Here is a 144,179-nt window from a genome sequence, read left to right on the forward strand (position 1 = left end):
CTGCCGCTTAGACTTGTGGGAAGATGGAGCAGGTTGCAGGGCATCCTGGGTCCTGTCCCAATGCCTTGTGATGCATCGCGTCGCATCCCAGCAATCCCCGTGCTTCCGTCTGCATTTGGCACCATCTTCCAACAGTTTGTGTATTGCGCGCCATGCCTATCATAACCTAGTGCCAGATCTGGACCTTAGCGTCCAAAATATGGGGGTTAGCATGAAAACCTCCAAGCTTAGTTACCAGCTTGGGCCTGGTAAAGCTGCCACCACCCAAAAAATTAGAGTGTTTTGGGGCACTCTGGTCCCCCCAAACCTTCCCTGGGGACCCCAAGACCCAAATCCCTTGAGTCTCACAACAAAGGGAAATAAACCTTTTCCCTTCCCCACTCCAGGTGTTCCTGGAGAGACACACAGAAGCAAGCTCCGTGAATTTAAACAGAGGGATTCCACCCTCCCCGTTTCCAGCCTTGGAAAACAGAAGTACTGAGAGCTAATCTCTCTTTCCCCCTCACCCAGAGGGAATGCAAAGTCAGGCTAGTAAATCTAACACACACAGATTTCCCCCTGACTTCTTCCTCCCACCAATTCCCTGGTGAGCACAGACTCAATTCCCTGGAGTTCCCCACTAAAAAACTCCAACAGGTCTTAAAAAGAAAGAAAAATACATAAAAATGGTCCCTCTGTATCAAGGTGACAAATACAGGGTCATTTGCTTAAAAGAAATATGAATAAACAGCCTTATTCAAAAAGAATACAATTCAAAACATTCCAGCAACTATACCCAGGTAAATACAAAAGAAAACAATAAACCTTACTGCCTTACTATATTTGTACTTACAACTTGGAAACAGAAGATTAGAAAGCAGGAAACAGAAATCCTCTCATAGCCGAGAGACAGACAGAAGACCCCAGAACAAAAGACTCACACACAAACTTCCCTCCACCCAGATCTGAAAAAGTCTGGTTTCCTGATTGGTCCTCTGGTCAGGTGTTTCAGGTACTTCTTTCCAGGTGTAAGAGACATTAACCCTTAGCTATCTGTTTATGACAATGCCACATTCCTTTGGGCTGAATGGATCCCGAACTGCTAACCAGTATGCTGCTTGCTCTGACCAACATTCCTTAAACTACAAATGCAAAAGGAGTGCAACATTGATCTTGCCACGTGTAGTAGCTACAATACAAGATTGCTTGTGGTATTCATGGAGGTGCTAACCACAATGGAACACCGCTTTGGGGCTCAGGAAACAAGCACTGAGTGGTGGGATCACATCATCATGCAAGTCTGGGATGACGAGCAGTGGCTGCAGAACTTTCGGATGAGGAAAGCCACATTCATGGGACTGTGTGATGAGCTCGCCCCAGTCCTGCAGTGCAAGGACAGGAGAATGAGGGCTGCCCTGTCATTGGAGAAGTACATGGCAATTGCACTGTGGAAGCTGGCTACTCCAGACTGTTACCAGTTCGGAGTGGGAAAGTCAACCATCGGACTCATGTTGATGGAAGTGTTCAGGGCCATTAATCACATCCTGCTCCGAAAGACCATGACTTTTGGCAACGTGCGGCATTGTGGATGGCTTTGCATAAATGGGCTTCTCTAACTGCGGAGGGGTGATAGATGGCACGCATATTCCAATTCTGGCACCAGACCACCTAGCCGCCAAGTACATTAATCACAAGGTGGATTTTGCAATGGTTCTCCAGGTGCTTGTGTATCACCAGGGGCGTTTCAGGGCGTTTCACAGACATTAATGCAAGCTGGTCCAGAAAGGTGCATGACACATGCATCTTTCAGAACACTAGCCTGTTCAGGAAGCTGCAAGCAGGGACTTTCTTCCTGGAATAGAGGATCACTGGAGGGGAAGTTGAAATGTCCATTGTGATCCTGGGAGACCTCGCCTACCCCTTAATGCCATGGCTTATGAAGCCATACAGGGGGCAACTTCACAGCAGCAAGGAGTGGTTCAACAACAGGCTAAGCAAGGGCAGAATGACTGAGTGTGCTTTTGGCTGTTTAAAAGCCTGCTGGTGCTGCCTCTATGAGGAGATGGACCTGGCCGATGACAATATTCCTATGCTTACAGCGCATGCTGTACACTTAATAATATTTGTGAAGGGAAGGGTGAAAGCTTCACTCAGGGCTGGCCTGCAGAGGCTCAGTGCCTGGAGGCTGACTTTGAAAAGCCAGAGACCAGGGCTATTAGAGGGGCACAGAGTGGGGCCATAAGGATCAGGGATGTCTTGAGGCAGCAATTTGAAGCTGAAAGCCACTAATATTTGTTGCTGTGCTCGGGAGTGCAGTGCTTGTAATGCTAGGAGGTGATTGGTGCACATGATGCAATATTGGGGTTTAACATAATTGTATGTTTTGCAGCACTATTTTTGCTTTCAATTAATAATATAAAGATTGCTTTCAAACCAACACAATTCTTTTATTAAAAGACAACAACCAGAGGAGTCAAACAAAAAAACATCAGCAAGGAGGGGTGTGGGGGAGAGGAAGGTACCAGGAGTCGTCCCAGGATGGCTAAAGATTTGTGTATGTCCAGGGATCATATCCAACCTTCTCCTTTGGAGTACAATACAGCGGGTTGTACTGTACTTCAGCAGGGCCAAACTGAAAAGGGATGGGTGTTGAGTGCAGTGTGTAGTGGGAGTCCACAGTACTGGACTGTGAGGGGAGAGGAGTGGAATGCTGCAGGTATAGACTGGAGCCAGGAGGTTGATAAGATTGTGCTGGCAGTGTCTGGGGGGCACATAGGAAAGTTTTGCGATAGCAGCTGCAGGGGAGGGCAGGCGCGGAGCTGCTCAGTTTGAAGAGCTAGTATCGCCTAGACCATGTCTGCTTGGCACTCCATGACCTATAAGAGCCACTCCGTGGCTTTATTCTGGCATGCCTCATTGTCCTTTCGGTCCCTCTTCTTGCTGTCCCACTACTCCTTCAATTCCTGTTTCTCGGTGGTGGAGTGCATCAAAACATCACACAAAGTCCTCCTTGTTGGTTCTTGGCCACTTTCTAATTCTGCACAACCTTTCAGCTGCCAATAACAAAGAGGGAGGCTAGGCTCCCAAGGTCATCTCTGTGAAGTTTAAACATTTTACAGAAGCAGTATTTACAACACTGATTCAGTGCTTTAAAACACAGCCATTACTCTCACACCTGTCACTAACTGGCTGACCCCAGACAAGCACACATGAGCCACAAGACCCCCAAAATGGTGAGTAGCCACAGGGGCAGGGTAAATCACTGTTCCTGGACCCTGCTGTACACTCGGCATGTGGCTCTTGTGGAGAGCCAGCACTGGGGGTGGGGACTGATAATTATTCCTGTCCCCACACTTTCCACAGGATGTGATATCATTATGGAAGATATCTTGCTGCTGAGGATGAGCAGGGATTCAAGGGAGGGTCTTCTCCAAGCCTGCAGCTTCTGCCCTGGCCCCTATGCGGCTTGCTTGTGTTCAGCAATGGTCCCCCCCACCAAACCCCCATGACAGCATAGTGGTGTGGGAAATTACTGTTAATGGGGTAAGAAACAAAGCAGCTTTGCTGAAGAACCTGTGACAGCAGATTGCCCAGTATCGTCACAAGAGTTTCCTGGAGATCTGAAGGAGATTCCCATGAACTGAGGGAGTCAATCAACAGCCTGTTCCGCCGCTCAGACTAGGCATGCGGAGGGAGACAAGCCTGCGTTCTGCCACCCTCCTGCCCCCAACAACTTGCTTCAGCGATTTCCAAAATCAGATCCACTTACCAGGGGCCTCCTCTCCTGTTTGTGTTTCGCCACGATCCGACTGCTGTGACTGGCTAGCCTCTTCCAGGGTAGAAAAGAGCTCCTAGCTGCATGCATCTTTGGCCTCTGAGTCATTCTCTGCCTCTAGGTCCCCTCTTTGTCCAAGAGTTCCTCTTCCTGGCTCGGTCCACTCTCAAACTGGCATGCAAGCCACCAAGTATCCACAGTGGTCTTCGCAGTGGAGGTGGGGGTTGCCACTGAGTATCGCGTCCAGCTCTTTGTAGAACTGGCAGCTCGTTGGCGCAGCACCGGCGTGACAGTTTGCCTCTCGTGCCCTGCGGTAGGTGTTCTGCAGCTCCTTCACTTTGATCCTGTACTGCAGTGTGTCCTTGTCATGGTCCCTTTCTCTTATGCATCGTGAAATCTGTCTGTAGGTATCATAATTCCTATGTCTGGAGCACAGCTGGGACTGGACAGCCTCCTCTACGAAGATGCAGATGAGGTCCAGCAGCTTGGCATTGCTCCAAGCGGGGGATTGCTTTGTGCGTGGAGCAGGCATGGTCACCTGGAAAGATGCACTGAGACCACTGCACACATCACTGAGCAAACAGGAAGGGGACTTCCAAATTTCTAAATGAATTTACGGAGTGGGTATGACGGTTGGTCACCTGAGGGCAGGGCAGTAGAGTTCAAACCAATGACCAGAGGTGAGAACAGGCATTGTGGGACAGCTCCTGGAGGCCAATCGAAGTGCTGTTATCAGCCTTGTGTCTACACTGGCACTGCAATGCTGTAGCCCTGGTGCAGAAAACTGTACAACTCTCATTGGGGCGCTTTTTTTTTTAAAGCGCTACAACTGTGCAGTTTCTGTGCACTAAGTGGCTTGGCAGTGTGCACTCCTGGGGAGTTACAGCGCAGAAAGCTGCTTTACCGTGCAGAAACGTGCCAGTGCAGACAGGGCCAAAGTTTTTGTAGAGTAGACATGGCTTGAGTTAGGGTATGAAGCTTCTCTGCAGAGGCCACACCAACAGAGGCTGATGAGGGGATGTGCCAAATCAGTGCATCCTCTCCCTAGCTACCTTTGGCAGTCCCCCTTTCTTGTCGGCACCCCTACTTTTCCCACAACCTTGTCCAACATCAGGGGCCCCTCATCGGGTATTAAACTTGTACCATTTCAGTATCAATTTGTTGTTTGCAGCTCAGCGACCACAATGAATATTCTTAAATAAAAGAGACAACAACCAAAAACCACAACAATGCCCTCAAACAAACACATCACTGATGCATAAATATCTCAAAACTTTACAAACTCTCTATATTAAACATAAAATGTATTTCCATTAATTTCTGATATGTACCATAATGTTTTATAAAGTTGATTATGCTTCCAGAATAAACAGCTCCTCTTCGGCAATGTCAGTGCACGAAAGTGATATTGAATTTTACATACTGCAGAAATATAATCAATGTAAATTCAAGTTATGTTATTATATTATGTACTTTGAAACAGTACAAGTTATATTATGTACAAGAAAGAATTGTAAAAATGAAACTTTCAAGATGCAGGTAAGAAACCACTGCTGAAAACCACAGCAGCCCAAACACAGACAGCAACAAAGGAAACCAGGTGCTAAAATGCATGCTATTACCACTGCCCCTGTTTCAGTATGGCTCCACCACAGCCCTCTGGTGCCTTGTCAGTTTCCTTTTTGAAATGCTTTAGAAGTGGGGAGAGGGACGATATGGCTGTGCAGAGAGGAAGCAGATGGAAAGGAGGACCAGATATCAAAGTACAGACTGGGAAATGTCAATTGAAACTCATTATTTTTAGCTATGAATTACATAAAGGCCAACAGGGGCATCCTCCTGTGCTCCTACATCATTGTTGCTCCTGGTTTGGAACAAGTGGTATAGCCAGGGAGAGAGAGAGATCCCTTGTGATCTCTAGCTACTATATCAGCTTCTTGGAGCCACTGGCAACCAGCATCATTTAGAGGAGTCTTTGGGGTCACTCCTGAAAGGTGCAGCACAAAACCTAGCCCTGTTTTTATAAATGAGTATAATTATATGTACCACCTGTGTAGAGCCCTTTGAGAGCTGCTAATGAAAAGAAAGCTACATATGCATTTATATAATAAGATTTGGACCTTAGCGTCCAAAATATGGGGGTTAGCATGAAAACCTCCAAGCTTAGCTACCAGCTTGGACCTGGTACTTGCTGCCACCACCCAAAAAATTAGAGTGTTTTGGGGCACTCTGGTTCCCCTGAAAAGCCTTCCCTGGGGACCTCAAGACCCAAATCCCTTGAGTCTCACAACAAAGGGAAATAATCCTTTTTCCCTTCCCCCCTCCAGGTGCTCCTCGAGAGATACACAGACACAAGCTCTGTGAATTCAAACAGAGTGACTCCCCCTCTCCATTCCCAGTCCTGGAAACAAAAAGCACTTTCCTCTTCACCCAGAGGAAATGCAAAATCAGGCTAGCAAATTCAACACACACAGATCTCCCCCTGATTTCTTCCTCCCACCAATTCCCTGGTGAGTATAGACTCAATTTCCCTGAAGTAAGGAAAAACTCCAACAGGTCTTAAAAGAAAGAAAAATACATACAAATGGTCTCTCTGTATTAAGGTGACGAAATACAGGGTCAATTGCTTAAAAGAATATTGAATAAACAGCCTTATTCAAAAAGAATACAAATCAAAGCACTCCAGCACTTATATTCATGCAAATACCAAAGAAAAGAAACCATATAACTTACTATCTGATCTCTTTGTCCATACACTTAGAAACAGAAGATTAGAAAACAGAAACTACTTCTCCAAAGCTCCGAGAAAGCAGGCAGCCAGAAAACAAAGACCTCAGACACAAAATTCCCTCCACCCAAAGTTGAAAAAATCCGGTTTCCTGATTGGTCCTCTGGTCAGGTGCTTCAGGTGAAAGAGACATTAACCCTTAGCTATCTGTTTATGACATATGTACCACCTGTGTAGAGCCCTTTGAGAGCTGCTAATGAAAAGAAAGCTACATATGCATTTATATAATAAAGTATTGTTATTAAATACGTTTTTACCCTCCTTTTAGGAAGCCAGATTGACCAATGAAAAATTGTTGTTCTTCTTTACTATCCTATACAATGTTCCTTCGTGCTGTGAGAATGTCCAGTAATCTGGGAAATTTGGAGAAACATGTTAACTACACTTTGGTAAAGGAGACATTGGGACAAATTCTGGCCTCTGTTACACACATGCAAACTTATGCTCCAAACTTGATCACTATTTCCTCAAACAATGCATGGTTCCTATTTAAAAAGTAAAAGTTATTTGGGGCACAAAACAATTCCCTTTGATATGTTTTAGTTTAATCTTTTCCTTTTGATCATTTCACCTTGACCACATTTCCTAATTGTTGCCATGTCAGAATCACAACCTTCGTTGTAGCCAATAGTATACTTCTAAAGTCTACATAAATTCAGAGCTATAATTATAATTGGGACTCTGATGAAATTAAATAACCAATTAAGCCCTGTCTCTGTGGTTTATGATGGCCCTAGAGAACCCCCTAATGGTATTGCAGTCTTATTATGTACAGCTGGAGATACATTATTCCTTACATTTCTGCCAGCTGCGACACAGTTCAAATTTAACTTTTCACAATAAGGGTGAAATTGTGGCCTGACTGAAGTCAATAGTTTTGACTTTGACTCCAGTGGGACTAGGATTTCACCCTATACTTTGGTCACATTTAAATGATCATATTTTCTGTGCAATCTTAGTGTCTGCCACTATTACATTATTGTGAATTAAATTTGAAAACTGTGGAAGAGATTTCATTCAGGTTAGCATTTGAAATTTGTCACTGGACCTGTTTAACGTGTAGATCACTATTTTAAAATAATGGACTATCAACCCTTCTGTCATTGAAGGTAAAACTGATCCTTTAATTAAAATTAGAATGGACCTAGTTACTCCAGATATGTGTAAAGGGAGAAGTAGCTGCAAGAAGCAGTACCTATGCAGTGACTGGACACAATTGCAGTCCCATTGCTCCTGACTGCAGCGATTGCTTCTGTCTAGTGCACCTCCAAGTGGGAAGGGGAAGAGTACAGCCCATGGCTCTGCCTAGGCACCAACCAGCTGGCTTTATGTACACGAGTGTCCTGGACTCTGCAAGAGGCACAACAGTGAATCCACTTTGCCTGCATGCCTAGAAGCTAAAGCAGAATCACTCCTGGAGCTTCGCCTTAGACAGAGGGGCCAGTGCCTACAAGGCACAACTGAGCCCGTAGTTTCTTCATTGAACAGAGTATTGTGGTGTCTGTTAACAAATACAAGACCCATGGGTCCTATGCATGCATATCCTAGTATGTGTTGTACCTCATTCAGTGCACCAAATGCCCCAACAACAATTATGTGGGTGAAACCACATAATCACTACACTCTTGAATGAACTCACTCAGAAAAATAATAAAAGAGAAAAATACCCTATCAGTGTGGGCAAACTCTGCTGGAGACTAAAAACCATGGTCTTAAAAGAGATACTGGCTTTATGGCTCAGTGCAACAATTTGTAACACACCCTACTGCCTGCTTACCCTTAATTGCCCTCTTTAAGTGGCCTCCTACAGCATGCGTGAACCCCTTATGCTTAACAATATGTTCCACCTTATATTTAGCTTGGATACTCTGGTTACCTTCTCCAGACCTGAGGAAGAGTTCTGGGAAGCTCAAAAACTTGTTATTTCCACAGAAATAACTGAATTTGGGTCCAATAAAAGATATTACCTCATCAGCCTTGTTTCTCCCATATCCTGGGACGAACAAGGCTACAATAACATTGCAAACAACAAATACATGTGTGACATTTCTGGCAAAAATGCAGAGGGAACAAAAAGGTAAAAAAAAATGTCATGGCTGTAGCCTAGTACTGTGCATCCCCTCTACTGGCCTCCAAGATAAGTCAGAGATAGAGTGGATAGGAATTTAAAGGACCCAAAATCCAACCACTATTCTAGCTGTATGCTGTTCTCCAAGTCCTGCCCAGCTACAGCAGAGCAAGTAGCCACTGCGCTTCTGAGATCTGGTTGTGCATTGGGACTCTTACAGAGCACAAGGTGGGAGTTAATACTCTATGAAGCAGCAATAACTTTCCACGTATTTTACTGCAGATCTTTGATGGTTCTGGGAGGGAGGGAGGAGCATACAGCTTGGTGCAGTTCCTCCCTCCATCCTGGCCCTGCCCTTTTTTTGCACAACTCATTGCCCATGGCCATTTTGTGGGGGAACAGGGCAGCATCACTGTAATCATTTTCCTGCTCCACATAGCCCATCAGTTTCTTTCTCTGTGATATTGCGCCTCTCTATGCCACTTGGCATGGGGCAGCAGAGGTGTCCGTATTAATTAATAACAAAATATATTTGAGCTACTAAAACAATAGGTAACAAGCACGGATGAGACAAATGCAAAATAGCACTTTCAATGACACAAATTGTAAGGCAGTATTACACATTTTTCTGGCAAAGACTCTTCTGTATTATTAGCCGGCTCATGCTCAAATGCTATCACAGGAAGTCAGACAGCCTATCCTGACTCACTGGTGACACTGAATACATTTATACACATTTTAGTTTAGGCTGCTTTCTGCTGTGTGACCACAAATCCATGAACAAATCCATACTGTGATGGGCCTGATCTTGCAGTCAGTGGGAGTTTTGCCTAAGTAAGGGCCCCATGCAGCTATCTGGGTTTATATCAAGGTTCTTATTTGGAATAAAACAATGCATTTTGACATGAGCTGAGTGACCAAAGTGGGTTAACAACCTAGACAGGCCACAAACTTAAGTTTGCATAGTGGTTAGATCACAGTTGTTTCCCCTGTGTTAGATTCTTTTGTTTTTAGAGACACAGGACCCACCCAGCAAATTCCAGGGCATTTGGGAATGACAGTTATGTGAGTAGCTAGCAGGCAGTGAGCATGCATCCAATACTTCCTGTATCATCTACCTACAAGTGACAAGTACCAAAAAGGTACCTACCTGTGAACCCACTAATTACATCACAGTGCATGAGCACTGCTTTGTGGGGAAACCTACGAGAAGGGCACTCACATACATAGTTGATCTGGCACATTTCAGAAGCACAAACTTTGCTGATGAGGGGGTTGCTTTGGAGGAAGAACAGTATTTAGAGATTTTATTTATTAAATTTCAGGTTTAAAATCTAGTGAAAAGTAATATAATACTGGGTAAGTTTTTTGTGGTTTCTTTTTTTTTAATTTTTATGTTTCCTGGAAGTGAAGGTGGTTTTTTTCCCTTTAGTTTAGAATGTTCATTTTTAGAATTTGCGGAGGGAGGAAGACTGGATCCACAAGGTTTGGTCTTGTATCAAAAACTGATGTTATGTATCAGAGTAGCAGCCGTGTTAGTCTGTATCCGCAAAAAGAACAGGAGTACTTGTGGCACCTTAGAGACTAACAAATTTATTTCAGCATAAGCTTTCATGGGCTACAGCTCACTTCTTGGGATGCATAGAAGCTGATAATTTCTCAAAGAACAAAATACAATGTTTCTAACTTAAACAACATGAAATTAATAGTCACTTTCAGGTTCAAAATCCACACAACTGGCCTCTGTCCAGCAACGTTCGCTGCAAGGCAGCCTCTGTGCCTCTGCAGTGTCTCAGTGACTTCTGTTTAGGTGCCTAAATTAGACTGGTATATTTTGGTCATAAATAAATAGCCTAATTTGTAAGGATGCTGATCCAGGGTTTCCCAGTTTCCATAAAGTCTGAGTGTGCAAGATGTATAAACTCCACAAGAAATAGAGAAATCTGCCTGCTCTTCAATGCCAATAATGAGTGTTGGTAAAAATTAAGGTAAAAATGTCTGTGCATGCTTAACTTTAAGTATGCTATCATTCCCAAGGAACCAGGACCTTAAATAAGCACTGCGACCCTCCTATGCTGCAAGTCCTGCCTGGGGAAACATTAATGAGTCTGCAGTAAAAGGGTGTTCATCTGGATCCCTTAAATTCAAAATTCTTTCTTTCCACATGTGGTTATGTCTCAGGGAAACCTTCCTCACCTAGCCACGTTAGTGTGGACTCCTAACAGCGGTGAAGCCAATCCAAGAGTGCAGATTTCCTCTTGGTTATGTCCCCCACAGAAGGGGGTACCCGAACCTCGGTTTATCCACAACAGTGTCTGTACCCCGAGCATAAATCGCTCCCCCAAGTCCTACTTACCCGACCTCAGTCGTGCCCTAGGACACAGTTTACTCTCTTAATAGCCCCCCCCCAGTTATCCGAACCCCTGATTATCCGAACCGGCGATTACCCGTGCGGGCCCTGAGTCACTCCCAACCCCGCTTATCCGCCCCCCCAGGGCCTTGCCAGCACCCGAACCTCGGCTCTGCCCCCAGCTGTGAACTGCCCCCTTAGGATCGGGGGGGGGGGATTAACCCCTCCGCGCCCAACCCCGAACTCCCCCAGTTGGCCCGGGAGCGCAAGGCTCGTCCCCCGAAGCGCTGCCACGGCTCGGCCTAGCCAGGACACCGAGCAGCCGCCACGGGTAGGGGCCCTGCAAAGAATGGGGGAGCGCAGCCCCCGCCCCGCCGTCAGCGCCGCTCTGCGCCCGCCCACCCGGCGCTGCTGAGGCGCCCCCGTTTGCTGAGCCCGCCCGCGCTGGAAGCAGCCGCCGGCTTCTCTTCCCCCAAAGCAGCTGCGGCCGGATCGAGCGAGCCGGTGCCTTGGGCCGGGCCCCGCGGCGCGGGCTGGGAGGGGCAGAGCCGCGGGGGGAGGAGCCGCCGTCGCCGGATGCTGTGAGGAGGCAGCTCCGGCTCCCCTGCGCTGCCGGCCACTCACCTGGGCGGGCAGCTGCAGCAGGAGGAGGCGCAGCCGGTCGGGCTGCCCCATCCCGGCCCGGGCGCGGAGGAGGCCATGGCCCCGGGAACCTAGCGGGGCCGGCGCCGCGGCACGTCCCCGGGTCCCCTCCCGCTGGGGAAGCCGGGCTCCCCGCAGCCCCCGCACCGCCGCGGCCTAGGACTCCCGGGCGGCCCGTCCTCGGCGCGGGACCCGCCCGCCCGCAAGATGTCCACGCGGACGCCGCTGCCCACCGTGAACGAGCGGGACACCGAGAACGTGAGTCCGGGCGGGCCGGGCCCTGGGCGCGCTGCGCTGCGCTCCCCCTCCAGCTCCCGCGCTGCCCCCGCCGGGCACCCCGCCCCGGCCTCCTTCTGCGGGCTCACCCAGCTCAGGTACCAGCGCCCGGTTAGACCGCCGCCGCCTGCCTGCCTCCCTCCCTCCAAGCCCAACTGGGCCGGTCCCCCGTATGGCGGCTCCGGGCGGGCCAGGCACCCTTCAGCCCTTCCTCCCAGGGCTGTGCTGGCCCGGATCGCCTAGTCCTCCGGCTCCCCTCGTCCCTAGGCCAGACACCAGCCTCGTCCTGCACTTCTCTCTCCCTCCCTCCCTCCCTCCTGCAGTCTCTGCGCAAGCCAGGCACCCCCCGTGTGCCCCTTTCCTCCCCCTGCCCACACCTCTGAGCCACACTGAGCTCCTCTCTCCCACCCCCTAGGCTAGGCAACCACCTCTGACATACCCAAGCTGGACAGTTACTCTTGTGCATTGGCTGTTTTGTTCCGGTTGGTTTGGACTGTCCTTGTGCATAAGGAGAGTGGGTAGAGTCTGCATCTCCCCACACCAGCAATCAGGTTTGGTTATTTTCTTCATTCAGGGCAGGTCTACACTAGGTCAATGTAACTTATGTCGCTCTGGGATGTGGAAAAGAACCCTTCCCCACCCCAGTGACGCAAGTTACAGCGACTGAAGTGCTGTCCTCACTGCCATTGTGTTGGTGGGAGATGCTCTCCCGCCGACATAGTTTCCGTCTCTTAGGAAGGTGGACTAATTATGCTGATGGAAGAATGCTCTTCTGTGGGCATAGATCGTCTTCACCAGACACGCTACATTGGCACAGCTGCACTGATGTAGGGCTTCTAGTGTAGACTAGCCCTTAGGCTTGGCCTAGCTGCACGGTTTCCTCTCAAGAGGCTGATTTGCACCCTTTCTATATTCTCCAGCCCCTCCATACACTGGAGGTAGGAAATCTTTTATGCACTTTCTGCCTGGGCTGGGCACGCTACTCCATCTTGTATCCCTTAGGTTGAGCTGCTCTCACTCTGTAGCCCTTTGGGGATGGGTTATTCTTTGCATTCTCCTTACTGTACTTCCTCTGATGCATCTTGTTCCTCTGAGAGAGGCTGTACCCCTTTGGTTAGTACTCCACTGGGCTACTTAGCTGCATCTCCATTTGTGCTCTTCTTAAACATCCTATGACCTTTGTCTTCTTGCTCCAGCGCTGAAGTGCTGCCTTATAAATAGGGCCCTACCAATTTCATGACTCTGAAAAATGCATCATGGACTGAAATAAGCCCTTCCCCAAGAAGTCTAATTACCTTTTGTTGCTAGGAGTGCCCCAGCCAGGGGGCTCCTAGCACTGGCTGGGCTGGGGAGGGACAGGACTTGTCCACCCCCTGCATAGCTGCTTCGGGGGCGGGGTGGCAGGGGAAGCTCAGACTCACTTCGAGGAACCTCCTGTGGCTGCAGGAAGCTATGCAGAGCTGGACTCTGAAGGCAGCACAGAAGTGAGGGTGGCAATCCTGTGGACCCCATCCCCGCCCCGGTTTGCGACCCTCCTCACAATCCCCTTTTGGGTCAGGACCCCCAGAGTTACAACACTGAAATTTCAGATGTAAACAGCTGAAAATGTGAAATTCACCAATTTTCAAATCCTAGGGCTGTGAAATTGACCATAATGGACTGAATTTGGTAGAATCCTGCTTACAGAGCAGAGGCCTAAAATAATACTGGCCACTATAAAGAGAGTGGCTATTTCCAATGTTAAACTTGTTATGTGGGAGGGCAGGGTAAATGAGAAGTTTTAAAAGATTTGACTTTATGTATATAAATATCTTTTATGTTCCTTTCCAGTGGTGACATTTTATAGATCTACACAGTGGAGGTATATGAGATGTGAAACTTTTTTTGTTGGGGTATGGAATAGAGGGATGCAAACCTAAAATAAATAGTCTAGAAAGTGTCTATCATTAATAGCTATTAGGAAAGTAATGGAAGGGGTAGGAGGAAGAATGGAGACAATATACAAGATCTGGCCTTATGTCTACACATACTGTTTCTATTGGCCAGATATGGTTATTAGGAAACTGGAGGAGATGTGAGTGGGAACAAGATACGTTTTTATTTATATTGCAGTAGTATACAAAGTCCCTAACTAAGATTTGGGCCTCATTGTGCTTCACAGTGTATAAACATATAGGCAGCTATAGTACCTATTCCAAAGAGTTCACAGTCTAATATGAAATATGAGGCAGGTAGTAGGGAAGGGAGGACACAGGTAACAGGAATAAGTTCATGTGGTTACATAAATTAGCATAACTGTTCTTTATCTGACTTTTTTTAATGTACACAATTCAGTGAAACTTAACTGGCATAACAAGCCATACTAGCTGTAGCCCAAGTGTAAAAATATACATTAATATAATTAATCTGTCCCTTACTGTTGAACAACCGATCTGTAACAGATGTCAAAGAGAAGTGAGCCCCTTCATATCATCTCACATCACATGGTATAGTTGGAAAATGGTTTAGTTGAGGTAAAGGCAAAAGAGGAGAAATACGTTTTGTAATTATAAATACCATTCCTTATTTATTGTAAAGTTCCAGGTCTGTTGGTTCTTTGTCCTGCAGAAGACAAAATGTTGGGTGATGGTGGAGGTTGGCCTTTTCTTGCTTGCTTCGGTAAAGCTAGTAATGGCTTTAGCCATCTTACTGACACAAAGCCCACTTAGCCTCCCAGTCTGGAAACTCTTTGGAATTCCATAGTCCACTTCAGCTAAACTTTTTGGATATTTTTAGTATGTTTTGTGTTATGGTAGTACCTAGGAAATGCAGCCAAGGATCAGGGCCCCATTGTGCAGCGTACTAAAGAGACAAATAACAAATATATCAGTCTCTGCCCTAAAAAGCTTGCATTGTAGGTGTCAAGCAGCATATAACAAGTACATAAAATCATGTGGGGGTGGGGTGGGGTGAAAGGATGAGATAAGAAAATGAACAGAGTTGAGAAGAAAAATAGAAGTTGCAGCTTGCCCCTTGTCTGTCTAATGCCAGGTAGAGAAAATTGCAGACCTAATGATTGGTTGATTGCAGAGAGGTGTTTTAAGAAGGGATATAGAGGAGAAGAAGGTAACTTTATGAATTTTGAGAGATCCCCCTAAAGCATGGTGGTTGAATGAGAGAACATGGTAGTTGGAGAGGCAGGTGGGATGCCTTTTTGATGACAATGAAGGCTTGAGTATTACTCCTGGGGGAATGCTGTGCCACTGCACATGCACAGAATTTATGTCCCTTGCATATTTCTTTGCTTTCCTGTAGAAAAATGACTTTCTGGCTGGGAAGCAAAGGAAAGCCACAAGAACAATCATGTGACCCTCCCCAGCAGTATGTTTCGGGTTTCCAGGGTAGCTGGCAGAGAGGTAAATCACTGTGAGGCAAGAGACAGGACTAGGGAAGACCCGGCTGTTGGCTCCTTCCCTGCGCTGGGCTCAGCTGCTAGTCCTGGCTGGGCTGGGAAAGATGGGACTTCCTCTTCCCCTGCCCAGCATCCAGGGCCAGGTCAGTCCCACCCCCAGATTTCTCTGCTGGTGGCAGGAAGCTCTGCAAACCACCCCTCCTCTGCTTCCTGCACCCATTGCTTCTCAGCTGCAGGGAGAGGGATCCCTGTAGAGGGAGCTGCTCCCCCATCCGCCCAACCCCTGTGCATTCAGACCCTCCTACTTAGAACCTCCCACTTGATGAACCCCACTCCCCCCGCACCACTCTAATGAGCCTTATGCACCCAGATCCCTGCCCCACTCCCCCAGCATCTGAATTCCCCCCCTTGAGGTCCCCACAATCAGACCCCCCCAGCCAAGCTTTGTCCCTCCATACCTAACCCCCGCCCCACTGCTGAGCCCCAACCACCTTCACCTGGACTTCACTGCAGCATTCCATTACCATTGCACCCAGAACTACCCCAAAAGCCCCTGTCAATCCAGATTCCCCACTCCCCCATACCCAGATGCTCCACTGAGCCACCTGCACCCAGACTGCCCCACACAGAACCCTCTCAACCCACACCTGGATCTCCCCACATTAAGCCCCTCCAAAGTTGGATCCTGCCTTGCTGAGCCTGCCTGCCCAGACAGAGGGGCAGGACCCTGGGGTATTTCTGGGGCAGGGTCCTTGCGCTGTGTGAGGGTTGGGTGCAGCCTCACCGCTAAGTTCATGTCTTGGGGGAGGGGGAACTGCACAGTGATCTCCAGCCTCTGTGCAGCCAAGGAAGTGAAATTCTCCTGAGGAGAAGGATAAAACTGTGAAAATGGGAGTGAGGGAGATAAAGTGACAGCATGGGATGAGTTAATTGGGGTAGTATTAACTATGCTACAGTTAGAATATTTTTATTGCCTGCATTTGCTTTACATGATAACATATGGTTTTGGTTTGGGGAGAGGGGGGTGTGGGAGAAAATATCCTGACAAGAATTCTTTCTTTCAGTGCCTTAAGCAACAGCATGGCCTGATTTCTGAGCCTTGCGGGTTCAAAAGTACACTGTATTTTTTTTTTCTACACAGTTTGATGAAGTGGTGTGAATATTGGCCATATCATCTCCATGTCAGATTATTTTTCTCTGTACGTAAGTGTGCCACTAGGTTGTACATGGCTTAGGTGGTGGGAACATAAAATGTTGTTGCATCCTTCTGTTGGAGATGATTTTTGCATTTGTCAAAGTTGTACAGTATTATTGCATCCACAGAGTGGGTTTCAATGCTCTGGGGAAAAAAACAGTTGTCCAGACATAGTATTGTAGAACAATGTAGATGAAATGTTATACCTTTTTAAATGTAGGTTAGCATCTTTGTTTTTTACAAAACTATGTCAACCAGTTTGAATTTAGTAGCCATATACATTTTAAATGAAAAATTAATGGGACATATGGAAAAAAATTAATTTCTAGCCTCTCTGTTAAAGGAATTCATCTCATAATTCTTTTCTTGAGTTCATGTTTTTTCAGGCAATTCTTCTGTCAAACAATATTTTGATTTCTTATTAAGTAGAAGAAAATGTTTACAGCAAAGCAAGTTGAGAAAAATCTCCACACATGACTTTAACTTTATTTCCTGACACTGTTACATATGAACCTTAAAACCCACAGAAACATTAATTTGCTTGTTTTCCACATCCTGAAAATTGTAATGTTACAAGCAATCCTAATTTGTTACACATTTAGCCAGAAAAGCACTAAATATGTGCAATGTTGCCAAATTATCATTGCTGTTGAGACCTTCACTTTTTCTTACATTGTGATTTTAATTCTGCAGACCTAATTTGCATGAATGCAACTTCTTGAATTTAATACCTTTTTGCCTTTTTTAAAAAGGGGAAAACTAATTTGCCTTTTCAAAGAATAAATTGGGAGCCTTAAAATGGTTAAATTATTAGAAGTTAACACTTCATTGTGAATGGGTTAAGTTCCTCCCTTTGCTGCTGCTGTTTGGATGGAGTCAGTTTTCTATATGTTTTTAATGGTGATAGAACAACAGAAAAGATTGAGCTTTTAACATTCCCTTTAAATGAAAATACAGCATTTGTAAAATACTGCAAAATCTGGCAAAATTAAACTGATCTGCTGTTTGTATTTGCATTTATGATTTTTTTTTCTGGCCCCGAAGTTAAGGAAGTTGAGTCTTTTTGAACAGTGTGAAGTTTCAGTAAAACTTAAGGGAGTGTTTATGCTGTAATAAGTTACAAGTGTTTTTTGTGGTTTTTTTTGTTTTTGTTTTTTGTGTTTTGCACTGGTTGATGTCTGCAGTCAGAAGCAATTGTGTGGACAGGGCAAAAGAGATTTTACTACCGACCTCTCTGCAATTAGAGTGAAAATGTGTAAGCCTTGTTTTCACTACAGTTTCCACCAGTGGTAATGCTGAAGGAGTTTCACTGGTGCAAGCACAATTCCTCTTTCTCCCCTCCAATTTTCCAAGTGCAAACAAAGCCCCAAAATACCCTTCATGCAGATTTAAGTTACTGCTGGGACAGAGTATCAGTTTGGAGATCAGGGCAAGTAGGTAGAATGTACCATGATGTCCCAAAGAGAGTGTGGTTTCTTTGGCAATGTTCAGAAATGATCTTTCAATTCATACAAGTATTTCTTCCACCTCCCTTCACCAAAAACACTGCTCCTCAATGTAGCCAATGCCAAGTTTCAAACTCTGGCCCTTATCCTTTAACCATTTTTTAAATGTGTGGCTATAATTTAACAATACAGATTTTTGTTTTTCTTCTCTCCAAGATTTCAGAATCACTGGAGGGATTTTGCTAAAACTCTCTTAAATTTGCTCTGGTGTCTTCTGCCCTATATAATATACACCTTTGGGCAGTGGTAAAGCATGAAAAGATTCAGAATAAAAGGGTAAATGTTTTGGAATGTTATGGGCATGTGAAAACAAGAAGTTTAAAATGGAAACTAGTCGAAAAACTTCGCTATAGTGTAAGTTTGAAGTACATGCTATAAAATAGCTTAATAGTTTTTCTTTGATTTTGACTACAGAATCAATTTTGATTCTTTTTTCATATCTTCCTTCTCCCCCTTAAAAGTTTAATTTACAGTTAATTTATATCATTGTTTTCACTTCCCCGGTTCATAAGTGAACTTTTTTGGTAGTTTCTCTGTCCAATATTAAAGTAAAACTTTCAATTTTAACTGTAGGTGGTTTTCCTGTAATTAAATGCTGTGAAGAATAATACTGTGTGATGACTTCTCAGGCTAGATAATTAGCAAAAAAAAAGGTCTTGTGAATACTGAGACTGTCTCAAGGTCAGTTTTGAGTTTTGTAATGGGATAGGATATTTCAGATTAGGCAGAATTTTGGCAGGTATCCCAGGGAAACCAAGGTAAGAAACTGCAAATTGTTAAAATAGTACTTTTTGCAAGTCAGGTTGCCTGTCCTATTTTCAACTTAATTTACATAAATATGACCAAACGCATGCAGTAATTAAGCTGTAAAATAAGTCTGAGGTTGCTTCATTGAAAGGCATGTGCCATATGTAGGTTAATTTTGCATCCTTGTGAAGCTGAGAAGACAGATGAGGATTTTTTTTCTTTTAGATGAATCTTAAGGTTTTTTGTGTGCAAACTTTAAAATCAAATATTTACTTTTGTCAAAGGACACATGTTCACATTCATTGTAATAGGTTTCTGCCCAGTTAAATTCAGCCGGGCTACAATTAACCTTTAAGGCAATGAACCAGACACAATCAGGTAGGAATGGCATGGTTCATACTGTAGTGGCAAATCAATAGAAGGCTGTTCACATGTAAAATATTGAGTAGACTTTCTGTGCATCAGCTTGTAAATCCTACAGTGATATGCATTGTTCTAAAATTATTTGTCCTATCAAGACAGATGATTTGCCTTCACTTTGATGTGCACCTGTGTCATGGTGGTTGTGAGAAGCAGTAGATAATAATAGAACAGATTTATATTTTTGTTGAAGTAAATACATTTTCTTTACCAGCTTTCAAGTATTATGGCTTGCTCTTTTTCAGTTTGAAAACTTTCAACCTGTTTCAGAGTATTGACCACTCTAAACTCCTACTGAAGTCAACAGGATTGGTAATTCCTCAGTACTAATCAGGAACAAAGCCCTTTGTGTGAAAAATGGTTTAGATGTGAGTTATTTTATAAATACTTAATAAAATTGATTTGTAAGTAGAAACGTTTGTTTGCATCCAAGTGTTTTCTGCACTGTTTAGAACTCCAGCTTTGCAGTGCTGTGGTAATGTGTGAGGACCAAAAAGTTTCACTTCTGTTGTGGTAAATTTCTAGTTATTTTTACTGTCTTCAGTAAAGATGTATACAAAACCTAGACAAACTTCTTCAAAAAGCAAGTAGTATAAGTTATGAGAGAACTTGAACTAAAAAAAAATCTGCCTGAATAGCATGGGAAGTTTCTCTGAAAATCTCCGGGTATCTATTTAACCCACTAAATGAATGAATAATGATTTCATAGTACTTCAGATGGGAAATCTTAAGATTGATAATGTTGATTGAAATACTGTAGAAAGCTTATTACACAAGCATATTTAATTTACTCATAAATGCAGACAAATACCAACACTGATCAATATAGAACTGTCAACAGCATTTTCTGCTTAGGTGGTTGAATGGTATTGCAGAATCCACTTCTGTTTTGTGCTTGCTTTGTGTGCTATATGTGAGAGTTACAAAATGAAGGGTGTTAATGAAAAGAGAAAGTAGCATTCAAACGTAAAATAACACGTTAAAATAATGTAATATGTTCCAGTTAATCCATAGAAATGAACCTAAAATAATATTTCTTTCTACATCGGTCTTTTAAACTAGTAAGACTGTAGATATGTAACTAGTGTTATAAGAAAGGACCTTATTTCAACTCTGGTACTAAGAATTCACGCAGTACATATAGTGGAACATCTCTGGCCACCTAAGATCTTGTGGTTCTGTTTTGCAAGAGTGAGAGATATTACTAGTGGTGACAAATTCTTATTTATTATGACAGTAGCGCATAGAGGCCCAGCAGAGACTTGGCCATTCTATGAAGCACCATACGAAAACATAGTAATAATGTCCGTGTCCTGAAGAGCTTACAGTTTAAGCACCAGTCCTGTAAACATTTAACACAGCTGAACTCTAAGCACATGAGCAGCCCCATTTAATTAATTGGGACTACTCATGCTTAGAGTTAAGATCATGCACAAGTGTTTACAAGAGCAAGGTGTAAACAGAGCAGGCGTACAAAAGGTGAAAAAGGGATACAACATACAAGCAACTGAGAGGGAACGCATCTAGAGAGGGCTTGTGACTTGCTCAAGGTCACAGAAGAAGTCTGTGGCAGAGCTGGAAATTAAACCCAGATCTCCTGAGTTCCTGCCCAATATTTTAACTACCAAAAAAACCCCATAATTGAAAATAATAACTTAAAACTTGAAGACAGCATAAGAAATGTCAAAGAATTTGAAGAAATAGATGTATTTTAATAGCAAAATAATGGTTTACTTCTTTTTTGTAACCCTGATGAATACATTAAAATTACTGTTGAGTAATTACATTCTGTAAGCATAAATTTCTGTTTGAATTATCTCACGTTCTTAATTTTGTGACTTAAACTGTTATTTCGTATGTCCTTGCATTGTTTGAACCGCTTCCATTATTCCTCCCCCAACAAGTCAGTAGTGAATGAAAAGCACACACAGTTATGTATTTGTGCATACAAAATATGATGACTGCATGGCAGTGAATATTGTGGTTTTATTGGCTTGAGTTTAGGTGACATTGTTACTCACCCACCAATAAAAATTTTATACCACACAACACCATTGTGTATTCTCTGTGTGTCATATAGAGAAACAGGTTTTTTTTTTTTAAATGTTCTTGTCTTTAAACACTTCTCTTGGTATTACAACATGTTACATTTCCCCCATATAAAATGATGCTGCCTCAGTTCCAGGAAGTCCAGGAAGGCTAAGCGGGAGAAAAGAGAACTAATTTTAGACTTTTAATAATACAAAATATTTTTTCCATATTTAAGGTTGGACTTGTAAGATCCAGTGTCTCTGGACCTGTTAAGGGCAAGAGCTGAATCCAGTCCAAAAATAACATCTCCTGTTTCTAGCCTCTGAGGTATTGAGCTCTAAACTGCTAGCGGTCTAAGGTTCAATATTCATTATGTAACTTCTGGGGTTGAATTGGGAAAGGGGGAAAACAAATAAAACAAATGTGGTATTCCCAAGCAGAGGGGATAAAAACCAATGATATTTTAAAAATAAAAAAAAATTTGTATTTAAAATGGATTTTCTTAATTAACAATTTTTGTTTTAAAAATCTATTGAAAAATAATTTTTAGAAGGATGACCCCTGTGTTAAGGCCTAAACTTACTGTAATCTATTAATTTAAATGAAAAACATTAATACTAAGCAGTATATGTTTGCTGTAAAGTTTTAAAGAAAGTTAAGCCACAGAACTGTTGACTGAGTGCCTGGAACCAGAATTTGTTGAAGTGCTAAGCCAGGCTTTGACAGCAGTAGCCTCTTCTGCAGGCATGGGGAGAATATTGGTTTTATTTAAATCAGTCTGCTCTGCATTCATATCAAATCCAACCAATTGAAAAGCTATAATGAACCAGCATTCACAGTAGGTTGTATAGATGTTCAAAATGTGATTATGCACGCTTTGGTCTGTTTGACAGTAGTCTCTTTGGGAAGTGCTCTCTACGTGAGGCTCAGGTCTCTGCCATGCTCTCTTATCTTGTCTCCTTCTTGGATGAATGATAGAGGGAGAAATAGTACTCTTAGAACCACCTCATCATGGTGCCAGAAATGCGTGTGTGCAGATCTTCATAGCTCTGCTTTCTGTTTGTTCAGTAAATAACAAAATCTCCTACAGTGAGATAACTTGAACGTTAGGATTATTTCACTGTAAAATCCTAGAAAAAGTCATTTTATAATATTTACTGTGAAGTTAGCACTGTGCCTCTGCTAAAGATGGCTGATTATAGACATATGAGAGGAAAAACCACTTTACAATGGGATAAGAGTGGAAACAAGGCAACTGTGGTTTTACTGAATGGTAAACTAAGCAGGCCTTGCTTATATAATCTATTTGAAACATGGTGATAAGCTCTCAACCACCACCTCGGCTGATTCATTCAAATAGATTTATTATTACATCCTTTCTAATATCTATCGTTTTGAGACACACGTTACTTCTGCTCATTATGGTGCTACTATAAGTTACCCTCTTCCATAGGCGCCGACTTCTGCTCCCACCAGTGGGTGCTCAACCGCCCCCATTCCAACCCTTTCCCCAAAGTCCCGATACCAACCCTGTCCCTATTCTGATTCCTTCCCCAAATCCCCACCTCCTACCCTGAGCGCGCCACATTCCTGCTCCTTTCTCCAAGCACACTGCCAAACAACTTTTTGGCAGCGGCAAGGCAGGAAGCAGTGGAAGGTAGGTAGAGGAGCGGGGAGTGGCACACTCTGGGGAGGAGGCGGAGGAGGAGGTGGGGCTCCCAAAGTGGAGGAGCTTGGCTGCTGGTGGGTGCAGAGCACCCACTAATTTTTCCTCTTGAGTGCTCCAGCCTCAATGCCCTCTTCCAAATGCTAGTCCTGCAAACCATTAAGTAATACACTATTTTGTCTGTGTCTCTCTTCAAACTGTACTTTCTAAAATCTTTGTCTCCTCTTTGGTCATCTGTCCTAACTTTCTTATGTTTCCCATCCTTCCCTCTACTATCTCCAATTTTTTTGTTCGTTAATGATGTGAACCAAATTGTACACAATACTCAGTGTCTTTACCAATGTTACATAGTTATCTTTTCTTTGTCAGGCAAGTGATAGCTGTGTGTGTGCATCCTAAATAGCATTTTAAGAGGGAAATAATCTGACTCAGAAAGTTCTGATGAAGAGACCAAGGAAACACGTTGCGGAATGTTTTGAACCTATTGGTGAAAAGGGACTATTAGACTGTAGACTATTACAATTTTAAATGCTCAGCCAGATTACAAGAATGTTTTTTTCCTTAATCAGTGTGTTTTTTTTCCCCCAAGTAAGTTATCACATTTTGTTCTGTACTGGGTGATATAAATACGTAATGAGAATTCCTCTGTATGAACTGAGATTAAACATTTTCAGAAGTTGTCTGTTGAGAGAGACCATATTGTTCTGTTACTGTAAAGCAGTATATTAACTGTAACTTTCTTAGCTAAAAGTATCTTCATAGAGGGAACGTCTGATTTCTCCTTAGACTGACCTCACACTTGGTAAAGCAACCCCCATCTTCTCATGTATTTATACCTGCTCCTCTATTTTTCACTTCATGCATCTGATGAAGTGGGTTCTAGCCCATGAAAGCTTATGCCCAAATAAATTTGTTAGTCTCCAAGGTGCCACGAGGGCTCCTAGTTGTTTTTGCTGATACAGACTAACACGGCTACCACTCTGAAACTGATATAAAGAGTTATCTGATAGGTGGGTAATATCTTGAGGAAGAATTATGAAGCAACAGAAGATTTTAGAGTATTTATTACAGCTACACGTATGGCTCTAAGAAAAAAATACGTGAAGTAGTGAGGTTTTTTTCAAAAACTCGTCTATAAAGGATACACACTTGACCTTTAGCATCTTCAGTTATTTCTCACCAATTAGTTCTGAGACTTTCTACAGGATAGGTACTTTCTGGAAACTGCATTTGCCACCTGTGTCCATGGATAATAAATTTGAAAGTAAGATTTCATCAGAAATTTCAGGATAAAAACTCGACACTGAGTTACTGAATAAAACAGGATTCCCCAGAAGAGAGCATAGAGCTCTTCAATTTACAAAGGACTACAAATTTTACAGTACATATATTCCTTTCATAATTAGCAGTTCTCCTGGTACTCTAGAAGAAATTCTGCACAAGAAGATGAAGTCATCCTTTGAATTTCCTCCATTCTATTTAAAATAATCTTTATTCTTCAGGAACAGTTCATGACTGGCAGATACACTTACACTTCAAGGTGGTGATTAAGTGGATTCTAACAATTTGGGGAAAATGGACACCCAATAAAATCTGGGAAATTTACTCCAGAAAAGTGAAAGCATATTAGAAAAAATAATTGTTTCAGAAGCTGAAGAATGGAAATATACATTATAGGCTACACATTTTCTATTTTATCTTTGAGAGAATATTCTCATCTTTTTTGCAGCACTCAATAAATTGAGAGGGTTATGAGGAGTATAGGATATGAAGACTAAACAGATCTGAAAGAAAATACCAGTTTCACATGAAAACACTAAAATTTCACTTATCTGTTTAATATCTAACTTCATTTTTAATTAGATATAGAATTAGTAGAAGCATGTTGCAAAGGAAGTATTATGACGTGTTTAGTTCATGTCTGCATCAAGGTATGCTTGACAGAGGTGGATTTGTTGATGTAGATGCTAGTGTGAAGCTACAAGCTCAGATGCTGAGCTGTTCCTCCCTTTGCAAAGACCCTGCTCTTTGTCAGTGGGGAGACTCAGCCATGGAGTTGATGACACTACCATCAGTCAGGGCCCTGCTTCTCCTTCTGAGTTTAGTGAATATTGTTGGGGGAAAGGGAAAGAGGCACATTTCTGCTCTTTGTATCAATATTGGTTTATCTTGTCCATTCTCTCTCCCCTTCTCCCCCCCCGCCTCCCCGGTCCCCACAAACACCAGGAAGGTCAGGGGAATGATCTGTGCCTTGAAAATAGCTTGTAGTGCTCAAAAAGTGCTTCCCGCTTATGCCCTCACTACCCCCCATAAGTTAGGAGTCAGTGAAACATCTGTAGTTTGATACTGAGAGGTGCATCCAGTGAACCACCTTGATAGTTTGCTGGATAGGACTGTTGTTAGGAGGCTGCAGGTTGGAAGTTGTCTTTATCCCAACCCTCCAAGAACTAGAGAGTGTGTAACGGCAGTTTTGTATCTTTGAATAAGTGTTTCATTTTGTTTTGACCTTTCCTCACCTGTAACTGTAATTTCTTTACTTCTCCTTTTCAACCTCAATTTCATCTTTAATTTTCTCAAGATTCCCCCCAACCTTCCTTTCTCACTTTCGTGGACAGTAGGTCCTATTCCCACTGTCACCTATCTGTAATATTTTTTTCTGTGTCACTGAGACTTACTTTCTGATCTCCTCTTGCTAATAAAATAATCCAGTTCTGCTTCTTATATTTGTTAATTCTTATTCCTTGGCCTTGGCACTTCTCTTCACTTTAACTCTGTCACAAGAGTATAGTTGCCATAGCTTCCTGTACATAGTTTGACTTTAAATGTCTGTGAAACTTTGTGCAATATACTTCAATATGAATGGCAGTATCAAAAAAGCCGTTATCAATGAATGAGTCCCCTCTGATCATTTAAAGACTTTTAATGTGTATCATATATTTCTCAGTTGGTTAACGCTGCTTGTGACTGAAAATATGGTCTTAGAAAGGTTTAACTTTCAGAGTCTCAAATATTTTAGTGTTAAACTCAGGATAGTCTGAGCTCATGGATGGCGAGAAAATTGAAGCTCAAAAATTAAATCAGGTGAGATCATCAACTCAGGAATGCAATACCATAGGATATTTGTAACTAAAGCTCTGATCTTGGAAAGACTTGGCACATGGACTACTTACAGGGGCACATGCTTAACTTGGTGCCCTGTAAGTGCTCAGAGGGCAAAAAGTTAAGGACCTCCATAAATCTTTGTGGGATTGGGGCCATGTTTGCTAAATCCTAAAGCAATGTAACATTTTTGACACGCAGAAGAATTGTTCCTAAGAAGTTAGGGTAGTCTCAACTGATTGCATACTACTTAATCTCATATTAAAAAAACTGCCTTAAAAATCGGGACAGAGTGCAGTCTTATTGGAAGAAGGAAAGATTGTTTTCCATATCTGAAGATGTCTTTTCTTTTAGCTCAGAACGACACTGTAAGTACTGCTACATCTGACTAGTTGGATACAACATAGTTATCCTGTTTCACAGTTAAAACACAGTTTTCTCTTGCAAGATTAAAAAGGACCAGACTGCATTGTAACAGTGTTCCTGAACAGTGCAATACCCTTTTACTTCAGCAAGTGGCGGTTAAAATGCAGTTCATTTCTATGGTAAGACCAAACTATTAAACATTATCAGGGAATTATTGTGTTGTCACTGAGTCCCCAACTATAGTGATGGTTTCATTGGTGACTGTATCTTACACTTACCCTTACTTATAAAATGTCGAACAGGAAAAGGTTGCCACATTTGGGTTCATAACAAAAAGTTAGTTCCACCCTTACTGTAGCAAGACTAGTCTCTATGTAAAGTAAATCCTGAGCCCAGATTAAAAACCATAAAGTGGTTTTTCCACACATTCTATTGATCATGTTCTTATTTGGTATTTAGAAATTCACTTTTAGCCTATATACATTTTTATCCAAATAATTACATGTGACGTTCTCAATAAAACTGCATTCTCCAGACTGTCAGTCAAATGACTGTTTGAGAGGGATGTGCATGTGTCTGATTATTAACCATTTGTGACGTAAAATATTTGATTAAGATGCAGAAATTCTAACTAACCAGCATAAACCCTTGTTTCATAGAACACTCTGTATAATTTTATAAATGATGTTTCTTTTAAGAAAACCTATGTTTTACATGACTTATTTAAAAGGTTCATGCTGCTAATAATAATGGTTCATAAGGAACTTTAAAAAAATGTTTAGAGCTGGAAAACTTCTCAACATAAAAATTGTTGAATTTTAACAAGTTGTTTGCCGAAACACATCGGGAGTCTCGAACCCCCCCCTCCTCCCCCCCCCGGGGAAAAAAACAGCTTGATACCCATCCAACGCAAAACAAAACATGGAACCAAGTACAACAGTTTCGCAACCAATGGAACACAACCTGCAGGAGAAACCAAGACAAATGACCCACCACATGGACACTACACAATATCTCACTATCATCAAAAACTCTTCTGATCAGAATGTAAGTTTCTGTATTCTCCAGTGGAGTGAACTTCTGCCCCACCATAGAATATGATAACATACTAACATGAACTAGAAGAATTCCTCCAACTCTGCATTAAGGAATTCTTTCACAACAAAGACTACACCAACCCCAGTGTCCCCACTGACTGTCATAAGAAATAATAATCTGCCTGGACACCCCTTGGAGAACAGAACCATACAGTAGATCATTACGTTGATCAGCAAAAAAATTAACTGAAATCCTCGATAAACATTACATCCACCACACTCTCTCTACCACCGAGACGATATCTATACAGTCCTGAAATCCAACCAGCAGACAAAGAGGGTGCTATCATAGTCCTTAACTGTGATGACTACATCAATGAGGCCAACAGACAACTCTCCAACACCATCTACTACAGGGGTCAGCAACCTTTCGGAAGTGGTGTGCTGAGTCTTCATTTATTCACTCTAATTTAAGGTTTCGCGTGCCAGTAATACATTTTAACATTTTTAGAAGGTCTCTTTCAATAAGTCTATAATATATAACGAAACTATTGTTATATGTAAAGTAAATAACATTTTTTAAAATGTTTAAGAAACTTCATTTAACTAAATTAAAATGCAGAGCCCCCATGACCAGTGGCCAGGACTTGGGCAGTGTGAGTGCCACTGAAAATCATCTCACATGCCGCCTTTGGCACCTATGCCATAGGTTGCCCACCCCGATCTACTATATAGAACTCTCAGAAGATTCCACACCACAATTAACAGAGGAATTTAAGGCTACTATCATATCCTTCCCCAAACAACTTTGTCGTTCCATTTCTGAAACAGCTTCCTATATTTCTGCCCTTGTAATACTCATCTCCATTATGTTGATGCTGTGTACAGTACAGTACAGTGAAGTCTAAATGCTCTGTAATGCCCCCTTATGCTTGGTATTTTACAGATATATAGTAAGACGTGGACCTTACCTAAAAAGTTTACAATCTTAATTTTAAGACAAGACAAGTTTAATTTTATTTATATACAAATATTTTAAATATTTATTCTCTGCTGGTGCTTAAACTCTCTGCTTTTCCAAATGTCTTGTTATCCTGGGTTGAAATAGAGATTTAATATTAATCTTTCCAAAACATAATAAGGAGAGTTTTTATAGTTTGCAAATGAAAAAACAAAACCCCACAATCAAAATAACAATATGACCCTGCCCATGCCCAGTTGATATCATTTTATCTGAAGTTAATTGTCAAGCCCACTCAGTCAGAAAAAAGACATGCAGTTAGCGGTTGGTGATGTTATTGGCGTTTCTGAGGCACTGCATGCATGCATGCATTCCCACTGCTGCTATCTCTTGCCTCCTTTTATTGGTTTAGTCCCCCCACACTCTCAGGGCACTAGCTGCAGCCTTATTTGTTCATTGGTTGGGAGTGGAGAGACATGGTAGAGTGGTGTTCCCCTGTATGGTCAGATGGTATTCCCCAAACCATGTCTGTTTCATTTTTTGACTTGGGGGGGAGGGGGATGAAGAGGAGAGAGAGGCTATCCAGCTATGACCTCTTGTACTCTTGCTGTTTCTGCCAAGTTGAGGAGGAAGGGAGAAAAATGTGAAAATGAGTGAAGAGAGAAAAGGAAGGATGGAAAGGAACAAGCAGGACAAAGGAGTACGAGACCTGAAACACTGTGGGGTGGAGAGGGAGACTGAGATGGAGGGGAGGCAGAGGATAATAAACTAAGGGAAGAACATTTCACTGATAATTTCAGGTAGTTTACAATAAAACATTTCAGTTGGTGCCATGACACACAATCACCTATCTTGTTACAAAATTAACAGTATTTAATTGTACATTTGTTGTTTCATTAGCCTTTTCCTTTTTAAAAATTATTTAAACAGAACCATACTTTAATATGAATAGTTAAATATACAGATATCAACTTTTAAACAAGTCTTTTATTGGGAAGCTGATGGTTTTCTAGGGGTGGGAGAGAGAGTCTCAGAAGGTAAGTACAGAAGAAGGGATGTAATTTGATGTTTACGTAGGCTCTCCTTGACTATCTGTACTGTAAGTACAAGATTGTGTCTGTATTGAAGTGTCTCAATGATTACAATTTCTGTTTTTTTGTGAAAGTTGTAAAATTACTTTTATCCATCTTCTGTGAGCTTGTCTCCCTGTTCTCATAGTAAATTTTTCATTAGTAGATATTCTACTAATGGTTTACTCCTGTGAGCTACAGTATGACCTGTTGCCTTGGATCCATGGATATAGGGTTTCTTCTTTTGCTGTAAAGGGCAATAAAAAGTGTGGCTTCCTTGTTCCCTCTTTAAATCCTTTTTGTAAACCAACTCCCAATACATGTCTTTAAGTCTTGTTTGAGTTCTAGCTCTATTTTTTTCTTTTTTTATTTCAGGCTAGGTTTCCAACGTATTTTTACTGTCCAGCATTTCCATATCATGTATATGAAAGAGGATCTGGCTGTCTTACATTTTTATACTGTCATGTGGGACAATATTACATATTATAGATAGAGGTGGAGAAATATACATTCTGTGAACCACATAATGCATGTGTAGTACTATCTGATTAGCATTACAACCCAATAATTGTCTGTGTTCTATTCTTTTGTTGTTGTATAATATTTACAATCCGTACTCTATAACTTAATAGCTTAATCTAGTTTGTGTTTTTAAATCATAGTAATGAAATTATACATTCTAGACAATCTTGATTGCTGAAACTTCAAACCCTTGTATGAAAATTTCTAATTCAGAAAGCTTTGCTTACTTTGTTTGGGTCTTTTATGGAAGTTTTTTTAAATAATCTTTATAAACTCATTGTGCTTTTCCTTTTTTTAATATCTTGCCTTCATCAATTTGTTTTGAGTTGTCCATCCCTGAATTTTTTTTCCAGTTATATTTTGCCCCAGCATGTGAATATATTCTTATTCAGCCGAAGTGTGAAAGCATCATTATTTATTTCATATATCACCACAATCTACACTTTTGCTTGATCAAGTGCCTCTCATATGTTCAGTTAGGAGCACGTTTAAGTAACAAGATGTTTTATGGATGCCAGAATTTTGGAATGTGTGTCTAGCACACAATTTTGTAATGTGACTATCTTGCCAGATTCGGTTCTGTCTGTATGCGTGATGGACTCTCTCCAATAGAGACTCATTCCACTAACTAGTCGGATTTCTTCCCTAGATACATGATGCAGGATTTTTATGAGTTATTTTGATCCACTTCTAAAAGTATCCTCCCATGGATAAAAATTGGCTTATGATTTGGCAGAATGCCTCTTCTGCATCCAGAGCTCCTTGAGTGTGCTGTATGACGTGTAGAGGTTTTCTCATATTACTTAAGGGCTTCTTCCTTTTTATAAAGCCCATTTGGTTATAGAGTACCAATTTAGGCATTACTATCTCTTATCTGGATACCTGTACTGTTTTTAAGTCAGAATCTTAATATCTATATCTTTTAGAGATAGGTCTAGAAGACGCTGGATCCTATAAATCCTTATTTTGTTTAGATCTTCATACTATTCTGCTTGATAGAAGGTGTTCTGTAAACATTCTCTTGCATCTGAAGACAAATGCACTTGCTAATAAGCGAGAGAAAGCTTGGCACAAATGAGCATCAGCAAGCAGAAAGTAATGTCCAGAGTTAGAACTGAAGAAGTCAGGGCTTGTCTACATCACAAAGTTGCAGAGCTGGTGAGGGGGTTACAGCGCTGCAACTTAGGAGGTGTACACATCTGCAGGGCATCACCAGCGCTGCAACTCCCTGTTTGCAGCGCTGGCCGTACTCCCGTTTTGTCTCGGGTGTAGAGGATCCAGCGCTGGTGATCCAGCGCTGGTAATCAAGTGTAGACACTTACCAGCGCTTTTCTTGACCTCCGTGGAATAAGCAGGTATCCCAGCATACCTGAGGAAGCCTCTCCTTCAAGCAGGTCTCTTTCCCTGCGGTTTGCAGGGGGGTCCGGGGAACGCGAGAGCAAACCGCGGGGAAGCTGGTCTCCTGCGGTTTGCTCTCGCGTTCCCCGAACCCCCCGTGCAAGCAGGTCTCCTTCCCTGCGGTTTGCTCTCGCGTTCCCCGAACACCCCCGTGCAAGCAGGTCTCCTTCCCTGCGGTTTGCTCTCACGTTCCCCGAACCCCCCGTGCAAGCAGGTCTCCTTCCCTGCGGTTTGCAGGGGGGTTCGGGGAACGCGAGAGCAAACCGCGGGGAAGCTGGTCTCCTTCCCTGCGGTTTGCTCTCGCGTTCCCCGAACCCCCGTGCAAGCTGGTCTCCTTCCCTGCAGTTTGCTCTCGCGTTCCCCGAACCCCCGTGCAAGCTGGTCTCCTTCCCTGCAGTTTGCTCTCGCGTTCCCCGAACCCCCGAGCAAGCAGGTCTCCTTCCCTGCAGTTTGCTCTCGCGTTCCCCGAACCCCCGAGCAAGCAGGTCTCCTTCCCTGCGGTTTGCAGGGGGGTTCGGGGAACGCGAGAGCAAACCGCGGGGAAGCTGGTCTCCTTCCCCGGTTTTGCTCTCGCGTTCCCCAACCCCCCTTGAAGCCGCCCAACAGCGCTGCAGTGTGGCCACATCTAACACCACTTGCAGCGCTGGTTGCTGTAAGTGTGGCCACTCTGCAGCGCTGGCCCTATACAGCTGTACTAATACAGCTATAACAACCAGCGCTGCAAAATTGTAGATGTAGACATACCCTCAGTCTGGTGTCGTCATTGTCCAGAGGGCTTTGAAGGTGCACTCCTATTCCTTTAATAGCTGCTGCTTTACTTCTTTCAACTAGTGTGTCTCTGGAAGGGCACTATAGGGCCTGGTATCTCTGGAATAGACTCTGTAATTTTGTTTTGGGTCTGGGATGTGTACTCCTTCCCACTCTCTTCCACCTTTTGGTAAATTTTTTGACTCTATAACTGTTTGTAAGATTAATGACTTCTGCTATAGTTCCTCTGGTCATCTGTACATTAAGCAGTTAATCTCCAGCAGCAACTGAGCCTTTTGGCACAATTTATGTATTAAACCATGCATCCGACAAAGTGAGTATTCACCCACGAAAGCTCATGCCCCAAAACGTCTGTTAGTCTATAAGATGCCACAGGATTCTTTGCTGCTTTTACAAACTTTATTTCATTTCTTTTGGAGTCTTCTGCATTATACTACTACTGTTGGTCCAAATATTGGGCACTGACCAGTTACTTCATGAGCAAAAGTTTTAAAAAGAGAGAATTGTGCACTCTAATGCCAAGCAAAAACAAATTATGTGGGAGGGAGAATTGGAGCTAGAGCTACAAGAAACTTGCTTTATCATGCATATTGTGTAACCCCAGAAAACCATGTTTTATAGCTGTGAAGTACTGTAGGTCAGTACTAAAATGTTACAGTATAAACTGATGTTTTATGGTACTTGTTCAACTTGACAGACACAATGTTTTTATGCACTTTGAAGCCTTTAGAGACTAGTCTAACAGGTACAGCAAAAATAAGTTAGTAATAGTTAAAAGTATGCTAGATAAAATAGTTAGCCAAAGCATTTGTTTATTCGTGACATATAAACAGTTTTTGTGTTTTAGTTAAAGACAATTTTAATCCTGCAAAGTCAGGCATCATTTTAAGACTAAAGTTCTTGCTGTGGGTCCTGGTTGGAGAGAGAGAAATAAAATTTAATAAGCACTAAGTCTTTAAGCAAGAAACAAGGGAACCTCAAACAGTCTTTAAAACCTTGATGAGATCTCCTGCTGACTGCTTCTGTTCCTGCTTTCTGCCTGCTTTGATTTTAGTTAGCAGTTACTCAATATGCAAACAGTGAACTTTAATATGAAAATTAATACAAATATACATGTTTTCTTCAGATGACATTCTCCCATAATTTTGGTATTTTTACCCTTGGTGAATGGGAGATCCCATTTAATACTCCTTTCTCCTTCCTCCTTTAATATATGGAACTTCTATAAATCAAGAATGCAGGAAAAACATTTTGTCCTATATTAGTGTGAAGGGAATTGGCAATCGCAATTGGAGTTTATACACTGAAAACTTCTGAGTCATAGGTTTTTCCAAATTAGGGAAGTCTAAGCGTTTTTATTCTCCTATTCTCTCATCCACGACAAAATAAGGCGTTCCAGGATTTAGTTGTTCATTGCTACGGCAAATGATCTGTTTTAAGTCTTTGCTTTATTACTATATGTTCTTAAGTCCTAATTATATTTCTCAGCTGTCTTGTTTCTTTTAAATTCTTAGTATTTCACTTATAATTAGACATTGAAATTTATGGGAAGTTTGGATAATTGATAAAAGCTGATCGTTATAACTTCGAACACAAGTAAAATGCTTTTAAATCCTTTTGATTGTTCTGCTGCAATGGGCCATTGTGGTGGAATAGTGTCAGTGTTGGGGTTTCCTCATAGTCATACATGCGGCAGTATTAGAGACAAGTTTTAGCCTACAAACCTTGCAAGTCATGCAGCTTCACAATGGTTGTGATTATGGAATACGTTTTTTTTTAATTGGATCAGGATACCTTAACCCATCAAAGTATTGTAGATGCTATTAAAGGTTTGATATAAATTGAGTTTTGAAAATAATGAAGACAGTTTAACTTTGTCTTAAATAACTTCATTTTATTTTGGGCAATAAAGATGAGAAATTAGATCAAAATGACTTAATTTTAACAGTCAGTACCTTGTAATCTTTTAAATTTAATTTATAATAACTTTATGTATATGTCAGAAGGTCAACTCTTAAATGAGGGAATACTGCTGTGTTTTATTGATCCTTTTCTCCATGACACATACATCTTACACTAATTCATTGTTAAGATTAAAAGACCTGATTGTGCAAATAGATCTATACCAATCCAGATGTCTGCGTTATACTTTTTCCCAATGAGAAGATAGAAACCAAATAGTTAAGGCCTGTCCTGACATGAGACTCTAACCAGTTCTTGGCCTTTAGTTTGTCTCCAGTAAAGGAAATGCTATCCTCTGCTAGAGGATATTTCTTCAGTTAACCCCTACTGCTGTTTCGTTATATAATGTTTATCAATTGAAATATTGACCTGCTAAGAAATATACTATTTCTTAGTAATTAAAGTGCATGTTTGAGTTAAAAATAGATATACACTATATGTAGACCTCTTACTCTGTAGTCTCGTTTAATAAGTTTCAGGGTTTTTTGCACAGTTTTTTCATATGTTGAATATTTCAGAGTGTAATCAAATCTTGATACACAGTAATGTATGCAAACTTAAATGGGGATTCATCCCTTAGTCTTGAAAAGACTTTCAGCAAACTTCCCAGTTTGCCTGTTAGAATAACTGAATTATTTTTTGTGCAGGGCTGTTGCTAATGGCTGAGACAATTGTTTATTCGTGTAATACGTTTCTGAGATGTAGCTTCTTCCTGTACATACATTGCATATTCCTTCTCCTTTTGTCATTCAGACAGGGAGCCAATTTGGATAAGGTAGAATTTTGGAGCCTGGTCCTCCTGTCTTTGCTCTACAGTTGTTTCCTGTCTCACAGGAAGGGAACAAGTGTCTGGTGGTTGAAATTTTGCTGTTTGCTCCCTTTGCCTCTGGATTCCTCAAAAAGTGGTCAAAGTGCAGGGTCCATTGTCATCTGTGTTGTCTTGTTGGGTCTCTGGCATGCAAAAAGAAAGTTCCACTTCATAGATTCACAAGGAAGAGAGAATGGATTCTTAGTCCTCTCTGATAGCAGCCATATGTTCTCCTTCCCTGGTATATATATGCTATGTAGAAAAACCGAGAAGATTGCCCCTAAGGAGCTGGGTCCATTTGGTTTCATGTATCTGGGACCCTTAAGTTTATAATTTAGCAGGAGGCCCAGAAAAGGATATAAGGCCTCCTTTTTTTTTTTTTTTTTTTTTTTTTATTAATAAAATGCAAGGGGACTCCTTGGTGTTTATTCCTATCATCTGTCTTTAGGAAGCTGCAGGTGATCTGCTCCTTTCCATACACATCTGCATTACACAGAATTCTGTAGAGAATCTAAAAACTCATTGTAGCTTTCCAAGATCTGTAACTGTGACAATCAAAAGTACATTAAATAAGTCACCAGAAACAATCTGGCCTTTCCTGAAATGTTGTCGCTATGCAGGGACCCATTGACTGGAAGATGGAGGGTGCTGTAATGTGGGTCTTTCAACTAATGAATATTCAGCCATAGCCATTTACACATTCTTTTAGAGTAGGCACACAATGGCTAACTGAACCTCAGACAGGACACTCTGTGCCAGACTCCTAAAACTGATATGTATGTGACTTTCCAGTTGTCTCCTGGAAGTGCACAGCATAAATGATATAAACTAGGATTTGTTTTGTCTAGAAGCCAACGTTCAGGTAATTTGTTTAGGTCTAGTCACCATGCCCTTTGGATTCATCCTTTTGGGAGAAGACACATAATTAGGGCCCTACCAAATTCACCATGAGAAATGCACCCTGGACTATGAAATCAGCCTAAGAGGGGCAGGGCTGGGGGCACCCCAGCTGGGGCTCCTACTATGTGCCCAGCTCTAGCTGCTCCTCCTGGGAGGGCTGAGGAGGAGCCGCTCCCAGGGCTGGGTCATTCCCACCTCCTGAGAACCTCCTCTGGCTGTAGGAAGCACCGCACTCCTGCCTACTTCCTGCTCCCATTCCTACCCAGCATGGGGAGAGAGGTCTGTGCACAGGGAGTAGCTGCGGAGACTTGCAGTTTGGTGGGAGGTGTCAACACTGCCCCATCCCCAAACTATGCCCATGTGTTAAAAGTGGGGGGCATAGCCTCCAGCACCCCTGGTTCTGGCACCAGTGGTTCCTCCCTTCTGCAAAGGTTCCTGTGCCCTTGGCTCTCAGCCCTGACCATCCCTGGCTCCGGGCCCAGCACTCGGGAGGTAAAAGGGCCTTGGGCTGGCTGTGTATGTGTGCGGGGGAACCAAAGCGCCCTCCTAACAACAGGGCCCTGGGTGGTCGCCCACCTGTAAGGCTGGCCCTTCCCTCCCCAAAAGTGATGACTCTCCCTCCTCCCTCATACTATCTAATCTTCACATCTGTGCTGCCCGCTACTCTCTGGCTGCCCATCTCTGAAGTCAGCGCCGTTGTCAGCAGCAGTGCAGAAGTAAGGGTGGCAATACCACAACCTCCTACAATAGCCTTCTGAGACTGCCCCCCCCCCATACATACACAACCCTTATTTGAGTCAGGACCCTCATAGTTATAACACTGTGAAATTTCAGATATAAATAGCTGAAATTATGACATTTACAATTTTTAAAATCCTATGACTGTGAAATTGACCAGCATGGACCAGGAATTTGGTAGGCCCCTACACATAATCAAAACTCCTCATGCTCCTTATCCTGCCCTTTCAGGAACCTGAGACTGTTTGGGGGATATTCTTTATCTCCAAAATCTTAAGATTAGAATGAAATCCTTTCACCAGCAAGGCACTCATTCTGTGAGTAAGTCGTCTTTTTCGTTGCCATCTTTATTCCATAAAGGCAAGCCTAACTTTTCCGTATGTTGGTCTCCAATCAAGTTATAACAGCAGTCCTTTTAAAATACAAACTTTAAGTCTTACCTTACAGTAAAGGTACAGTTCTTACTTCCCTCCTCCCTCGTTGAAGTCTGAGAATTAGAATTGCTGAGTTATGCAGTCCTGGTTCAGGATCACGTCAGATGTGTGGATCTTTCCAGTAGTTTGCAAAGGCTACTTCTTTTAATTTCTTTTTGTCCCTTCCATCCTCCACCTTTTCATCAGACCCGAGGAGAAATGTGCTGTCCAGAATCCTTTTCCATCTCCAGTAATGGAACCATCACACCACTTCTCATCCTGAAATGTCGGTTTCATTCAGAACTTATGCAGATTTTGATTGCATAGCAATTGCTGATCATGTTTGGAAGAACTCAGCATCTCAGGTACTCTTACTGTGTTCATCTCTTAGTGTTCAACTTGATACTCTGTATCTACATATTTAAAGTTCTCTTGAATTAAACTAATTCAGACAAAACTCACGGAGTTAAATTGCTAACTGACAGAGAAGAGATGAACAATTGTTGGTATGGAGTATTTAAACAAACAAACAAAAAAATACCAACCAACCCACCCACAATTCTTCAAGGGAAGGATTTTTTAAATGTTTCAGTGATGCTGTAGTAAGAGCAGTTCTTTCTTTTTTTCCAACTCTAAGAAAGAAAGACACTGTTTTTTAACAGGACTAATCCATACTGGGTTTCTGTCATGTGTTTTATTGATGTTGCAAAGCCAAAATCTTGTAGGCACTGATCCTTTAGTCCTGTGTGTCAATTCCTTTTGAATCAATGGAAAGTCAGGGTGTGGAATAGCAAGGTCAAGTGTTATCCCATTCAGTCAAAATAAAAGAAATTGAGCATAACTTAAAATGTAAACTAAAAGGCTCTCATTCTTAAGTTAATATTTTAAATGAAAATCATAGTCCTAAATAACTTCTGTTTTTGTGTTTCAAATGCATAAATGCTTTACTGCAGTTCGGGTGACCTGATATTATAATGTAATTGATGTATACAAGATGCATTCAGTTTTCTGTCTCAGAGTGCCTTAGACAGAGTTGTAAACATGTCTTATCTTGAACAGCTTGTGATTAGAAAAGCAATTCTGTTAATTGCAGGGATCTGGAAATGCTGGGCATTTGCCCTGTGAAAAGTATGAAAAATGTTAGAAATTTGAGGAGCTTAGATACCATATTAACAATGCAGGATAAAAACTTACCTACAACATATATGTATTCTTCTGGGGAATAATTATTGAATAATTGTATTGTATAATATATATAAGAAATGGATTGTACTGTATTTAGAAGCAGAAATGTGTGTTTCTTCAGAAACATCATGTACAATAAAATCTCACAGCTGTACAAAGGGGGTTAGGTAGAAGGGTTACTTGTTAATCTCCAGCTTGCCAATATATATGGACTCAATATTTAAATTTTCCTTCATCCTTCTGTGGTTAATAAATTATGCTTTTTAAATGCTTAAGCATCAGTTAATGATGTAGTCCTTTCTTGTATTTTCAGTCATGCATCAGATTTGCTGTTCTCAGAATAATTTTTGTTGCTGATAATTCAAGTCACGATCTTTTGATGGAGCTTGAAGTGCGTACATATTACATAAATCTGTTGTCAACATAAAGCTTGTACCTATATGACTGACTGACTTCTGGAAGACAGATACTTGAACAATCCTAAATCTGTAGTCAAACTAGAAATGAAAATCTTCACTATTTGAGAATACCCTAGACCCAGTCAGTGTGGTGTCATATTTAACATGTGCTAGTCCTTTTGCTGTTTTTAAGAACTGAGTTGAGCATTTCGATCAAACTTAGTTGAGTGCGTTGGTGGTTATGAATAAGGAAGTTAATTAAAATAATATTTATTGAGTCTTTAATAGTGTTGAGATTGTTTCCCATATACAGTTAGCTGTAACCTAAGACTTATGAAAAGAATCAGGCACCAGACATTTTTAAAATATCAGTCCCAGAAGTACTGTATTAAAAAGTCCTGCAAATAAAAGCGTAAGTGTGAAGGTGAAAAATAGGGGGGGAAGAGGAGGGAAATGACCACTGCTTTGCTTTCACTGAAGTCTGATGTGGCCCAGTGTAAATGGTACAGTATTCTACAGTATACAAGTAGTAAGAAAGGACTGGGGTTTGCGTTTGGTGTCATGGAGGGGTACTGACATTTGAAGCACATGTTGGCTTTGAGCACCAAGTATCTCCAGGTGGATGATTCATGGAGTTGCATTGGCACAGCTGTTGATCTCTCAACTGAGCATCATGAAGACCCTTTTAAACTTTGACTCTGTTAGCTTCAGTTTTATTTTTAGCTTGGTGAAGGAAAAATCTTTGCTTGTATGGCTGACAGTAACTTCACTAAAAAGAACAGGAGTACTTATGGCACCTTAGAGACTAACATTTATTTGAACATAAGTTTTCATGAGCTAAAACCCACTTCATTGGATGCATGTAGTGGAAAATACAATAGTAAGATATATATGTGTATATACACACAGAGGACATGAAAAAATGGGTGTTGCCATACTAACTATGAGAGTAATTGGGTAAAGTGGGCTATTATCAGCAGGAGGAAAAAAAACAGTTAACAGTTGGAAATGGGCCATCTTGATTATCACTACAAAAGGTTTTTTTCCCCCTCTTGCTGATAATAGCCCACCTTGATTTGTCTCGTTAGAGTTGGCAACCCCCATTTTTTCATGTCCCCTTTGTGTATATATCTTCCTACTGCATTTTCCACTGCATGCATCCGATGAAGTGGATTTTAGCTCATGAAAGCTTATGCTCAAATAAATTTGTTAATCTCTAAGGTGCCACAAGTACTCTTTGTTCTTTTTGCTGATACAGACTAACAGGGCTAGCACTCTGAAATCAGTAACGTCACTAGCACCAAAGAAACAGTTACACAAAATATACTAAAATAGCAGAACAAAGAACAAGACACCCAGGATGCTATCATTGATGATTAAAAACAAATCACAATCCTTTATGACAAATATAACCTATTTGTTTTCTCTTGTTATAAAACACCTTATACTAAATCTTCTTTGCTGCTTATTTTGTGTCAAGTTATATATAAATATGAATACTGACATTTGTAGGATAAGAGACAGTAATATTCAATTAAATCTCTTCCATTGTAGCTGTTGACAAAGGGTATCAGAGTTTGTTAGTAACACCTTAGTACAGTTTATGGTATGAAACCCCAGAATAAGGAATTATTTTTTTTTCTTGATCTTATAACCTTTTCTTGCTGAAGGAACTGGAAAATAAAGATAGCTCTATTTTAAAATACAATATATGAAAGAAATAAACAGTAGGAAAAATAATTTCTGTTTCCTGAGTTGTGTTCGAGGAGAAGTACGTGGTTTATCAGAAATGTTTCATCTTTAAATATCCATAAATTATACATATCTTCGTAGAATGTTTTGTTCAAAACCCACATTTTTGGTTCAAAGCGTAGTTTACATGACATATCCTAATAGCCGTAAGTGGACCACATTAACTATTGTCCATTTAGCCCATCAGACAAACTGAACCTATTAGCATTTCAAGGTAGTGCTTTGTGCAAGCTATGCAAATATATGTACTGCACAGTCAAATTTCTTAATTAACTGTCACAAGATAAGGTTTAAAGATGAAAGGAAGACCAAAGCTAAATTAACAAATTTGCAATGTTTTAGTCACATCAAAGCAGAGAAACTAGGAATGGTTATATACACGTTCACCTATTCTTATGTTGTCATATCTTCTTAGACTTTTTGTAATATTATGATTGATTTCAATAGTTTAAATTCTGTTCAGCTTAGAGTGTTTCCCAGAAGTGCATTAAGCTACATGATTTAATTTCTGTTGCATGTGGGTTCATTCATTCTCCACGTACAGCTACATTGCATGGCTCTCTTGGTGACGTGTAGAGTATATACATCACAGGCCTCCCTAGCATCGGTATAAATAAAGTTGTAGTAGATGGTGAATAAGGACAGGCCTGGACCCTGGTCCATTTTGATCAGTTTCATGACCAGTGGGTTTTTAAATTGGTCAGTTTCATGTTTTCATCTGTTTACATCTGAAATTTCATGGTATTGTAACCGTGGGGGTCACAAACCAAAAGGTGTCCGAAGTGGGTCTCCTCTCCCCCAGGAGCTGCCATGCAAGGGAAGGATAAGTCCTGTTCCTCCCCAGCCCAGCAGGGTCTTGCAGCTAGGAGCCCCATGGCTGGGTCACTTCCAGGAGCAGGAGGAGATTGGACCCACCTTCACAAGTCGTCTTCAGCTGCAGGAACCTCCCAGTGCTTCCTGCAGCAGGGGCATTCAGGAGGGGGTCTGCTCTCCCCCTGAGAGCAAGAGCGGCTATGCAGGGGAAGGACAAGTCCTTTCACTTCACAACCAAGCAGGGACTTGCAGCTAGGAGCCCCCTGGCTGAGATGTTCCCAGCAGCAAGGGGGAGATCAGATTTCACAGGGAAGGGCTTATTTCGTGGACTGTGACATGTTTTTCACAGCCCTGAAATTGATAGGGCCCTACCTATACATCTCTCTACACACACAAGCAGCACCTCCCCTGTCTACACTGCTAAGTCGTTTCCTAGTGTCCAGCTCTGTGGAGCCTTTCCCTGCTGCCCTCCCCTCCACCAAAGTCTTTCACTGACATGCGTAACTCTTCACTGACATGTGGACTCTGCACGCTGCCGCAAGAAGTGTGGTGTAGATGTAGCCTCTGAGCAGCATCTTTCAGACTATTGAGCATTTTGAAGATAAGGACTATGATAAATTTTTTAAATAAAATTATACAGAAAGCCAACTTAGTGAATGGAGGACAGGCTGTATGTGCTCACGGTAGTCCATGTTGCTGACAGGATGTGCAGCCGTGTTCTGTGCTACTGTATCTCATGATAAACTGTCAAAGGCTGTAGAGAGAACCAGCGGAGTAAGAATGGATGTCTCCTCCATCAAAGAACAGCGGGGTGATGATCCAATAGGACTACTAATGCTGTTTCCATTACATGTTTTGTCTTAAAACCAAATTGTGCTGAATCTAGGATTATTGACTTTGACTAAATGAGCTTGTAGGTATCCTTTGGCTAGCTTCTATAAGCTAGGTCAGAAATGAACAGTTTGAAACTGAGCAGTAACTGGCTAGATTCCATGCATCTAGTGTACGTTTCTTCAAGGTTGGTCATTGTCCTGTGTTCTGAAGAAGGAAAGGTAAATTCCTCCACTGAATAAGTCAGTGAATCTTTTAGTTAGAAGTACCGGTTGCTTGTGACTCACTCTTGCCTCCAAAAAGAGCTGGGATTAGGACACACCATCAAGGTGACCAATGCTTACTGTAGCATGAAGGTGACAGTTTGTGGCTGGTGTAGAGGGGATTGTAACCATTCAGCTTGAGAAATGTGTGATTTGTTTCAGCAAATCTGGAGGATCCTTGTATGAGTATAGTCATCCTCTTTATCCCACCTGCCATATCAACCCAGTTTAATATTTGAAAAAACTCTGGCTCATATCCAGTAGACTGCACACCGCCTAAAATTTTAAATACCCAATTACAAACCCAAGCTCTTCAATACAAAATGTTAGTTCTTCAGTATTTCCAGTAGGTTGGTTAATAATTTGTACATTCTAAAAAAAACAAAAACAAAACCCTAAACAGAATTATTTTCCTCTTCCCACCTGCCATTGTTTTTGTTCCCCTTCAGCTTCTCTTCCTTTTTGCATGCACTCAGAGAGACCGAGGTTCATAGGAAGTCTTTGCAGTGTTCATCTAAGGTTAGCAAGTATGGGCTCTGGTGAATCAGGGCTAAAAGCAAATTCCAGAATTTAGGTCCCCTGCATAGAACAGTGTCAATTGCTGTTTTCTCTGTTATGGAGGCACTAGTTGTGACTCTATAACAGAACTCAACCTTTTGAATTAAAAACAAGATTTCAACCTCTTTATTTTATGGCACTATACAGTTTATCATCCCCAAACTTACAGCACTTACTCTTTTGAATACAGAATACATTTTATAAGAATTCACAATTAAACCAGTTAATTTGAGTTAAAATTAATTAAAAATTATTTCCTTTAAGAAACATAGAACTTTTGCTTGTCCTGAGTTGTCTTAATGGAATAACAGACGTGTTAAACTTTACATATAGTTTAAATTGAAATCTTGTATGTAGGCTATAATTGAAGTAAATAGATTACAATTAATCGGTTATTAATAATTCTTATATTTAATTATGATTTAATTTCAAGGCTCAGAAAAACAGCTCAGTAAATCACAAGTGGGGTTACTATGACATCAGAAATAAATCAACCAATCACCAACTTCTCTCTCCAGCTAATTTGCGTGCATCACATCTGTTGGTTGTAATGATTCGCTAGCATACCGGAGACTAGACACATGTCAAATTCTCATTGGTAAATTACTTGGCTCAACTGTCACTGCTAATTACAGATTAAGTGGCTGCATGCTGGCTTTAGCATCAGTGCTTGAAAGGCTCCCCATGGCATAACAGCTTCTGTTACATATGTACTGAGGCAGCATTGTCAATAGAATTGAAGTAGGAGTGCAGGGAAGCCCTTAACTCACAAATAAGTTGAGACTCGGAGACTCTGCTTTCTCCTCTCCCTTTCTCATAGTCATAGTAACTAACTCAGGCCTCTAAATTTAATAGGTCAATTGCAAATTAAAGTCCAGATTCACCAGCACACTTAAGTTGTTTTTTCTCACTCTGGTAATACAAGGCAGCTGCAATCTTAACTGATCTAGATAGTATGCTTGGGCTGATATTAGTCTGATATTTTGGGGTATCAGTGATTCTTCTTCAGGTGATATTTCTTCTAGTATGTGTGCACATGTGCTCCAAGCACCTGAAAATGGAGAATTTTTACTAGTGATATCTGTTGGTCTGCTCCTGTGCCGCCTCGTGCTCCCAGCCAATGGTATGCCACCTCAACAAAGGCGAAGGGTTTTTACTCAAGGTATTTCCTCATTCCCAAAAAGAAGGGGATTTTGAAAGACCCATCTTGGATCTCAGACAACTAAATGTCTTCACACAGCATTTGAGGTTCAGGATGACCACCCTGGCCTTTGATTTCCTCCCTAAATGAAGGTAACTGGTTTGTAGCTCTTGACTGGATGCCTGTTTTCCATAGAGACATTCATCCAGTCCACAGGAGACTCCTGTCCTTTATGGTGGACCTAGATCATTATCAATACAGAGTAATTCCCTTTGGTCTATCAGTGGCCTCCAGAGCTTTCACAAAGCTGCTGTCGTTGGTAGCGACATACTCGTGTTGCCAGGACAGCCCAGTATTTCCTCACCTCTCTGAGTGGCTGCTCACGGTATAATTCACAGCCTCCTTCAAGCCATAGGACTTAAGTGAACCTAGAAAAGTGTACTTTAGTACCAATGCAAATTATAGACTTTTTTTGGAGTGACTACAAACTTGATTTCAAGTAGTACATATCTACATGAGGACAGATGTTCTGAGGGGCCTCCGGTCAAAATGAGCCCTCAAATGACAGAATAAAGATGTAACTGGAGATAAGAGAGAGTGGTGGAAACAAGTGGTTACAATACAAAAAGTACAAATACAATACAAAAACCATAAAACATGGGTCTACACTTATTAATAGTTACCTTTACTATGTTATAGAGTAGATTTTCCCCCACAAGTTCAGTTTTTTGCAGAACTGGCTGGTTGCAGACAAATCAGGATCCAAGGGTTCATGAATGCCCAGCCTGCTCCTTAAGGAGTTTCCTCAGTGAATTGATGCAGAGTGTCTTTCCACACACTCACTCATACTAAAAAACAATCTCTTGTTTCTGTTCACAGACAGGGTGAACCCCTGTCTTGTTGTAAAGTTTCCTTTTTGTGTTTTAAGTGGCTTTAACTCTGTCATGGCCTCTGCTTGTTTTTCGTTCTAAGTCTTACTAGTGTGCAAGGCTAAACAATTTACCCTTGCATTGCATCACTGGCTAGAAGGGGTGTGGTGGTAACTTCCTCATACCCTAATGGGACATTACTGAAATATCCTGGTGACTAATCTTTACTTTTTACTCCAAGTCCATAAAGCATACATTCAATATAAATATATTGTTCCTTAAATGTTACCAGTGCATACATCTTGCAGTGATTTGAGTCTAGACAAGTTACAAGCTGTCTGTAGACACTCTACATGAATCATAGAAATGAAAGGACCTCAAGAAGTCATCAAGTCCACCCCTCTGTGCTGAGGGGGACCAGGTAAATCTAGACCATCACAGACCAACCTGTTCTGTAAAACTTCCAGTGATGTGAGTTCCACAACCTCCCTTGGAAGTCTATTCCAGAGTTCAGCTATCCTTGTAGTTAGAAAGCTTTTCCAAATAACAAACCTAAATGTCCCTTGCTGCAGATTAATTCATTACTACTTGTTCTGCCATCAGTGGACACAGAGAACAGTTGATCAGTCCTTTTTAGAACAGCCTTTGACATATTTGATGACCGTTATCAGGTCCCCCCTCGGTCTTCTTTCTGACACTCCCTCCCCCCTAAACATTTCCTCACAGGTTAGGTTTTCTAAACCATATTTCATTTTTGTTGCTTTCCTCTGGACTCTCTCCAATTTGTCCACATAATTCCTGAAGTGTGGTGCCCAGAATTGGACACAGTACTGCAGTTGAGGCCTCACTAGTGCCAAGGAGAGCGAGACAAGTGCCTCCTTTGTCTTACATGTAACTCTCGTATTAGTACACCCCAGAATGATAACCATTTTCACAGCTGCATCACATTGTTGACTCAATTCAATTTGTGAATACTACCACATTCTTTTCAGCAATACTGCTACCAATTATTCCTCACTTTGTAGTTGTGCATTTGATTTTTCCTTCATAAGTGAAGTACTTTGCGTTTGTCTTTTATTGAAATGCATCTTGTTGAATTCAGACCAATTTTCTAATTTGTCACGGTCCTTTTGAATTGTAATCCTGTCCTCCAAAGTTTTTGTAGCCCATCCCAGCTTGGTGTCATCTGCAAATTTTATAAGTATACTCTCAACTCCATTATCTAAATCCTTTATTGAAGATACTGAATAGTATTGGACCCAGGACTAGCCCATGCAGTACCTCAGTAGATACACCCTCACAGTTGACAATGAACTATTGATAACTACTCTTTTGACTACTATCTTTCAAGTAGTTTTGCTCATGTCTTGTAGTAAATTCATCTAGATTGTATTTAGCTAATTTTCTTAGGAGACTGTCATGTGCGACATTGTTGAAAGTCTTACTAAAATGTGTCACATTGTCATGGTATAATTCCCCACTCTGAACCTTAGCATTCAAAAGATGGGGTACCAGCATGAATTCCTCTAAGCTCAATTACCAGCTTAGTACTTGTAGCGCTGCCACCAACCAGGAATTCCAGTGCCTGGTACACTCTGGTCCCCCCAAAACCTTACCCGGGGACCCCCAAGACCCAGACTCTCTGGATCTTAACACAAGGAAAGTAAACCCTTTCCCTCAGCGTTGCCTCTCCCAGGCTTCCCCTCCCTGGGTTACCCTGGAAGATCACTGTGATTCAAACTCCTTGAATCTTAAAACAGAGAGGAAAATCCACCTTCCCCCCTCCTTCTCTTTCCCCCTCCCAGACTGTCCCTGAGAGAGAAAGTAATCCTAACCCAGAGAGAAAATTAACCTTACTCTCCCTCTTCCCTCCTTTCTCCCCACCAATTCCCTGGTGAATCCAGTCCCAGTCCCCTGGGGTCTCACCAGAATTAAAAAAAAACAAAAAACAATCAGGTTCTTAAACAAGAAAAGCTTTTAATTAAAGAAAGAAAAAACAGTAAAAATTATCTTCGTAATTTTAAAATGGAATATGTTACAGGGTCTTTCAGCTATAGGCACTGGGAATACCCTCCCAGCCTAAGTATACAAGTACAAATTAAAATCCTTTCAGCAAAATACAAATTTGAACTTCTCCCAGCCAAATACACATTTGCAAATAAAGAAAACAAACATAAGCCTAACTTGCCTATTCTACCTGGTACTTACTATTCTGGACATATAAGAGACTGTATCAGAGAGAGTGGAGAGAAACCTGGTTGCATGTCTGGTCACTCTCAGAACCCAGTGAGAACAACCACCAAAAACTAACAGAGCACACAAAAACTTCCCTCTCTCAAGATTTGAAAGTATCCTGTCCCCTGATTGGTCCTCTGGTCAGGTGACAGCCTGGCTCACTGGCCTTGTTAACCCTTTACAGGCAAAGGAGATATGAAGTACTTCTGTTCTGTTAACTCTTATCTGTTTGACACACATCTACAGCTTCCTCCCTATCCACTGATCTGGTAATCCTTGTTGAAGAAAGAAATTGGGTTGGTTTGACATGATTTGTTCATGACAAATCGGTGCTGGCTATTCCTTAGAATCCTATTATCCTATAAGTGCTTATGAATTGCTTCTTAAATAATTTGGTCCAGTATCTTTCCAGGAATTGAAGTTAGGCTGACTGATCTATAATTTCCCGAGTATTCATTGTTCCCCTTTTTGAAGATAGGTACTATATCTGCCCTTCTCCAGTCCTGTAGGACCTCACCCATGGATAAATATCCTGTAAGATATGTATTTGGTGTAATGAGTTTGTCCAATCCAAGGTGAGAGCTCTTTGCTAAGGGTCTCTGTGTCACAGATAGCTTCTGCACAAAGAAGAGGGAGACCTATCAAGCTCTGGAATTGGTGCATCTGTCACCAGATTCCCCCTCTTGGCATTGTACTGCCTGGGAGTAGTGAACACCTTGTCAGCCTCAGAAGGCACTTCGACAGAGACCACAAGTGGGAACTGTGTAACTCAGTGAGAGAGAACATTTTCTAGCGGTTTCCCATTGTGGGATGACTTTGTGTCCTAAGGCAACAAATTATGCCAGTCTGCTGTTCCTGAGCAGCTTAGAGTCATGATTCCAGTGGGGATGCAGTCCTAGTTCAGTGGCAGGAGCTGGTGATGTATGCCTTCCCACCCATCCATCTTTTACCCTAAGTCCTGAGAAAAATCAAGGAGGACAGTGTGTCTGTTGTTTTAGTGGCACTCTGCTGGCCAAGACAGTTTTGGTTTCCGAGCCTCCTACAGATGTCCGCACAACCATGCATACAAATCCTACAATTTCTGAACCTGTTGACATAGGACAAAGGCAAGACCAAACATCCTAGGCATTACACCCTGGTTCAAGCTTCTTTAGCAGAAGTATCCATTGGCACAGCGATCCTACAGTTGGTGGTGCAGCTTGGTTCACTGCACCCTCTTCCTCAGCGAATACTGATTAGGACTATAGTGGAAATATACATAGGGACCGTCACTCGAAAAAGAAAGAAAGTTTACTTAGTAACTGGAGTTCTTTGAGATATGCAGTCCGTGTATGTATTTCACTACCTGCTTCAGATCCTTTCCTAAGGTGATTTGCAGTAGAGAACGAACTTCAGAGGTGGTCAAGCTGCGCTTCCACTTATGCCCTTGGTTGATTGCGCGAGGAGGCACAGGGAGCAGTCATGGACCAACAGATACGGGTAGTAAAAAATTTCCGGTTCCGGGCACATGGAGCCGATAGTGAAATGTGCATAGGGCCCACACATCTCAAAGAACTCCGGTTACTGTAATGCAAGTAACCTTTCTGTCTGCCCTTAAAAGTTAACCTTAATTCGTTTTAAAAACGCAGTATATTCTTCTTATGTGGCATCTCCATTACTAGAGGTTTGCAATCAGGGTAGTCCATTTTGTACAATCCCCTGCTAATCACTTTGTGAATAAACAATCCTTTTGATTGACCCAAGGTATTGTATTGTATTCATCCAAGAGCTCCTTTTTCTGCTTCTTGTTCTTCTGCCATCAGCTTTCCTTTCTAGTGCCTGTAATATACATTGCCTGCTGAATCCCTTAATGAGCTTTGCATATCAAATCTTTCCTTTCATAAGATCTGACTAGCATTAATGTTAATACAGTGCCTATCTTCAAATCATTAGGTATATTGCATAGTAGCATTCTCTTTGGATGTCTTTAGTATTTGTGTATGACATTGTACACACTTTTTAAAAAGTAAGGAAATTCCCAGAAACAAAGCAACATTAAAATACAGTAAAGATTGGGAGTATATATCAGTAACATTAAATGTTAAAAAAAAAATTGAGGCTGTTGCAATTAGCTCCAAACAAGCATTATAAACCTAGGAAACTTAAGAGTTAAAGTTACACTTCAAAAGAAATCCAAACAGGTAAGAAATGCAAATAAGGCTCCTGACAACCTTAACTCTGCCCCATAGTGATGCTTTGGCGGGGATGCAGGGAAGAGAATCACCTGGTTTCTAAAAATCAACAAATTATGCTGTTAAACTGCTGGAAGGTTTTGAAATGTCCTCAGAAAGTAATTCCTTGGCACTTTTTTTTCTTTCCTGGTTGGTTGACAAAGCTTTTAGAATTCAGAGCTTGCAAAGGTATTTAGTGCCCCTGAAATGGCACTTTTTAATTATCACACAACTACTTGATATACAGTGAACCATAAATAACAAGCACAGAGACAACAAACTCCTGCAGAATGCCAAATTCAGAGTTAGATGCAGTAATTCCAAGTAATGCATATGTAATGCTTACATTGTCTAAGCCAGGGGTCAGCAACCTTTCAGAAGCAGTGTGCCGAGTCTTCATTTATTCACTCTAATTTAAGGTTTCCCATGCCGGTAATACATTTTTACGTTTTTTAGAAGCTCTCTCTCTAAGTCTATGTATTATATAACTAAACTAGTGTTGTATTGTAAAATAAACAAGGTTTTCAAATGTTTAAGAAGCTTCATTTAAAATGAAATTAAAATGTTGATCTTACAGACGCCAGCCTGCTCAGCCCGCTGCTGCTCTGGGGTTCTGTTCACCTAGGCCGGCAGTGGGCTGAACGAGGCCTGCGGCCGGGACCCCGGCTGGCAAGAGTCCGTCAGCCAGAACCCCAGACCAGCAGCGGACTGTGCGGGGCCAGCAGCCAGGACCCAGAGGGCTGGAGTCAGGGCTGGGGACTGGAGATGTCAGGGCGGGGGGGGCTAAGCATCAGTGGGGGTGCCAGAGTCAGGGCTAGGGTTGGGAGGGGGATGAAGGAGTCAAGTGGAGGTCTGGGTGTGTATGAGGGAGGTACAGGGCTCAGGGCACGGACCTGCGGGGTGTGCGGGGCTCAGGGCAGGGAGCGTGGGGTGTGTGTGGGGGAGGGGGGCGGGGGGGGTCAGGGCTCGGGAGAGGGCTGGGTGACTGCCCCCCTAAGAACTCCCAAACCCACTTCTCCTTGTCCCCTGACTACCCTCTTCTGGGACCCCTGTCCCCAACTGCCCCCCAGGAGCCTACTCCCTATCTAAGCCTCCCTGTTCCTTATCCCCAGACTGGACCCTACCCCCTACCTGTCCCCTGACTGCCCCAACCCTTATTCACACCTCCATCCTCAAACAGACCCCCAGGACTCCCATGCCCCATCCAACCGCTCCTCGCTCCCTGACAGGACCCCCAGAACTCCCGACCCATCCAACCCCCCCCCCCACTCCCTGCCTGCCTCAACCCCTCTCCACACCCCTGCCTCCTGACAGGACCCCCAGAACTCCCAACTCATACAACTCCCCCAACTCCTTGTCCCCTGACCACCCCCTCCAGAGACCCCCCCCACACCCTAACTGCCCCCACCAGGACCCTCCTTGCTCCTGGTCCCCTGACTGCCCTGACCCCTATCCACCCGCTGCCCCCTCACAAATCCCGGGGCTCCCATGCCCCGTCCAACCCCCCATACTCCCTGACTGCCCCCTCCAGAGACCCCCGCCCCTAGCCACCCCCCCAAGATCCCACCCCCCCATCCAACCCACCCTTCTCCCTGTCCCCTGACTGCCCCCTGCCCTGGGCCCTTTACTTTGAGGCTCCACGCAGAGCCAGACACGCTGCCCTGTGGGAGAGCACAGCCTCGGCCCTCAGAGCGCTGCGCATGGCAGCAGCATGGCTCCAGCTGAGCAGGGAGCGTGTCTGCCCCCCACAGAGCCAAATGCTGCCCCGCGGGAGCGCGCAAGGCGGCATGGCTCCAGGGGAGAGGGGAGTGTTTCTGCCTCCCCGCGGAGCCAAACCCTGCCCCGCGGGAGCGTGCAGCCCCAACCCCCAGAGCGCTGCGTGCGGCAGCAGGGCTCCGGGGGAGGGGCCGGCAGCTTGCTGCGCTCAGCCTGGCTCTCTGGCCCGGGAGCGCGGACCCCACAGCTTGCCGTGCTGGGGGAGTGGGGCCATTTGCCCACCCCGTGTGCATGGCTATGTTTCTGCTCCCTGCCCCTGCCCCTGCAGGGGGGGGGAGCAGAGGGCAGAGGAGAGCGGGCCAGACTGGGCAGGATTTTTAATGGCCCGCTGGAGTCCTGGCAGGCTCCAGCGTGCCATTAAAAATTGGCTCACGTACCGTATTTGGCACGCGTGCCATAGGTTGCCGACCCCTTGTCTAAGCGTTTACTTGGATCTAATTTGACTGATTTAACTTTTTAGGCATATCCTGATTTTTTTCTTATCTGCACATTGTTTATTAGTGTTTGTTTAGAGGAGGTTGGTGAATACTTCAGGTTTCTTGTTCAAACTTTTCTGCAAAGTCTCCAACAAAGGAAAGCAAAAGAGAGAATGAAACAGTTGTAATCCAGGAAGGTAGTCTGATTTATTTAAATATGGAAACCCTAATAACCAGATTAAACAACAAAAACAACCCAAAAAACCAACCAAACAAAAAAAACCCCAACCAAACACTATCTGTCTTTCATACCTTGAAAGTTCCTAGAATCACCCTTATTGGGTGATGTGTTGTCTGTTTTAGACTGGTCCTACATCATTTGTATGATGCTGATGTAAGATTAATAACTGTTTCCCCTGCAAAATCTGGATGAAATGACATGTCTCATGAAGAAGTCTCCACTCTGCGTATTGTCTGTTCATCTACTACTCCAGCAGGTGTCTTTAAATCCCTACTCAAGGTGCACTTATCCTATTATGCCTATGGAAATTAACTCATAAAGTCTAGTTGGATGCCACTCGTATTTCTGACAGCTGTTTATACATTACAGCTATAACAAACTTGATCTGACACTGTCTGGTTGTAGATGGTAAATGTAGAATGTAACCATACATTCAAATCACTCTCTCCCCCAGTCTGTTTCTACTTGCATCTTGTCTTGAGTTAGTAAGAGATGATTCCAGCCAAGAAAAGTCGAAAATTTGCTTGTACAGCATCTTGCACTTGGGTACAACTGTAATATAATAAGGAAAAATCTTAAAATCCTCTTTCTGCAGCCTTTTCGTGATGTGTGCAAAATTTTTCTTAGGCTCTTCCTTGATGTTTTTACATACAGTTAAGTAAGACCTGCTTACCTTCATGTGCTGGAAGAAACTTTTTGAAGTTTTTGGCCTAGTGTGAGAGTCTATTTCCAAGTCTAATGGAAACATTTTTATTTAATTACATGTTTTTAAAGTGCACATAACATGCTATCATTTTATTAGTCAAATGAACGTTTTCTGTCTTGTATATGCAACCTAGACATTACAGAATTGTGTTGGCGTATGAGAACTTGAAAGTAATATTGAGTATAAACAAAGCGAAATAAATTAGTGTATTTTTACTATGCAAGTTAGTGCAAAAATTAAATGATATACTTCTAAAGCTACACCCTCAATCATTTTTAATAATTTATGATGGTGGTAGTGACCTAAGTTATTTTTCTTGTTGCAATTTACTTATACTAATGAAGGGCTTGAAGTACTACTCAAAAAGCAGTTTTAAATAATCCAAATTATGCAGCACTTTCCCCCTTCATAGATTTTTAAGGCCAGAAGAGAATGTTATGATATGCTTTGTGCTCCTGCCTATTATACACCTTAGAACGTCTTGCTTTAGTTTTTGCATCAAGCACAGTAACTTCTGGTTGAAACTGAGGCACGTTTCTTACATATTGAGTCTTAATTTAGACTTCATGATCCACTGCTTTCCTTGGTGAATTGTTCCATGGTTAATTACTCTTACTGTTAAAAATGTGCACATTGTTTTCACTTTGAATTTGTCAACTTCCAGACACTGGCTTTTGATATGCTTTTGTTTGCTAGATTAAAGAGCCCACTGCTATCAGATACCATTCTCCCTGTGTAGGGACTTAGACTGTGATCAAATCACAGATTGAGTTTCTTAAAAGTCCCTCGTTGTAAGGCATCTTTTCCGAAATTTGAATGATTTTTGTAGATCTTTTTTTTAGTCATTTCAGATTTTTCGAAGTCCATTTTAAAGTGTGGACAGCAGAACTGGACACAGGTTTCCACTAGTAGTCTCACTAATGCAGTATACAGAGGTAATACCAACTCCTTACTTTCACTTAGTGCTCGCTTGTTCGGACTTGTCATCTCGGATTAACGGCACCTCTGCCCCCTGTGTTATCCTCCCCAAGAGCGCTCATTTAGGTCTGAGGCCTCCAGCTGGCACCTCTCTAAGTGCTTGTCTTCACTACCCAGGAGATCGATGCTGCTGCAATCCATGCAGCAGGTGTTGATTTTAGCAGGTCTAGTGATGACCCGCTAAATAGACAGCAGAGCAGTTTCTGGTCAACTCCAGTACTAGGGTGACCAGATGTCCCGATTTTATAGGGACTGTCCTGATTTGGGGGTCTTTTTCTTATATAGGCTCCTATTACCCCCCATCTCCATGCCAGTTTTTCACAGTTGCTGTCTGGTCACACTATTCAGTACTCCAGGCAAGTTGACTGAAAAATATCTCCCGTTGACGCAGCGCAGTGAAGATATGGGGGTAAGTCGACCTAAGCTATGTAGTGTAAGATACTGGGGTAGATCGACTTAGAGCTTGTCTTCACTACCAGGGTAGAGGCAGAGACCCACATCCCTCTTCCTCCACACTGATGGATGTAGTCTTAGAGTCTCCCTTGAGTACTTTTTGACTCTCTCTGACCTTAGTCCTGCATCTACGGCTTGTGCTCTCTCAAAGGACAATTGACACTGTTTACTGGTGACCAGCCAGCTTTCACAAAACGTAGTACATGTTGAGGACAAAATGGTTACAGAGAAAACATAATAAAACAGTTTGCATGCCGGTTATACTTATCAAGTGTGACCTGTCTTCCATATGGAGATCCTGGCAGTTTCCAGTCCTTCAGATCCTTCCAGCAGGGTTTTGCCCTTTTGGTTACAATTTCATGTCCGTTTTTGGATCACAATACAGAATCTGCATCTGTTTACATTGACTCTTTATACCAAAAGCCCTTTCTTTGTCTGTTGGGCATCTTGAATCTGTTTGAAATCATTATATGCAATTCTGCCCAGGAGGTGGTACTTCTCTGCAGTTGTTTACCATTCCCACTGATTTGGGCTCAGGAGGGAGCTTGGTAATCCTCTCCTATACAGCTAGAATACAATCCCTAGCTCACAAATGTAAACATATAACATTTACAGATGCGCAAGTTTGATGAATAGGCCTATGGACCATATTGTCTTGTGCATCTCAGTGTAGCTGTCATTTTAAGTTTCCATGCTTCCAGGGTCTCACATCTGTCCCACATACATCCAAGGATCTTGTTGTCCCTGTTAGTCACCTGTCACAGTGGGAACTTCTTTCAGTTGGTTATCAACCAGGACCTGTAGCTCCTCTTCAGTCTCTGCTGTACAGAATACAGGCCCACATTCTGGGCTAAACTTACTACGTGGGCAGAGACTATAGAAATAATGTAATGGTGTTCCTTACCTTGAACACTGCATTCAGCTTTGTCCACATCTTAAATTTACAAATGTAAATTTGGATGCTCTTGAAGGAAGCAGGTGCTTTCCTACAATGTGAAGGTAATGACTAAAGGCAGAACTCTGCCTTCCAGTACATATGTACAGCTGCCATTCATGTTGGACAATTTGGGTGTGGGTGGAGGTGGGAAGAGTTTAACAATAACTGGTTTGGAAGGAAAAAGTAAAATGATACAAGTATTATGCATTTTATATACCTCTATGTAAAATACCAGTTGAGTGCTTGCTAACATTCTGGCTTATAACACAAGAAGGGAATACAAGGGATATTTTCAAGCTGGGACCTCCTCAGCACAGACGTAATTTGCAAAACACTTGCATGTTTTTTTGGTTTTTTTTTTTTGTGGGGGACAGTTTGTTGCGCTTTGAGGCAGGAGGAAGTGATGTTGTATATACATGTGATGTCGTATGTGCAACACCAGGAAGCAGAGAGAGTCATGTGAAGGCTGAGATATGGAGACACTGTAGAATCACGCTACTGACTTTTACATTAGAACTGTGAAACTGTTACTGGTGGTCAGCACAGTCTTTTTATTTCTTTGTTTTGGTGACTTATTAGCAATGGACTTGATAGATGTGGGAATATTTTTTATAGAAAACCGTCCATTTTATTAAAACTAGGGTGCTAATAACTTCAGAATTTTTTTTCTAGAGAAAGTATGGAAGTAAAAGTTATGAAAGTAAAAATATTCTTTGGAGCAAAGTTGGCTTTTAAGATTTTTATTCTCCATCTCAAGTACAGTTTTACTGGAAACATTTTCAGACAAATGATAAATCCATCTTTCTTGCAATTTGCAAAAATATACTCTTTATTCATAACTTCCAGAAAAATAAGGGTGATTGTTTAAAGATAAAAGTACTTTTATATTTTTTTAAGGGCTCAAAGATGTTGACATCAAGATTTGATAATTAACAAATACACACTATATCACAACTTGTTCTGTTTTAATAGCACACTTCCATATTTGAAGAAAAAATTGTATGCTTTAATTGTTTTTGAGTCTAAATATCGCCCTTGCTTACATTTAGAAGCAGCTGTAGTGTACCTCTGAATTTCTTTCTTGATGTATAAATCAAACTTCACCTAGTGGCAACAAATCTGCTTAAGCTACAGTTGAAAGTGTTATTGGCCAAGTTTTTTAAAAATTGGGGACTCAGGTTTTTACTCTTAAAGTATTTTATAACTGTTTAAAACCTGTGTGGTTTTGTTTTGTTTCCTTATAGCATACCTCTATGGATGGATACGCTGAACCACATGTCCAGCCCACCAAATCGAGTAGCAGACAAAACATCCCCCGATGCAGAAACTCAATTACATCTACAAATGAAGAACACCCTCACATTGGAAATTATCGCTTACTAAAAACAATAGGAAAAGGAAATTTTGCCAAAGTGAAGCTGGCAAGACATGTTCTTACTGGAAGAGAAGTAAGCTTTCTGAGTATGGCTAATGAAGTATTTTGTATTGCCTTCATGTGTGGTCTTCTAATAAATATTGCGAACATTGTTTCCAACTGCATCCTTGATTATTGAGACTTGTTTAATATTGCAAAATATAATGCAATGAAAATAGAGCCAGTTGCAGTATGTATGAAGATAGAATTTTCATTTTTGTACTGAAAATTCTTTTCAGAAAACTTTTCTTTTTTGGAGAGGTTGTGTAGTTGTCAGATGTTAGGTTGTCTATTATTATTTATTTTTTCCTGAAAGGAACAAATAAATAATTTCTATTCTTTTCTCCTCCCTCCTAGCCTCTCCCCTCTCCTCTTCCTCCCGGAAGAAAATTCAGGCACCTCCAAAAGAAAATGAAAATATCTTGTTGGGATCTCATCTGTGTTTCTGTGCAATGTTACATTTTCCACAGTGCTGGCAGGAGTGTAAAAGTGACTCTGCTACTGAAGCTGCAATGGAAAGTGATAAAGCACAGTTGGATTCTTATTAAGAAATTCTGCTAGATGGAGTGGAAGATAGATTGGCAAATGTGCCCATTGTGCGCACGCTTTTATAGCTATGTTTGTGCACATTAGATATGCAATGTGTTTAGCTACTAATATGCACATTTTTGTCAGAGCTTTTCACAAGTTTAGTAATACCTGTTTTTCCCCTAGGTTGCTGTGAAAATAATAGATAAAACCCAGCTAAATCCCACCAGTCTACAAAAGGTAAGAACTGAACCTTTGTAATTTTGTAATCAATTGAACTGTGCTGCCAAGGAAAGTAAAGATGATTTTTTTGACCTCTTTATATCAAAAATCAGAAATCTTTGGTTGTGCTGACTATTGCGTGTATGCTGCTGAGGCTTAAAGTGGTGTCCTGCTATCCTAGCTGTATCCAGTTTCCCAATTGTGCTGACAATGGTTTTTGAACGTGGTTCTTAGTTGCTCACTTCTCCCCTCATCTCCCTCTTCTCCCCCCACCCTATCTCTCTCCCCCAGCAGGTTTTGTTTTGCTGGGTCTGAAAACTGTCATTTGAAGTTTTGCTGCCAGTCAAATGTAGGATCATTCTATATAAAAATGTCTATCTCCTCACTTAAAATCTAGGGAACAGTAGTTTTCCCTAATTTAACTTGTCCTGTTGGATTGTCCATAATAATGAAACACATTTTGAGGAGTCAAAGTTAGTAAGACTTAAATGACTTGAAGCTCTGTTTGTGTATATTTCAGTTTTATTAAAAATATTTGTTGTTCAAGGGATTCTTGTCAATTACTTTGCTTATATATAATCTCACAGAAATTACTTAAGTGGTTACAGAAACTGCTGGTTTGTTTGTCTGGCTTCCTGTTTCTCTGGTTAGTACAAACTATCCATAAACCCCTTATAGGCCATCCATATTATTGTGATAACCATATTGGCCCATGATGGGCCAACTCAGAGCTTCTGGTTTTCAGTGAAGAGTTGATTGATTTATTTTAAGTATGTGCATGACAGATCATTTGTCCTAAATTTTGACCATTTTCCAGTGTTTCTTTAATGTTTAAAAGCAGCAGAGTCCTGTGGGACCTTACAGACTAACAGATGTATTGGAGCACGAGCTTTCATGGGTCAATGCCTACATCCGACAAAGTGGGCATTCACCCACGAAAGCTCATGCTCCAATATGTCTGTTAGTCTATAAGGTGCCACAGGACTCTTTGCTGCTTTTACAGATCCAGACTAACATGGCTACCCCTCTGATACTTTAAGGTTTAAGTTCACTCAAATATGGAAAATCCATACAAAATCCCTCTATCCTTCCTAATTAAGTTCCATAGTAGATTGGAACAGCCATATGGGGAGCTTCTATACCCCACAAAGGTAATCTTCATGCTAATGCCACTTAGGCTAGCTAAGAGGGGACCATTTGGGATGTGCCTCACTGCCTGTTGCTGGGGTGAATTCACCTCTCTCATCCTTGTTCAGTTCCTCATAGAAAGCTTAGTTGTTTAGCCTTTGTGTTGGGATGGATGAATTTCGTGAGAAGAGGGGATAAAAAATGAGTAGAAAGCAAGAGATGCACTCTGAAAACACTCATGCTGATTAGCTAGTGTTTTGTAAAAATGCCAGCCTACTCAAAATCTTTTCTAGTTGTCTTCTCTTCCTGTCATTTTAAATAGAATTTGTGGCTGAGGCATGTGAAAATTTGCCCAATAGCTTGTTAGTTGTTACATTCTGAAATGACAGCATTTGCACAGGGTTTTGACAAAAAAAAATTAAGTACCCTTTTTGACTAAAACAATTGTTGAACAATCATTTTGGAGGAAACATTTGTGTTCTTCACTTTAGTTCTACTTTTCAAGACTGTACTTTCTATTCATATGGCCAAAAATTTTTTGAAAAAAGGGCGATGGCACCTCAACTTGAAGCAATGAATGAAGACATTTAGTTCCCTCAAGATCAGGGTGGTGATCCTTGCCCTCATAATTCAATAGTCAGACTCTCAGGGCTGCTTTGCTGCTCTTGATCTGCAAGATACTTGGTGAACAAATATTTTATCTAATGCTACAACCGAAAAACTCCAGGAACTGCTATTTGGTTTCTAGAGGTAGTGATGAACTGTAAATAGTCTATCTAATGTTAATATTAACATAGATGAGACATGCACCCAAATAATGAAAATATATGCAGTTTATCTACCTGAGGTTGACCTCTAACTGGTGTGAGAGAGAAGGTGATGTTTTAATTTGAAACTGTTGATCATTGCCACAATTGTTTTTGTCCTGCATAATTGTTGCCACAATTGTTTTTCCATTATGCTAGTGCCTAGAGGCTAGGGCCCCTTTTTGCTAGTCACAGTAAAACGATATAACAGCTAGTACATGCCCAGAAGAGATCACAATCTAAGTGTAAGACTGCAGACAGCAGGTAAATTAAATAGACCAGAGAAGCACAAGGAAACAATGAAATGATATTGGTCAGAATGAAACAGTGGTCTCAGCAAACCAGCTGCCTATACATTTTTGAGATTTTTTTTTTAAGTTATCACATCAAGAAGAGTTTAAAGGAAGGATTTGGAGGAGAACCGTGAGGTGGCTACATGGATATTCATTGGGGCAGTCTCAGAGAATATGCAAAGGTGCTTGCTGAAAAATGGTGGTTAGACTATTGTAGCTTGTGGATTTTAGCTGTGTGAACAGAGAAAACACTTGGTCTTCAAGATATTATGCAGGACAAAGTGGTACGATTTATACAGTACCTGCATGTGAAGAGCTAGAAAGGGCTGGGTTGAGGGAAACTTAGGTTATAGGTCTGAGTGACAGGGTAGTTTGGTGATGTCCACAGTGACTGAGAAAGGAAGGATGGGGAAGGGCTTATGGAGAAAACATTAAGAACTTAAGAACTCTATTTTAGTCATGATTACTTTAAACTGACAGCAGGACATCCATTAGGAGGTGTCAGAAAGGCTGAGATTTTTAGTTGGGACAGGCAGAGATAGGTCCGGAGTGGAGAATTAGATTTACCAGTCAGTATAGACATGAAAGCTAAATTTGTGTTTGTGGATTAGATTGCCCAGAGATAATATGTAGAGGAAGAAGAGGAGACCAAGGATAGAGCCCTGTGAGATCCCCACAGAGTTGGAGGGGGTACTGAGCAGGACCTGCTCCAAATGACACACTAAAGTTTTAAGTGATGTATGTTGGCAAGAGAGGACTGTAACTAAAGCAGAGGGATGACAAGTTGTTAAAAAGAACAGTATAGTGGTTGACATCAGATGCAGCCAATAGGTCAAGAAAGATACAAATAGAGTACTTGTTCTGGGTTTTGGCTGGGAAGAAGTTGTTAAATACTTTGATAGCTAGAGCACAAGGATGGAAGATGGTTTGGAGGGAGTCTAGGATGGAATTGTCTTGGAGAAAATTCAGATAGCAGTTTTAGGCAGCACATTCAATGAAATTCAAGATGAAAAGGGAAGTGGGGTGGTCCATCCTAAAAAAATCCCATTCTTGATCCCACATAGAAGAGACTAAAGGTTGATCTGCACTACAAAGTTAAAACAACAGAGAGTCTGGTGGAACCTTAAACACTAACAGATTTATTTGGGCATAAGCTTTCGTGAGTTAAAAAAAACATGAAAGCTTATGCCCAAATAAATCTGTTAGTCTTTAAGGTGCCACCGGACTCCTTGTTGGTTTTGTGGATACAGACTAACATGGCTACCCCCTGATACTTGACTACAAAGTTAGGTTGTGATACAGCAGCTTAAGTCAACCTCATTATGGTAGCATACACACTATAGCCTTGCTCCCACTGATGTAAGTGCCATACTACACCGACATTATAACTTCACCTCCACAAGAGGCGTAGGGCTTATGTCGGTGTAGTTAATATGACGTGGTGTCTATATAGACACCGCGTCACATCACACTTATCCATTGTTGCTATCGTTCTTGTCAATTTCATGGCTCTGTGCTGGAGCCATGAAACTGACAAGAAAGCTGCACTGTCACTGGTACAGCCCTTGTTCCAGCTCAGGTGGTAGCTAGGGGATTTCTCATGACTGCAGCCTTTGTTCTTTTCCACTCCCTTATATAGCTTTGGCACATGGCAGGAATCTTTTGTCTTTATGGGTCCCCACCCCTCCTTCTGAATGGAAAAGCACCAGGTTTAAAATGGATTCCAGTACCAGATGACATGATCACATGTCTTGGGAGAACCCCAAGCCTTCATTCTTCCTGGCCTGACTCACAAGAAGGCTTGCAAGTAAACAGAGCCATTGACAACCAATTGTCCTAGTTTATCGGAGCCATCAAGATTCTAAACCACCATTAATGGCCCCCACTTTGCATAATTACAATAGGCCCTCAGTTATATTTCGTATTTCTAGTTTCAGATACAAGAATGATACATTAGTAGATTATAAACTTTGTAATGATATTTTACAAGGGACCTTTTGCATGAAGCATATTCCACTTACATTATATTCACACTCATTAGCATATTTTCATAGAATCATATGGAGTGCAGTGTCACACCTAGGCTCTCCGCCCCCCACGCTGCCCCTCTTAAGTTGGTAGAAGCACTCCTGGTGAGGACACACATCACCAACAGAAGGAGGGTAGTGTAGATGTCTGTCTATGTTGCTAATGTAGACATGCCCCAAATCATGCTTGAATTGTCATGGGAAGGAACCTGAGGAGAGGGAGAGGTTAAGGCTAAGGGAGGGATGAGTGTAGGGTAAGAGATTAGGAGACAAGTTGGAATGGGGTCAGTGGGATAGGTGGAGGAGTTAGACGAAGAGTGGATATGAGGGTCTTCTGCATCAGTGATGTGGGGAGGAGGAGAAAGTGCTAGAGGGAAAGGGAAGGAGAGTGGGAAGATCACACCAATCTTGTCATTTTTCTCTTAGAAAATTTTGCTGACTTTTTCAACAGAAAGAAGTAGGGAGAGGATTTAAGCAAGGGGTCACATAGCAAATAGGTGGTTGGAATTGTGGGAGCCAGTCAGGGTGGAGAAGAAGTAGAGTTGCTTGGCTGGGTAAATGATGGAATTGAAGAAGAGAAGAATTTGTTGTGGAGGAAGTCAGCATTGTCATGAGACTTCTGTCAAAAGAAATTACACAGTCTCACATTGATTTTTTGGTTTCTAGAATGTGTTTTTAGCATAGCATTCCAAGAAATCTCTTGTTTTCTTGGAGTTCAATCCTAAGAGGTCCTGAATACCCTTGATTCCTCTTGATATCTGTGGGAGTTGAGGGCGCTCAGCACTTTGCAGAATCAAGCCCTTTGAAGGTTTCACTTCTGTTGCTTTTTCGCTTAGTAAGGCCAACTGGTACAGTAAGACCTGATGAAGTTAAAAGAAGGTCTAAAGGTCAAACTTCAGATATTTACCAATGCCTGTTCCCCAATAAAACTTTTACTATGTCCTGAGGAAGATTAGGAAAGCTGTTTGATTAATAAAAATTATTCTGAAATTCAGATTTGCTACTGGGGGAATCTGGATTTATGATAGTGTTGCAAAATGCCTTGCTTAAGACTGCATGTAATACACATTAATTATGTATTAACATACAGTAGGTGTACAAAGGAAATCCTGGTACAAAAATTAGGATGTCTGAGAGAACTTGTATTTTTTTTTTTTATTCTTAATTCTTGTGCTTCAAATGTGAGCCCTTTGTATCTGACTTGTTTGCAGATGACTAACAAACTTGATTATTTTGCTTGGGGAAAATCATGTCTCTCCCAGAAGTGTACTAGCAGTGACCAACTGGAATGCAATTACTCTTCAAAAGCCTGTTTGACCAGTCATACTCAGTATCTAAGTGTCAGCGCTGGAAGCTAATAAACTTCCTGTGGCTCAGATCTTAGTTCATTGGTGGCTTTTACCCTCCCTGTGTGTTTTTTTTTTTTTTTAAATCCACTCTTTTTTGGGGATGGAGAGGAAGAAACTTCAATTTTTGTAAAATGAAACTTAAAATATATACTGGGAGATTAACTTCACCAGCATATTTATTTTTCAGATATAGACTTGTTGTCCAAAATGAAAAACTTGTAGTCCTATAGGGAAAACACACTAACACAACATTAGTCTCTCCAGTCTAGATAAACTTGACTAATTGAGGGTATGTCTACACTGCAATTAGACACCCGTAGCTGGCCCATGCTAGGTGACTCGGACTCTCAGACTAAGGGGCCGCTTAATTGTGGTGTAAATGTTTGGGCTATCTGGAGCCTCGGCTCTGGGACCCTCCTACCTTGTAGGGACTTAGCACTTGGGCTCCAACTCGAGCCCAAATGTCTACGCCCAGTTAAACGTCTCCTTAGCAGAGCCCCATGAGCCCAAGTCAGCTGGCCCAGGCAAGCCACAGGTTTTTAATTGCAATGTAGCCATACCCTGAGTTAGCATATGTGTCTGCCTTGAGATATCAATACAGGTTTGGCAGCTTATTTATTTGTTCAGCACTTGCACTATTTCAGAGCTTTGGATATACCCAATCTGAATGTGGCGGAGCTGTGGCTTGATGAGAACTGAGCTGGCTGGACAGGAGTGCATGGTTTTTAAAAAAATGACATTTCTGAATTCAGTTGTCCCATTTTCTGTAATTTTTTTATCCACAGGTTTTCAGCATTTTGACGTAAAAAAATTTGTGTTAGAAATTTGAATTGTCAGTATTAAGTGTGGGAAGGAAAAACTCAGTGTCATATTATTAGCTAAGTAATGGAAAGGTTCCATAACATCTCTAAATCACTTTTTTTTTTCTTATGTGCTTCCAGCTCTCTGTTAATTAGATGAACATTTCAACTGAGAATCCAACAGTAGTAACCTATAATATCTCAAGAATCTCCAAAACTACTTAAAAATTTTTTTGTAAGCTCCCTATAGAGTCCTGTGTAGTAAAATGTGTACTGTATTTTAATCAGTCATCCTTGTGCTCAGTGCAGGTTTCAGGAAGTTGGAAATATGGACATAATATTCCTGAATTGCAGTGACTTTTTCTGTTAAGCAGCCATGAAGCTGCTGGTGTTTGTGGAAGAGTGCTTGACTTTTTGTGATGTGCTTTAGGATTGTATTTACTACTTTCTGAACATCAGAAGTTTACGATGATTACATCTGAGAGAGTCTCATTTTTCAATCTGCTTTTTGTTTTTGGAGTAAATGGTGAAAAGTACTCACTGAAGGCTATATATTTTAAACTTATTTGCAAATTAGGACGCCATATATTTTGTGCTTTTTAAAAATAATTTGGACTAACCTACATATTTCACTCTTTCATACTGGCATATCTTGTATATTTCTGCGTGTGTTTCCTGTTAGATGCTCTGACAATTGATAGAATGTTTTCTCTAGAACTTTTCAAACCTATTCATAATGTAAGAAACTTTCAACAGGCCAAACGTGATGATGATGTTCCTGTTTTAGGTAGTGCTCACAGTGTATTATGTGCTTTCCAAACACAAAAAAATACACAGTCCTTATCACAAAAGCCTTACCTGCGCTAGGGAAATTTACGCAAAAGTTCAAGCTGCTTTTAAAGCCAGTTGGAGCCTGAGCAAAAAACAGATTCTAGCAGCTGAAGCTGTCTTTTATAACCTGTGTAGTTAAGGTCTCTGAAAATAGGGGGAGTGAAGGCTTCTGACAATAAGCGTAGCCAGACAGGATATACACATGGTTCTGGCTACTTGAGGTTTGTCCACATTGTGGCTCCCAACTGGTTTTAAAACTGATTTTGAATTGTAGGGAACATTTTTTCCAGTGTGGACAGAACAAAAATGTTTAAAAGCTGTTAGAGAAACAGACAAATGGGAAATGATAAAGGTGGTTAAGGTTGTAATTGTTCATTGCAATGTTTTACCTTAAGTAAATAGCGGTCCATTTTTTATTAGCAGTAGCAGTGGAGCTGGTCATGAAGCCTATGGTTGGACTGCCAAATGCTATCCATTATAAGATTCTATTATCGGATGCTTGTAACTTTGCCAGACTGTTTGGACGGAAATTTTCCATGCTATGTATCTGCCTCAGGCTGTGTGGTGTTTTTACAAAATAATAATAATTTTGGCTAAATCAGTTCCAGTGTTTCCAAGAACAAAGGGGAAAGGCATTGTTTTGCTTAAATACACCTCTACCCTGATATAACACAACCCAATATAACAGAAATTCAGATATAATGCAGTAAAGCAGCACTCCGGGAGGGCAGGACTGCTCACTGTGGCGGATCAAAGCAAATTCGATATAACGCGGTTTCACCTATAACGCGGTAAGATTTTTCGGCTCCCAAGGACAGCGTGTTATCGAGGCAGAGGTGTATATATTAAAATATAATCTCTCTCATTCTTAAAAACAGCTGATCAGGGCTTTTTATTGGGAAGTGTCTTGGCCAACCTTAAGGATACTGGCACTACCAGCTCTGCCTGAAATATCTCCAAGTATCTAGCTCCTCCTTAGTGTAATCTGCTAGCTTCTTAGTGGAGTCACAACACAAGTGAGTATTGCACGGGGAATTTAAATTTGGAGGGAGCAGTGGCCTACCAAATAAGCTAAAAATGGCATACTACACATTAGGGTTGGTATGAAAGATGTTTATGTGAGAATCGGATAAACAAGCAGGCAATAATGGCCTGATTTTTGGAGTAGAAGTGATGGGAGAAGGGCCAGTGTGAAAACGGATAAGGGCAGATAAGTAAGGGCTGTCTATGTTTTATGCAGGGCCTTGAACAAATGACAAGAAGCTTGAATTTGGTGTGTTAATGGTGGGGGTTCCAACGTAGGATTTAAGGATGAATGATGCTGTCATACCGATGTTTGAGACGGATGACCTTGGAGCACTTTTTTTTGGGTAGATTGGAGAGGGCAGTGTGGAAGGCAGAGACTGTTAAAATAATTATTTTGTTTGTTAGCTCAGATAGTTTTGAATTAGGTCATCAAAAGTGACTACTCATAGTTAAATGTAAGTGAATGCTTTCTATCTTTAAGAAGACATTAACCTTCTATTTTGTTTTGATGCCAAAAGAGAAGAGAGAAATACACTATTTGTTTTGGTTATGACAACCTGGTGTAGTTTAAATAAATTTTCCTAAATAGAATTCATGAATTAGGTTATAGTAATGTTAATACTTAAAATATTTTTCTCCTAGGTTTAAATCGTACTGGTTCGGGAACTTTGTTAGAAACTCACCAAAGTGACTCAGTAGTTTTACCTTTACAGGAACTCCTTGGCCAGAACTACCTGGTGTGATATGATCTGAACACTTGAAATCATGAGGCTTAGAGACCTGATTTTTGGGTAGCTGATCACATTCTTCCCCCACTTCCTATGCGCTTTTAAGAACACCGTGGAATAGTCCGATAATTAGAGAACCTTTTTTCTGCTGTAAATGCCATTACTAATATTCATGTAACTAGTATTGAATAACATTTGCTTTAATTACTGGTTTTGTATAACCTTTAATGTGTTCTCTGTGTGCCACCAGTAGCTTGCAAACATACTACCTTCTGATCTCATCAGGTCTCACAAGCTACAGTAAGCAATGTTGAGCACTGCAGGAAGTGGTGTTGGGGATTCAGTAGGGAGTTGTTTTCCCTTTGGGTCAGTTGTGAACCAAATGTCTGAGAACAATATAGTGATACTGTGATGCTGAAGGTGCCAGTGTGGGGGGTGGGAAGAGGAAGGGAAGGGAGGACAAAATTTAAAACTCAGATTCTGAGCCAGTGATTTAGAGATTTTATAGCCTTTCTTACAGGAAAAAGGGTATTAACCCCAATATTCTGGCCAAATTTCAACTTGGTTAATTTGCTTTTTGAAAAAAACTAAATATGATCTGTTGATTTAAATATGTCTCTTAAAAATGTATATATGGTAGTGTGCCCAAGAGTTACATGATAGACTCGAGTGGTTGTAACTTACATATACCTTTTTGATATTGATACCTGTGGCATGAATTATACAGTTACATAGCAGATGTCTTGGCCATTAACACTACATATGTTCTCCCTCTCTCTCTCAGGCTGTGTCTACAGTGTGAATGAGGGATGTGATTCCCCTGCTTGTGGACACACATTCATGCTAGCTCTCACTGAACTCGGGTGAGTGTAAGTAGCAGTGTCACTGCAGTAGCACAGCTAACGGCAGTGGAGGCAGGACTGAGCCGTGCAGAGTGCAAACCTGCCTGAAACTGGTGGACATGTACCCAACACAGCTCAGCAGTGCCTCTGCTGCTGCTACTGTGGCTGTACTGCTATTTATATTCCTATGTGTATGTGCACACAAGCATGGGAATCGCACCCTTAGCTTGTAGTGTAGACATAGTCTCTCTCTGGCATTGTCTATGTTATTGAATTGTTCTACAGGATGAAAAATACACCTTGCATTCCTTCTTTTAACTTGTTCACAATGCCTTAATATTGTTAGCCAATATTCGGGGTCATATGGATTGCTTCTGATGGGGAGAGAAGTTAGTGATGAAATAATAATCAAATTATTTGATGCAAGCCTGTTTATTTACAAAGAATGTACATAGTATTGTTTCCCTGAACACAGTAGAACCAAACAGCAGGAGATAGCTTGTTTGCTCACAGTTCTAAGCCTCTTCCCAGCCAGAGTGCTACTCAAAAGCTCTTAGCTTTTTCTCAGGGTCAACAAGTGTTTCTGGGGCTGTCTGCTGGTCTTCCTAGCTGCCTTTCTTGTGTGCTTCTTTGGCCTTTCTGTTTCTTCTTCTCTCATGCAATCAGATCAATCACCTGCATTTGTTATCAAACCCCTGAGAACCTCCTAGGACCGCATGGCCCAGCCATGCCTCATTTTTGCATGCTTTCTATTCCTTGGGCGGTGACTTGCCATTGTTTCAGCTACCATTAAACAAAGAGGCCTTTAATTGTTCCCTTATTTAGCCAGAATGGAAGGCAAATGGTCAAGCCCAGTAGCGTCGATGAGATGGTGTGATTGCCCAGTCCCCATCATAACGAAATTTTAGTACATATGCTTGGTGTGTCTATATAACTTAACTGTTGTGAGTTACTATGGAAATTCAGTTTCAAACCTAAGAGAAAACATACTAGGAATGCCTACAGCCTGGGATGGAGCAAGCTATCAGCTAAAAGGCCACTTGAAATGTGGCAGAGACAAGTAGCTGCAGGCTTACAAGCTATCAGAAAAGTATGCCTAGGAAGTTTTCTGTAACAGGTTGGTCCTATACTGGGTAGTTTCAGTAGTGACCAGGCATTTGTAAGGAGAGAAGTTTTTTAGGGAAGAAACAATGTTGCCGAGGCCAAGACATCTACTTAGTGTGTAGCTCCAGATTTTAGAGTTTGGAACTTGGTGTTTGAAAAGTTTCTGTAATAAAAAATGGTATGCAGCTTCAGCTGTTTGCTGTATGCAGTGTACTACCCCATCACTCTTGATTAACATTGGGGTCTACTCCTGTTTTCTGTTTCCTTCTCCACATCAGGCAGAGCAGGGGATTTGAACCCAGGTATCCTATATCTCAGGTAAGTCTCCTAATCACTGGGTTCTAGGATATTGTGGAGTGGGTCTCTCAATTGTTTCTGTTGAAGCTGTTCCACTTTGTATCAAATATTTAGTCAGTGGGTCAGAGAGAGTGAAAATGGCTAAAGTTCTCTGGTTAGGGCATGCACTCGGAAGACTCAGGTTCCAGTCCCTGCTCCAATGACTGAATATTTCATAGGAAGTGGAACAGCTTCAGCAGGAGAGATTGAGAAATCCACCCTAGAATACCCTATAGCCCAGTGGATAAGGAACTCAGCTGGAATCTGGGAGACATGGCTTCAAATTCCTGCCCCACATTCAGCAGAACAGGGATTTGAACCCAAGTCTCCCACGTTCTGGGTGAGTGCCCTGATTACTGGGCTATAGGGTAAAAAAGGGAAGTATCGTTATCACCTGCTGCTGCTGTGTACTCATCATAACAGGCCCACCAGCTCAAGCTCACAGGTGAGAGAGGCAGAAGAATGCATAGCTGGAGGATCCTCCTGGGGCTGAGGTATGAACTACGGGCCAGGCATCAGGATTGAGGCAGTTTTGTGCATCACCTCTGGCTCAAATTTAGGTATCTAGGGAATATACGTGGCTGCAGGGTTTTTGAGGATTTCAGTTTTGGATTTATGTTTCTAAAGCAGCAGTTAGGTGCCTAAATCCCTTTATGGCTCTAGTCCAGTCTAGTGGGCAAATTACAGCCCACAGGCCACATCCGGCCTGCGGGACACTCCTGCCCGGCCCCTGAGCTCCTGGCCCGGGAGGCTAGCCCTCAGTCCCTCCCCGGTGTTTCCCCTCTGCCCCGCAGGAGTCCCAGTGGGGCTATCGGGGTGAGAAGCAGGGGGGCTCAGATAGGGGGCAGGGCCGGGCCATGCCTGGCTGTTTAGGGAGGCACAGCCTCCCCAAACCAGCCCACCATACAATTTCAGAAACCCAATATGGACCTTATGCCAAAAAGTTTGCTTGCCCCTGCTTTAGTCCCTCATGACCTGACTTTAGGAAAGCAGATTTTTTGTTCTGCTTTTTAATTTGCCTTTTTCTTGTTGTATATTTGCATATGATGTAAATTGTCAGTCACTGTGAAATCCATTTGAGTCTTAAACTAATTAGTAAATTTTTAATCCCTTTGGAATCTTTGAACAGAATAATAGTATTGGCAATTACTACATGCTCCAGATTAAATGTAAAATTATATTTCTTTAGGATTTTTCTTCCAGATTCTAAATCCTTTTATTTATATAAGTGTAATGATTTAATCCTGCTTTGGCAGACATGAGTTCTTTAAAAGTAACTTATATTTAGACACTAATATTATTATGTTGTGCAGCCTGTATTTGTTGTCTTCCTGTCAATATTGCAGTTTTTCAGATGTCTGCCTAGAAGTTTTTCAGAAATTTTCATGCTCTACAGGTTGCTGCTTTAGATTTGTTATCTTGTGTCCGGTCATTTCAGACACATTTTGTTTAATTGGATTGCTTTTTATAATTGTGAGCAATTCAGATGTAATATACAAAATCAAAATTCCAAAACACAAAACAGAGTCTACCTGACAAATTTGTAATGGAATAATTGAGTTCATGGAAGAGCAAAAACACTTTGTAACACAAATACTAGCACAATATTATTATTTACCAGACAGCCATATTTTTAGATCCAGATTAACTAATGTAAACTGTAGGATGTTGCCTTTCATTTGATTCTTCTCCCTGCTCCCCAGACACTCACATACATTCTTTTTTTCTCCTTTGAAGGCAGTTGTTGAACCTTTATATAAGGAAGAAGGATGACGTCCTGCTAGAAACATTTAACCAGTGAAAATATCTACTCGTGAGACTTTAAGCTTTTGATCAAGCAAATTTTCAAAATCATATTAAATGTAGTTAAGAAGAGGGGAACAAGGATGTGCACTGAGTAGAAAATGTTCAATCTAGTCTAAGGAAAATAATTGTGATTCTTTCTATTTTTAGTTTGTGCTAGTTGCAGAGTACAAAAAGGGCAGTTAATCTTTTTGGGAGGGTTAGCAGTATTCCTGTCTGTCAGCAATTCCCTTTCTTTTGGAAATTTCCCTTAGTCCCAAGTCCCCAGAGGTGTCCAGGGGTTACTGCTGTCTTTGCTCTTGAACCTCACTTGTGGATGTAGCCAGCTTTTCTCAAAGAAGGGACAGGATATAGCATTCATAGTCACTGAGATAGTCGGACAGTTTGCCAAAGCTGTGTGAGGCTTTCTTGTATCTCAACACAGGACTTCTGCAACACGTCCATCCTAAGCATAAGGCTGGAGAGCGTCAAACACAGCAAACAACAGAAGTATGTTCATTGTTCAGTGAAGGAAAGTTCAAGTGTTATCAGTATTGCCAAACGCAAACATTAAAAAATCATGACTGTAAAAAAATAAATAAATCTGGAGTTCCTTTTAATTTACCTTCTGGTTCATGAGCCTTTAGGGTATGCTCACTTCACTTTTTCAAGCTTTTCTCTGCAACCATGAGTGCTAGATTTTCACAATATTATTATTTACCAGACAGTCGTATTTTTAGATCCAGATTAAGTAATGTAAACTGTAGGATGTTGCCTTTCATTTGGTTCTTCTCTCCACTCCCCAGAGACTTTCACATACATTCTCACGACCTCTCTCAATTTCAGTAGAGGGGGGAGAATCATCAGAGTTGTTACTGCTGTTGCACGCCTGCCACACTTACATGTTCTTAAAACTAAAAAATGGTGTAGCCCTTATGGATGTATACCCTTTCAGATGTGACATGATGTAGGTATTGTTCAGCTGTGTATGTGTGAATAGACTCCATTCATCTTCATGTTGTGTTACCCGACAGGTCCGGCTTTAGGCCGATTCGCCCGATTCCCCAGAATTGGGCCCTGCGCCTTAGGCGCCTTTTTTTAATTTTTTTTTTTTTTTAAATTCACTTGGCAGCGGTCCGCTCCGGGGTCTTCTGCGGCATTTCGGCGGCAGGGAATCCGCTCTGGGGGGTCTTTGGCATTTCGGCAGGGGGGGAGGGGTCCGCTCTGGGGGGTCTTTGGTGGCATTTTGGCAGCAGGGGGTCCTTCAGTGCCATGGAAGACCCAGAGTGGACCCCCCGCCACCAAAGTGTCGCTGAAGCCCCGGACCGCCACTGGGTATTCAAATCGGGCCCCGCAGTTAATAAAGCCGGCCCTGACCCCTGAAGCCTAATTATACTTCCCAGTCCAGTTTTTTCCCCAACACCAGAAACAAAGTTTCGCGCACACACCAAGTTATGTATCCATACTGGGTAATTAATTGCATATGCAAATTGCCAAATAAACAAAAGGGCAGAAATAGCAATAGGTCCTGCAAATGCCCTTTGTTGTTTCAGGCCAATGGAAACTCTAAAAGCTGTTACTATACAAGAGTCTACATATCTTTTTGCATACCTTGTTTTGAAACAAGTGCAGTTTTGTTGCGCATTGAAGATAATAAATGACTCTAGGTTTTTAGACCCAGCCAAACATTATAATAAAAATGTAATATAGTGTTGTCCACAAAATGAGCTTGATGTCTGTCTAGTACAGTGAATAATGTAATTGTGCCTAGTATTGGATTATAACATAAAAGGCTATGTTAATATCTTCTTAAATTGCCTTTCACCTTCTATTCCCTGTATAAAGCAGCGTGTCTGAAGTAGCTCTTCCCTAGTAAGCACAGTTTGAATAAAATTGTTGTGTTTTCTTAACAGTTGTTTCGAGAAGTACGAATAATGAAGATATTGAATCATCCCAGTATAGGTAGGAGTTGGATTTGTTTTTCTGGTGACTTTAATAATATACTCTTATCTATTTTGTTTGAATATATTTTAGATATTTGTTTTTATTTACCCATTACATCTTTAAGATGAATGAACACTCAGAGCCAAATCCCGCTCTTGTCCTGTTTACTTCAGTGGGACTATTTCCATGAGTAAGGCAAGCAGAAATTTGGCTCGTAGAGGATAACTTGCTCAATCAGAGGAAATGGCTAATGCTCAGCAAGGAGGCGGTATCTGATGGCCAATAGGGGATCTGGCTCGTACTCTTACTGTTGCTCAAATGGGTTAAGAAGCCTTAGAGCTAATGAGTTCTGCCACTCACTAAGGACCTAGGACCGAGAAACCTGCAAAGTGCTATCTTCAGAGAAACAAGTTACAAAGTATGTAAATTTCCCTTTCTGCTTTAGTTTCCCCCCACCTTCAGCGCCCTACTTTGTGATGACAATTCTTCTGGCTGAGGAGGGCTGGACAGTCTTGTTCCAGAGACAGTTAATGTTCCTGAATCGGCCAGAGGGCTTGTTGCATACAAGGTATACAAGTTATTACATACTAGGTACTCCCTCGTCTCCATTCTTAGAGCTGAGTGTGCTGCATTTCCAGCATTCTAAGCTCCTACTGGTCACCCTCCGTCCCACCTGTGACAGTGGTAGTTTTATTAGTGTTATATTCTGATTGGGAAATCCTTTCAGAGTGTAACCGTTAGAATCTCTCTCAGTTTGGCACCTAAACTTTGGGTCTTTTTAAGTTGATCAAAACTCCACAGTTTCTTTAACCTGGAGCGTTTGTAATAGAGAAGTAATTTGCTTGGGATTTTTGTATGTTTTTTGGTAAGAATTCCTGTGTGGAACTGAACACTAATTTCAGCATGGATTTCATTTTTGTATAGTGTTTGTGAGATACTCTGAAGAAAGTTGTAGAACATTTTATATAGCCATGATGTTCTTACGCCTTACTTCTCCTTTTTTCAAAACTGTTTAAATCTTCTGGCTTGGTGGTATCACTGGTTAATAAATTATATTAATTTAAAGAATAAGTGTTTGGGCTGTGTTTTTAAAATTTTGATGAATTTTTGCTGCTTGATGCAATCTTTCATTCCTTTTTCTTTCAGTTAAATTATTTGAAGTTATTGAAACAGAAAAAACACTGTATTTGGTAATGGAATATGCCAGTGGGGGTAAGTATTTGTTGAACTCCAGTTTTGTAGGTAAACTGAAAAGTGGAAAGTAAATCTTCATGCAGAGATGCGCAACTGAAACCAATTTTGACATCTGGGGTTGTGTTATGTCTTGTGCATTGCATATTGGCTGTCTGCTTCATGGAGTCTCTAACCAAAACTTTAAGGTACAGTTCTGCTGTCAATTAACAGTGTTATGCACATTAGATTACTTTACTTTACAAATGTTTGTATAGTTGTTTTTGATGATATACTAGGAGATAATCTGACTTTCATTCTACCAGAGGCTCAGGCCTTGTGTGTCTCCCATCCTTATACTTACATCAGCAATAGAGAGAGCACCTGCCTCTCATCTTGACCTTGTGTCAGAGCAGTGCAACAGAGGCAAGAAGGTCTGGGAGTTGGGGATAAGAACATGGGACAGATGGCCAGGCAGATTGAAAAGAAAGCCAGGTGAAATGTGGGAACACAATTGGTACCCATTTAGATGGGGAAATGGCTGTTTGGAAGGGAGTGGAGCTTCCACCAACTGGAGATGGCTGGAAGACCATGGGAGGGAGAGAGACCACTAGCAATGAGAATCTGAGAGCCATTTGGTGAAGAGCTTTTTGGCCTTAAACTTCTCACAAAATAAAACTGATGTGAAGACGTGCAGTGCAAATCTGATGTCTAAGAAGGTGCCACCCCTTACACCTAGAACCTTATCCCTTTTACATAGTTATTCTTTATTACCCTAACAGCACTTTAAATTGGTCTTTCATTTAATGCCCATTTTAATATAAGAATTTTAAAAAACTGAAGTCTTACTAGGAAGGAATCTGTTCTTGTAGGTCTGCAGTAACTGTTGTCTGAACAGTGAACACACATACAAGCAGTAAGTGAATGGCTTGCCAATTACAGAACCAGTTTCTCCTCTCTTGGTTTTCACACTTCAACTGCTAGAACAGGGCCTCATCCTCCCTGATTGAACTGACCTCGTTATCTCTAGCTTGCTTGCTAGCATATATATACCTGCCCCTGGAAATTTCCATTACATGCATCTGAGGAAGTGGGTATTCACCCACGAAAGCTCATGCTCCAAAACGTCTGTTAGTCTATAAGGTGCCACAGGATTCTTTGCTGCTTAAGCAGTAAAAAAGAATCTTTTCTGACTGCTTCCCCCTCCAGAGTGTGGGCATATTTGAAATGGTTTTAATAAACAGACTAGTCAGTTTTCTGAAGTCTGCAGACAGTGTTTTTCCTTGATAAGCCCAGTCAGTAACTTGCGTGGGTGGATTTTTACACATATATACGTTGAGGTTTTTTTGTACATAGAGGATCAGATCCTCTATTGAAGTTGATGGAGCTACAACTGTTGACACTAGCTGAGCATCTGGCCCAAATTCATGGTATATGGGTATTTTTTCTTCTTGATAGTCTGATATAAATAGTAAAACCTGAACAAGATAACTTATGCTTCATCTTTTTCTGGTTCAGGAGAAGTGTTTGACTACTTAGTTGCACATGGAAGAATGAAAGAAAAGGAGGCACGTGCAAAATTTAGGCAGGTATGAAATTTGTTTGTTTACTGTATTTTTAATGAACTTGAACTAAAAAATATTTGACTTTTTAAAAAAACAAAAAAGTAAAAGTTCATAGTTGTAGTGATATGTATTAAAGCTAGAATGGAAAAATCCCTCGAGGAAAATACCTAGATCCTGAGCATAATTTAAAAATAGAAACAGACTGTTTAAGCTCTTGTTAATAGATAGATATTCTTGAGAAACCAAATTTCTTTCACTATGACTTACTTCAGATTTTATTAACTCGTTGAGTCTCCTGAAATAAACAGATGTTCTTCAGTGAGGTTGTTATATGGTTATATAAACATTTAGTTTACTCATTTATAATATATCATGTATTTTATTAGGGGTACACTTTAAAATACTCTAACATCCTCACTTCTTTCCTGAGTACTAATCTTCATGTATTGTTACTGTCCAGAGGATTAGGGGAAGGTTTTACTTGTGCACGTTTGTTTATTTAGATATAATAAGCTAGGTGTTTCATTTTTTCAAAATTAAGATGCAAAATAACCATATAAAGAAACAAACTTAATACCAAATTAACTTACTTGTTGAAGTCTCCTCATACCAATCTCTTCATTTCATTATAGTTTCTGTAATAGAGAAAATTAAACGTAGTTATGTTTTAGCCTTATTTTTTGTCATATGTTCACAACTTCCTCTAAAATTCTCCATTTGGGCTGAAACTATATGTTTTCTCTCTTCCTAGAAGTAATAATTTTGGGAAACTGAGCAAAGTCCATTCAGTCATTTGAGTAACAGGAGAGTGCATGAGGAGAGAGTCTGAAAGGGAGAATGTCTATATTTATTAAAATTTAAAAAATCTTCATTACATCCATCTGTGATATACAGTCATTCAAACGGCATTTGCTAGTACTGTATTGAATAAAGTAATTCGACTAGAATGATGCCGCATTCAATGGGCTAAATTAATTTAAAGTGATTCCCTTCATATGTTGATAATTTTTGTTATTTTGAGGACTGTGTTCTGTAATGAAATCTTTTGCCCTGAAGTTTTGGATGCTTAACCCTAGAAGGATAAATAACATACAAATACCTTTTACCATTTATGGAGTGTCTCCTCTGGGTTAAAAGATTAATATAAACAAATTAGTAATTTATAATGTACTAGCTGATAACATAGGATATAAAAGTTATGGCATATCGTTCACTAAAATAAGAACATAGTGGAAAAGTTTTTAAATGGATATTTCTTCGAGTGGTTGTCTTTAAGTATTCCATTTTAGGGTGTTTGTGCCCCCCCAACACAGGAGATTTGGACCTTTTTGGACTAGCAGTACTTGTTGGCTTGTGCTTGCAGCTCAGAGCACTTGTGCCAACCCCTGCCTGAGGTTCAGTGTGGGCCAGCCACCTCTCAGTAACTTCTAACTGTGGCGTAGGCTGAGATGAAATGACTAGCGCTATCCATTTTGTTTGTGTGTTTATGTTTTGCATAGGATTAGTTAGTAAATATTTATGTATAATTTAGGAATTATATTTAGTATAGGTTTCATTTGGGTAGCTCTGTTCTTAATTTCTTGACTGCCTAATACTGGGTTCTCAGTCTTTGTTGCTAAGCCAAAATCACCTGGTTTCAAATATTTCCCTTTATGTGGTATTGCCATCCTACTACCAAATGTTTATTTTGCTTAGAAGAAGGGCATATATTTAGCAAATGTTCAATTTGCTGTTCATTTTCAAAGTGAATACAAAAGTTCAGACAGGCCAGACTGAAAATGTACTTTCCCCATAAATGCTTGAGGCCAGCCTCAGATCTGGGCTCCCAGAATCCTTCTCTTTGTGAGCAGACCTCCTTCTCTACTAAAAAGAGTGCTGGGTGTTTCTGTGTATTAAAGTTCTGTAGCTCCAAAAACCTTAAAAGGGCTAGAAGACTCCATCGTTATAACTCTTTTTATAACCTTGAAGAGGGGCACGAAGGTGCTGGAGCACAGGCTCAGGCTGATAAGCACTGCTAATCAAAAAAAGTCCCAATCTCTGGCACTGGGGATGCACAAACACCCAAGAGAATATCAATTGCTGTAAGGATTTTTACACTCCCTGTATGTAAAAATACTTCATTCTCCACTAATGCACACTAGGAGGCAAAATTAAGTATAAGCTATGAAAAACCCTAATTATATAGGGATTCAAATTAATTCTTATTGAAAATGTTGTTGTTTCAGATTGTATCTGCTGTGCAATACTGTCATCAAAAGTACATTGTTCATCGTGATCTCAAGGTAGGGTGCTCCCCTTTTTTTTTTTTTTTAACATAACTAACTAACAGTATTAGAGCAGGTTCACCTACCTCTCTTTCCAAGCTACTGCCATTGCTGTAGTATGAGTGCTTCAAACACATTAATGAATTTAGCTTCAGAACACCCCCTCGGAGGTGGGAAGTACTATGTATTCATTCCATACTAGAGGAATCGGGGCACACAGAAATTAAGTGGCTTGCCCAACATCACAAGGAAGTCTCTGACAGAGACACAAAGAACCTAGGTCTCCAGAGTCCCTGTTTAGTCCCTTAACCACAAGACCAAAAATTATAGCCAATGATTAAGGATAGGAGTCTGTCATGGAGGACTTTCCGGGACCTCTGTAACTAGCAGCCTCGGGACTGCCAAAGCAGCAGCTAGCCAGGGTTATGTCAGCCCCAGCTGCTGAAGCAGTGGCGGGGCAGGAGCGGCTGCAAGCCCCAGCAGCGCTCTGCTTGTCCTCCCCTTCCTTAGGCATTTTTAGCAAAAGTCAGGGATTTTTACTCAAAATACCTGTGACAGAATCGTAACCTTACTAATGATATACAAATATCTGCAAATTGAAAATGAGAGTGCTCATTTTAATGCATATGTATTGTACTCATAAATGCTGCCAGCTATCATGGTTTCAAGATTAAGACAATTTATAGTAAAATTATTAAACTGATCACGTCTTTTAAAAATCTGTAAGCAATGTGGGTTTTCTCATCTGTTCTTCTCCACTCTTAAGTATTTGGTGATTCAGAGTTGGAGCCCTGCAGCGTCTGACTGCTTTCACTCACTGTGCAGCCTTTATTGCCCTTTGTAAATAGTTATTATCAGCGAGGATAGTTAGGTTGGTGATTAGGGGAGTGTTTCCTCTTTTTGTCCTCCCTCTTTATTTTCTACCCAGCACAGCATCAGCCTGCTATGATGAAGCAGAAATTGCTAGTGTTTCAGAATTGTCCCTCCAACGAGGCAGTAATGCTTCTTAACTTTGGACACACCAAATGTATTTCGTGTTTGAGGAAGGACATGTTATTGACAGGTGATCAATTTGTAAATCATTCTCAATGAGGATGCAGAAAGCTACTGATGCATATCTAAAAATATTCTTAATGGAAAAATGCATGTATCTCTCCTAAGACCTCCTGGAGCAGAAAATCCTGATCAGTTGTCATCCGAAAGTGCTGCTGTCACCTCCTCATTAGCCTGCTCCTTTGATGTGAACAGTCCTCCTTCTCAACTGGTAACACCTCTAATGATATAGGGGCAGAGGAGCATTCTGATGTTAAAGGGAGGAGATCTAGTTCTCCTATACTGGAAACTAGCTCTAAGAAGCATAAATCTTCTGCATTTGTCTGCAAAGTCCCTTTGTGACCCATTTGGACTCTGGTCACTGAGCCCCAGTATTGGTCTCCTCAGACTGAAAAACTTCACCAGAAACTACTTGTGCAGCATTGAAGCACACAGTATTGGCATCTTTGGTATCAACCGCCTTGGTACCAGTAAAAGCAGCAAAGAATCCTGTGGCACCTTATAGACTAACAGACGTTTTGGAGCATGAGCTTTCGTGGGTGAATACCCACTTCCTCAGATGCATGTAGTGGAAATTTCCAGGGACAGGTATATATAGGCTAGCAAGCAAGCTAGAGATAACGAGGTCAGTTCAATCAGGGAGGATGAGGCCCTGTTCTAGCAGTTGAGGTGTGAAAACCAAGAGAGGAGAAACTGGTTCTGTAGTTGGCAAGCCATTCACAGTCTTTGTTCAATCCTGAGCTGATGGTGTCAAATTTGCAGATGAACTGAAGCTCAGCAGTTTCTCTTTGAAGTCTGGTCCTGAAGTTTTTTTGCTGCAGGATGGCCACCTTAAGGTCTGCTATAGTGTGGCCAGGGAGGTTGAAGTGCTCTCCTACAGGTTTTTGTATAATGCCATTCCTACCTTCATGCCTCCAGCTTCCATCCCGGACACATCACACGATCCATTGTCTACAGCCAAGCACTGAGGTACAACCGCATCTGCTCTAACCCCTCAGACAGAGACCAATACCTACAAAATCTCCACCAAGCATTCTCAAAACTACAGTACCCTCACGAGGAAATAAGGAAACAGATCAACAGAGCCAGACGTGTACCAGAAGCCTCCTACTGCAAGACAAACCCAAGAAAGAAACCAACAGGACTCCACTGGCCATCACATACAGCCCCCAGCTAAAACCCCTCCAACGCATCATCAAGGATCTACAACCCATCCTGGACAATGATCCCACACTTTCACAGGCCTTGGGTGGCAGGCCAGTCCTTGCCCACAGACAACCTGCAAACCTGAAACATATTCTCACCAGTAAATGCACACCGCACCATAATAACTCTAGCTCAGGAATCAATCCATGCAACAAACCTCGATGCCAACTCTGCCCATGTATCTACACCAGCGACACCATCACAGGACCTAACCAGATCAGCCACACCATCACCGGTTCATTCACCTGCACATCCACCAATGTAATATACGCCATCATATGCCAGCAATGCCCCTCTGCTATGTACATCGGCCAAAATGGACAGTCTCTATGGAAAAGGATAAATGGACACAAATCAGACATTAGGAATGGCAATATACAAAAACCTGTAGGAGAGCACTTCAACCTCCCTGGCCACACTATAGCAGACCTTAAGGTGGCCATCCTGCAGCAAAAAAACTTCAGGACCAGACTTCAAAGAGAAACTGCTGAGCTTCAGTTCATCTGCAAATTTGACACCATCAGCTCAGGATTGAACAAAGACTGTGAATGGCTTGCCAACTACAGAACCAGTTTCTCCTCTCTTGGTTTTCACACCTCAACTGCTAGAACAGGGCCTCATCCTCCCTGATTGAACTGACCTCGTTATCTCTAGCTTGCTTGCTAGCATATATATACCTGCCCCTGGATATTTCCACCACATGCATCTGAAGAAGTGGGTATTCACCCACAAAAGCTCATGCTCCAAAACGTCTGTTTAGTCTATAAGGTGCCACAGGATTCTTTGCTGCTTTTACAGATCCAGACTAACACGGCTACCCCTCTGATACTTGATACCAGTGTCATCGATTCACCTATTCTTGGTACCTGAGTTCTCAGTATCAAGGAATTATATGGTACTGGGAGATCTGTCTCATCCATACCAACTCACCACTGTTAGCTAATACTAAGGTTTGCCTCCTCTGGTACCAAGTACTTCACAGACTGGTACTGACTAGAACAGGTGATTAGAGTGTGCCTACTAGGAATCTTGCTTCATCTCCACTACTTTAGGAGCAGCAACCCTCAGCTTCTGATGATAGCAAAGAGCCTTCTCATTCCTTAGGGTCATGATCAATGACTTACATCTTTGAAAGGAAATCCACCATGGCTCCCCAGTACTTATGCTTACCAGCACCTTTGGTAGTACTGGACAGATGGGGTTTTCAGTCTCAAGGGAAGCAGCATTTGCATCCTGGGCAGGTCTAAAGCTCCATCTTTGCTGTTACAGAGAGTAGCACACAAAACTATTCAAGAACCTTCATTACTGGTGAGCATCTGGATCATGGCTCTGATGTAGAGCTTCAGACTGTAGATCTTAATGTACAATCTCCTGATGAGGTGGTTCTGTCATCATCATCCTCAAACTTGATGACTACAAATCCTTCCAAGAACTGCTCTGAATAGAGACAAACATGCTGGAGGTACTGGTAGAAGTGGTCCAGGTCTCATAAGCTCCTGGGCATCCTGCACACCCTTATGCCAACTTGTCTAACGAATGCCTTTAATTGAAGGCCTTTTGGATCCTGCTAACCTGCTCTGCTAAACACTAGCCTTGAGAGTTCTTGCATGAAAAAGTGCAGAGCACTGGTACCAGGTCCTGTCTTCTGGATTTGAGCTGCGTTACTCAAATTCTACTCTAGGATCCCTTGTGGTATCTGCAGTCTACAAAAGATGAACACAAGGGCCCTTTGAAAATTATCCCCTGGGACACGAGCCCAGAAAATTAGTATTTTTGGATGCAAAAGCTACTCATCGGCATGCTTGCAGATGAGAATCCCCATCTATCAATTGCTGTTGGCAAAATAACTTTCTGAATTATGAAAACATTGCAGCATTCACTGGCAAGATCCTGCAGGACTGCAGAGAGGAATGTAAATAGCTGATTACTGAAGGAGAGCATGTTACATGCACTTCCTTCCAAGCAAAGCTTGATGCTTTGGATGTGGGAGCTAAGTCTATGGCAACCTCAGCTGACATGGACTGTCATCCTAGCTACAAGTGTCTGGCATTCCTAAGGAGGTACAGGTTACCAGAGAAGACTGGCCTTTTGAAGGATGTGAGTTGAATACAAAGACTGATGAGGCCTTAATCTTAGAAAATATTCTCATGCAATGCTAAGATCTTTGAGAATTTATGCTTGCAACATAACTTTAGTGGTGCTCCACCCTTAGGCCTACAGAATGTGCTTTCCCATTGCCTTAGGAGAGAACCTGCAAGCAGTCTTGAATAGTCTGTGAAGGACTTCACATTCAAGAACTATTTGTCAATTGGAATCAACAGTCTACAGATCTGTTAGCGATGTTGCACAAGAAATGTCAACACTTCTGCTTGAGAGGAGGTCTTGATCCAGGGTCTCTACGCGTCTGATCTCTCTCTAACATCCCTCCTTGTCTTATGATACTTTTTGATACATTTCCTTTCTGATTATTGATCAACAAACTACCGTTTTTGGTCTAGCAGAAGAACAGCAAATATCAGTGTATTTCTGTATTGTGGTTTCCTGAAGCATTTCCAGAAACTTTTCTTTGCTTTTAACTGCTATGCAAAGTATATTATTGCTTAGCATAGTGGAACTAAGCAGAGTAAAGCAAGTAGCAATATATTGGCTTTTTATTAGGAGTACCTGATTCTGCTGAAACAATAAAAGTCAGAGGAATGAAAAACAGACTATAGCAGTCCTTTGTTACAAAACAGGTCCCTCAGGGTGCATCCAGCTACAGTATGAGTAAATCAGCCATGCTTTTCAGATGGTAACTCTGTGTTTGAGAGAGCTAAATCATCCTCTCTCTTGGATGTAATATTGCACTACAATTTATGATGAATTTGTAGTTTAAATGTGTTTGGGTTTTTTTTTCCTGAAACTTGACTCCTATTGCAAATGGTACTGTACTTCCATGACATGGGAATTGAAACTTTACAAGCCAGAGAAAAAAAACATCCTGAGACATGCCCTCCTCTCTAGTTATTCCTGTATTTACCAAGAGCTGTTGAAGGGGAAGAAAGAGAAGCCTTGAACTAGGTAATAAATGTGCTACACATTATCTCCACATGTGTGAACATGGATAGTCACGATGGCAGTATGCTGCAGTATAGGACCACAATGTTTGTCATTGGTTATAGGGTTGTCTCTTGCTTGTACGAAAAACAAAACAAACAACTAAAAGAATTGGCAGTAAAGGATTAGCCAATAGAGAGAGGAGTGAGTTATAACTTGAGGCTATTTCCTTTTTAACATATAATGATCATAGCCTGAGGTGAACAAACAAAGGCTGAACTATTTATAACCGAGGATATGTTGGTTAAAGTTAACAGGAAGCATCAGGTTATAATGAAATTGTTTGACGAGTCCAGGTTTAAGGCTACAAAAATGGTCTATTAAATTGTTTAAAGATAAGTCTTTAAAAAGTTAACATAAGCAAGATTTTTTTCTCTCGTGTATTTCTTTCCCCCACTCTCACTTTTCATCATCTTTCTTCAATTCATCTAATTACTTCCTACAGGTTAGCAAAGGTTCATCTCTCCAGAATAACTCAGTATTATTTTTAAATGGTTTCAAAACAAATTAGAAGGGAGAGTCAGAGATTCTCCCAGTGTGAATAATGTAAAGGCAAATAGACACCGATTGTGTGCCAAGAGCCTTGCTGGACTGTAGTTGGAAGGAATGATGAGGAAGGCCAATCTTGGTTCACTTTGATTTTAAAAGAACTCAATGGGGTTCAGGGCAAGTGATACTGAGGTCCTGCAGAATGAGTCAAAGGGGTGGGATTAACACGAAAAACATCAAACAACTGGTTCATTGAGAAATAATACAGTAATTAGGCAAATCACATTTCCAGAACTGGCACATAGGGATGAAAGTAACTTAAAGGGCTTACTCTGGAGTCCTGAGCAGGGGGCGGGGCCTCGACTGGAGGGGTGGGGCGTCAGCCGGAAGGGGCTGTGGTAGCCCCGAGCCTTTAGAGCCCCGAGCCCTTTAAATCGAGATTTAGAGGGCCCTGGGCTGTGGTAGCAGTGGCTGGTAGCCCCGGGCCCTTTAAGTTACTGTCAGAGCTACCAGCGGCAGAGGTTGCTCAGAGCCCCAGCATTTGGGGGCCATTTGAAGAGCCCGGGGCTCTGGCCACCACTACTGCAGCAGAGTCCTGGGCCCTTTAAATTGCCACCCGAGTCCTGCTGCTGCTACCCCAGGGCTCCAGCAGTAGGGCTCAGGCGATGATTTAAAGGGCCCAGGGCTCAGTCGCTGCTACCGCCCCGGTCCCTTTAAGTCGCCACCTGAACCCTGCTCCCGGAGCCCTGAGGTAGCAGCAGCAAGGCTCCTGTGATGATTTAAAGGGCCAAGGGCTCCCAGCTGCAGCTACCACAGTGGAGTGCTGGGCCCTTGTAATCGCCGCCAGAGCCCCAGGGGTCCCGGCCACCTCCGCTACCCAGGGGCTCTGGCAGCAATTTAAAGGACCTGGGGCTCCAGCTGCTACTGAGCTCCCCAGGCCCTTTAAATTGCCACCTGGGGAAGCCGTTCCAGTACGCCCATACACATGGCAACATGCCTGGGACTCAATTTATATCCTTTGCAAGCAAACCGACTAAGTCTTCTAGGTCAAAGCTTTCAATTTAGAAGCACTAGATTGCTTTTGAATCTAGTTTTAACTGCAGTCTAGCTTATACATTGTAAATTAAATTATTGTCTGAACAATAAATCCTTTGAATTTAACTGTATTTTCACCTCCAAAATTGGACTCCAGATATTTTAAATAGCAATATTCTAAGTAGTGAATTCACAGGGTTTGTTTCCTTTGTTCTCTAATGTCAAACTGAATTTTTCGGAAAATGGAACTTTTCTTCTCAACAGCGATGCACACTTACATGTTGATCTTTATTGTGATATATACATTTGTTCATTTTTCTTTCAATATTTTTCTCTTAGGCAGAAAACCTACTACTCGATGCTGACATGAACATTAAAATTGCAGATTTTGGTTTTAGTAATGAATTTACAATTGGTAACAAACTAGACACTTTTTGTGGAAGCCCACCCTATGCTGCTCCTGAACTTTTTCAAGGAAAGAAATATGATGGCCCAGAGGTGGATGTATGGAGTCTTGGAGTTATTCTTTACACACTAGTCAGTGGCTCCCTGCCCTTCGATGGTCAGAACTTAAAGGTACAGTTAAAATTTAACATCTCAATTTCAATTTGCTGACTTTTCAGCATCAAGAATATATATTCTTTTCTATTTAGGAACTGAGGGAGCGAGTATTACGGGGAAAGTACCGTATTCCATTCTATATGTCCACAGACTGTGAAAATCTACTGAAAAAACTATTGGTACTGAATCCAGTAAAACGAGGGAGCTTAGAAGTAAGTAATTTCTGAAATTATCTTCACAGCAAGAATGAACTACTTACTCCAATAACCAGACAGGACATTGTTTTTGAAAGAAAGATCCCACTTTATTTCTGTTGTAGAGGCCTGCAGTTCCTAGGATTGTCAGGAAGCATTGCAGATGGCAGTGCAGTTTGAATATGAGAAAAGGCCATGGAGTTTTTTCCCTTTCTTAACTTTTGGCCGATCAAAGGACCGTCACTTTAAGATCATTACAAAGTGCGAACTGCTTCCAGTTGACTTCTTGCAAATGGTTAAACTTGAAGCTAGTTCAAAAAAATGTGGAAAGCAGAACAGGGTTGTAGATGGCTGTTTTGGGGAACATTTTTTTTGGTTGAGGTAAAACAAAATCAGTGCGAAGGAATGCCCCAAGAGTTCTTGCCATGACTTAAAATTGCCAGCCTACTGCCTGGAGGGTGGAGGCAAGATGAATAGCTCTGACTATAATGGGAAATGAGTTTTCATTTGTCTGGTATCATAAACACGAATATTGAAAGCTGTTACAATGGTAAACTTGATAGTTGTTAGCTAGTTTTCCTTAATCTTGTTTTCTCTCCTAATTTCCTGAGCATTAATAATTTTATTTTTTGGTAACCAAGAAATAATATTACTAGTTCTGTCCTGTCCTTCAGCTAAAAATCTGTTTGATGAGAATTCACACAGAAATGAGTCATGCTGTTTTGTCTGTAAAAAATGTATGCCAGATTTACCAGGAGTGGGGAAATCTGGTTTTAAGCAGTTATTTAACAGTTTTGTAAGGTGCTTCAAAATGTACAATTTAGTCAAGTAGTTTAATGTAAAATGCTGCCACAGCATATGTTTGCTGATTGGCTCCAGAGATAGTGTAGTGTATTACACCAAATATTTTTTGTGTATAGATTTAGACCACAAATCTGATTGCCATTTTATATTGCTTTTGGAGATCTGTGGCAAAGAAAGATTTATTATTTGATAATGCCCATCCAGTATCCGAAATAAAAAGTACAATGGATGATAAAATGTTTGAGGTGCATTAGTCACTAGTGACCTTTATTTTATCTTCATGTGTTTGCTTTCCTAGCAGGGGATGCTGTTCCAGAGCATTCATCCCATTTAAGCAGTTTTTTCTTTCCAGTGTAGTAATTTGAGCTTTCTTGCATGCCTGGCTAGGAAGCATATTCATAGTGAGCTGTGCTTGTATACAGCTTTTTCTTTCAAGCTGGGCTTACTTTGTGATTTGTCACAAATATTTTTCATTTCCGACTAACTGCTGTGTTCAACAGTTGGATGGAAGCTGGGTAATGGCGTTTTCTGATTGGTAGATTGTAATAAATTACATTATATTCCTGCCTAGAGAATACATTGATAAGATGCAAGAAGCTGAAAGACTGACTTCAGAATGAATGGCTTCTTCCAGCCTTCCATTTATAAGTTTCTTTTTGTAAGGAGATTCAGGTCCAGCACTTGAGACTTAAGATTCTTGGAAACCCTGGAGGCATAACTTGGCTCCTTAGTGTTTGAGTATGACAACCATATACTCCTATTCTTTGAAACCCATCATTGTCCCTGTAGAGTGTTGCTGATGGCAGCCATACAGGAGCCTGCTTTTCTAGGGTAGAAAATGGGTTACCGCCAAATATCTGCAAAAAGGGAGTGAATAAACAGAGTCTGAGGCACTCTTGAAATGAAACATTGGGCAAGAATCCATCCTCTAATTTGAAGGAGAGCACCATCACAAAAATGCATTTTATTAATGAGATATGAAGTAGTATTTGGGGTGAAAAGTTTAGGGTACATGTATTGGAAATAAATTGTTTATATATCTTCCTCAGTGCTGCTTCTAGTCTTTTCAGCCTGTTAGCTGAAGGGACAAAATCAACTTAAAATTCACATTTCCATCAGAAAATGCTGCTCTTGTTACTGTTCCAATAACTATATATATTAATTGTAACTGGAAAAGATTTGAGAATATTTTTTTCTTTTTAGTTTGTGTGTTTTGACAGTATTTTGCTTAGTCAGCTTCACTCTATTTTGTTACTGGTCATTTTTTGTTTCTGAGCCATGCACTAGCATGACACTCTCATGCTGCTCTGGTAAGAGATCCAGTGTGTGGCTTTTTTCCCCAAGAGGGTGTTTACCAGGAACAGCAGCAGCAAAATTGGAACTGAAGAAACAGCGCCTTAAGTAGTAGGCTTAGCTCTTGGGCTGGTATGTGTTATGTAAATATTATAAACCTTGTTCGTGTAGGCCTTTTTCATACAAACAGGGAAACATATATTTTAAAAGTAGGAAAATGTTGTTTTACATTCACAAATGTTGTTGATGGGTTATATAGGGCAGTGTTTCTCAAATTTGGCCACCAGGAGCTTTTCTTGCAGCCATAGCCTCCTGGGCTGTGATGGGGGGAGGACAAAGTAGAGTCTTCTCGCCCTCTCTGTTGCTCCTGGATGCTGGGGCCAGCAGCAATGGTTGAGCGCTGCCCCCCTCTGGAGACACTTGGGGCACAACGCTGGAGGAGCAGGCAGCCAGTGAGTTCCCCACCTACCCAGGAGTGGTGGGGCTCAGGCTTTGGGCTTCAGCCCTGGGGTGGAGGGGCAGCAGGCTCTGGCCACATGGCTTCAGGCTCTGTCCCTGGGCTTCGGGCTCTTATTGCAGGGCTTTAGGCTCTAGCCCCCCACTGCCTCCCCCAACCCTGCATTCAGGGCTTAATTTGTCCCCAGGCTTGCCAGGGCTGAGTAAGTCTGCTGTGAACAGTGATACTTGTATGTTTGTCTGTTGTGAAAAATGATATTAACATACTAGCTAGCAATAAATAAATTACAATGATTTGGACATGTATATGTGCATATGTATTTAGTTTTCCTAAAGCTAATCAAGTATTTTAGGAAAAAGTGTGAGTGTGACCACCAGCAGGAGTTGGTGGCCACACTCTGAGGCCACCAAAAAAATTGTCCTGAGAACCTCTGATTTAGGGGCAGGTACACTACCAGAAACTACTTGGGACAACTTTAAATTGACAAGATTTCAAGCTCAAAAGAAATGAGAAATAGGGAAATTGCAACAGGGCAGATTTATAGTTATGAAGAATAACAAAATGAATGTTTTTGAGACTAACTAGTCTCAAACCAAGCCAGAACATTACTAGATCATCTTCCCTAAGACTTCAGGCAAAGTGCATTGCACAGCATCTAGTCAGTTGAAATGTAGTTTGGGTTGATGATCAGATTTTAAAATATCCTGACCAAAGCTGTTGCTGTACAATTAGCTGACCAAAAGCCAGACTGAACTCACTAAAAATGTAATACTGATCCTTCTGAAGCTAGATCATCTCCATATACTTTAAAAGTGCTTTACTGCAAGTGGGCTTTTTTGGATATTGAACAATAACTAGATAATACGTCTCAGTTAATGTACTTAATTGACAAAAATTAGTGAATTTTAGCTTAAAAACATTCTCATCTTTAAAAGATGGAGGACTAGATTAGAGAAGCTTTGAACCATAGATAGGAGAGGAACAAAACTAATAGCACTGCATCAGAAATGGTATTGGTCCAGTCATGTTGCTGGAAGATCTAGTGGAGATGGAGAGGAGGAATGGGATGCTTCTTAGAAGGGTGGTTTCTCTTGCCAAAAATATCATTGTACAAATAGTTTTGCATTCCTGATCTATTTGCTGAGAATACTACTAATGAACTGAAAGATTCCAACATCTTCTGTCTGTTGTGAACCTTGCAGTTGGATAGTAATAGTCCTGGCGACGATCATGTGATAAGACTCCTTGTAAATAATCACAGTCAACTGTCAGCTGAGTCTGTGGCCAGAAGACAGCAGCAGTTTGTGTCCATTAGCAAAAATAATTATGAAGATTATTTCTGAGGCAGAATTTTAATCGTATATCTGGTGGTCTTACTGTCAGCAAAACATTAGTTGGCTAATAAGCGAACTGACATCTGAATATCTGACATATCTATTTTAAGATTTTATTATTTGTACTATTAATAGTAGTAAGACGGATATGGGTCTTTAGTTTGGCAGCCATGTTACATCCTAGGAAAATTGAGCTTTTCCCTCTTAAGGGATTCAACTGAAGTGGTTTGGAAGTGACATTTTTGGAATCTATGGGGGGATGATAGATAGGTGGTCACATCTCTCTTTTGGCAACCTGGTGAGCGGCATTTGTGTCAATCTCCAAAAAAAGCTTTGCTGCCTGTCATGGTAGCTGAAGGATAAGTATTGTTTCTAGCCATTCAGCAGGAGGTAGGTATGTGTTTAAGGAACAAATTCGGTGGAGTTTTGAGATTCCCTCTGATTGTTCAGGAATGGCAAGGTGAATCAGGAAGAAATCTTCCAAAAATGCATAGATATAGTCTATAATATTAAAGATGGTTGTATCGCATGGAAATAGTTAAATGCAAAGTTCTTTCTTGAGATGAACTGTGAATATGTTTTGAAGAGAGACAATCCACAAGAAAAGATGAATGGTCATAGCCAGTGATAATTGCCCTAATTGTTTTGGAATAAATTGTTTTGCAGTAGCACATAGAAGTCTCAACCAAACTCAGGGTCCTGTTGTACTAGGTAATGTCCAAGCAGAGAGTGTGAGAGAGACAGATAGGGGAGACAGAGACAGGGACTGACCTTCAACCATAATGCTGATTTGACAAGTGTACTGTTTGTTTTTTTTTTTGTTTTTAAATCTGATTTTTTTGGGGGGTGATTTTTTTTTAATGCATGTTAAATCTTTTAAGGGGTGAGGGAGAAAGTAAGGAGAGGATGAATTAATTGGGGATGAATTAATTGGAACAAAGGAATGCTGAAGACGAGGACATGGAAGAAGAGATGGGGAAGCGAAGGATATAGAGGAGTACTGAGGGCACAAGGAGTTAAGAAGAGAGTGGGAGGAGGTCAGAATAAACAGCTCATCAGAAAACAATATAATGCCCAAAGTCTCAACCGTAAACATCAATCTGACGTCACCAGAGATACACTATTGCAGCTCCAGCTACACACGCTTAAGGGAGCCTTTCTTGGCTCCTGAGCAGGGTTATGGCAGCCACTGAGCCTTGTTTAGATGCTGCTTGACCCTTTTTGCTTTAGACAAATACGACATGCAAGTCAGCCTGTGTAACCTGTGTGTAAAGATGTACAGTAATAGAATATTCTTATGAGATAATGACAGCGCATGTTAGTTTCATTTTTTATTTTGAAAAGCCTTGTAGAAAAATTTAGAGATTGAAAGAACCTATTAAGCTGGCAGGGCATCATCTTAAGTTATAAGCTGCAGATAATTCCCTAAAAATTCCCTTAAACATCTGTCCTAATAGCAATCACTGTGGTTTGTTATTATGGTAACTACATAAAAGGGCAATTTATGTCTGTCTTTTCACCATGCAGATACTGGTAGCTTTTGAGCACTGCTGTGATACAAGATCTCCTTTTCTAAAGGTCCTATTCCTGGTTAGTTAATTGGCCAAGCAGTATTGTTGTTGTTCACATAAATATGTATCAGTTGATGCTGGAACTAAGAAACACATCTTGTTTTCTAAACCAGAGCTTACAGGGTCTGATTCAGTTCCCTTTAAAATCAATGGGAGGCTTTCAATTTACTTTAAAGTCCTAATTGAATAAACAGTGTAATGCTTTAGCTGAGATTTGTTTAATTTCCTAGCAAATTATGAAGGATCGGTGGATTAATGTTGGCCATGAAGAGGAAGAATTAAAGCCATATACTGAGCCAGAACCAGATTTTAATGACACTAAAAGAATAGGTAAGGATTTTCATATAATATGGAGATAGATGATAAATGTTTTATTGCAAATAAAACAATTTGATAGTAAGTGCCACAAAGGGAATTGGTTTATTACAAAAGTAAAATGTATTTGCTGTTTATTTAAATGAGAAACTTTAACTTAGTCATGGTGCCCTTTCTAGAGCTACTTTGTGCTTTGCCAGGTTAGGCATAGTTTAGTTTATTCATTTTAAATAGCATAGGCACAAAGTTTTCAAGAAAGTAGTAACAATGAGAACAGTGGAGCTGTAGTCTTCTCATTACTGAACAATAAATACAGTGTAAACTCATTTGGATTGTAGAATCATCAGTTATCCTCAAATTTTGTGTTTTCCATTTTCAGTGTGTATACATTGCCAGGAATCTCTAGGGCACCTGTCCTGCTAAGAATAAACTCTGCTTTTTATTTTTGTTTATTTTTAGACATAATGGTCACTATGGGTTTTTCAAGAGAGGAGATCCATGAGTCTTTAGTAAAGCAAAAGTATGATGAAGTCATGGCTACTTACCTGCTTCTAGGCAGAAAACCACCTGAAGTAAGTTTTATCTGACTTGTATCTACCAGTTTGAGTTCTAAACCTAGTTGTACTGAACACGTTATATTTGGGTTTTTTATTTTATATTCACTTTGTATAAGACTTTCAGAAATTAGTTGAGCTTGGGTTGGGTGACAATTCATTTATGCTCTGACCTTGCTTTGAAGACCTGGTTTAAGTGTGTTTTAACTAACAAATAAAATGTAATTATCTGCAATTTTCCACATTACTAGACAGTTAGCCGTTGTACGTGATTTGATGGTATTCAGGAGAGGCCCAAGAATGTAACAGCTGTGGCGTTAATTATTAGGATTGAGTTCCATTGGCAGGGGTGGTGGTGTATATGGAAAATGACACAGCACTTGGAAATTTAGCTCTATTCACTGTTGTCCATTGTGTCCATTAAAATTATGGAATTGGAGAGAGGTGAGAAATCTGCTACTCAAAGTGAAGAGACTTACCGAGGTCCTGATCCAAAACCCATTAAGTTCCCAAGAGTCTTTCTGTAGACTTCAGTGGGCTTTGGATCTGGTCCTAAGTGTTCTATGGAAATAACAAACATCAGTTTAAAAACATATTTACCAATAATATTCACTGGGCAAAGTGATGAATCCTGTGCAACCTGTTTAATTGTAAATCAGCGTCATCTACCCTTGGCTTCTCTTGGCCTTCTAAGAGCAATGTAGGATGAAAGAGGCTGAATAAAACTCTTCTGCAGCACTGCCTCAGCCACACCAAGAATTAATGGACATCAGATGATTATTCAGACCTTGAGAGGTTGGCTAATCCTACATGATGAACACATTGGGATCTGGCTGTTTCTTAGCAGTTTGTGATGCCACTGAGGAGTGCTACGCCAGGGAGCAGGAAGAATTTCTAGTTACTGGGTGTGTGATTTGACTTGGAAATTTTAAGAGGGACTTAAATCACAATTAATATTCCCACTCAGTCTGCTCTTGTCCCTCAGTGTAGAATTCTAAGTGACAAGTACGTTGTTCTAAGGATTAAATAATTACGGTATCTCATTCATTGACACATGCAAGGCTAGATGGTCTGAGGTTTGAATTTGTCTCTGTAAATGTATTGTTTATAAACTACTAGCTTTTATTATGCAGAAGAAATGGTGTGAAGTGACAGGAAAAATAACATTTAAACTTAAGTGCAATAAGTATTAACTGTGAGATACAACTAAAAAAACCAGAAAATATAGTATTTCACGATAGCAGTAATTCTTACAAAATACTGTGTTTGGGTACACTATTTTGTTAACTAGTTTAACTGAACAAGGGTTCATTATTTATTTTATTGTATTCTTAAAGAATAATGAGCCTCTTCATAATTTTTGTGAGTTAACCCTGTACTGGGACTGGAAACTTTGTCTAACTCTTGTGGAACTAGCAGAAATCTGAAGATAACTTGAGCTCTTCAGTGATCTCAATAGATCCAGCCACAGCTGGGACCTTGCTCATGGAGGAACTTTGTTTCCACACTGCCTCCTAGTGCTTCTCCACTTTGACAGCATGGCTTTGATATACCCATCCTCCAGTGCATTCTCTCACTAGTCACTGCCCATCCCCGAACTCCTGTATGTTGGTACAGAGGAGGAATCTGACGCATCTTTCCATCTAAGAAATCTGTTAGCAGTTAAATTTAGACAATTACTAACAGTTTTCTTTATAGTGCTTGTTAGAGACTGTGAAGGCAAAGGCTGGATTACCTAGGCCCAAAGAATGTGTTAAAGGCACTGAAACATCCTTAAGTCATTACTACTTGTTTTCCTGACCTAATTTCTGGACTTACTATTCCAAGTATGTTTGAAAATGTTCTGAAATTGTTGAGATATTAAAAATGTTATCAGCAGAAAAAAAAAGCCTTAAAACTAGATAAAGTATCTTAATATTGAGGTTCTCATGGTTTTTCTTTTAAATAATGCTCATTGTTCTGAGCTCTAATTGTACATTTAGAACAAGTTCATTCATGTTTAGGCAGGTGTAATTTGAGCACATTTGCAGAGGTGTTATTGATTTTTCACACTTCTGAATGGGCAGGATTAGCTTAAACAACGATAACTGAAGTTATGAAGTCTTGAAGAAAATTACATTTTAAAATAGGCTTTTTTCTATTTTAGCCTATGTAATTAGAAAGCCTGAATGACCAAATTAAGTGCTTAATATAGGAATCCTTCACTATATAATGATACGGTAGTGCTGATAATGTTAATTGGTCTACATTTCAAAAATATTTAAAATGCTTTCTTATGCTTGTAGTTTGAAGGAAGTGAATCCCTGTCCAGTAGTAACCTGAGTCAAAGGTCTCGACCCAGCAGTGACCTCAACAACAGCTCTATGCAGTCTCCTGCTCACCTGAAAGTCCAGCGGAGTATATCGACCAATCAGAAACAACGACGGTTCAGTGATCATGGTGGGGATGACATTCAAACAAGTAAAGTAACATACACAATTTAAAATCTGAGTGTGCAGTGTTTTGTGAGCCTGGCACTCCACCTCTCTGTGCATTTCTTGTGTGCCTCATCACACCACACCATGATGCTTCTTATCCGTATGAGCGCTTCTGTGGTAAATGTGGGCCAGCGTAATAGAATTGACCCTTTGGGGTTTGTTACTTTGGTGTAGCTATCACCTTTTAAATTCTGTATAGAATTAAATACCAGTTATAGTTTTGAATATAACAGAAAATTAGTTTAGTGTTTTTAAAAACACTGTATTGCAAATTCATAGTTTGTGGGAGAGATCATTAACGCCTGATCTGAATAAACTCCAAGAATGCAGGCTATTGTGTTTTATGCATTCTGAGACTGAAGGCCAAGTTATCGAGTTAGCCAGGGATAATCATGTTACAGAGTTATTGGGAAGCATCTTCAGATGGTAGTAGGTATACAAAATGGAGTAAATATTCACATTTTAAATATGAAAAGTTTAAAAACAAAAACAGGCAGTCAAATGCTAAAACTGTTTTTTACTGAAAAACTCTTGACCCTTTCCTCCTCCTACTTTGACTTCCACATCTCACCAATCCTGTTTCCCCTGTAAAGATCAGTAGTGGGGTTTTTTTCCACAGAAGTAAATAATACATTGGGGCAGATCCTCAGCTAATGCAAGCTGTCGAACTCCATTGAAATAAATGGAGTGGTATATTTTACACCAGCTGAGGATCTGCTCAGAAAGAACTGTTGAGGGGAGAGCTGTGATTCTCCCTACATAAGCATAAAGTAAATAAAATAGTTTTAATTTATTCTGTGGACAAAAGCTTTACTCATGGGTTGAGGAGAGTGAGGATAAGGGTAGGCAGACCATATGTCCAGTTTTAAGCAAAGCCGTCCTGCTTTTGTCCAGTCTGACACTAATGTAAAACCAGATGTGGCGTTATTCAGTCTCTCACATGGAAGACACCATTTTGAAGAGTGTGCTGCCTGTGTATGACCCCACTCGTGTTGTCCAGGTGCGTACAGCGATCCTGCATGCAGTATAACCTCGCACAGATGGTGATTGCAAGGTCATGCTGATGGAGATGAGGTCACACAGGCGGGAATGGGCCCATGCCATTCCCAAAAGTATTAGATTGTCCAGTATTCAGGGGATGCATTAGTGGCCACCCTAGAGTAGGGAAAGGTTTTAAAAAAATATTTGTTTTAATAATTTGGAACAGTTTCCCTTTTATCATTTTGCCCATCCCATTTTCTTTGCTTTGTTTTTAGCAAATTGATGGTTAAAATCAGTTAAAATTAGAACTAAAATATAAGTAGAAACTTGTAAATCAATACTAATATGAAACAGGAAGTACTGAACGTACACTACGTGTCTTCAAATTTGTAATGGAGACAGGTAGTTCAAATTTATTTAAAGATAATTTAATGTCTGTAACGATCACATTTTACAGGTAGCATATACATCAACCTTGCAGTCTTAGACATTCCAAAGGTTTTTTTCCACATGTAGAGAATCATACCTCAGAGTATATTGACTGAGGAAGAAGCAATGATTGTTTTTAGATAGTGTAATTTTGTTTTTATCTGACAGTTGGTCCATCAATTCCTCCTGCTGTATCATACACAAAAAGGGCTCAGGCAAATAGTGTGGAAAGTGAACAGAAAGAGGAATGGGACAAAGATGTGTCGCGTAAACTTAGCAGCACTACAGTTGGATCCAAAGGAGAAATAGCAGCAAGTCCACTTGTAGGTCCAGAAAGAAAGAAAGCGTCTGCAGTTCCAAGCGTGAGTGTTTTTAAATCAGCCGTGGCAATATCTGCTATGTGCTTGGCATCTTATATAGGCATTAGTCTTATATTAGTTAGCGTATAATCTGTTAACTGTGTATTTTGATAGCTTATTCCTGTGTACCAATGAGAAGCTATGCTGTATATGCTTTTTAAAAGCAATTTATTATCTTCTGTTATATCTGTACTTATCAGTTTAATATCTGATATGTCATTTGAGAACTGTATATTAAATTGATTTTTGAAACAGGAAGATGGAATAGAAGCTTGCTCTGTCCACCCCAGGCATCGACCTGATATTGTGGTATCTCCAGAAATGGACCATCTCCTTTTGGGGAGAATACAAAAAAAAGCTTCCAGACAGCTGTTGGACTACTTATTGGAAGCATTTTTTCTTCTACTTTAATATTCTAACCTAAAAATGTTGGCAGGCTTGTGCAATATCAAGGGTCTTCAGGGCATACAGTCAAAACTTTTTGCTTGTTACCTTTACAGGAATATATGATACTTCATTTAAAAGCATGAACTCATAATAAGAAAATTACTTGTAGTACAAAATCTGAGACTTTTGTAATGCGAATCAAACCTGTGCAGTCTTTTTCAAGAGAAGACAGAAACTGGTTAAGTATCAAGATAGTAGTGCTTGTACAGTGCAGTCAGGCAAAAAGTATCCATGTGATAGACTGTAAGAATTTGCTTTTTCCATTGGGATTTAGTACACTGGGACCTCCATGTTGGATTCCATGGAATCCATGCCACTGCTAAAGAAATTCTCTCTTCAGACAAAATCAACTTTTAAATCTGGTAAATTATAAAGATTCCTTCCTCTCACAGACAGTGTCTGCAATATGTCACACAACTGCTTTTAACCCTTCATTTTGTTTAAAAATCTCTCCCTGGGGGGGACTTGAAGTGGGGGCTGTGTGAAACACGTACTGGAACTTTTTGTCCTGTGAGATTAGATTTCATTGGATTGTAAATCTTCCATGCTTTCCAAAAACTGATTATGCTGGTGTGTGTTGTAAGCTGATATGTCAAAAACATTTCTTTGCTTACAGTGAACTAATTAAATGAAGTATCTTAGTGGTAGAGTGAGAAATTGATTTACTTGCTAATAAGCACTACAGTGATTGTTCATTATAAATCTGTTACTATTTTAGAGCACTTGTGAAAGAGGTTTCATGAGCGAGATTAAGATGTAGTGGCATCTGATATTACAGTTAAGGTTGAACCACCATTTCCTTTATAATTTCCCTCTAACTTGTTGGTAAATAATTTTTAACTTTAATTTGCCAAAGAGAGGTGGGGTGAAAAAAAATTCATTTTGAATCATTTTAAGGCTAATGTGATGGGAAAGACCTAGATTTGTTAGAAAATGTTTATTGTCCCTTACACACATTGATTCCCATTATGTAACAGTTTAGTTTAAAACCAAGTGTTGCAGTTGGTTAATCTATATTATAAAATAACATTAGATGAGGAAACCGTAAAGATTACTCAGTAGTTCTTTGCAGTTTTTGTTCTATGATGTGAGGCGGGGGGGATAAAGGAGACGGATGTACTGTATTCAAAACAGCATAACTTCAGTTTCTTTCAAGAGCAGCCTCAGCTTACTTTTAAAAGAGCATCAAAAATCATTGACTTGAAAATGTAAACTCCTGTACAACAATCTATACTTCAGGATTATCAGGGTCCAAAGGCCCCCTTGTTTGTAAATTTGGAGGGGGAAAAAAAAAGCACACTTCATATTTTTTACTCTTTTAATGATACATTTGTAAGCCTGAAACCATTTTTAAAAGAATAAGCAAAACCTATGAAACTTTCAAGAAAGTCTTCTTGGCTGTAAAAACTATGCATGCCATGGCACTGTACACATAAATATGCCTGTTTTTGTGCCTTTAACGTATTGACACATAAGCATAACAGTAGTACTTGGAGATTTTTAAGAGCAGGTTGGACAAACACCTGTCATGGATGGTCATAATACTTAGTCCTGCCTTGAGTGCAGGGGACTGGGCTAGAAAACCTCTCAAGGTGCCTTCCAGTCCTACGACTCTATGATTCTACTATACACGTATTTAAAATTCACAGCAGCTATCCCAAATGTCCCATTGTGTACAAGAGATTTTTTGTAATTTTAGAATGGATGAAAGTTTGGATCCAAGTGTTCGTGTGCCTTGTCCTTGCTGAAGTAACTGTCTTATGACCACAGCCTATTCCACACGCTTTCTTGCATTTACATAGATTGTGGAGTGTTTTAATTGGCCATGCTGAAATATGATCTGTATTAGTGTAGTATATTTTCCAAAACACTTTATAAGAGAAATTTACTTCAAATTTGAAATTGCTTGTCATGATATGAGCCCCCACTCTGAACCTTAGCGTCCAAAAGATGAGGTATCAGCATGAACGCCCCTAAGCTTCATTACCAGCTTAGATCTTGTTCTGCCACCAACCAGGACTTGCAGTGCCTGGTACACTCTGGTCCCCCCAAAACCTTCCCAGGGGACCCCAAGACCCAGACCCCCTGGATCTTAACACAGGGAAAGTAAACCCTTTCCCCCACCGTGCCTCTCCCAGGCTTCCCCTCCCTGGTTTACCCTGGAAGATCACTGTGATTCAAACTCCTTGAATCTTAAAACAGAGAGAAATCAGGCTTTTCCTCTCCCCTTCTCTCCTTCCTCCCACCAATTCCCTGGTGAGTGCAGACTCCCTCCCCTTGGATCTTACACAAGATAGCCAAAAATCAATCAAGTTCTTAAAAAGAAAAGCTTTTACTAAAAGAAAGAAAAAAGTAAAAGTTGTCTCTGTAAAATCAAGATGACAAATGTTACAGGGTCTTTCAGCTTATAGACTAGAGAAAATCCTCCCCCCCAGCCCAAATACAAGTTTCAGCAACAGAGATACAATCCTTCCAGCAAATACACATTTGCAAATAAAGAAAACAAACAAAAAGACTAAACCGCCTTCCTAATTGGTCCTTATTAAATTGAACAGAAGAGGCTCTTTCAGACATTTGGAGATATCTGCTTATATGTCTGGTCCCTCTCAGAACCCAGAGAGAACAAAAACCCCGCGAAACACCCCAAAACAAAGGCTTCCCTCCAACGAGATTTGCAAGTATCTTGTCTCCTGATTGGTCCTCTTGTCAGGTGCTCCAGGTTCACTGTTTGTTACCCCTTTACAGGTAAAAGAGACATTAACCGTTAACTATCTGTTTATGACTGCTCTAATGAGCTCTAAAGAAATAATTAGCTGTCAGAAACGTTTTAAAAATAGATTTTAGGTAGGGGAGCACATTTAACTAGCAAAAAAGAGAATTTTTTTCTTAATATTACACATTTATTTGGCACCCGTCACTATGGTGGGTGAGGACAAAATCCTCCTTAGTTCTTGTTAATGCCTGACTTCAGCTGAATACTGACATTGAGTACTGCAGTGCAGATTGAAAGATTTGTCATCATCAACAAAGGACAACAAATTGTAGGATTAAAGTGCTGAGGGCAACTAAATCTACACAGGGAAGCCCTTAAACTTGCGTGGAGTCCTGTTGACTTCAATGTCACTTCTATGTGGGTGTCCCAGTCGCACTGGATGATCAGGGCCTATAGGACTTCTTTATTGTGTGCAGAAATTGAATGTTAATAAAGCCAGTTTTCCCCTTAACTACACTTTCCTTGCTTTTATTCAGTGAATTTCAGTGGAGCCTATACAGCATGGTGATGGGAGCATTAGAAATGGATAGATGCTCCAATAAGTACTTTGTCAACAGGTTTAATTAAGTTGTTCTCTACATTTAATGTCTTCTCTCAGAGTCTAGAACAGTGGTTTTCAACTGGTGGTCCACGGACCATGGGGGTCCGTAGACTGCAAAAGATTGTTGTTACCATCGAGCAGTGGTTTTCAACCTGTCGTCTGTGGACCTGTGGGGGTCCACAGACTATGCCTAAGATTTCTAAAGGGAACCATACCACCATTCAAAATCTTTTAGGGATCTGCAAATGAAAAAAGATTGAAAACCACTGGTCTGGAATTTAGATGCCACATTGTTAAATCAAATATATTCTTAGATGCTGATTTGTGTCTTTCTGGATAACTTCATTTAAAATGTGTGTTAATTAACTGTATCTGTTATCGCTCATTTTTATTCTCCTCCTAGAACAACATATTTCCTGTTGGTGGAATGACCAGAAGGAACACTTATGTTTGTGAGCGCTCTTCAGATCGCTTTTCTGCAATACAGAATGGGAAAGATAACAGGTACTCTGTTGGCTTAGCCAAAAATCTGAGAGGTTGTGCTGAGGTATGACACAGGAGTTAAACATTTAGCCAATATGCTTATGAAAGATGCTGTGGTGTGGAGCAAGTTAAACTTGCAGAAAAGTTTGTGCCTGAATATTCGTCAGTCAGATTATGACAAAATTAGACAAATATTGTGATTCTGCCTTTAACCATCTCCATGCAATAATATTGTCAGGAGTAGCGCCATCACTTTACAAAGAGTACAAGAGAGAGACAGAAGAGTTTGCAATCTAAATAGACAAAACAATTCAGACACAATATTCTGGATGATCCAGAGGATGGCTCTTTTTTACAGTATAGCTGTGTGTGTGTGTGTGTGTGTGTGTGTGTGTGTGTGTGTGTGTGTAAAAGATGTAACTATTTAATTGGCATAAAAGAGCTTTGTGAGTCTTGCTTATCTCATTTGTCCCAAATATTTCTGTAATTGACTCTGCCCTTTTACTGTATTTGGTAGTTGGGGGTGATTACTGTGTATTAAATATTTTTTTAACAAAACATCTTGCACATTAATGGACACAGACCATTAAAATTACCTTTTAGCTTAAAAAAAAATTCACAAAATAGAAGTTGTAATTTGCAGTGTCTGACTTAAGTGCAAAGTATATCTATAAAATTTGTATGGAGATTGGTTTGAAGGAGCATACAAATTCTTTTGTATTTTTAAACACTAACCTACATTCGTATCAGTACTGTACTTAAATGTAAAACCGTAAAGTTGTAAAGGGTAGAAAAGCCCCATCATAGTAAAGCCAGTAAACGAACTATGTTTCCATTATCCACTCTTATGGAATCAATAGTGTTGGAAGTTTCATAGCGATCAGTTTTACTGCACAGGCAGTATTTTTCTCTGAATTCCCAAAGGATAGGGTTGTTAATTTTCATATATAAAGTATCATGTAACATATGAAAATGGCGGGGGAGGGGGAGGAAGCAATTTTTTAAAAATATTTTTTGTGACACTTAAAACATTCTAACACTACTATATAATTAACACAACAACACAGAAGAATGGGTTAGAAATAAGTTTTTGAACTCTTGGGGTATAATAGTGTAACCAGTTGATCGACATTTCCATCTGAATCTATAGAGGACTAGACAGCCATTATTTCCATGGTAAGAATTATATTTTGGTTACTGATGGGCTTCTTTGCTGCATATTAGAACTGAGGTGGTAGTTAAAAATAGAGGAAAATAGTTTTAAGTTTAAAATATCTAATAGATCGTAATTTTCTGATTGCACAAAATATTGATGATTTCTTTTAAATAGATTTAACTATATATAGTACAGTATATAGGCAACTTATTATTTTTTTACAAATTATTCTTAATTGCCCATGATTTTGAAGAGATACTGGATTTACGTTGGTCTCTGATCCATTTTTGACCTCTTCAAAGTTAAAATCCCAGACTCCCCCTCCCAGTGTATATCCCTTAATGCCAGAGCTCTTCTACAAGAGTTCTTGCAGGACCCAGGTACTAGTTCGCCGATCCTAAAAGTCGCAGAAAATGCTACCAGAAATGCTGCCCTGAATGAGGCTGCCTCTTGTCCAAATTGATGTATGGGCTCTAGGATCTGCACCAGATCCCTAAGTGTATCAACAGTGATGGGGCAATGTGTATTCTCCCTACAGCCAGTGCTTCGAGATCACCCTGCTAGAAACCTCCAAATAAAAACCTGCTACAAGGATCTTGGTAACTATTCAGCATATTGACAGACATAAGGGCCAACAGATGGGTGGAAATGGTTGATAATGTCACTTGCTAGCAGCACGGTATACTGCAGCACCTGTTCCTCCATACTGGGCCATATTGGTGATAGGCCCTCCCTGCTCCTGAAATTGCACAAAATGTATAGAACTCTCATAGCTATGATCATACTTGTCCCTGCCAGCTGCGTTGCTCTCGTGTCCTGCCATTTGTTCGTTCAAATATCCTGCATCTGGGTGACCCATTATCTTGTAAGCCTTGTAGTGCTGCAGGAACAATTTCAGAAGTAACTTCTCAGACTACTTGAATCAATTCTCTCTTGGCTTCCCCACCTCCAAATATAGCAAGTTTGCCACTGGGAGTGTTTGCTTCCCCAGGATCCACATTACTTCCCTGTACAGGGAATCCGTTTGGTAGGCAGACCACCCGAGGTGACTTTTATTTTTTACAGTTTATTATTCATTTTCTGTGATTTTCTTTTTAAGAGAAGGCTGGCTTTTTGTCATGTGCTTGGTTTCTTAAGAAACTGCATTTTGAAACTGTGGCTGAACAAGATTTTTTTCCTTTCACCTTTCGTGTGTTTTGGTTTTTGGCTTTTCTACAACACATTATTGTAACAATTTCTGTCTGGTAATTTAGCTTTGGGACTATTGTTTCTACTGCATTTTTGATGGATTTCATTCATGCTTTTTGAAGCTAAACATTTTACGTGAAGGGTCTAAATATTGTTGGACACAAAGTAGTTGTTTAGTTTTGACAACTTGAATTTGGTTTACAAAATTCATAACACCATAGTTCTCCATCCAGAGATACCCCTGAGCCTAATTTTTTGGGGAAACATTATAATTTACATTAGGTGCACATAAATAGGAGAGTTTTATCATCAGTGACTCCTTGTGCTCTTCAATGTGGCTGACAGACAATTCAGTGAAGTCCTGCTGCTGCTTCAGTCTGCTTAGTGTACAGAAGGCACTGTACTAGCACAGATTGCCATGCATGAATATATCATGAAGGGGCATGTTTAATTGAACAGCTATGAATGATGTATGGAAGAGAAGTAAAGGAAACTTATTTCTCTAATTTAAAAAAAAGAAAAAAGAATGGCATGGTGCCTTAGCTGTCCTAAGGGCAAAACCACCACTGTGTCTGTTCTAGGAAGTTCAAGAAGGAATGTTCTCTTGTTGAATGTACAGTGTTGTCATTTTAAGTACTGTGGCCTCATGGGACAGGACATGGGTTCTTGTAGTGGTCATGTGAAAACTTTGAAACCCCGTGTGTGAGATTAGACACCTATCTGAGAAGTATCTCCCCCTGGCTTGCTTTTATAGCTCTTAGAGCTTTTTTTCAGTTTCAAAGCTCATTTGAAAATTCTTATATTCAATTTTTTTTTCTTAAGTTGTAAAATTTTCCTACAGGGACTTCATCTCCTGGAGTTCTGATGCTGTGGTATTTTTCAAGTAACAGAATGCCTCTTAAAACTACAGTGCTTTCTGCCTTTGTCATATGCTTTCCATAGTGAAAATGGGCTCTTTTAAAGAACGAATGTATAACTTTGTGGTGGTTAAAGGTTACGGTAAAGCATTGTATAGCAAGAAGGTTGAAGTAATTTGTAGGGCGCTTAGACAGCATTGTAATAGCTGCCTTAGAAATACCCCAAAATTCAAATCCAAAATATGGTAAACATCATAAGACTACTTATGTCTTGCAATTTTCATGTCTGCTGATTTAACTTTTATTTTTTTTATGTAACAAAGCTAACTAGTTGATATTTGGAAAATTTAATTAGAAGTAGTCAAAAATGTTTCTTCTTACTGTAAAAAATATTGATCTTTAGTGGAAATTTGAATACCAACCAATTTTGTCCAAATACAGAAACATTTCAGTTTTGAAATGCTGTTGCATTACCTCACTGAAGTTGTAATATGGGTGCCTTAAATTCCCCTTCTCTACAAACCGGGCTCTTTGATCTAATTATATCACCATCAAAGCAATATTTAGGTATTTTTTTCTTATGACAATTCTAAATTTTCTGCAAAAAGCAAACACTTTCCCTCAAATCTTTGTTTTATTGAAAACTCAGTTTTCTGTCAAAGAACAGCTTTTTTTACTGGAAGTCTTTCTAGAACAGTTGGAGCCTGTATAATTTGTATAGAGTCTAGATCTCAGGAAGCATGGAAGAAACCCATTTATGTAGCAACAATTACTAAACGATAAGCTTGTGGAGTAGTATTGGTGACATGGTTGTAGTTATTGAAGTACAACAGGGACTAGAGAACTACGTTTTCTCTAATACTCCGTACTGAGTCCACTAGTCCTTTGGTTATCTGTGAAATAGTGGGTCCATAAATAGCACTTCTTGCAATCTATCCTGACTAGCTTTTAAAGTTTTATTGTCATCACATTTTTTTGAATAAGCAAAGTATTTAAGTAGTCAGCTTTCTTCCACGTCTGTCAGAATTCCAAGCTGTTTAACATTTGATCTCTTTTTGGAAGATTGATAGCTGTGAAGACATTTAATAGCAAATATGTAACACTGTCAAACTTAGCAAGCAAAAAAATTGAAGTAAATTACACTTCTACCTCGATATAACACCCGATATAACACGAATTCTGATATAACACGATAAAGCAGTGCTCCGGGAGGGGCGGGGCTGCGCACTCCAGTGGATCAAAAAAGTTTGGTATAATGTGGTTTCACCTATAACACGGTAAGGTTTTTTGGCTCCCAAGGAGAGCGTTATATCGAGGTAGAGGTGTACTTCTAAATGCAGTAGCTTTCTTCATTTTCTTGGGAATAATGATGTTTGCTATATTGCAGAATATGCACTACATCAGTGTGAAACATTCAAACTCAGAGGCAGCAAGAAGGAACGCAATATTGTTAAAATACTTAAATACAGAAATTTAAATCTGGGGAAAATATAGAAATTGGGAAGTCTCCACTTGCTAAATATTTGCTGTGTGAGTTTGACAGTAGTTGATTTTCTCTAGCTTACCTTAACTCATTGCTCTTTTTTTCTACAATTCAAAATAATTGGAGAAGGATTTACTTTAATATTTTAAGTTTTTGAATCAGCATGCTTGATTAGTGATGATACATCAGTATATTCCACCTTTGAAGTGTCTAACCTCCCCTTCCCCCACACCTTTTTATAATTTAGTTTCCTCAGTTATATTTATTGAGGACTAAGCCTGGACTGTCTACTCGGTTTATGCCAGTAGAGAGAGACTCATAAGATCCCCACTCTCCAGGGCTGGCTCCAGGCACCAGCGCAGCAAGCTGGTGCTTGGGACGGCCTATGGAAGGGGGCAGCACATCCGGGTCTTCAGCAGCAATCTGGCAGTGGGTCCCTCGGTCCCTCTCGGAGGGAAGGATCGGCCGCCGAATTGCTGCTGAAGAATGAAGCGGCGTGGGAGAGCAGCCGCCGAAGTGCTGCTGATCACAACTTTTTTTTCCCGCTTCTCTTTACCGCTTGGGGCAGCAAAAAAGCTAGAGCCGGCCCTGCCACTCTCCAAGTATGCACAAGGGTGCTTCCTTTGTGAAATTACCTTTTGCCCTTCCAAGGAATCCCTCTGCTGATGCTCCATGGTCCAAAAGAGTTTACCCTGGGGCTGTCCCCTGGCAATACCTCCACCAGTTTCTATGGGTCTCTGCTCTCTGGGAAACCCCCAACCCTCTAATCCCCACCTTGCCTCAGTCTGGGCTACTGCCAGTCATCGCCAAACCCCCACTCCCTGAGGCAGACTACAGTGTAAAAGCCACTCATCATAGGCAAGGGGGTTCAGGCCTGCTGCCTTCTCTGCCTCCCAGTACGACTATGGGCCTTGGACCAGGCCCTGTAGCCTGGGGAGTTGCCGGCCTGGAGCTCCCTGGCTCCTCTGGCTCTCCCAAGCCCTGCTTCACTCCCAGTACCTTTTCTGCAGGCAGCCAGGCCCAACTCTCTCCCAGCCTGGAAAGAAACTCCTCTTGGGCCTCTGGCTCACAGCCTTTCTATACAGGTCAGCTGTGACCTGATTGGGGCAGGGCCCAGCTTAGCAGCAACCTTCTCCCTGGAGTGGGGGAGCTGCCCCGCTACAGGGAGACTTCCTAAAAACTTCATGAGAACTCAATAGTGTTTTTAACTTACTGCAGTCTACTCCTATGAGCTTCTTTGTAGGAGAAATCTGTCTGATCCAAAAGCTAAAATACTTGTGGTTTTTGTTAAAATCAGAGTCTTTTTATGTGTTGGTTACCATCCATTAATTTAGGCACCTGCAATATAAAAAGTGAGTATTTATTAACTGTTAATGTAGATTGTCAGTGCTTGTAAGAAGTGGTTGATTTAGGGAAATTGCAATTATTAGCTACACATATTTGATGTTCAGTTTGTATTGTGGCAAAGTACCTGTTTCTCTCAGCTGGCTCAGTCCCTTTTTGCCTCGGGGACACAGGCTTGGGCAAAGCAAAGTCCTTCCAGGTCGCGCAGGGTCTGGCTGATTCTTTCCTCAGTCAGTCTCTTGCGCTGGTTTTCTCCTCTTCTGGGGACAGGGTGCAGTCTTCCTTGCTGGAAGATTCAGAGTCTTGCTGCACCTACTTGCTGGCAACTTCTCTCACTCCCCCCTGCCCCATCCAGGGAGGGTTTAAAAAGGTCTCCAGCAGTTACCTAATTAGTTCCCTGGTAACCCCTGTTCCAGCTGAACCATATTTCTCCATGGCTCCCTCTCCTCAATAGATAGGGAGCGGCCTCTTAACCCCTCTGGGACTAATTACTACCCCTCTCTTGGTAGCTACTTGTCCTGGGTTTGCCACAGTATTTAGTGTTTCAATTGGGTGCATGAAAGTGAGTCAATCCTGAAGTTAATTATCTTTAGTAACTGTAGTTAGCAGTACAGTATTCTCCATACACTCTGCCCAATATCCCATACTCCAGTCATAACTTGCAGAGATTTTGCTTATTTCAGTCCTGTGATAAATTAAGCAGAGGCTATGAATTATGAAAAATTGTGTGATCACTTTGTCAGGTGGACAAATGTCCACTAGTGACTAAAAACACAATAACTATTTGAGCCTATGGCTCCAGAGGTGCAAGGTTGAGGCAGTAATGTGATGCCTGGGGCACATTCTCAGGATGATCAACTTCTGATGGAAATGTGTGTGTGTGTGTGTGTTGTGTGTGTGTGTGTGTGTGTGTGTGTTGTGTGTGTGTGTGTGTGTGAGAGAGAGAGAGAGAGACAGAGAGATACTGAAGAAAAACTGCATTAAAAGAGCATATAAGATGCAACATCAAGCTCTGAAAAGTTGGGCAATGCCAGAATTAAGGCTGTCTGTTCAGCCTTAATTTGGCCCCTCCGTACCCATGTATTATGATAGTCTTTAATTACATGATCACATACTATCTTTGGAGATTTCAGATGCTAAACTTTAACAAGTCTCTAATGACTGTGTGTGAACTGAGATATTTCAAAGGCTATTAACTTGGCCAAATTTGGGCAGATTTTCACAAGAACTGTAGAAGGCACATCTCTGACTAATTTCAAGTCCCTGCTGGAAAGCGTGAGGGCACTAAATTTTTTGTTTGTTTTTTGTTTTTGTTTTTTTTTAAGTGGTGGCAGACTGTTTCTAAATTAGAGAAGGTATTTTTCCCTAGTGTCATTCTGAGAAACAACCAAACTGTTTTGGCTGAAGTTTTCCCCACAAAAAAATCAGGCTGAGGCAGATACCTATCATGGAAAATTTAAGCCAAACAGTTAGTTAGGCAAAGTTATAATGGAAAATATGCTGGCAATCTTACTGAAAAAAAAGTTATTGTTTAGCTTCTTGTATATTTAAAGGAAAATAGTCTTATCTATATGAATGTAAACAATAAAAAGCCATCCTGCAGTATCCTTGAATGAGATTTTTTTCCATGAAAACTGATTGATTATAAAAATGTGTATTTTTACCAAGAATAATATTTTTGGGACTAATCATTGTAAGTCTGTTGCTGTTTATTTTATCTAGTTTTTATCTAGTTTCAGGGTTTGACATGAACTTTTCTGTTTGTTGGAATTGACTTTTAAGCACATCTAATGTGTTTTTTCTTATTGTTGTGGCCCTCCTGCCTTTCTTGTGATAAAAGCCTAACAGAAATGTCTGTGAGTAGCACATCTTCTGCAGGCTCTGCTGTTGCTTCTGCTGTATCAACACGACCTCGACACCAGAAATCTATGTCTGCCTCTGGTCATCCTATAAAAGTTACGCTACCAACCATCAAAGATGGCACTGAAGCTTATCGACCAAGGTAATATAATACTTCGCGTTTGCATAGTGTTTTATATCTTCAAAATTTTGTACAAACTATTAACATAAATTATATTACTATAGCGTATGTAGTCTTAATGTATTACATCATACAGTACTCCAGTATAGTTTTAAAATTCATTCGCGTAACAGTGCTACATATGGTTTAGGTTCAGTTTTGTCCAGGACACATCATATTTTGCTCATATCACACAATAAACATGTCTCTGAACTAGATCTCAGTCATCAGATAATTCCTGGAAAACAGCAATAGCTACATGTTTATCTGATGCAGACTCAATCCATAGAATATATATGCTGACACATTTAAACTGAATTATACATTTTAAACCTGTTAGCACTGAAGCTTACTTTGCACCTATTGGTGTCAGGAAAAGCACTATACAATGTCCTCATTCAGTGTCAAGAGCTTAAAACTGGTATCACAATATAATATATATATATTTTGGGGGGCGGGGGGCGTATGTGGCTTTTTTTCAACTGTGTTCCTCAAGGAGAATGCTGGAAAGATTTCAGCTCAGACAATCTGACTTGTGTGTATTAGAGTTTGAAATCAGTCAGCATTTTTTTTTCCCATAGGAGGAGTGAACAGTCTCCTAAATGTTACTTTTATTTAGATATATGGGAAGTTGTCTTGTGTTAAGCATTCTTCTGTTTTCCCGGCAGTGCAACTCAGAGAGTGCCTGCTGCTTCCCCATCAGCTCATAGTATTAGCACTACTACTCCAGACCGAACCCGCTTTCCTCGTGGGAGTTCAAGTCGAAGCACTTTCCATGGTGAGCAGCTACGGGAGCGGCGTAATGCCACTTACAATGGACCACCTGCCTCACCTTCACATGAAACTGGTGCATTTGCACATGCTAGAAGGGGCACTTCTACTGGTATTATTAGCAAGATAACTTCCAAGTTTGTTCGCAGGTTAGTACCAGACTTCTGTGAATTTTTTGTGTTTACTTTATTTCCTGGATAGTTTTCACTTCTAAGATAATAAATGAGATTTATTTTTCAAATTCTTAATTCTTTTAGAGGATAAATGTAAATTTAATTAGAATAGGATTATCTTTTTGCTTTGTTTTACCCTTTCAGAACCCATCTTGCTTTGCATTTATCTGTATTATATCAATCCAGATTTGGCCAGCCATTTTCTTGCTTCTTTATCTTAAAAGAATGAAAATTAGGGCTATCAAGAGATTAAAAAATTTAAATCGCACTATTAAACCATAATAGAATGCCATTTATTTAAATATTTTTGGATGTTTTCTAGATTTTCAAATATTGATTTCAATTACATGTATTCTGTGTTGTAATTGAAATCAATATATTTGAAAATTTGTCATGCGTCTGACGAAGTGGGTATTCATGCACAAAAGCTTATGCTCCAATACATCTGTTAGTCTTTAAGGTGTCAGAGGACTCATTGTTGCTTTTTACAGATCCAGACTGACATGGCTACCCCCATGATACTTGACAGAATACAAAGTGTGCAATGCTCACTTATATATATAAAGTATTTTCACTGAAAATAAACAAAAGAAATAGAAATTTTTCAGTTCACCTAATACAAGTACTGGAGTACAATCTCTATCATGAAAGTTGAACTCACAAATGTAGAATTGCGTACCCCAAAAAAAAACTGCTTTCAAAAGTAAAACAGTTGTGACTTATCTTGGTGGGTCTTGCGCTTATTGGCACATTTGCTTGCCTCAGAGATCTTCCCCTCTGGTGGAACCCACAGTCTGGGTCAACTCCTCCTGTGTCTGATCAGGAGTTGGGAGGTTTTGGGGGGGAACCCTGGCCTGCCCTTTACTCCGGGTTCCAGCCCAAGGTCCTGTGGATTGCAGCTGTCTATAGTGCCTTCTGTAACAGCTGCATGACAGCTACAACTCACTGGGCTACTTCCCCATGGCCTCCTCCAAACACCTTTTTTATCCTCATCACAGGACCTTCCTCCTAGTGTCTGATAACACTTGTACTCTTAAGTCCTCCAGCAACACACCTTCTCCTTCTCCCTCTCCCTCTCCCTCTCCCTCTCCCTCTCCCTCTCAACTCCTTGCACCTCTCGCTCCCAGCTCCTTGCACTCGCACCCACCTGACTAACTGTGAGAGGCTTTTTAACTAGTTTTAGCCAGCCCCTGATTGGCTTCAGGTGTCCCAATCAACCTAGCAATCTCCACTGCCTTCTGGAAAGATCTTAACTGGCCCCAGGTATCTTAATTGACCTGGAGCAGCGACCATTTTACTTATCCTGGTACCAGGGATTTGTTTAACGTGGGGCTAATATATCTGTCTCCCACTACTTTTCTATAGCCATCTGGCCTTGCCCTGTCACACAATGTAAAACTTTGGAGCCTACAAATCCATTCAGTCCTATTTCTTGTTCAGCCAATTGCTCAGACAAACAAGTTTGATTAAAATTTGCAGGAGATAACACTGCCCACTTTTTGCTTACAATATTGCCTGAAAGTGAGAACAGGCATTCACATGGCACTGTTGTAGCCGGCATCACAAAGATTCATATGTCAGATGCACTAAAGATTCATGTGTCACTTCATGCTTCAACCACTACTCCAGAGGACACATGTCCATGCTGGCGACTGATTCTGCTCAATAACAATCCAAAGCAGAGTCAGATGCCACCAGCAGAAGGTTGATTTTCTTTTTTGGGTTCGGATTCTGTAGTTTCCAAATTGGAGTGTTGCTCTTTTAAGACTTATGAAAGCATGCTTCACACCTCGTCCCTCTCAGATCTTGGACAGCACTTCAGATTCTTATCTGAATCTGTCAAGTTTTGTAACTATTTTTAGAAATCTCACATTGATATATTTGCGTTTTGTCAAGTCTGCTGTGGAAGTGTTCTTAAAACGAACATGTGCTGGGTCGTCATCCAAGACTGCTATAACATGAAATATATGGCAGAATGCGGGTAAAACAGAACAGGAGACATACAATTATCCCCCAATGAGTTCAGTCACATTATTTTTTTGACGAGCATCATCAGCATGAAAGTATGTCCTCTCGAATGGTGGTCAAAGCATGAAAGTGCATATGAGTGTTTTAGCATATCTGGCACATAAATGCCTTGCAATACTGACTGCAAAAGTGCCATGCAAATGCCTGTTCTCACTTTCAGGTGACATTATAAATAAGAAGCAGGCAGCGGTACCTCCCGTAAATGTAAACAAACTTGTTTCTCTGAGTGATTGGCTGAACAAGAAGTAGGACTGAGTGGACTTGTAGGCTCTAAAGTTTTACATTGTTTTGTTTTTGAGTTCAGTTATAACCAAAAAACATCTAATTTGTAAATTATACTTTCACGCTAAAGAGATTGCCCTACTGTACTTTTATGAGGTGAATTGAAAAATACTATTTTTGTTAATCATTTTTACAGTGCAAATATTTATAATAAAAGCTATAAAGTGAGCACTACACACTTTGTATTGTGTTGTAACAGAAATCAGGACATTTGAAAATGTAGAAAAACATCCAGAAATATTTAATACATTTCAATTCGTATTATGTTGTTTAACAGTGCAGTTAATCACAATTAACTTTTTAAATTGCAATTTAATGTTTTGAGGTAATCGCCTGATCTAACTGCGATTAATCAACAGCCCTAAACAAAATAGTCACACATTTCATGCAGTAACTACAGTGTTTTCCTATTTACATCACTATGAGAAAAAAAAAATGAAAATGGGGTTTGATTTGAACTGAAAGGGTAGTTTGATCTATACATGAAAAATTTAATATCTCCATCTGCAAAATTGATGTGCTCTCATTAAACAAATTATGTAACATTAAAGAGAACATTTACATTTTCATGATTAATTGTAATCAAGTGATATAGATGTAATTAATTACAAAGCCCATTCCTACAATAGCAAGATTATTAATCACTAGAGAACTTTCTCTATTCAAATAAAATCAGCGTTTTCCCTATTCACAGGTTATTGTAGAGAATTTTGGTTTCTCATTGAGGACAGTAAAATGACATGTAGAAGTGTACGCTAACTGCTAGCATCTGGAAATCCTTATTTGTGTGAACATTAAGTAACCTTTTTTCTTTCATTTAAACTTATTTTTAAGCAGTTCATAAAGAATCTGAAAGTCAAGGAAACACATCAGTGTTTACATATAACCATGATGGATGCCATAGAAAAACAGAAGATATATAGATAAATTATTTGATCTTAAGTGACTGTTTACGTGATTACCTTAAAAGCTTTCTTACAAGAAAATTTAATTTTCACATTTCACTTATGTCTGGCAGTAGCGATCAATTGATTTTCGTTTGAAACCACTGCAGGGATTTATCTACAGTTTTCAGGAAGTAGTAGGCAAGTTACAGAGGTTACAAATAGCACTCTACTGCACAACTGTCAATTTCACAACAGTATTAAATCCCATAGAATTTGCTTTCTTTGGAGAGTCAGAATATCCTATATTAAATTCCACAGATATGCTTTCTAGTCTTAAATCCATTCATAAGTGAAACTTGCCATTTTAATATAAGAATAGTTACAAGGTGACAAGAATAGTTTCTCGCAATGTACACGCTGATCTCATGAACAGAATGTGAAGGGGGAGATGGAATTAAATAGCATGATAGGTTCAGAATAAAAATCAGTCTGATCCTCTTAAAATAAGATTAATCTAAGATGCTGACAATGTGTGGTTAATTATCTAAATAAGATGTATTATCTACCTTTGCCAGAATTTCTTCCAGACTTGTGGATACAGAACTTTGAACCTACATTAATGGCATTAGCAGCATATACATATATATAATGGAAACATTTTCGGGTTTTTTGTTCCCTTTCTGAACATTACAACCCGCTGCTAAGTGCTCTGTCATTCCATTTGTGCAACAAAATTCCAAATGGAGTGAAGTGCATTTTCCACTAAGTAATTAATCATTTCAGGAAGATACATTAATTGTTAGTCATTATAAATGTCATTCTAAGACTATATTAAATAAAATAGTATGCATGTAACATTGAGAAGAATGGTGATTTTTTTTTTTTTTACCGCCAGTTTTAGACTTGAACTTTTTCATCATATGCAATTAATTATAGATTTATATAGGACACACTGACAGGGTTGTCTCCCAATTAAATCAAACTTTAACAAATAATTACTTCTATGCATGATGGAGGATTGTTTTTGTTTTAGATCTAATTATTAACTACTGGTGTCTTCTTGGTGTCAGTGACTACAAGTCCTAAATTTCAAACCTCAGACACTTTTGCTGTTTTAACCCTTTAAAAAAAAAACACTCCAAAAACAGGTGGTTAGAATTGTTTCTCAGTAGTGTTAATCATTTCATCAAACAAAAAAAAAGCTTGACATTCCCTGTCTCTGGGATCATTGATTTTTTTTGTGGGGTGGGGGTGGGGGAGGTGCTTGCCTCAAAGATATTTTGTTATACACCTCTACCCTGATATAACGCCATCCTCGGGAGCCAAAAAAATCTTACTGCATTATAAGTGAAACCGCATTATATTGAACTTGCTTTGATCCGCTGGAGTGTGCAGCCCTGCCCCCGCCCCGGAGCGCTGCTTTACCATGTTATATGCGAATTCATGTTATATCAGGTTGCGTTATATCAGGGTAGAGGTGTATTCTACCAATCTTAAATTGACTGTTTTGACTGTGTTTGGATTGTCTCAGTCTTGATGTTAATAATGTATTTCTTAATGTCTTCGAATAATATGAAACGTTACCCTAGTGAGCAATAGTTTTATATGTATATTGTTTACAAAAGTGTCCAGAAGGATTGTTTTTATTTTATTTTATTTCTGGCAGTTGTATGTGTTTTTCTGGTAAGTATGTAGGGTATTTATACAGTATATATTTATATTATATTTCTACAGTAAATGCTTTTATACATTAGTTAAAATGCATCTTGCTTAGGGTATAGAGGCATTTTATTGAAATGTGTATAAACAATTTGTGCCAAATGATGCTTTCTGGATGGTCAGTTAACTAGATGTTCATATAGAATAATTTTGAAGGGTGTTATGTGCTGGATTAAATAATTTTTAAAAAAATATTTACTAAAATGCTTGTACTGCAGCACTGGGAATGTACCCACTTATCAAATTGTGATACCTTGGCTTATATAATATGCATTGTACGTGTTTTTTTCCCATACAGCCAGAGGCTACTAAAGCACATTGTTAAGTAATTATTTTACAAATCATGATGCCAATTCAGCAAGGGACCTAAGCAGCTGCCTAACTTAAAGCCCATCCATAGTGCTGTTGAATTCAATGGGATAATTTGTTGGCTTCAAGTTAAACAGATGCATGTGTAACTTTTTGAATTAGGGTCTTGGGTTGATCCAAGAAACTCATGGGCACATGCTTAGCTCTAAATGTGTGACCATGCTTAAAGCTAAGCAGATGCCTAATGTTTCCAGGAGTCAAGCCCCAGGGCCTGACCCAGAGAGGAGCCTAGCACTTGCAGCTGGCTATATTTGGCTTCAGTACTACTTGAGGGCTCCTAGCACCTCTCTGGTTCAGGTCCTCGTTGACTAAAGTGCTATAACTATACTTATTGGAATCATATATGGCCATTTTTCAGTCTGTAGTAGGCCAGAACTCTGTAACGTTTTTGCTAATCTTACCAAGAGTTTAAAAAAAAAATATTACATATCAGGGTTGCAATAAATTGAGGTGTCCTAAAGGGAAGTCAAACTTGCAGCTGTGAAAAATAGTACTTAACAAAAATTAGTAAATATGACATTTTTATGCTGAATCTTTGCTCGGTAGTTACTTTAACTCTGTTATAGATATGGGTTCTCTTGACTTTTATTTTTCGTCTTTATCATTGAATCTCAACCTTAACTTTGTTTTGAGGGATCCAAGTGAAGGCGAAGCCAGTGGCAGAACTGACACCTCAAGGTGAGGAGCCACAATTAATACTTCGCTGCTAGGTCCTTTGTGTTAAAAGTTTAAGTGATTTCTGAAAGATTTTTAACCAGGATTTAAAATAGAATAGTGCCTAAATATGTATTTTTAAAAATGTTATGTTTTGCTGTGGATCCCTGCCCATCCCTCTTAATTCCCTGGAAATTCATTTTTTGATTTTTAAATACTTGTAGATATATGTTCAAAACTGTGTTTTATATTGTACATTTTGTAAAGAAACAAACTTGATAAGTTAACATAGTACTATGAAAGCAATCCCAGCTACAAGATTAAACCAAATCATAGGGCTCTTCTTTAAACATCTTCTTATGTTTAATGTTGTTTAATATAATATAGGTTTAAGTAGCGAATATATAGATTAATACTTAATGTGTACATGTAGAGTAAAAATATTAATATAGTCACATATTTAAAAGTCACTGTTCACCAGCAGTGAGCACCCTGCAATGTCTGAGGTATCAGTGTTTCTTTACACTTCAAAATAACAGTGGTGGTCAGATATTGTTGGGTGGTAATTGTAAATACTGACTTTGTGTGGCAACCACTACACACACAAACAAAACTGTAGCTGTAACATAAGCCATAACATACTCTTCAGTGTGTTCGCCTTTCAGTATATGTTCTCTTCTAGCATGTCTCAGCATGTCGACTGCCTTTTTAATGTGCTTGGTAAAGCACGTGTACATTCATGAAGCATCTAATGAATAAACAATGAACACACACTGCAATTATCGTTATACTCTAAAATGGTTAATTACAAAAAAGAATGGCTTATTTCTGAGAAAACATTTAATAAGCATCTATATTTAAGAGCAGCAGCTCTTTAAACTGTATACATTCCTCAGTATAATTAATATTCTGTGTATGTTTCTGAATTACCTGTTTCAGCATTTCTTCCCCCTATGTCCTTAAGCTGCTGTGCTTCTGACACTGTAGTATAGTCAAGTCTGTTAATTTAATTAATCATAGCAGTGGATTTCAGCTCTGATCTCACCACTCATTCCTGTTCTCTAACTTTCTCTGCTGCCTCCTGGTTATCCTCCAGCGTAGTATGTTTTGGGCATCAGGCCACTTCCTGAAATGCTACATGAGTCCAAATCTCGACTGTGCTGCTGTGCCATGTCTTCTAATACTGATGTGGTGTGGTGGCAGCAATGAAAATAAACCATCAATTTTTATTGTTTAAAAAGCATACTTTTTTAAAAGCTATTTAGAGTGGTTCTGCTCCCCTCTGAATAGTGAAAAGTTTTTATTAAATGAAGTGCCAGGTTATCTTTCGGGGGGGGGGGGCAGTGGGGGAAGGGAGAACCTCATTGTTGAATATAGCACTTCAGATATAGGGGCAGAAACTGTTCTCCTATGTGTTTGTGTAACAACTGGCACATTTTAAGTAAAAATAATACCAGTAACGGCTGTCGTAGAGGGCCTTGCCCAGCAGTGGTGGCCTTAGGGTGATTGAGTGAGGTAGTGTTTTGGGAACTAAGTTGCTTGCCCAAAAAGTACAAGTGGGCAGGAGGTGGGAGATGAAGGGAAAACAGCAGGGATGCAAAGAAAGGAAATGGGGATAATGAGGGTGAGAAAAATCTGGTCTGAAATTGACCTCCACTCTTTATTTAACAGCCCCTGCCAAGGAAACACCCCCTCCTCAATAGTGGGTGGTAGCATCAGCAGCTCTCAGGCATCTGGGAAAAGAAACAGCAGAATCTGGAACTTTTTAAATTTAAAATGAGTACTATTTTACAAAACTGCGTTCCAAACTTACCTATGCTGAGTGAGCTGATGGGTAAAGAAGCTTTACAGTCCCACTGTTTGTGTTCATTAGAAGATAATTACTTGGGATTTTATCTGTAATTTTATCAGCTAAAATGACATTTTTGTCTCTCTTCCTCACTATTCTGTTACGTGTCTTCTGGCTTGGTATTGTTATGAGAGACAAAGAAGCTGTTTGACCACTCAGTTGAGTAATTGTAATATAAAATTCTACTGCATCAGTTAAAATAGGATGTTACCAAAATATAAGGTCACTTTAAAAAAGAGGAGAAAGGGGAGGTCAAAAGTCCCTAAAGAATCTATAAAAACAAATTGGGTTAATTGTGAGCATAATGCTCCCCAATTTGTAAATATAGGAAATGAGTTTCTCTTCATGCACAAGCATGAAAGCAAAAACTTCTGTGTGGAATGCAGGGTGGGTTTCCTTCCTTTGCTGCTTTTACAGCCTGTTTACACATCCAGACCATGTGTCCCACAAATTAATACCTTTTTGTTGCTGTATGGTGTGCTCCAAATGATGAGCTCAATAGAAATCAAAAGATACTTTTTAAAATGTAGATTCCACTGTCTCCTGCTACAGCAGTGCAAAGGGATGTGTATCTGTAGTTACCATTGCATATACAGCTTTGTTATCCGGCATACTGGGGGAATGGAGGGTGCCAGTAAGTCAAAAATTCCGGTTAACTAAGAGGGAGGGAATTTGGGTGTGTGAGGGAGCTCAGGGCTGGGGGTTGGGGCACGGGCTTTGGGTGCGAGTTTGGGTGCAGGAGGGGGCTTGGGGCAGGGGGTTGGGGCACAGGAGGGAGTCCGGGGTGCCAGAGCCGGGAAGTGCTCACCTCGGGTGGCTTCCTGGAAGTGGCAACATGTCTCTCCTGCTCCTAGGCGGATGCGCAGGCAGGCGGCTCTGCACACTGCCTCCACCCGCAGGTTCCGCCCCCACAGCTCCCATTGGCCACGGTCCCTGGCCAATGGGAGCTGCAGAGCCAGCACTCAGGATGGGGTAGGGACAATGCACGGAGCCCCCCAGGGCCACACCTCCACCTAGGGACAGATTGCCACTTGCGAAGAGCCTCCCAAGGTGAGCGCCACCTGGATCTGGCATCCCAAGACACTTCCCATGCCCCGACCCTCTGCCCTGAGCTCCCTCCCGCATCTAAACTCCCTCACAGAGCCCACACCACTAACCCTGTCCTGAAATGCCAGTTTCTAGAGCTTTCCAGTTGATAAAATGCTGGATAGCACAGCTTTACTGTGTTAGGATTTTCTTAAACTTTATTACCTTCTAGCACTTAACTCTATTTTCTGGATTTTACTTTTGAGCATGCAACATGTTTCTCTCTCCAGGAGTGCTTCTGGGGAACCAAAAGACCGAGAAAAAGAGGATAGCAAAGATTCCAAACCACGTTCTTTGCGATTCACGTGGAGTATGAAGACCACTAGCTCCATGGACCCAAATGATATGATGAGAGAGATTCGAAAAGTGTTAGATGCTAATAACTGTGACTATGAACAAAAAGAGAGGTTTTTGCTCTTCTGTGTTCATGGTGATGCACGACAGGATAGTCTTGTTCAATGGGAGATGGAAGTCTGCAAATTGCCACGATTGTCACTCAATGGAGTCCGCTTCAAGAGAATATCTGGGACTTCTATTGCATTTAAGAACATTGCATCCAAAATTGCAAATGAGCTTAAGCTGTAAGAGAAACTAAATTTATGGGATCAGGGAAAATTCATACGTGAACTACACTAGGATTTGAATGTACTGGTTATGGCTAGTGTGATTGGCCTGTGAAACTCCCCATGTAGAAATTGTCCCTATTGCAATAAGGTTATACATAGTTATTCTGAATTGTAAGATTAAATTCAGTATGACCTATACTAAATAACTGTAGCTAAAGAAGTTATGTTCACATGTACAGGTAAGTATATAGAGCATTCTGTTCATTTTATGTTGATAGTTGTATAATAAAAAAGATGATTGCTTAAATACAGATCTTGTATAGTTGTCTAGATTTCTGCACAAAAGTGTATGTTTGATGTTTTGAGTTGAAAAGGTTCTTCCCTATCACTATTTACGTTTTTGGTGGTTTTAATAATTCTTCTATCATGCATTTTTTAGAACTGTGTCCAGAGTCAAAATGCACAAAAACAGTTTTCACAACTGTAGCATGACCATTTTTAGTTATTTAAAAATCATATGTGAATTTGAACCAGAAGTCGATAAATCGGCTTTTGTGGTACACAAGACTGTTCCTGCTTATGTTTGGTTCTTATCCTTGGTATTGGACAGTATTTAGCTGAAATACAAACATGTTTACAGTGTTGGCACTTACAGATTTAAAAAGATTACTTTGCCTTGGGCTAGCTGAGAGCTGCTGGGGAACAGAATTCACCTCTAAGTAATGTTTTGTGTACAAATTATAATACTTACTCTGCTCTTGAAAATGTAGCATCAAAATGGAGAAGAGTAAATTATTTCATTTAAATAATATGATGTAAAATATCACTTGTTTGCTGCCTTCGATATATTGCAAATTCTACCGTGTGGAAATATATTAATGTTGGGACTGTTTCATAGCACAAAATAATTTGAAGTGTTGACCAATTGTATGAGTTAATAATACCACCTCAGGAATTTACTGGCTTTTGGAATATTTGCCCCCAAAGACAACATGCAATTCCTTATGATACTTCACTGCTAAACAATAATAGTTGATTTATCTTATGTGGTTGTACAATTTGTTCCCATGTAACTTGTTTGTGTTTAATATTTTACTAGATTTCTTGTATTTATACCACATCATTATGCCTGTAATGTGCAGCTTTGTAATTTAGGCATTTGCCAATGGAAAAAAAAATTCCTTCCATAATTAGTAATATAAACTATGTAAAACCACTAGTAATGGTACCTTTTAATACTTGTTATTTTGTTCTGAATTAACCATAGAGGTTGTTGTGCAATGTTATTTAATGTCGTAATTACTGTAATATCCCCCCATATGCACACTCTTGTGGAGAATATAAAGTTCATTGAAAATCTGTCACTTTAAAAAAAAAAAAATTAAAAGCTGTGGTAAACTCTGTAACTCTAAATTAGAAGGCTGTAAGTGTAGCTAATGTGCCATTCAATAATGGCTTCTTGACAGAGGTGGATTTTACATGCTGTACTATACTGTGATGTAGCTTTCTGTAACAGTTATATTCTGAAATGAACATGTATTGTTGCCTTAGAAAAAGGGTGGTGTTTGGAAAGAAACAACTGTAGCCCCTTTTTACCTGGTGTTTATTCAAACAAATTTTGATGCAAGTCATCTTGATTCACTTTCACTGGTGCACTCTATTAAAACTTACTTGAACAGTTCTCATACTAAAGTGGTTGTTGTTTACCCTTCATCAGAATGAAAATCTATTCCAAGGAGATATTTGTATTATGCAACAGCCCTAGAGGTCTCTTCTTGCAGTTATGTATTTCATTTGTTCCTTTTGGGCTACAAATTCTGTGTTGTGCAAAATCAGTCCCTGCATAATTTTTATGGTCCCACTCATCAAAGTGCTGAACATCTTCTAGAAGGTGTGAGTGGGGGTTCAGGGTGCTTTGCATCTCATAGAATTGGGTCACTGGGACACATCTAGATCCATATCCCAGTTTTTGGAAGTGATCTTTTAGTTTCCCAAGGAGCTCCTTCATATGTTCACCACTAATCTGCTTCAGGAATTATTTAGATCTCTGTCCAATTTATCCATGAATCATAAGAACGACCATACTGGGTCAGACCAATGGGCGATCTAGCCCAGTTTCATGTCTTCTGACAGTGGCTGATGCCAGATGCTTCAGAGTGAACAGAACAGGACAATTTTATTGAGTGATCCATTCCCTGGCATCCAGTCCCAGCTTCTAGCAGTTAGAGATATAGGGACAACCAAAGCACAAGGTTTCGTCCCTGACCACCTTGGCTAATAGTCATTGATGGACCTATACTCCATGAACTTTATTTAAAAAATTTTTTTTGAACACAGTTATACTTTTGGCCTTCACAGCATCCTCTGACAAGGAGTTCCACAGATTGACTGACTGTGTGTTGTGTGAAGAAATATTTCCTTTTATTTGTGTTAACCCTGCAGTTTACTAATTTCATTGGGTGACCCCTGGTTCATATGATATGGGAAGGGGTAAATAAAACTTTTTCCACACCATTCATATCCCCTGTCAGTTCTCTCTTTTCCAAGCTGAACAGTCTTTTTAATCTCTTCTGATATGGAAGCTGTTCCATACTCTTAATCATTTTTATTAGCCTTCTCTGGACTTTTTCCACTTCTAATGCAACTTTTTTGAGATCGGACAACCAGAACTGCACCCAGTATTCAAGGTGTGGGTGTACCATGGAGCTGTATAGTGGCATTGTGGTATTTTCTGTCTTATCTATCCCTTTCCTAATAGTTCCTAACATTGTTAGATTTTTTTTGACTGCCGCTGCACATTGAGCAGACATTGTCAGAGAATGCCCTTTGTGTAGTTCCCCATATCTGCAATGACTCCAAAATCTCTTCCTTGAGTGGTAAGCATCATTTTGTATGTGTAGTCAGAATTGTTTTCCAATGTGCATAAGTTTGCACTTACCAACATTGAATTTCATCTGCCATTTTCTTGCCAAGTCATTCAGTTTTGTGAGATCTCTTCATATCTCTTTGCAGTTTGCTTTGGACTTAATTATGATGAGTAATTTTGTATCATCTGCAGACTTTGCCACCTCACTGTTTACCTCTTTTTCCCAGATCACTTCTGAATATGTTGAACAGCACTCGTCCCAGTACAGATCCTTGTGGGATCTCACTATTTACTTCACTCCATTGTGAAAATTGACCATTTATTCCTATCCTTTGTTTCCTATTATTCAATGATTTACTGATCCATGGAATGATCTTCCCTCTTATCCCAGGAGTCCTTACTTTACTTAAGAGCCTTTGGTGAGCAACCTTGTCAAAGACTTTCTGAAAGTCCAAGTACACTGTATCCACTGTATCACCTTTGTCCTCTTATTTGTTGTACCATCAAAGAATTCTAATAGATTGTTGAATACAATGTTGTTGTAGCTATGTTGGTACCACAATATTAGACAAGGTGGGTGAGGTAATATCTTGTATTAGACCAACTTCTGTTTGTGAGAGAGACAAGCTTACACAGAGCTCTTCTTCAGGTCTGAGAACTCTGTAAGCTCATCTCTCTCACCAATGGAAGCTGGTCCAATGAAAAATATTACCTGATCCACGTTGTGTCTCCAAAAGATTTGTAAAGAGAAATCATGCCTCACTAAAACTACGTTGACTCTTCCCGCAAGATATTGTGTTCATCTATGTGTCTGATAAGTCTGGTCTTTTTTTATATACTTTCAACCAATTTGACTAGTACTGACGTTAGACTTACTGGCCTGTAATTGCTGGGATCACCTCTAGAGCCTTTCAACTATCAGTCTCACATTAGCTATCCACTAGTCATCTGATAGGCTGATTTTAAGCAATAGGTTACATACCACAGTTAGTAGTTCTGCCATTTCATATTTGAGTTTCTTCAGAACTCCTGGGTGGATGCCATCTGGTCCTGGTGACTTACTACTGTTAAACTTATAAATTTGTTCCAAAATCTCCTCTCTTGACACTTCAGTCTGAGACAGTTCCTCAAATCTGTCACCTAAAAAGAATGGTTCAAGTGTGGGAATCTCCCTCATATCCTCTGAAGTGAAGACTGAACCACATAATTCATTTAGCTTCGCCAGAATGGCCTTGCCTTCCTTGAGTGCTCCTTTAGGCTCTTGGACCACCCAGTGGCTTCACTGATTGTTGAGCAGGATTCCTGCTTCTGATGTACTTAAAAATATTTGCTGCTAGTTTTTGTGTCTTATGCTAGGTGCTCTTCAATTTCTATTTTGGCCTGCCTAATCATACTTTTACACTTGACTTGCCTGAGTTTATGCTCCTTTCTATTTTCCTCAGTAGGATTTGAATTAGTTTTTAAAGGATTTCTGTTTTTCTTTAACCACCTCTTTTACTCTGTTTAGCTATTGTGGCCTTTTTTGTTCCTTTTACTGGTGTGAGGTTCCTTTTTTTAATTTGGGGGGTGGGAGGTAAAACATTCCATTTGAACCTCTATTATGGTGTTTATAAATTTGTTTCCATGCAGCTCACAGGCATTTCATTCTTGTGGCTGTTCCTTTTGATTTCTATTTAACTAGCTTCCTCATTTTTGTGTAGTTCCCCTTTTTAAAGTTAAATGCTGCTGTGATGGGCTTCTTTTGTATTTCTCCCCCCCCCCCAAGGATGTTAATAGTGGCCACGATGTAATTAAAATTTACTGAGTGGTTTAGCTATATTCACCTGCTGGACCAGATCCTGTGTGCCACTGAGGACTAAGACAAGAATCACTTCTCCACTTGTGGGTTCCAGGAATACCTGCTCCAAGAAGCAGTCAGCGAAGGTGTCTAGAAATTTTATCTCTGCATCCCATCCTGTGGTGACATATTCCCAGTCAATGGGGGGATAGTTGAATCTCCCCCTCCCCCCCGTTTTTATTTTTTCTGGTTTTGTCCCCTCTCTAACTTCCTGAACATTTCACAATCGTCATTGCCATCCTGGTCAGGTGGTCGGTACTCCATTCCTACTGCTACACTCTTTATTATTCAAGCATGAAATTTCTATCCATAGAAATTCTATGGTACAACTTGCTTCATTTAAGATTGTTACTATGTTTGACTCTATGCTTTCTTTCACATATAGTGCCACTCCTGTATCAGCACAACCTACTCTGTCATTCCTGTGTATTTTGTACCCTAATATTACCTTGTTCCATTGACTATCATCATTTCACCAAGTTTCTGTGATGCCTGCTATATCAATATCCTCATTTAATACCAAGCACTCAAGTTCACCCATGTTTAGGCTTCTAGGGTTGGTATACAAGCACTTATTAAAATTTGTCAATATTTACTCATCTGGCTTCATGTGATGTAACTGAATGGGACTCTTTTTTGTTTGACTGTTTCTCTTCACTTCCCGCCTGTACTGTATGAGGAGAAGCTATAAGTTGATAGAGTATCCCCTTTAATAAATCCTCCCCTATAGAATGTATCTGTCTGAACCATGTGCTCCTCCCCACTTGTCACATTTCCCCTGCTGGCTTTTATCCTCTATGACCTTTCTAATTTTACATGCCAGCAATCTGGTTTTGGTGGAGCCTATCCTTTAGGTGGAGCCTATCCTTCCTGCGTAGGCCCTTCCTTCCCAAAAGGTCCCCAATTCCTAATAAACCTAAACCCCTCCACTGAATACCATCCTCTGATCCATGCATTAAGACCCTGCAGTTCTTCCTGTCTAGGTGGCCCTGACTTGGAACTGGGAACATTTCAGAGAATGCTACCATGAAGGTCCTGGACTTGAATCTCTTACTTAGCAGCCTAAATTTGCCCTCCCTCCCAGGACCCTTTCCCACCTTTCCTGTGTAATTGGTGCCTATGTGTACCATGACCACCAGCTCTCCCCAGCACTGCACATAAGTCTGGCTAGATGTCTTAGGAGGTCTGCAATCTTTCCACCCGTCAGACAATACATCGTGCAGTTCTCCCACTCATCACAAACCAACTAGCTATCAAGGGATCCTAAAGGGATTAGGAGCCGAAGAATGGCAGGCTAGATTCTTGTTAGGAAGCACTCAGCCTTGCCTAGCAGGCCTCTATGCTCAGGACACAGCCCCCCCACCCAAAAAGATCACACTATAAACTTCAACCAAGCAGACACACGCCAAGCAAGCACACAACAACCAACAACAAACTCATCCCAGGGGCCACATAATTGCTGCTCCTTCACCTGAAGCACTCCCTTGTAAAATGCCCAAAACTCACATCATATGTCCATGGGGGAAAGCTTATATCTCCTCTATTATAGTGAGAGATGATGGCTGTGTGTTTTGTTTTGTTTTTTATTCGTTTGTTTGGACTGATCCCTTCCATGTGAAAATACACAATGAGAATGAATAGTAATAGTCTGAAACTATATTTGAATTTAGTAATGAAATAAAATTCTATCTTTTTTTGGAAAATTCTGCATAAAATCATGACATTGTCATGTTGATGGAATATATTAAATCCTTCTGATGTTTCTCCTACCTTTCACAGATTTTGTTTTGAATAGTTAACTTTTGTCCTATATAGTTACTATTTGTAATCAATTTATTTCACTGGGTTCCATATTCATTGTGTGTCTGATTTCTATATCAGACTTGATTAACTTTCAAATAAAATCTTTCCTGTATTTGCCAGCATAGCAAACTTATCCTTGTTTCCAAGTCAGGATTTGTTCTTTCTATCTTGTGCGTCGCCACCATTAATAGTTGTCATGTGGACCAAATTATGTTCTCAGCAGCAACTAGACACCGCAGGACTTGCTGAGGAAATAATCTGGAGATAGTGGGGAAGCACAAGTGTACCTGAGGCTGTCATTTGACATTCAAAACTTCTGTCACTGGAAGGAGTGCATGAGATAGAAAGATCCCAGAGCGAACTTGCAGGGTTGGCAGTTTAAAAATTCATTTGTACGTGCAAACTGAGCAAACTTCATATGGAAATTTAATAGGACAGAGTATTGAACCATCAATGCCTATTGTATAGTCACTTTAAAGCAGCTCTGTTATAGCTCTACACCTTACAATTTGAGTGGAGAGTGATAAGAACGTTCTGATCCAAGACGCAATGTGACTTTTCTATGGGAAGGTATCATGTACCATAATATCAGTACGTTCATTTGTGCTTGACTTTCTTAAACATGGAGAAAATCTGACATGCAGGGATAAATGCTGTATCAAGTTCTACAGCTCCAGGAAGTGACAAAGATGTCTGTCTGTCTGTCTTCAGATCGCCTTACATTCTTGATGGTGATTCCATTGGCTGCATTTCTAGGTGCATAAGTCAAACTCAGAACCAGCATACCTCCACTGTAAAAACATATGCTGTCATTTCCAAATCCAGTTAACCCTTCTTCAGAGTCTGATTGAAAGCATCCAGGACAATGAAAATTTTTTCTCAGTTTTTGATTTTTTTCTTCTCTGAATGAAAATATGCCCAAGAACAAGTGAGAATGGTGTCACTTTACAACGCTTAGATGACAGTAATATGTAAAGAAACATTTTCCCATAGTGCATTGTGCTGTTTATCGACGCAGGTTATCCTGTCTTAAAAGGAGCTTTAGACTCACACATACTGACCTAGAGAAACGATTGGTCATCACAAAAATGATGAGGCACTTATTTGAGCTTCCCTTGGTCTAATGAATGGAGAAACAGTAACTCATGGTTTAGAGTAGTGTTTCCCAAAAGTCTGGAAGATGAACCTCCCCAATTGGAGAAAATGAAATCACTGGTGCCCTCTGTACCTCCATTTGTTAGAGGCCTAACCATGTTTTAGAATTTAAATTGTGTTCTACAACATCCTTACGTTCTTATTTTAAGGAATTATGTATATTCAATATTAGGTGTTGGAAAGTGTTTGCACACAAGTTATTTGTGTTATTCAAAACAGAAATAAAACATCAGTTTTCAAGTTTCATAATGGTGTTACCTAACAATTATTTTAATTGTTCTTGCAAAGTGGCAACGCACTTTTTTCCTCTTAACAGAACATCTCAGAGGGGGCTCAGAGGTTGGTTAGTGGGATGGATGATCTTGATGAGGAATGTAAGAGGAGTTTGCCCTTGGGCTGAAGAGCCTGGAGCTAAGACAGCCCTGATTATATAAATGAGCTGCACCTGAGGGGAATCAAGTGATCCTAGGTTAAAAGGCAGCACGAAGCTGCAGGAGATGGGGGTTCGTAGAAGAATCATAGAAGATAGGGTTGGAAGAAACCTCAGAAGGTCATCTAGTGTAACTCCCTGCTCAAAGCAGAACCAACTGCAACTAAATCATCCCAGCCAGAGCTTTGTCAAGTCAGTCCTTAAAAACCTCGAAGGATGGAGCTTCCACCATCTCCCTAGGTAACCCATTCCTTTGAGAGAAAGCAACCGAAATTACAAGCAGGAAAAAGCTCGCTAGGCAGTGAGGCCTGGAGACACCCTGCCCAGGAAGCAAGGGAGACACTGAGAGCAGACTCACAGGGAGGAGGAGGTTGTGCCCACCGGAAACTGGGAAGAAGACTCCATTAGTTTGTCTTTTGTTTTGAAAGACTTTGTGTTTGACTACTGGGAGAGGGCAACTGAACTCGGTTTGGGACCTGGAGGACCAGCATGCACCAGAAGGCTCAATAAATGGGATCTCTTCTGGGGATTGTTTTGAAGTAATTTGTTAGCTGTTATTCTTACAGGGCCCATAAAGAGACTTGATGAGGAGAGGCAGGGTGCTGTAGAGCAACCCCTGTCCATGAGGGGGCACTGGAGAGGCAATAAGCTACAAGCTGTCACTCTGATACTGATAGGGTGGATCTTCATAATATGGTCTTTTCTTGTTTTGAATGAAAACTGAGACTCTGGAACAGTGGTGGTCCATCCACACTCCCACCCCACCTAGTTCTGTGAATCCCACGCTTTAGGAAATACTAGCTTAGAGGTAAAAAACAATGAAATCAATCAGTTAGTAAATGGGCCTGATTGGAATAAGTTCCAGCATGAATGTGGTTCAGTGAATGTGAACACTATTTAGAATTGTTTCACTCATTTCAGAAATTAGAAGTAGATTGAATGTTTTTATTTTGATTTTTTTCCCCATGACTCCTACAGCAGAAGAAAAATGTATAGGTAGAAAATATTTCAGTTTATTGCTTTGTCAGAAAAATGTGTGGGTTTTTAATAGAAAGTTACTTACACTGTGTTTGCAATAATTGACTAATACCAGAGCTGTGTGGGTATTGATACTGGTGCACAGACACTGGGAACAAGCAAGGTTTCCTTAGATTAATATTAGCTCCCGAAGTGAGTATATGCTGTGATTGCCCTTTTTAAGTTGGATAAGCGGTAATACTTAGTGCATTTTACCTATACATCTCAAAGCTCTTTACAATAGTGAGTAAAACTCACCTCCGCTATACTAATTTTTTCTATCTGTCAAATGAGGATAGTAAGTCACTTGCTGGAGATTGAGAGTAACAGGTTGGCAGAGTTGGGAATAAAATCCAGATCTCCTCATTAGACTTCCTTTCCTCAGGCTGGAAGGGACCATTATGATCATAAAGTCTGATCACCTTGATTATATACATTCACTCATTCCCCTATGCATCTCAATCCCCACCTCTTATACATGCATTAAACATCTTTACGGATCCTGGTAAACCACCTCCTTCTCAATACCCAGATAGCTTGCATTGGGAGTGGGGGGTGGATTGAGGGAAGGACAATTTTGCTAGTTCTATGTCCTATTTTCTGGTAGCTGCAATGTGAAACTTTTGGGCTGCTTCTCATTATGATAGGTTGTGGCTTCTGCACACACAGCTTTCATCGTCTCTTCCCGAAGGCGTTTGATGATGGGATCTGATGCTTCATGCTAGGCACTGAAGTCGACACCAATTAAGTCATTTCAGTCAAGTACTCAGATATTTACTTTCCAGTTGGCTAGTGATCTTCCTATATTTTAAAAAAGGCTTAACAATGAACTTAGTTCCATTGTACCCTGTCTGATGCATATATATCACAGAAGTAATTTTTTATTGCCCTGTTTCACCTGAGAAGATCATCAAGATACCTAGAGAAGCCGTCCAGCTCTCACATGTGTTAAATCAGTGTGGAACTGAAGCGGGAGCAAGAAAGAAAACAATAGTATGGTACAAATGAAGTCTGAGATGAGTTGCTGTCAACTAGACAAACTTGCTCAGACCAGCATTAATACCATTCCCTTTGTTAATCTGAGAGTGTCTGCAGCCCTACCACTTCTTTCTGTTCTCCTGTCAGATCCCACAAGCTAAGCAAGGATGGACCAAGACAAGTTAGGAAGGATACTCCTGTGCTTAAACCAGTGGAATGAAAAGAAGGAGACCTGGGTCTGTTCCCACCTTTGCCACAGACTTTTTTATACCAGTTCTATGACCTAAATATACTGGCAAACACATTTCAGTGTCAGTGTAACTGCAGTTACTATAAAAATGTGGTAAAAGTAATCACTCCCCTAAATGATATTGCTATTTCTTATACACACACACACACACACACACACACACACACACAGTTCTTAAGGGTGCTATAGGAAGTGGTATTGGCAGTACAATCAGTGGCACTCTCTGAATCAATACTGAGCTAATGCCCCAGCATCATGCTGGTAAATGCTGTACTGATGGCATTGCTCTTTTCAGAGGACAGACACAAAAACTGATATCCTGATTACTTATGGTCAATAAAGATCCCAGGACACTTTTCAGATGGGTTGGGGTGTTAGAACTTGTTCTAGACAAAATTGCAGCTTTAGTAAACAATCCAACTGCCCAATTTCATTGCAGCATTCGCTGAATTTGATATCCTTACTAAACTCTATTGTGTACCATAGGTGTAAATGGCTGCTGCTTCCCACCCCAGAACTAGCTGCATTATGTCAATTGACAATCTTTATATGATCTTAAATTTTAAAGTGCACTGGGTTTGTAAGATGCTACGTGCAGGTAGTGTCAAATTATTAACTTTTAGAGGAGAGATCCTCCCCCCTTTTTTTAAATTGCTTGGGATCTGTCATCTTTTCAACTAGGCTGATCAGAGTTTTACTTTCCTTCACAAAAGCTTTACTGCATTCTGTGTTTGCTTGATTTCTATGTGCTTTGAACCTCTTCTGATGACTCACTCAGCTCAGGAAGGAGACTGAGTGCTTCAGTAGGTGTTTATTATTATTTTTTGTTCTACTCTGACTTCAAAGTACTGTCATGGCTGCATTTGTCGATTAGCCTCAGCGAAGCTTTATAACTCTGGCTGGTTAATTTACTGTAGGGCACTGTCTACAAAATACAACTGCATACTGCAAAAAAAATTAAGTGCTTTGCTTTACCTTTGACCTAATGGTGCTGTGTTCTTTGTCACTGTTGTCATAGGTCTTGGAAAGTAACTTTTGCATTGATATCAACGTATACTGTTTCTTCAAGGGGCTCTGCATATTCCCACTTACAGATATTGTGCTGCCTGGTGGTGCATGCTGATAGGCTCTTCACTAAGCAGTGTCCATTGGAGTGCGCGCAAGCTCCCTCCTATGTCTTTCCTCAGTGTTTCCAAAGGTTAGGCTCTATAAGGGGGTGCTATGCCCTTTACCGCTTCATTTCCTTCCAACCGCTGCACCAGATGGAAGTGAACAGCTCCGGTCCCTCAAATCTGAGATTTTTCCAGTGGTAGTGCTTTGTTACTTTGTAGTTGTTGTCCTTCATACACATTTTAGTATAAGCAGTTTGTTTAGTTTAGTATAGATAATTTAATATAATTTGTGAGAATCCGTGTGTGATGGTGGGACCACAAAAGAAGAATGGCTTTAAGAGATGTGCTTCATGCCCAGCTGTCGTCTTAATGTCGGATGAACATGTTAGGTGCTTTGCGTGTCACTCTCCTCCTGGGTGTTCCAGGCATGATAGTCTGGAAAACAGAGCACACAAGAATAGGCAGAAGAGTACAGGTGCTTCTGTTCATAGAATCTCTTGTTGCTAAGCTGTCTGGTTCCAGAGGGTCATTGGATCTGAAGACTAAAAGGCCTGTTTTGGCTCCAGTGGCTTCCATCAGCAAGGCTAAATTGTCTAAGGGTTCCAAGTCATTGGGATCTTTGTTGGTATCGGCTTCCAATCCTTCAGCTAAAGCTGTCAAGGCTTTGAAGGCACCGTTGAAAGAAAAGGGCTGTCTGTCTGCTAAGGAGCCTAAAGCCATGTCAGTTCTGAGTGTATCGGTTCCTAATGAGAAGACTGTCACTGTTAGCAGTGTTAGATTCCACACATCGGACTTATTGGATCTATCTAGTTCTGACATGGCCTCTACGATTCCAACTTTGAAACCTAAATCTCTTCCAGATTCCATTTCAAAGTCCAGTGTCATAGAGCTGAGTGTTCCTCCTAATCAGATACTTCCCAGGCCTGTGGCATTGGCTCCATACTGTTCTTGTTTTGGGACCATCCTCAGATCCAAATAGCTTGTTAACAGTAGTGGCTAAAGCCCAGCTTCCTGCATCTGAGTGTTCCCCTGATCTGACTGAGAGAAACTTGATGATGAGGAAGAGACCGTCTTGTTGGGTTCTGCTATCTGCTTGTCTCCTGAAAAGAGGCAAGCAGAGGAGCTTTAGTCTTTCTCCAGATCCACCTCTGCACCATTTTCCTGAGACTCCAGTAAGAACTCAGGCAGATGTTTCTCACTTTTTATTTCTCTTCATCCTATGGTTCTGTTGCTATCTCTACAGTGATCCATAGCAGATATGAGCTCAACTCCTTCTTTAAGAGGATAAAGCAAGAGCCTTATTCATACCAAGTTATGCCTCCTTGTACTTCTGCTCCTCTTCCTCCTCCTGTTTCCAGATCCCAGCTACCAGACAGAGTTTCCACCACAAGAATTTCTGAATCATCCTCCTTTATAGATGGAGAAGGGATGTTTCATCCAATAAGGATCTAGTGGTTCAAAGGTCCCTGGATGTGGTTCTTCTGGATCTGTCAGCAGCTCAGACAGCTGTACCTGATACGCTTTCTGAAGAAAAACATGAGGAGAGAGTTCCTCTTTTTGAGTGGGAACAAATTAATATTGATGTCACCTGATGAGTATGTGGGTGTAGCCTCTGCTTCCTCCCCTTTTGAGGATGCCTTGCAATTCCATGAGCTTGTAGGTTGCATGGTAGCCGGGGCCCCATTAAATTTACCTTTGAAGGCTGTGGAGGAAACCTCCAATCCAGTATTTGTCATTCTTGGGGCTACCCCCATGAATAAGATGTCACTCTCTGACTCTTAGGCTGTCCAGAAGCAGGAGCTGACCAATTTCCAAGAAAGCAGACACACTGTCTGATTCCCCATGAAGGGCTTTCTAACTTTCATATACATTGTGTACCACATTCTCCAGTGGTGGTCCTGCCAGTAACAGGCTTAGCCAAGCTACCTGCACTCCTGATAGACAAGGGAGAAAAATATATACAAACTAGGGGGGGAAAGTTTTCTTTTTCTCTTTTCTGGGAATTAGAGTAGCTAATTAGCTGGTAATGACCCATAACCAATTTCACCTGCAGGAAAGGATGGCTTTCTTTGTCCAAGATTTGCAGATAATAAAAGAAGATTGGCTAATGCTATTTTGATAGAAGTGCAGAATATGGCAAACTGTAGCATCATTCGATGCTTCAGACTCTTTCACCAGAGCATGGGTTTCCACAGTTACCTTGAAGAGGCATGCTTGGCTTTGTTACACTTCTTTGGCTGAGGACACAAGTGAAGGTGGAAGATCTCCCCTTCAAAGGGGATGGTCTGGTCAGCAATAAGGCTGACAAAATTTTGGAAAAATTCAAGGAAACTAGATCCACTCCTCGTTCATAAAGATAACATGGTTCTTAGACCTGATCCTTAGACCAGGAAATTTGCAAGAGTTCTACCTGCATACATTCACTAAATGTTATGCTCTGGATCTAGCTTCTAGAGCGAATGCCAAATTTGGCAGAGCAGTGCTTCATTCCTTATTTAATTAGGAGTCTCTTCCCACCTCTGAGATTTTTCCACACTGCTTGTCAAACTACCCACAAATGAGACTATGCAGAGACGCTGAAAGAAGAAATGAAGGTTGGTTATTAATAAACAGAGATCTTCGTGATGACTCCGCACATTCACACTTCCCTCCGCTCCCTGCCTCCCCCCGCACCTCCCCCTCTTTCTCATAACCCAGAGAGACCATAATAGGACTATCTGTGGAAGGAACTGAGAGGATGGAGGGCTCAGTGCTCCTTTACATATTGAGGGGAAGGAGTAGCAGCAAGGGACCCATGTACTCTTGAATGGGCACTGCTTGGAGAAGGTTCTACCACTAGGCACCACCAGGAGGCGCAAAATGATAAATGGGAATATACAGAATTCTCGGTTGAAGAACTCCAGTTACAGGTAAATAACCTTAATTTCTGTACCTTGTAACTTGCGTGGCATGTTAAGGGAGCGAGTTTAAGGACCTACATTTCTTGCCCACTCTTTTGTATTTATCATGCCCACTGAACACTCTGCTGGTCTGCCATAGAATAGCTACTGCAGTACATGACTGCAACATAGTTCCAAAAATTACTATAGCACTTGAGCCAGGCACTTAATACTGCTAGCCGTGTAATGGCCGGGGGTATCTCAGTTAAGGTTACCCACTTTCTATTTGCAGAAAACTGAACACCCTTGCCTCGTCCTCTGCCCCACACCTTCTCCAAGGCCATGCCCCCTGCTCACTCCATTCCCCCTCCCTCCATCACTCCTTCTCCTCCACCCTTGCTCATTCACTCATTTTCACAGGGCTGGGGTAGGGGGTTGGGGGGGTGAGGGCTCCATCTGCTAGTGCAGGCTCTGGGGTGGGACCAGGGATGGGGGCTTTGAGGTGCAGCAGAGGGCCCCGGGCAGGGGGTTGGGGTGTGAGGGCTCCAGCTGGGTGTGCGGGCTTTGGGGTGGGGCTGGAGATGACAGGTTTGGGGTACAGGAGAGGGGCTCCAGGCTGAGGCAGGGAGTTGGGGTATGGGAGGGGGCTTCAGCCTGGGGCAGGGGGTTGGGGTGTAAGAGGGGGTATGGGATCTGGGCTGGGGTCAGAAATGAGGGGCTCAGGGTGTGGGAGGGGGATCCGGGCAGGGGAAGGGGTTGGGGTGCAGGAGGGGGTAAGGGCTCTGGCTGGGGTGCGGGCTCTGGGGTGGGGCCCAAGGTGAGGGGTTTGGGGTGCAGAAGGCTCCAGGCTGAGGCAGGAGGTTGGGGCGTGGGAGGCAGTTTGGGATGCGAGCACTTACCTCAGGCAGCTCCTGGCAAGCAGTGACATCTCTCTTTGGTTCCTAGGCAGAGGCACGACCACATGGTTCTGCATGTTGCCTGTGCCTACCCCCTCAGCTCCCATTGGCTGCAGTTCCTGGCTAATGGGCGCTGCTGAGGTGGCACTGAGGGTGGGGGCAGCATGCCGAGCCCCCGTGGCCCTCCCTCCACCCAGAAGCCAGAGGGGGATGCCGGCAGCTTCCTGACAGTCATGTGGAACCAAGTAGGGAGCCTGCCTGTGCTGCCAATTGGACTTTTAATGGCCCAGTCAGCGGTGCTGACCGGAGCCACCAGGGTCCCTTTTCAACCGGGTGTTCTGGTCGAAAACTGGACACTTGGCAACCCTAATCTCAATGCAAAATATGTGCTCAGAACACAAGCCTTGCTTCCCAGGACCTGCTTTTCTTACCCTTTAGATCTTTGTTCACCTGTTCTTCTTGTTTAAACATTCACGCTCTTAAATTTAATCCTGTTAGTTTTTAGGTTACAATGCTCTGCACTCAGAGTACTTCAGTAGCGGCTAGAGCAGTACATTTTTCTCTCAGCTCGCTCCACGTAAAGGTGTACATTTCAAAGAATATAAACTTTGGTTCATAATAAAATATCTCCCTCACACATTCAAACACTGAAACTGGAGGGGAACAAGTATGAACCAAAGGAAATAAGTGAGTTTGCTTTTCTTTCCCCTCTCCTATTTCAAAACATGACATTTGAAAAAAAAATTAAAAATTTCAACAAGTTGCTCAAGTGGAAGATTTTCATGATTTTTAAAAAAAAAATCAAATTTCAAAATTTGAAATTCCAGTAACATTAGAAAAAAAATGTTGGCCTCCTCTAACGAACATACTTCTTACAAAAGAGAGTGCTAGCGATTTCACTCACACAAATAATCCCATTGAAGTTGGAAGGACCACCTGGTCAGCAAACCAGCAACATAATAGTCTGCATTCTTTGAGGACTGACTATACTTGAGTTTAATAACTTTGCTTTGTAAATGGCGACAATTTCTGACAAGCAGCTGAAATAACCAAAAAGTATAAAAAATGGCAGTTTCCTTTAATGAGGTTTTGCTAAGCAAATTGCTTGAGTAGAGATATGCTTGTTTACTGATTAAGTAGCATTAAATTTAACAGTGGTCAATAACTGCTTTGGGACCTGATCCACATCCTGTTGGAGATAACAGGAGTCTTTCCACAGACTGGAATAGGCTTTGGATCAGGCCCATAGTGCACAAAAGTCTTTCTTTTACAAGTTGAGAAGAAAAGGCTGAGACCACTAAGCGGGGAGGAATGAGCTCCAAGCCCCACACTCACCCCAGCAAAGACCCCATTTCCTGTCACTCTGACACATTGGCGGGATCTTCATAAAAAACAGGTAGTGTTTGCGTGCAGATGTTTGTGCGGGAAAAGAGGAAAAGACAACTGAGAGAAAATTCTTATGTACAAACATAAGAAAGGAATGTTGCATGGAGGACAGGCTTAGCTTACTACTCACAGGCCTGGTCTACACTAGGGGATGGGGTCGGTGTAAGATACACAACTTCAGCAACAGGAATACCGTAGCTGAAGTCGAAGTATCTTATTCCGACTTACCTCCCGTCGTCACAGTGCGGGATCGACATCCGCAGCTCCCCCGCCGACTCCACTACTGCCTCTCATTCCGATGGAGTTCCGGAGTCAACAGGGAGCGCGTTTGGGGATCGATGTATCGCGTCTAGATGAGATGCGATATATCGATCCCCGATAAATCGATCACTACCTGCTGATATGGCGGGTAGTCTGGACATACCCACACAGATGTTGCAAGACTTTCGGTATATCTATACACAGCCTATCCTGATAGAAGAGGCTTTTCTTTTGGTGTAAAAATGTCCTCTCCCCAAACTAAGTTAGCTCTGTCGAGGGAAGAACCTTGTCGACATAGTAGTGTCTGTGCTGGGGAGTTATATCAGCATAGCTACGTCCGTCAGAGATGTGTGTTTTTTCACACCCCTGGCCAATGTTGCTTTTCAGTGTGTAGAGTGGGCTTTAATTTATCTGGGTGTGCAAAGTGCCTTAAAGTTTTAGGGGGGAGATGCTAAATAAAGCCATGATTCATCAAATCACTTAAGAATGTGCTTAAGCTAATAAGTGTTTTCAGTGTTTTGCTGAACTGAGGCTTAAATGCACATTATTACTATTGTGAGGTCAGAGCAAGCAGCAGCAGAGACCATTTTAACTGAAATATTGGTAAAAACTGTATATAAAGAGAGCTGGATGTGGAACAAGGGCCTCTGCATCCTCTTTGGATATTTGAGGCTGTGCTGAGCAGAGTTGTGTCAGTGCTAATGAAACTGATCCTGCCATCCTGGAGGAATGGAAACAGACTAGATGAGCCGCTGGAGGTCACTTGACAGTCAAATAATTCTCAGGAGTGATTTTGAGTTTCAGAAGTGCTGAGTTGTTATTGAGAGGAAGTGGTGGTCAATCATTAGCCTCATTCTTTTCCTCATTTCTATCTTGGTAACCAGCAAAAATTATGAATACAGGAAAATCAGTTTTAAATGAGGTTTTGGTAGCAATTTTTGTTTTCCCTTGATCGTGATAATGCTTCTTTCAGCAATGGAGGCACCATCATCCAGCATGAGGGCAGTGGCATGACTTTAGCAAGAGATTCCTCTCAACACTGGCTTAGCTCCTTTGACCATGAGGAAATTGGACTCCTAAAGAACTGTCACTGTGCATACATATCACAGTTCCTATGTGGGAAGCGATCATTTGTGTTCAGTAGACTAGACAATTGTAAGATTAAAGGCTATGGCTGAGACTTTTCAAAGCGGCCAAAGGATTTAAACCCATCATCCATTCATTTTAATGGAAGATGTTTAAGATCCTAAACTGCTGTGAGTATCTTAACCCATGAAACTGCCTACCACCTTCATGTCATAGTCTGACTGTTAGTTTGAAGAACAATTACAGTAGGGTTGCATCTTGTTCATCAACTTTCTTCACAATATGATTCTACAGACCCAGTTAATAAACCATTGGAGAAAAACAGATTAACCTTTGTCTGTACTGCACATGCCAATGATGGTAGGTATATGTCCCCTCATACCGTAGTAAAAAGGAAGGCCTTGTCTACACCACCAAGTTTTGTCACCAAAACTGCCATTTGACAGCCCAAACACACTGCAAAGCAACTTTTGTCAGGGAGAATACCTTATTTTGGTGACAAAATGCATCCACCCTCACGAGAGATTTACATCTTTTCCCTGTACATTTTTGTCGTCAGAGTGCAAGTGTAGACACCATGCTTCATTTCATCACTTTAATTGGCCTCCAGGAAGTGTCCCACAATGCACATCCTGACCGCTCTGGTCAGCAGTTTGAACTCCACTGCCCTTCAGCCAGATAAACAACCATCCACCCCTTCCCCTTAGAAGCTCTGGGAATTTTTGAAATTCCATTTCCTGTTTGCTCAGTGTGGAGACGTCTCATTGCATCTTCCCAGGTGACCATGGTGGGTTATTACAGCAAACGCTTTCCTGCTTGTCCACTGCAGAGTTGTTGGATCTGCTCAGTATATGGGGAAAGGAGGAGTCCCAGCTGCGCTTAAGCTGCAGAAATTGGGATACCTACAGGCAGATTTCTCTAGGTTTGTGTGAAAAGGGCTATGATCGGGACACGCTCCAGTGCAGAGCAAAGATAAAGGAGCTGAGGCAGGCGTACCATGAGACAAGGGAGACAAACCGTTGCTCAGGTGCTTCACCTAAGACCTGCTGGTTCCATAAGGAGCTGGATGCTATCTTTGGTGGTGACCCCACCTCCATAGCCAAGAGCCTCGTGGATACTTCAGAGGGGCACAGAGGCAACAGAAAGAGACCTAACCCAGAAGACCAAGTCATTGATGAAGAGGTGGACTTAGATGAGGATGTGCAGCTCCCTGCAGGGTTGCCCAGTGGGGCAGGCAGCCAGGAACTGTCCACTCCAGAGGTGTCTAGCCAGTCTCAGCAGCTACTCTCTGGCAAGCAAGAAGCAGGAGAAGAGACACCTGGTAAGTGGCTGTGGCTTGTGTAGTACACGGTTCTGTGTAGTACGGAGGTGGGTGCAGGACATAACAATGTGGGAGGCTGGCTGTGTTTCCGTGAGCTGGACATTTCCCGATGTAGCTAATCAGTGTGGCAGAACAGGGTGTTGATGCATGCTGAGATCTCCTGGGAATCCTCCAGAGAGATCTCCAGGAAAGTGACGAGTACCTCCAGGAAAATCCTCTGCCAAAGTTTCCACGGCAGAGCAGTTTTGTTCCTTCCCACATTGAAGGAAACATTCCCGTGCCATTCAGCAATCAATTGTGCGGGGACCAAAGCAGCATATAGGCGAGCAGCACAGGGAGCAGGGTGGAAGCCACAATCATGGAGTAGATGCACTCTTGTTTCCCTGCTTACCCTTAGCAGTGAGATGTCTGCTAGAATTACTCCCACCTGTGGAAAAGTGTGGGAGAATTTTAGAATTTGTTCCCTAGAATGCTGCACCATGACCCCTGCAAAGAGGGTGTGCTCTTTTCCCCATGTGGAGCATCCCCTCTGCCTGGCTAGGAGCAGTGAGAAAGCGATGGCAATGCTGCAAAAGGTTGTGTAACAGAAATGTTTCAATGCTGTGTGTGAATTTAATAATCCTGCTTCTGTGCATTGTCCGCTGTGCTTCGCCAGATGTGGCCTTCAGGAACATTCCATGCACCCCAGCCAAGTGTCTCCACCAGATAAGAAAGTGCCCAAGATACAGCAAAGGGAGGTCCTGCAGTGCTCCAATGCAGAAAAAAGGGAATGAAAGGAGTGCTGGGAAGCCAAACGGCAGGACAGAAAAGAGAATCATGCATGTGTTTAAAGACGCTACTGAGCAGATGCTTGAAGTAATGGAGGAGCAAATGCAGATGCTGAAGTCCTTAATAATGCTGCAGACTGGGCAGATCAGTGCTTGACCTGCACTGCAGCACATTCAAAACTCTTTTCCATGCCCCCCAACCCCAACTCTGCCCGCACATTCCTTTCCACCTTCTGGGACTTCTTGGTTTCCCCTTCACTCCACCCCCTCAGACAACTTTCACAATGATAGCTGGACTTACACACAGCTGTGAAAGCCTTCCCTTCCCTGGTTCCTTCTTTCCCACCAAGGATCTGTGTTTGTGTATGTGCTGTTTCTTGTGCAATAAAAGCAAACTTTTATAATGGTAAATCATTTTTATTTTTTTCCTACAAGGTTCGATTGAAGGCACTGCCAATATATGCACAGGCATTTTAATCACTTTATTACTGAAATATAAGGCCCCAAATGTCACCATTGCCTCCTAGGAATACTACATGCAATGTAACATTGAAGCAACTCAGACACAGATATACGTTACTGGTGCTCATTGTCAAAGTGCTACCTCAAAGCCTCCCTGATTCGAATAGCCCCTCTCTGGGCTCCTCTGACAGCCCTGGTATCTGGCTGCTCAAAATCAGCAGCCAGCCTCAGCACTCCACCCCTGAGCAAACCTTTCACCCTTAGCTTTACAGAGATTATGCAACATACAGCACACAGCTATGACCATAGGAATATTATTCTCAGTGAGGTCCAACCTGCCATAAAGGCATCACCAGCACACTTTTAATCTGCCAAAGGCACATTCAACTGTCATCCAGCACCTACTGAGCCTGTTGTTGAACTGCTCCTTGCTACTGTCCGGGTGTCCCGTGTAAGGTTCCATGAGCCACAGCAGGGTCCTCCAGCCCCACTATGGGCATTTTAAACCCACCACTGTAATCTTCTGGTTAGGAAAGAAAGTTCCCGCTTGCAGCTTTCTGTACATGGCAGTGTTCCTGAAGATGCGTGCGTCATGCACCTTCCCAGACCACTCCGTGTTGATGTCAGTGAAACGCCCATGGTGATCCACAAGCACCTGCAACACTGTGGAGAAGTATGCCTTCCTACTGATGTACTCCGTCACAAGGTGGTCTGGTGCCAAAATTGGAATGTGTGCGCCATCTATCACCCCTCCACAGTTAGGGAAACTCATTTCTGCAAAGCTGTCCACTATTTCATGCACATTTCCCAGAGTCACGGTTCTTTGTAGCAGAATGCAATTTATTGCCCTGCACACTTGCATTAATGCAGCCCCAACGGTCTACTTCCCCACTCCAAATTGATTCACGACTGGCCAGTAGTAGCCTGTGTGATGGTGCTAGGCCAGATGGCTACAGTAAAGTTGTAAGGAACAGGTATGTTAGCCCCAGGCTAACCAAATTCCTAGGACCATGGTAACCAAATGGCAGTTGCTCCAGGTTAATCAAGACACCTGGGGCCAATTAAGATCTTTCTAGAAAGCAGTGCGCATAGCTACATTGATTGGGCCACCTGAAGCCAATCAAGAGCTGGCCGGAACGAGTTAAAAGCCTCCCAGTTAGTGAGATTTGTGTGTGAGGAGCTGGGAGCAAGAGGCACAAGGAGCTGAGAGTGTGAGTGTGTACTGCTGGAGGATAGAGGAGGACAAGCATTATCAGACACCACGAGGAAGGTCCTGTGGTGAGGCTAAAGAAGGTGTTTGGAGGAGGCAATGGGGAAGTAGCTCAGGGAGGTGTAGCTGTCATGCAGCTGTTACAGGAGGCACTATAGACCGCTGCAATCCACAGGGCCCTGGCCTGGAACCCGAAGTAGAGGTCAGGCCTGGGTTCCCCCCAAACCTCCCAACTCCTGATCAGACACAGGAGGAGTTGACCCAGACAGTGGGTTCCACCAAAGGGGAAGATCACTGAGGTGAGCAAATCCGCCAACAAACGCAGGACCCACTAAGGTAGAGGAGGACTTTGTCACACCTGGAGTTGTCAGCTTCCACACAGCAATTGCCACATGCTTCTCTACTGATAGGCAGCTCTCATTCTGGTGTCTTGTGCTGCAGCCTAGGGTGGCTTTCCACATCTGAAAGTTCTGTAGCCACTGCTCACCATCCTACACCTGCATGATGATACGATCCCACCATTCAGTGCTTGTTTCACTAGCCCAAAAGCAATGGTCTACCCTATGCACCTGCTCCATGAATGTCGAAAACAATCTAAAGTTGCTCCTATCCATGTCACGCAGAAGGTCGGGCGCCTGTGTGTCATCTTCAGTTAGGAGCTAAACAATTAACTGCACTGCCATCAGCTGTTGTGACGACATTGCGAACAAAGCATAGGAGAAGACTACAGGATCCATCTCTTCTCACAAAGATGCTGGAGGGTGCACAGAAAAGAGGCTGTTGGAAAAAAAAAAACCGTGAAAGAAAGCCAGAAGCCCATGGCGTGCTGGGACAGAAAGCGATGCATCACGGGACATTTAACACTGTCCCAAGATGTGCTACAATCCGCTCCGTCATCCCACAACACGTAGGTACCCACAGTGCATTGCTCACACTGTCGATGATGGTGCCTCCACTGTGGACGCGATCTGCCAACAGAGGGAGTAAGTGTGAATACGAAATTGCGCTTTTTATTATGTCGATTTTGGGTGTTGGCATTACTTTTGTTGACACAAATTGGTAGTGTAGACATGGGTGAAATGTGTGCACTTTTATCTAACCCCTGTTAAACAAAGGTCTCCCGCAAGTCTCCTATGTGATTGGGGAAAATGAGAAACAGAGAGATCAATGTCAGGCAATCCTTCCCTTACAAAGCTGAGAATAGCACTCTGAGCTCCAGTCTTCCACTTGTCTGCTCTAACTGGAGGCAGTATCAACTAAAGGTTAATGTGAACTTCCCTAATATGCTGTTAGAAATGGGCCCTATATTTTGCCTTTATCCTGGAAGTTTCTTACCTTGAAGTTTTGTGGCCTGGCTTAAACTTTCCTCACGTTTAATGAAGCTGAGGCCTAGATTCTTGAGAGGGGGAGGGTGCACAGTAGGATTAGATTTTTCTGACAGCTGTTGCTAGGAGGTGTGTGTAATTTTTAATATCTTGGCTATTGAGAACACAGTTCAGAATCTGTATGTGGACAGTGATATATGCAACCAGGCTTAAGGTCTTGGGTACATTTCTCTAATAGCTATATCAAAGCCAAAGCCAGGAGAAGCTTATTCATGAATTTCAGTCAGAAAATCAAGGGTCAATCACCTACAACTGCCCCAGTAAGAATGAGTGAGATTTTCATTGGAAGAGCTGCAATTCTGCTATACTTGTCTAGATCCTGCCTCCTTGTCATCTGTTATCAAGTTAAAAGTTTCAAATCCTTTTTAACCTCCCCTCCACCCCCCGCAACTGGGTCCTTGGGAAAGAGGGCTTCAGTCACAGAAGTTTTCTGATAAATGAAGAGGAAGGGGGGATAAGAACATCAACACTTTGGCTGATGTTAAAAGTGATAGTTTTAAGGCAGGCAGCTCTGGGGAATTACAGAGCTGTAGGCCTCCACAAATCAATTCATTCCTAATTGTGACGTCAGGAGCAGCCTTTGATCTGTGCTCTGTTACTCTCACCACAGGGTAGAGGCCTTCAGGCTGCATCTGTCCTTAACACTGCATATTGGTTCCTAATAACTACAGGCCACCTTGCCTGTCAGAGCTGCCAGAGCTTGTGTTCTCTGCACAGGGCCAGAAGCAAAGCCCAGTTGAATCTGGTGGCTTGCAGAACACTGAAAAACTTTAGACCAGCCTTGACCAGTGTTTGGAGGGCAGGCTGATGTTGTTTCTAGAAAAGCCTGATGTGAGCATGGATGCTAGTGTCTCATTCAATCCTAAGGGGCCGAAGCATGCCCCCTGCCAAGGGCCCTAGCACTTCCAATGGGCTTAGAAAGCTGGGGGTAACCGGGAAGCTTTCTACAGGTTCAGTAACGGATTATGTCAAACACTCATCAAAACCCCCTTGGCCCTAGTTTCTAGTGTGCCAGGGAGGGGCAGGGATCAAAGCCCAAGCGCCCTGCAGGAGGATGGCACCGAGGCTGCTCTGACTTGCCTGTCTCTGCCGCACTGTGGACAGGGGAGGTTCTAATCCGGTCTGGGATGTAAACGTGTTTCGCTTTAGCTCCACCTGTTGCTCTCCCTTGCCAGGCCACTGGGAAGTCCCGTCCTGTGCCTGGGAAGCAGGAAGGGCTCAAAGGTGCCGCCAGCCTGACTCTGAACCAGCCGTCCCATCCCAGGCGCGAGTGTCGGCACCATGACTGTGGGGGCCAGGCTGGGGGGGAAGGTGAAAGCCAAGTTCTCCCACTCGGGGCCCGGCGAGGACAAGATCTCCATCCTGGCGAGGCAGCAGCAGGAGGAGGAGAGCCTGGGAGCCCCCGGGAGCCAGGCAGAGGAGCCCTGGCGCTCCAAGAGAGTGCGCTTCGCCCTCCTCCCGGACACGTACGAGCCGCTGCGCCAGGAGGGCTCGGGAGGCCGGAGCAAGTGCAAGAGGAAGCTGAGGAAGTACAGCAAGGTAAGGAGCTGGCTGCCTTGCCCTGGCGCTGCCCAGCCCCGGCGCTGCCCCCGGATCGAGCTCAGCCGGGCTGGCTAACAACCGCCGCGCCCGGGGCGGCTCCCCGGACCACACGGCCCCACGCTGCTTCGCCTGGGAGTCCCGGGCCTGCCCCTGCGGCGTTGGGCTGGGCCTTGGCACGCGGCTGCTCGCTGGCCCCAGAGTCCGTGTGCTCGGAGCTGGCCGGAGGCTGCAGCCAGTCCGGCGGGGAAACCGCCCCCCCTCCGCTGGGGCGAGCCGCCGGCTAGCGATCGGCGCGCCCAGAGCAAAGCAGGGGCGCTCCGTGGCCCTGGGTGCTGAGCACCGCAGGCTCAGGCTCTGCTGCCTGGCCGGGCGAGCCAGGAAGGGGTTACTAGCTCGCTCCAATCGGGCCAGAGGCCCCTGGGATGATCCCCGCGTCTGACACTGACCAGCCCAGACTCTGCGCTCCACGCTCTGCCCAGCCAGGCGCTGTCGGTGTGTTTAGTGTAGCGGACGCTCCGCGGATTTAACTCTGTTTTAAATACATCATCTGCCTTTCCTCCAGGCTCCTCTTAGCACAGGGCTCTGCTGGTGGCTCGGCCTGGGCTAATGGGGGTGTTTCCACACCTAATATCCGTTTCAGGACTTGACTTTCATTTATGCTCCAGCAACTGCACTTGAAACCTTAAGCACTATGGATCCTTTGCGTTCCTCCCGCACCTTTCCGTGAGAGGTTCTGCAAACATTACTGAACGCAACCTCGCCGCATTCTTGTGGGGTGTGTCAGTGCCCATTTCACTAACAGGTAAACCGAGGCAGGTGCAGATTGCCATTCACACAAGATCACACAGAATCGTAGCAGAGCCTGGACTAGAACCTAAACATTGTGTCTCCATCCCACTTTCCTCCCTTCTAGGTCCCGTTTTTAATGTGTGCAGTAAGACATGGCCCTGATTTTTCTGCTCTACTTGTGGCAGTGGTGCTTGTGTTGAGACCTGTTAGTGGGGCAGGACAGCTTCCTCCTCTGTGTGTTAGAGGAGAGTGGAGGTGGGAGACTACAGCATTCTTCTATCCCGTCAAGTTTCTTCTCTGCACCCTCTCGGCTGTGCGATGCTGCTTCAAAAAGAATTTACTGCAGAATCTGTCATGCTCCAGTGTCGCTAAATGTGACAACTCCCAGTTTGTAGCCTGACACTGGAGGTGCAGACTTTAAAGCTCACAGTCTTCCTCTGTTGCTCCCTCCTTTAATGGTGAAGAGCCAGGCTCCTTTCTCTCACTCAGACTCCTTTGTTAATCAGAGGGACAAAGGAAAATTAACTTGTCAGATGCTTTTAAATAGTCAATCACCGGCATCATGTGCTAGTAAATTGAAATGTCACAAAAATTGTATTAAAAAAATCCGAAGAAAGGGGAATGCAAACTGAGAGATGGTGCTAAAAAAAGGAATGAATACACCAGACAAGCCCTAAATGCAAACACAAGTATAACTGCCCTGCCAGGGAGGTCACTGCTGGTTTCGGGAAATAAAACTGGAGGAGGAATGGTCTTGTGGTGAAGGATGATGGGGAGATCTGCCTTCACTTCCTTGCTGTAGCACAGACTTCCTCTGTGGCCTTGGGAAAGTTACACTGTTATGTCTCTGTCTCATTTCCCCATCTGTAAAATAGGGCAATACTTCCCTACTGCGCAAAGGTGCTGTAAGGCTTGATTGATGTACGTGAAGGGTTTGGACATAGTGCTGATGGGAGCCTTACAGTACATAGATAGATGAGCAAGAGGGGAAATTAGACTACAGCAAGCACTAGAAGTCACTTAGAAGTGCAGCAGTAGGAGACCCTCTTTTAGAGGGTTGCCAAGAA

At 41.4% G+C, this 144,179-nt stretch overlaps 1 protein-coding gene and 1 non-coding gene across 7 annotated transcripts; both read left to right on the forward strand.

Annotated features, from left to right (window-relative positions):
* Nucleotides 1-11,589: 11,589 nt before the first annotated feature.
* Nucleotides 11,590-119,372, forward strand: MARK1 (microtubule affinity regulating kinase 1). 6 transcript variants are annotated; one of them, XM_050948509.1, is made up of 18 exons: nt 11,595-11,860; nt 55,882-56,085; nt 56,766-56,819; nt 71,767-71,815; nt 72,944-73,009; nt 74,486-74,556; nt 76,758-76,814; nt 84,015-84,251; nt 84,329-84,448; nt 90,120-90,219; nt 90,664-90,776; nt 93,044-93,218; nt 94,814-95,006; nt 99,171-99,269; nt 107,117-107,278; nt 107,965-108,216; nt 114,159-114,203; nt 117,345-119,372. In XM_050948509.1, the coding sequence occupies exons 1-18, from the start codon at nt 11,810-11,812 to the stop codon at nt 117,697-117,699; spliced, it is 2,403 nt and encodes an 800-aa protein (XP_050804466.1). In that variant the 5' UTR covers nt 11,595-11,809; the 3' UTR covers nt 117,700-119,372. The 6 variants fall into 6 exon arrangements, with proteins under 6 accessions (XP_050804468.1, XP_050804471.1, XP_050804466.1 ...); XM_050948510.1 differs by having other exon boundaries at nt 11,599-11,860; nt 93,044-93,197; XM_050948512.1 differs by lacking the exon at nt 11,595-11,860 and adding an exon at nt 12,359-12,429.
* LOC127050394 (U2 spliceosomal RNA) lies at nt 95,157-95,339 on the forward strand. Its single transcript, XR_007774210.1, has one exon. It is a non-coding gene; the product is annotated as a U2 spliceosomal RNA (small nuclear RNA).
* Nucleotides 119,373-144,179: the final 24,807 nt, after the last annotated feature.

The sequence above is a fragment of the Gopherus flavomarginatus genome, chromosome 4 (genome assembly GCF_025201925.1).
Source record: "Gopherus flavomarginatus isolate rGopFla2 chromosome 4, rGopFla2.mat.asm, whole genome shotgun sequence".
NCBI lineage: Eukaryota > Metazoa > Chordata > Testudines > Testudinidae > Gopherus > Gopherus flavomarginatus.

Bases quoted from the DNA above. Each gene is read 5' to 3' on its own strand.
- MARK1 (XM_050948509.1), top strand. From the start codon at position 11,810: ATGTCCACGCGGACGCCGCTGCCCACCGTGAACGAGCGGGACACCGAG. The intron at 73,010-74,485 runs GTAAGTATTTGT...TTTCTGGTTCAG, and splicing joins AATGGAATATGCCAGTGGGG to GAGAAGTGTTTGACTACTTA. The intron at 93,219-94,813 runs GTAAAGTAACAT...TTTATCTGACAG, and splicing joins TGGGGATGACATTCAAACAA to TTGGTCCATCAATTCCTCCT.